At 41.6% G+C, this 140594-nt stretch overlaps 4 protein-coding genes across 9 annotated transcripts in view; 3 read left to right on the top strand and 1 right to left on the bottom strand.

The window, feature by feature from the left end:
• Positions 1 to 24770: 24770 nt before the first annotated feature.
• LOC110368180 (histone H3.3) lies at positions 24771 to 39953 on the bottom strand. Of its 2 annotated transcripts, none has more exons than XM_036133559.1 (6): positions 39824 to 39953; positions 39674 to 39733; positions 29799 to 29982; positions 26987 to 27099; positions 26359 to 26433; positions 24771 to 25842 (listed from the first exon to the last, which is right to left on the bottom strand). In XM_036133559.1, the coding sequence occupies exons 3-6, from the start codon at positions 29926 to 29928 to the stop codon at positions 25714 to 25716; spliced, it is 447 nt and encodes a 148-aa protein (XP_035989452.1). In that variant the 5' UTR covers positions 29929 to 29982; positions 39674 to 39733; positions 39824 to 39953; the 3' UTR covers positions 24771 to 25713. The 2 variants fall into 2 exon arrangements, with proteins under 2 accessions (XP_035989452.1, XP_035989451.1); XM_036133558.1 differs by having other exon boundaries at positions 24772 to 25842; positions 39616 to 39733.
• Positions 39954 to 40977: 1024 nt separating this feature from the next.
• On the top strand, positions 40978 to 107750 carry LOC105917110 (3'-5' RNA helicase YTHDC2). 2 transcript variants are annotated; one of them, XM_036133557.1, is made up of 31 exons: positions 40978 to 41085; positions 44004 to 44169; positions 46700 to 46790; positions 49368 to 49540; positions 49857 to 50059; positions 53536 to 53702; positions 53858 to 53960; positions 55062 to 55218; positions 62576 to 62683; positions 62771 to 62916; positions 63754 to 63886; positions 66624 to 66750; positions 66953 to 67018; positions 73344 to 73522; positions 78373 to 78469; positions 80938 to 81025; positions 84261 to 84341; positions 84468 to 84550; positions 87394 to 87499; positions 89870 to 89989; positions 90122 to 90394; positions 91839 to 91965; positions 92404 to 92609; positions 97290 to 97479; positions 98713 to 98804; positions 99145 to 99264; positions 99354 to 99505; positions 105743 to 105899; positions 106384 to 106581; positions 106862 to 107044; positions 107298 to 107750. In XM_036133557.1, exons 1-31 carry the CDS (start codon positions 40978 to 40980, stop codon positions 107367 to 107369), a joined length of 4272 nt encoding a protein of 1423 aa, XP_035989450.1. In that variant the 3' UTR covers positions 107370 to 107750. The 2 variants fall into 2 exon arrangements, with proteins under 2 accessions (XP_035989450.1, XP_012707270.2); XM_012851816.3 differs by having other exon boundaries at positions 49368 to 49564.
• Positions 107751 to 116566: 8816 nt separating this feature from the next.
• Positions 116567 to 127107, top strand: hmgcs1 (3-hydroxy-3-methylglutaryl-CoA synthase 1 (soluble)). 4 transcript variants are annotated; one of them, XM_012851818.3, is made up of 11 exons: positions 116567 to 116735; positions 117130 to 117151; positions 117723 to 118171; positions 118729 to 118854; positions 118951 to 119115; positions 119872 to 120040; positions 122076 to 122246; positions 122808 to 122914; positions 122985 to 123110; positions 124510 to 124667; positions 125266 to 127107. In XM_012851818.3, exons 1-11 carry the CDS (start codon positions 116582 to 116584, stop codon positions 125341 to 125343), a joined length of 1725 nt encoding a protein of 574 aa, XP_012707272.1. In that variant the 5' UTR covers positions 116567 to 116581; the 3' UTR covers positions 125344 to 127107. The 4 variants fall into 4 exon arrangements, with proteins under 4 accessions (XP_012707272.1, XP_021165869.1, XP_012707271.1 ...); XM_021310194.2 differs by lacking the exon at positions 117130 to 117151 and having other exon boundaries at positions 116592 to 116774; positions 119875 to 120040; XM_012851817.3 differs by lacking the exon at positions 117130 to 117151 and having other exon boundaries at positions 116593 to 116774.
• An 11438-nt stretch (positions 127108 to 138545) lies between these two features.
• tln1 (talin 1) overlaps positions 138546 to 140594 on the top strand; it is a 153233-nt gene continuing 151184 nt past the window's right edge. The window contains exon 1 of the mRNA XM_036133598.1: positions 138546 to 138731. The gene's annotated coding sequence lies outside the window, so the exon portion shown is untranslated. The remainder of the gene's footprint in view (positions 138732 to 140594) is intronic.

Genomic DNA, 140594 nt, shown 5'->3' with positions numbered 1-140594 from the left:
AGCAGTTGTGGTTTTATTTCATCTTCAGGCTCAGAAGAGGACATGAACACACAGTAGCGGAGCGCTCAGCACGTTTTTTCCCTCTTCTTCTTCTTCTTCTTCTTCTTCTTCTTCTTCGTCTTCTTCGTCTTCTTCTTCTCTTCTATCATGGCGGATCGCAAGCAACTTTAAGGTGCATACCGCCACCTACTGTTAATGAGTGTGTAGCAACACTGTTTTACATCTATTAAATTCTATTTGTTAATTTTGTATTCTGAAGATAATAAATAATAAATAAATAATGCTTTCCTCAATCTATAAATATCCTTTATATTTCCTTTATTTCCCAATTATCCTTTAAGACACCATTCTTGGCATGTCCTTTTATTCCCAACTAGTTTCTAAAATTGTTGAAGTTACATTTTCATCCATACTACTTTTAATTTTCATCCAATATACTAAACCTAATTTCATTCTTCTGAATTCCAGTGGAGTTTCTCCAGTGTCTACTAAAAGAGCGTTGATAGGTGTTGTTTTCACTGCTCCTGTGCATATACGTAAAGCCCTACTTTGTAATCTATCTATTCTTTGTAATGTTGTTTTAGCTGCTGCTCCTTAAATAAAACTGCCATAATGTATTATTGATCTCATGAGAGCCTTATATATGTTTAATAATGATTGTCTATCTGCACCCCAATTATTTCCAGCCATAGCCTTCAGTAAATTTATAACTTCTAACTAAATAACACATTTTACGAAGTGATCAGTCCACAAGTGAAAAACCAGGAGACTTGTTGATGAAACTTCTGGCCATGATGCTTTTGTAATGGCAATCAACCTTCAAGATTTCTGACAATGCCATCACATCACTTCTTCTGTGCATCAAGTCTGTGAAATGTGGCTCTGTCTTGCTAAAGGCGAAACCTCCCCCTGCAACACTGATTTGCGTTTGTATAGCTCACAGCATTTTCATTTACATGTTAAAGCCTCCCCTAGAATTAGGAGGAGGGGGGTCATGGGGGGACAACTGCCACGTCAATTTCTGACAATTCATGGCAGTTTTCGGTGTTGACTGCAAATTACCGTTAACAGCCGTTAACCTGAACTTCCACGACAATCTACAGTGCCGCATAGTGACGAAAATCACACTTTTCATGCAGTGAAGGGTTTGTCTTCTTCCAATAAACGGACCTGGTGAAACATACCCTTCACATCACTACTGATGGTGACTGAGTGTTCCCTGAACCTCAGGAGGACGCCTAACAGGCTGGCTCCCAGATTAGGTCCTGGGAAGAGATGGTCATTAAGGCTCTGACCTTCAAAGCTGAAGGAGCAATTGAAAACTATCCTGTCCTTTCCATTGTGATGCACCATGTGATGTGGGATGAACCATGAATTGTTGGGTTTTGAAGACTCTGCGGATGACACGGGTTTGACGTAGCCAGCATCGATGAGTTTATGGATCTCCTTGGAGTAAGTCGCCGCTCTTTCTGGGTCTCTGGTTAGCCGTTTCTCTGTCCTACGTAGCTGACCCAATACGGCTTCCTGTGTAGCGCAGAGTGGAGGAAGATTCTCCTTCCACATTAACGGGGTGGCGTAGCACCTCACTCCTTCCACTGTGACCCTGATTGTCTTCTCCTCCAGCCTCCGGATAGCTTGAGCATCCTGTCTGGACCTGGTAATGAGTCGTTCACTCCGATATGGTAAGGTATCCATTTGCCACAGTTTCTCAACATGATGAAAGAGCTTGGCATCTGGTGAGGCACAGGAAGTGAACAGACACTGCTTTGGCGTTAACTGGTGACGAAGGAACTTCGAAGGACCTTGTAGAGTCCAGCCGAGCCTAGTGTGTACAGCAGCAGATCCACCAGGGGGACCCAGTCCTACTGGTTCCACTGGAGTGATGAGGTGTGGATTATCCGAACCGATGAGCAGCAGTGGCTGCACATCCCCTGTGTCCAGCAGTGGCAGGTTCTTGAGATGATGGTACCTCTCCTGCAGTGCCTTTACCGGATAATTATGCCGGGCAAGGCCGAGTTCCTGGGCTGTGAAGGCTCTGTGTATCTGGAAGGTCTTACTAGGCTGTAATGCAGGAGCTACAGAGAATGACACCGTGGCACCACAAATGGTGCAGACTTCTTGTCGGACAGTGTGGAGTGCGAGGTCCTCAGGTTCTCCTTGGAGCCCTAAGCATTTGGCTGCCTCTCTTAGAAGTATGGTACGCTCCGAACCATCATCCAGTATGGCGTAGGTTTCGATCGCCTTTGTGCCACTCTTAAGGATGACGCGACTTAACTTGAGAAGAATTTGGCTGCTGCTGGTTGGTCGGTCCATGTAAAGCATTTCAGAGATGGAGCTCACCAAGCAGGTGCTTTCTTGAGTCGTGCTGGACTTACCAGATACTGATGTACTTTGATTGGTATTAACTTCATGCAGAACCTCAAGGTGTCGTCGTACACACTGTTTGCACTTAGCCTTGAGATTACACTTAGCTGCCTGATGCTCACGTCCACACCTCCAACACCTTTTGTTTACTTTGATCCACTCTGTCATCTGTTCCCTTGACAAGAGCTTGAAGTTGCTGCACTGATTCAGATAGTGGTGCACTGTATCACAAAATGGGCAATATTTCTTTGGTTTCTCCTGTGTGGCAGTTGTGTCCTTCTCCGACTGTCCCTTCTGCTCACTTCCGTAAAGGATGGTCGTGGTCTTGTAAGACTTGAGCTCAGGGCGCCTCTCTCTCCGAGGAGATGGTTTCTCTCTGTCTAAATAGTCACTGCACTCGTCTCCAATCACCTGGACACGCACCTCATACTCAAGCCACTCAGCTAGGTCCAGCAGGGTTGGTACAGGAGTGTAGATGGGGTTCACAAATCTCTGGAAGTTGGCTCTTAGGTCGTATGGCAACTTAGCTAAGAGGCGAGATACATGTGAGCCGCACCTTAATTCCGTTCGACCCTGTTCTCCCAATTGGGGTAACATGCCGACTAGTGCACGGACTTGGAGGGCGAACGACTTGAAGGATCTGATGTCTCCACTTCTGATGGTAGGTCCATCCATTAGTTTGGTGATCCGCTTCAAGGCCAGATGTTAAGGTTGACCGTACATTTCAGTGAGTGCTCTCATGGTGTCGCTAAATGGGAATGGACTGTTGCTATACGAATCTGCAATAAGCAGTGCTTCTTCACACTTCAGATCATCCATCAAGATCTGGAACTTAAAGTGTTCTGGAGCATCATATGGAAGTATGTTGTCCAAAGCTAACTTCAATCTCGCAAACTCACGTAGGTATTCGCACACAAAATTAGGGATGGTTGATTGAGGTTCATACCAAACTGTGAAAGATTGTGGTTCTCTATTTCAAAAAGCACTTTGGAGTTTAAAATAGAAAAACATTCTACTTTTTATGTTTAAAAAGTTAATGTATAAGGTGGATGCATAAACATTTTATTTCAGTGTGTTGTATAAATCTTTGCCTACAGTCAAAGTGACCTGTTGCCTCTCGGACGCAGAGCCAGGAGACAAGATGTCTGTGTATGTAATCCACTGTTACTGAGTGCAAGGCCGAATGCTGCAGCATAACACTGTATGGCTGACGACTGTCTAGGATGGGCTGTCTTTGTTTTGTCTCCTGCCAAGGCCACGGTGCAGTATTAGGGAGAGCCGAAAGCGAGGTCGGGCAGAAACAGGGGCAGACGCTAGGCTGCAGCCGCGCGGTGCGAATACTTTGTCCATGTGTTGCTCTGCTCTGTTTCTCAATAAAGTGCTGGAACTGTATCACTCCAACGTCTCCTTCTTCAGTAACTCAGGGAAGTCAGTTATCTCTTCAGAACTCCCATAACAATTTGGCGTCAATGAACAAGATCTCCGACCGGCGGGCCAGGGGGTCCGGGGACAGGAGCAGCTTTGGCCGGCCCGGAGAAGGTTATCTGGCCTCTGTTACCCCGAACGGATTTTCATGGGACGAGGAGGGGCTCCTGATCTCGGGGCGGCTCTGGAGCGTCAGCGCGGGATCAGATTCGAACCTTTCTTTCATAAGACGGTAAGAGAGTTACTTTCCAGCATTTTCTTTAAATGCAATTGCTTAAGGGAAAAATGCTTGGTAGTTTAAACATTTTTTAAAACCCATTGTTGTTAGAGAAAAATACTGAATTTTTTTTTTAGATAACAGTGCCAATACTGCAAAACTTTAACCCACAAAATAGAAATTAAGAAAACCTATAGAAATAATGAATAATGTTTAATCTTTAGGGCAAATAAAGTAGGACTCAAAATACAGACCAGTTTTAAAGCTTTAACATTAAACTAAAATTCAAAATTAAATTAAAATACGTTTTCTGCTGAAATACGGACTCTCCCGCTGGGGGGAGGAGGGGCAGTACGATTTTCACCTGGAGAACGGGTGACCGGGCTGAGCAGTTTGCAGCTGGTCAATTAAAGTCCTCTTGTCTAGGTTTTGTGCAAGAGGCTGTCCACTTCTGTTGTGGATGAAAGCGGCAGGGATGCTTGAGTCCTTGACTGTTGCGAAGACGTTCGCAGCTTTGATAAGTGGGGACCCCGACCATTATACCAAAAAGGCGACCATCGGATGTGAGGCCTTTTATTTAGTTGGTCGATCGTGCTAAGGACAAGTAGAAAATAATAATAAAAACAAAAAAAAGGATAAAATAAATAAAAAAAATAATTAAAAAAAGTCTGGAAGCAGAAGAGTCCGTGTAATGGGTCAAAGGCAGAGTTCTCGGGGTCCAGCCTTGCCCCAGGGTGAGACGTTCGATTTCATGCTGAAAAAGTATGGGCCCGAAAGCATGTGTTGAGAATTAAAAATATATCTTAGTTGGGGTTACTGAGGAAAGCAGAGTTGGGTCTGTCTTTTCCTGCTCCAGCGTAAGATAAACATGGAGTTTTATTGTCCTGAGGGGGTGGTCAGAAGGAGAGGGGGTCAGTCATCCTCCCACTGAGCCATGCAGGAGGAGTTTAAAGTTGATAAAAGTAATGTCTTGGTAAAACTTACTTCAGACAGACAGACTTATCCACCGGTGAGAACAACATCTTGTAATGGTATGTACTCTGTCTCCATATTTAATTTCTATGAATTAAATATGTATTTAAACCGTTCTACCTCTGATCAATGATTCCTTATTTTATTGTCAAATCTTAAACCGGGGTAAAAATGGGCCTTTAGTAGCGAAGCAGGATTAGGCCAATAATACATAAATCACAATTTGGTCAGCCGTGACCCGGATTTGAAATTAAAGTGGAGGAATCTTTTGAATTTGGGCACGAAGAAGTAATCACTTACAGCAAAACAGGGTCGACCCGAAAAAAAGTAAGGAGATTTTGATTCTCCTATTGGCTAAAGATTAGATGTAGGCTAAATCAAGTGTTGCTGTAAGTGAGACGCTTTCTTCTCAAAATATCAGAGGCTGAACAGTACAACTAGGTTTGAATGGAATTTATGTTGAAACCGAGAAATGATTGAATGGGATTTATTTGTATGTCTACGTCAAAAAAAAAACGTAAAATAAGGTAGAAACGATAAAAGAGATAAAAGCCAAGAAGCCAGGTGGTGAGGCTGTCGAAAAATAAAATAAAAAGACAATAAAAAGGTTAAAAATCTAAAGAATAAAAAATAGTCTCCGGAAGTTGGTCGCTCCCCCCCCCATGACTGACGAGTCTGGTGAATTTTAAGACTGGGGTGGAACGTTACCTCGGAGAAAGGGGACTCTCCACAGAAACGTAGCGATAGGAACGGCCATGAATACGTAATATCTTTAAGTTGAGGCTAAGAGCAGCGAGACCTTAAAAGTGAGCTGTTATAGAAGATAAGAGATTAAAAAAAGGGGCCCCAAGGGAACATTTACATTGTTCTCTAGCATCAGAACGGGGATTCTGATTGCACGACGATTAGACCGAGGTGGTATTAAAATGAATAGTTGGTTTCGTCGAGTGGAAGGGTATTAAAAGGAGACCCTCTGCACGCGCAAGGCTGTCTGTCTTAAATGTTATATTTGTTATGTCTTGTCTGATGTTTTGAATGTCTCGGTAATATGGGATCCATGGTTTTGAGAGAAGGAGAGATTGGTTGGACCCTGCAACTCAGCGGAGAGTGGGGGTGTGTATGTGTGTGTGTGTGTCTTCATGAGGGTGTGAATTTCTCCGCGTGCATGGGCCTCAAGATTAGAGCAATGACTGGGGAGCAGTTTAATTTTGTTAAGTAAAAGTGATAAGTAAAAGTATGGGTGAAAAACTAAGGGGAATTTGGGCATCATTAGAAAAAAGGTCGGTGCATTAATAATGTTTGTTGAAGTACAGGAGAATTTCAATGCAGTAACGCGATTTGAGGCATTGGCTGCAAGCTGTATGTGTGAGTTGCATTGGAGAGCAGGAACAGCTGCATCTTGGTGAGTTTTGGAGAAAATTTTTATTTTGAACTGTAGCCTAAAAGTTAGAAAGTGGTTAGAAGTTTGGAAAAGTTGTTGAAAATTTGGCTGAACATTGAACATCTGTTTGCGGCATTATAAATTGGGAAAACACAAAAAAGGGAAAATGCCTTCTGTGTCAAGAACTGGAGTGGAGATGAACCCGGTATTCAATCAGACACTTAAAGTAATGCTTGACATGATTTATTTAAGAGACGATGAGGATGGATCAGGCAGGTGTACAGAAAAATAGTCCAGAGCAGAGTTCAAAGCGGTAATCCAAGCAAAAAACCAAAAATGTAAACAGGGTGCAGGCAGACTCAAAAAACAGAATAGGGTCAGGCAAAACACAGAATGCTGGATTGATCTTACCGCAGGGAAACAGGAGGCATGAGCAATGATACATGTGTGAAGTTCCGGCAACAAACAGAAAACTGAGGAGGGTTTAAATAGGCAGCAGGACAGGTGAAACCAAGTGGCTCTAATTAACTAGGACAGGTGACAGTGATTAAAGAAGGGGAAGGGACTGAGAGAAACACAAGCTTTAATAAAAACTAATAGAGAAGACCAGATAACTACAACAGTAAACAAGCTAAACATGATTCCAACACAATAAAAACTAGAAACAGAACTAACCCTTAAAGCAGGAAAGCTAACTTAACCAAAATATCAGCAAGAACCAGAACAGAACATTACATTCTGTTAGAGTGTAATTTTAACTAGCATTATCTATTGCAAAATAGCGTTTTAAAATGCCTAATGAATATATATACTTTCAGACATGAAATATAATTTGCGATTAAATAGTGATTAAATGGTTTTCATTGTTTGATTGCCCTAGTTATAATACATAAATAAATAAATATAATTCATCAGACTTAAATCTGGCTGATTAATAGGGAGCAGAAAATAGCCACCCTATAAACTTTTGCTCGCTTGCAGGCCTGGGAAAAAACACAAGTAAGCAGAACTACACAGAGTTAGAAGTTAAGGTTAAACTGTACCTTAATAGTGTGTGCAAACGGATATTGCGGGTAATTTGACAGATTTTGTTAACACTGCATTTAGTCATGAGTCAGTTTTGAAGTTATCCTCAAATGAAGCAGCTAAAATTGAGGAATCTGTGACAAATGTTAATGGCGTGTATCATTTTATTATAGATACTGATATTGCAGAGCGCCAAAACCTAGTAGAAATAGACAATATTACGGGATCATCACAGGACGGTCCCCAAATTATTCATTATATGTAATCACATTTTCATGGTCCCACAAAATGCAGATGCCCTTGTTACACAGTAATTTAAAGCCCGAGGAATCTTTTTTCTTTGTTCATTTGGTAATGTGCAAATTCTGGTGAATAAACTTTTCAACATCAGTTGCTGGTGATTGTTCGTGGCCGGCAGAATTTGACTTCAAAATTTACTAAACACAGGCGCATAACTGATTTTAGAGCTGTTTTAAAATGTACCTTTGGTGTTTTTTATATTTTTTCCTTGATAGATGGAGTTACACAGCATTTTCTTTATACACTTTAGCAGAAGGTTCCTGAGTTTGACTGGGACTCTCGATATCTTCTGAAAAAATCAGTAGGATGGATCAAACACACAGGTGTGGATCCTAAATAAATCAGTCCAATTTAGGGGAATTATTTAGAGTAATAGTGTTTAAAAAAAAACAAAAAAAACGTGCCCTCTTCAATATCTCAGCTGATGAATTTCAATCTTGATACGCTCGCTCAGACAATATTTGATACACCATTTGCCTGTGACTCAAAGGAAGGGTGATACACAATGCTTGAGTTTGTTAATTACTAAAAGTTGGTAAAATTACAGTTATTGGAAAACAATATAGGAAGGAGTGAGAGTAAGCAGCTGATTCCATCGAGAACTGTCTCTATTTTAATTTAAGGTGGGGGAGCTTCCTCCCCCCTGTTTTTCCTTTTTCTATCTTAATTTTGTTATAGGTCTGTTCGTTCTGGAGTATGGACACGTCTGACATGAGACGCAGATCGGTGCCGATTTGGGGTTGGAAGAATGAAACTGAGCATTTACAGCCGATATGTGTGTCGTGGGGCACCCATCACATCTGGGACAGTTGCTTACGCTGGACACTGGGCCAAGGACTGTTTCACATCACTAAATCCTGGCAAGAAGTCCCAATACCACCTCACCTTCAAGAAGGTCAGTGCCCCATCTAGGGGATAACGCTCCCATGAACAATGTTTCCTCACCCTGGAACAATGGCCAACGCCTATGAACAGCACAGATCCTAAGCTGTCAAGGGAAAATGACTGTCTGCATACACTGGAGTTGAATGTCTCATCCAGTTTCTGAGTCGTGGACCAGAACTTTGTCACTGAGGTGCATCGACAGCGAATCACTGCAACACGTGGGGGACGAAATGTGGAGTTCCATACATGGAAGCTGTGAGTGCGACGTCTAAACTCCAATCTCTTTTCTGCCTGATCTGCTGTACATGTCAGTCCAGTCCATCTCAAGGACCACAGACTGATAACAGGCTTTTTGTTAAGGTAATTCAGACTTCTATTTCTACCAATATACTTTTGACCAAATTTTATGGAATGTGATTTCTAATATTTTTTCTGTGTCTCCAACTCTTGAGCTTCTAGGCAAATGGATTGGTGTAGGTAATAACTTCTTAAGGCAGCCGATTGAGCAGATACCAGCAGTACAGGTTTGCGGTTTTGAAAAATATACTACTATCTCTTAAAATTTTTAACTATATAACTGATATGTTCCTTTTTAAACATGAGTTTTAATTCTATTTAATTCTATTATGTCCAGGACCGTATTGCTCATAATTAACAGCAGCTGGTGTATGTTTACATATCTTCTATGGGCAGACAATCCACAGGGGTGGGAATACTTTTACGTGCTCCACTTATACTTAGGTCTCTGTGAGTTCTGGTTGACAACTGCATGTCATAAATTTTCACAAGGGGGGTTGCAACGTCCTGAGGGGACAGGTTTATTACATGGGCCTCTCGGTAAGCATAGATGTGTCCTGCTTGGGACATTCTGTTTTTAAACAACATAGGTTAAACAGATCTGTTGGGTTATTTCTTAAATAGCTCTCAAGTATTGAGATTTTTCTATTGTACAATATAACTGTTGCATGCTAAAACTTATCAGATTTTCACCAGACTTTGCCGTTACCAGGTGTTTTATTCAGGTAAAACCCAATATTTTATCAGTATGTAAGTACCTTGGAACGTTCAGCATTTTCATACCATCAACTTGCTGTGAGCACATTAGAATAATCATTATTTCAATGGGTACACTGATCTTACACAACTTTTGGAGGACTTCTTGTAGATCTGTGGGTTTATGAAATTGCATTATGTTTTGATCTGAATCCAGGATATAGGGCAGTGTTTTTCATACTTCAATTCAGATAATTATTTGCAGTTAATTGATTCCTTGTGATGACTAATACTATTCTTTGTTAATGTTTTGTAACAAAATTAATTTTGTTCCAAGCAGAGGGATATGACATAAACATTTATATGATAACACTATATTGTAAAGCTATACAGATCTTAAACTTTATATCAACCCTTGGCACAAGTAATTCGGAGGAAGGATTCTTGTGCAGGACACCACAGAGGTATGTAACTGCATTGTAAATCAGATAACGGTTGTTTAAACAAAAAGAAACCCCCACAAAAGACCTTACCCATGGCTCTCTGGAATGTTTGTTCAGTTGACTCCCAAAACAGACCGGAACCATACATTAGATTTAATGGGCGGAGTGTCAGACACCACGTATCTGCTACAGATAGATTATATGAGGGGGTTCTTGGATAAAGGCTTAAACAGTTTAAGCAGGCCAAAAAAGTGAATGTTAAATTAAACAGAAAAACTACATAAACTACAAAAAACTGGATAAAACAGAGATAAACAGAGGGTAACTTATTGCATATTTAGTTTACTTTAAAATCATTGGTGTGTCAGGTAGGTTTGTTAAGGATTCAAAGCCACGTATATCTGTTGCAGTAAACTGGATCAGGATTTGTAACAACTGGTTACTTTGCTTTTCCTCTCAGATTAAAAATAGGAACTTTTTTACAGCATAGACATCTGAGTAAAGGGTACAGAAGCAAAGTGTGGTGACGTGCTGAAAGGTTTTATGTGAAGTGGTGTGATGGATGGTAATCTTTAATCTTTATTTCAGAGAACATTCTGACATTCTTACAGGATAACAGTGTTATGGAAATATAATCACTTACATATAATAATGTAGTTTAAAGTAATATAGATGTTAACCTTAACCCAGTGACCTGAACAGATGAGGATGTATGTAGAACAAAGGGTGGATTCACACTTCAGTGGGCATGTGTACATCCCAGGATGCACCGAGGCCATATGACAGTCTTGTGAGCAGATAACGCTGTTAAAAATGCTTACATGAGGCTTTTCATTGTTTTAGTTAACTTCCAGGAAACAAGCCAGGTACCAAGCTAGATTAAATTTAACGGTCAAAGGTTAGGCAGCAGACTCACTGTCTCAAGGAAACTTAGACAAAAGGTTGGTCCAGCACAAACGGGCCCCAAATGCGTCTCGTTACTATACTTTGATTTCACAACTGCATTAACTAATTTTTTATTTTACAGACAGGGGAATCTTCACCAGAGATTAACGTATTTGTGTGGCCGTTGCATTTTCTTACAGGACAGCGTAAGGACGAGGAAAGAGGAATTGCAATAAAATGTCTCATTAACTGTTACATTTCTAAAATAGGATGGAGATGAAACAATGGAAGATGTGAAGTGTGTTTCTTGTGGGAGTGTTCAGTTAATTTCATTACAGGATATGATTCCATATGACTGAAAGGAGCTTTTCGAGACCGAAGTCAACCTCCGGAATTACAGAGGTCAGGGGCCAATCTGATTCCAGAGCCATGTGTACCAGCCACCAGAGGGTTCCAGGGAGACATCACCGGAACAACTTATCTCGCAGAGCCACCCACGGAGGGGCAGCTGGAATTTTATTTTGTTTTCGTTTTTTATTTTTAATAAAGATTAACATACAGTTCTGTGGAGACCGCGGTTGGAACACTGGCTCTTTAAACCATCTTCTTTAAAGGCGAGAAGAAGACATCTTCGAGACGCAAGACATCATGACAACAATTGAATGCATTGTGTAAAAAAGAAAAAAGAAAATGAGAGTTTTGTAACCACTGCATATGTCTTATAAGTTCCATATTCATAAGGTGTTCAATATTAGTATCGTTAGAATCTTGGTTTTGCATTGCATGATAATCTTTTTATTCTGTGGTTTGATCTGAGTGTAGTGCTTTCATGGGTTATCTTTATTTCTAAGAAGCAATTTGTTAATCTAGGTTAGGACTCTTAAAGTCATATTTAGATCATATAATAGTTTTTGGTAGTTGCACATTTACCTTAGCCTTGCACCTCTCGGATAAAGGTGCTTACTTTTCTTAATTCTAGTAGGTTAGAGATTCAGATAGGTTTAGTAGCTTTTTAGCTTATACTTGGGTTATTTTACATTTAAGGGGAACATTTGAACTTCATTTGATTTCATAAGTCGCCAACAGAGGGGACAGTGGGTTACAATATTACATCTTACTATTTACATTTTGTTTAAGGGTTTCAAGACATATACTTAGTTTAGCCTAGTTATTGGTTTGATCTTTGAGGGATCAAAACAGAGGGGTTGTTGAGAATTAAAAATATATCTTAGTTGGGGTTACTGAGGAAAGCAGAGTTGGGTCTGTCTTTTCCTGCTCCAGCGTAAGATAAACATGGAGTTTTATTGTCCTGAGGGGGTGGTCAGAAGGAGAGGGGGTCAGTCATCCTCCCACTGAGCCATGCAGGAGGAGTTTAAAGTTGATAAAAGGAATGTCTTGGTAAAACTTACTTCAGACAGACAGACTTATCCACGGGTGAGAACAACATCTTGTAATGGTATGTACTCTGTCTCCATATTTAATTTCTATGAATTAAATATGTATTTAACCCGTTCTACCTCTGATCAATGATTCCTTATTTTATTGTCAAATCTTAAACCGGGGTAAAAATGGGCCTTTAGTAGCGAAGCAGGATTAGGCCAATAATACATAAATCACACATGACATGCATAAATGATTGGATTAAACATGCAGATTTCCCACAAGGGGGGTCGTTTAATATGGCAGTACTAAAAAAGATTGAAGACAAAATAAAAGAACATGAAAATAAATTAGAAACAAAAAAGACAGTCAAACAAAAAGAACTATTGAGAATATGGAGACAACGGGTGTGCCTTAAATGTTGGAAAGATGAAGCTGAGAGACAGCAAAGAAAACAAAATAGTAAACGGTTGGCTGGGAGACTGGATGTGACAGGAAGCGTGTGTGGTCGTGAAGACAATTGCTCTGTCCCCTCCGCTTCTGTCCCTAATGTCCAGACTGACTCTGGCGTTTCTGCAACACACACACGCACACACACTAGAGAGAAAACACCTCCTCCATACAAAGCTTCTGAAAAACAGGATTTGTCTAATAACCCTCCTTTCTCTTCTACTTCCATGTATCCTGATCTGAGCCTCACAAGCGTGATGGACCACGACCTCGACTTGTACGCCTTTGGCCCGGGGCAACCACAAGCCAAACCACAACCCCAGCATGTGAGCAGCGGCAGCCACCCAGACGACACATCTTCTGAGGCGGGGGGATCTGCATCAGCCCCCACGCAGCGGGCAGCCTTGAAGACTGAGGCCGATACACCAAGAGGGACTGCTGGGATGGGTCGTTCCTATGAACTGAGACAAGACATCAAACCTCCTGACCGCTACAACTGAACAGTGCCCCGATGGTTGAAGTTATGGGCCCGAATGGACGAGACCTGGTTTTCAGGGCCTGGACACCACAGGACATTGAAGAGAACGCTAAGTCTCTCCCTGATCCCACCCTGTGTGGTGAGAAGTTTGCCACTGCTTTCATTGACTTCTGCAAGGAACTGCGTCCAACGGGCGCTGAGATTCACAGGGTTCTCGCACGCAAACTAAGAGCAACTGAACTGGCAAAGATTCATAACAAACTGCCTGAAATGGGACTGCGAGTTCTTAACCCAGATTGGGATCATGCGGACAATCAAAGGTTCGTGAATGCAGTCAACGGCCTGGCCAAAGAAATTAAGAAGACTTTCCCCACAAAAATCAACATGACAAGCATCTACACCTGCAAGCAGAAGGCTGACGAGTCCACAGACGACTTCATCGAAAGGGTGATAGAGTGTGTCACACGTCACAGTGGACAGGCAAAACCTTCCACACGGGGTGGACAGTAACATCACAGTTTGGGAAACCCTGGTTTGTGATTCGGTCATTAAAGGACTTCTCCCACAAGTTGCCGAGGCATTCAAAGCAGCCTACGTGGGGTGGGCTGAGGAACCAAAACTGTCTGAAGTCCGGAAACACGCCAGACATGCAGCCAGTCTGGTGGATGAGCAAAAAAGAACAAAGAAGGACAAGACTGAGAAAGTACTGCATCTGGCTGCCATCTCCACGTATCAATACATCGGCAAAGGAGAAAAGAAGCAGATTGACGCTGTAAGCCGGAGGGGGGCGAGCTGTCACGCTTGTGGGGTCAACAGATTGGTAAAGTACCCCATAGGGGATCTGAAAATGATCTTTCTTTTCCCTCTCCTTCTTTTCCTCACACTGCTTCCACACAAAGCAACACTGAGAACACACACACACACACACACATGCAGATAACAAGCTGCAAGCTCTTGCAGACACAAACACAACTGGGAGTGTTGCCTCTCTGCCTGATACAGAGACACACTCGCCTGACAATGTCAACACGCACACACATTTGGAATCCTCTGCTTTTCGCAATGAAGTACCTGCTTTGAAATCTTTGGCGGCTGTGTGGAGTCTTGAAAGTGCAGAAAATGAGTGTGTGGACAGTAACATTTTGACTGAACCATTTTTGGAGAAAAGGGTTGAGGAGGTGGTTCCGACTCATGCTCACCTAAGATCTGAAGCATATAGGGCTTTTCCAACTCTGGAACTTGTGGTTGATGGACACAGAATATCCTTTATGGTTGATTCTGGAGCAACATCATCAGTGATCAGAGCAGAGGAGTTTGAGATCCCTACCACAATCTTGTCGCAGATTCCTTTGAATGCTGCATTTTTCTCTGTCGTTGACTTGTCCAACGCTTTCTTCAGTGTGCCAGTCCACAAGGACTCGCAGTACTGGTTTGGTTTCCAATTTGAAGGGAAGCTTTACACTTTCACGCGTTTTGTCCAAGGCTACACAGAGAGTCCGGCTATCTTTAATGCAGCTCTGAAAGCTAGTCTGGACTCTCTGCAGCTGCGTCCAGGTACAACGCTGGTCCAGTATGTTAACAACATTCTTCTCTGTAGTCCCACAAAACAGCAATGTGAGGAGGACACAGTTGCTCTTTTGAAACACCTCCATTCTGAGGGACACAAAGCCTCTCTATCTAAGCTGCAGTTTGTGCAGCCTCAAGTGACATTTTTGGGTCACCACATCTCTTCAGAGGGCAGGACCCTATCACCTAAACGTGTGGCTGCAGTTCAAAACCTCCCTAAGCCTGTCACGAAGAAGCAGCTTCTGTCTTTCTTGGGAATAACATCTTACTGCAGAAACTTTGTTCCAAACTACTCATTGCTGGAAGCTCCTCTGAGTGCCATCATGCATGGTAAAGGTCTTCAACCTGCTGACAAGCTTACCTGGACATCTGAAGCCGAGTCTGCTTTTTCTCAGCTTAAATTAGCTTTACAGCAGGCCCCTACCTTGGGTCTTCCGGACACAAGAAAACCTTTTGTTCAGGCTGTTGATGAGAAACATGGATGCATGACCTCTGTCCTCATGCAGGACCATGATGGGAAGTTGAGACCAGTAGCCTATTACGCTGGGAAACTGGATCCAGTTGCGGCAGGACTGCCTGGCTGTCTTAGGGCAGTGGCTGCAGCTGAGCGGGCTGTTTTAGCATCACGTGACATCGTGGGCTATTCTGAACTAACAGTGCTTGTGCCTCACAACTTTGCCATCATTCTTCTAGAACAAAAGACTTCACATCTTTCTGCAGCGCGCTGGCTGAAGTACACTTCCATCTTGCTGGACTTGCCAAACATCACTGTGAAGAGGTGCAATGTGTTAAATCCAGCTACACTTCTTCCCACTCCTGAGGATGGGGAACTGCATAACTGTGTGTCGGTGCTGGAGGAAGTTTGCACACCCCGACCTGATCTTTCTGATGTTCCAGTGGAGAACCCAGATTTGCAGTTGTTTGTTGATGGTTCGGCTTACAGGGATCCCACCACCGGTGTGAATCGTGTGGGATTCGCTGTTTGCTCATCACATGAGACCCTGTTTTCTGGTTTTCTTCCAAAACACTTTTCAGCGCAAGCGGCTGAACTGGCGGCTCTGACTGAGGCCTGCAAGTTGGCAAAGGGGAAGACGTTTATCAAGACGAACATCTTTACGGATTCCCGGTATGGATTTGGTGTGGTTCATGACTTTGGTGCCCTATGGAAATATAGGAAGTTCTTGAAATCAGATGGAAAGCCAATTCTGAACTCTAAGCAGGTTGCACACTTGTTAGAGGCCATCTTGTTGCCCAAGGTCATTTCAGTGTGCCGGTGCGCAACTCACTCCTCGTCTTGTGATGTTATCTCTCAGGGAGGGCCAATGCAGCTGTGAAACGTGCGGCTGGGAAAGCTCCTCTGTTCACTGCCTTCTCCTCTTCTGAGGGCAAGGAGGAGGGTACTCCCCCATGTTCTTCTTCACTCACAGACTTGAGTGCGATGCAGAGTTTTGCGTCTGCTGGTGAGAGGCGACTGTGGGCTTCTTCTGGAGCAAAGTGTAGAAATAACATTTGGTATGGACCAAATGAGTTACCATGCTTGCCAATACACTTCTTCCCACACTTTGCAAAGCTAACTCATGGCTTAGACCATTCCTCATACACCAGCATGACTGCTGCTTTAACATCTCAGTGGTTCACTAGAGGCTTCAGCTTTTATCCAAAAAGGTTTTGTCAATCATGCATGATCTGCTGCTCATTCAATGCAGGGCGTGCCCCTCAGAGGACTCTAGGTGCTCATCCTCCACCTGGTAAGCCATTTGACCACATCATGATGGACTTCATTGAACTGACTCCTTCTGAAGGAAAGAAGTTTGTCCTTGTCATCGTGGATATGTTCAGTATGGACTGAGGCTTTCGCTTCTAAAAAGGCTGACAGCCATGCTGTCACAAAAGCCCTTTTGACTGAGATTATTCCTCGTTAGGATTTCAAGTGACAATGGATCCCACTTTGTCAACGAGGCCGTGACTGAGGTGGGTAAGTTCTTGGGCTGTGACTTAAAGACACACTGCGCGTATCATTCCCAGAGCTCCGGTGCTGTAGAACGTGAGAATGGAACTCTGAAGTTGAAGCTGGCAAAATTCTGTGAAGAAACAGGTCTTTCTTGGCCCAAAGCTTTGCCTATTGTCCTTACTTATATGAGGATGAGGAAAAGGGCGAAAGTTAACCTCAGTCCATTTGAAATTCTGTTTGGAAGGCCGCCAAACTTGGGCTTTGGACCAACAAACCGTCACTTGCCCTCCACTTTTTGTTGGATGCTGACATGTTATCATATTGTGTTAGGCTCTCAAAGGTGCTTTCTGAAATCTCTCAGACAGTGAAGGAAGCATTGCCTGTGGCAGCCGACAGCCCTCCATTCATTCTGTCCAGGAGACTGGGTTCTGATTCGGGACTTCCGCAGGAAGCATTGGAGATCCAAACACTGGCTGGGTCCATTCCAGGTGCTCCTCATGACGCACACGGCAGTGAAGGTCGAACAGCGAGTTCCTTGGATCCATGTATATCACTGCAGGAAGGTGCCACCACCGCCGGGGACCAACCAATCACAGGACAAGAAGAATCACACGCTGGGATCGTCATCATCCACATGAGCCACCGAGCTGGCTGTGAGGACAGCGACCCACCACAAGTTTGGTTCCTAGCAAGAAGAGGTGGGTGAAGAACACTGCTCCAACGGAATCACAATAACATTCTGGGCAGTGATTTGCATTGCTTGTTTGTTTTGACACAGCTGATCTGTGGAACTCAGCGGTTCCAAGAAGTAGATTTGTTTGCTCATTGCTTATGCTCCCTAAATATCAGAGAACTGACTGTTAAAAAAAAGTGAAGAGGACAGGACGACGCGTTGCCATCGTTTTATTCATCATCATTCTACATCATCATTCTACACGGCGCATCGACATGACCTTCTTCAGGATGGCTGAGAAGCTGGCAATATGTTGCCTTATGGTTGCATCTTTACTTATATTAATTACATGGTTTTGTGATCAAAATGATTCTAATGTCCTTAAGCATGTTTCTACTGTTACTGTGTTAAATTCAGCTGATCCAACCATCACTCAGGCTTTTAAGACACCTCATTTGCAAAGAGGGGTAAAACGACATGTTATTGCTCATCATGGCATGACTGACAATCTCTGGTGCAATTAGCAGCTACTACTGCTCGAAAGGTTACAAATGGTAGTTGTTATGTTTGCCCCCGCTTGCCGCATGCAACTCAGGGGTCATCTTTACTCCAACCATGGCCAGTTAACATCACCACTGTGTTATCATTTTTTTCTGCCTGTACAACAGCGCCCCGTAACAGGTCCCATATCCTGGGGGCTTCTAAACCCCTGAAACATTTCCCCTGGGCAATTAATTTTTCTCATCATTCTGTGCGCTTCACTTATGGTTTCTCAAATGCTACAAATGTTAGTGTTGCGGGTTCTGTTATGACCCATTCAGTGCCATCATCACATATGCGGTCAGCACCCCTGTGTTTTGTTTTTCCCTGTGTCAGATCCAGTTTTAATTTGGGCAATGCAGTTAACTGTGACAATACTGTGCCAGCTTCTTGTGCGCTTACAGATAATAGACCTTTATGTGCAGACGACCCATTGAAACCATGGCTAAGACTTTTTAAGTTGACCAAATGGGGTTTAAGGGGTGGTGCCTTTTCTTCCCTCCAGGTGTATACTCCATCTCCTGATGGGTATCCGTGTCCTACTAATATGGTATGGGTTTGTGGTCATCGTTCCTCCCTGTATCTCCCAAGTAATTGGTGTGGTGCCTGTTATTTGGCTTATCTTATTCCCTCTGTTAGGATAGTTGCATCCGTACCATTGGGTGCCCAGAATTGCAGGAAGAGGGGAACCAGGATATCAATGGGACACGAGATAGCCTCAGCAATTCTTCCTGGGTATGGTGCTGTTAGTAATGCTGAAGCCATTAACAGACTGGCTGCAGATTTAGAGAACCTGACAGCTTTAGTGGATGAGGGATTTCAAAGCTACGCCCCAGAATTGAAGGCTCTAAGATTAACTTCCTTACAGAACCGCATGGCTTTGGACATGTTACTGGCAACACAAGGGGGCGTCTGTAAGGTCATTGACTCAGAGTGCTGTGCTTATATCCCAGACTCTTCAAACATAACCTCTATCCAGCAACACCTGCATGATTTATTTAACTCCATGGTTAAAGCTGATTCTCTCTCAGCTGAATATGACAGATGGGCGTGGCTTACAGGGAGTGGATGGCAGTCGATCTTGGTTCATATTTTTACCCCAGTCCTAGTGGTCATTGCCCTGCTGGTTGTTTTGTCGGGCTGCTTAATCCCTCTGGTTAAAGGAATGTTAACTTCTGCAGTATCAGTTAGCTTCTTTACAGGGGCCTTACCAGTTTTTTACTACTCCTGTGAGTAGTTCTTACTGGGGTTCCCCTGCCTGCACTGAACCTCTCCTGCCTTTGCTCCTGGTGTTGTAAGTTTGGAGTGGTGGATTATTGTCCATCAGAGGGGTAAGTGGAGAAAGGAGTAGGGGGGTATTCAGGGCGGGGTGAGAGTAGACGGATTTGACCTTAATTAGTATACATGTGGCAGTACCAGTGTTTTACAAATGGGCAACATGAATTAATGAAAACCAATTTAACAATTATACAGTTGTAATTAATTCTTCTCCAAGTCACCTTTAAGGCACACAGGCCCGCTACTGATGAGGCTTGAGACAATCTCACCCAATTCAATAATTTTATTTACTGCAGAATTGTTTTGGGTTGTGTCAGGAAAAAATGTGTCGGGACCTTAACTGGTTGTTGATTTTCTTTATTCGGACCCCGCTGATTTTTAATTAGTGACCCCTGGTGTAGGGCCTCCTTTTGCGGCCAATACAGCATCAATTTGTCTTGGGAATGACATAAACAAGTCCTGCACAGTGCTCAGAGGGATTTTAAGCCATTCTTCTAGCAGGATAGTGGCCAGGTCACGACGTGATGCTGGTGGAGGAAAATGTTTCCTGACTCGCTCCTCCAAAACACCCCAAAGTGTCTCAATAATATTTAGATCTGGTGACTGTGCAGGCCATGGGAGATGTTCAACTTCACTTTCATGTTCATCAAATTAATCTTTCACCATTCTTTCACCATTCTTGCTGTGTGTATTGTCATCGGCACCTCCTTCAGGATACAATGTTTGAACCATTGGATGCACATGGTCCTCCAGAATGGTTCGGTAGTCCTTGGCAGTGACGCGCCCATCTAGCACAAGTATGGGGCCAAGGGAATGCCATGATATGGCAGCCCAAACCATCACTGATCCACCCCCATGCTTCACTCTGGGCATGCAACAGTCTGGGTGGTACACTTCTTTGGGGCTTCTCCACACCGTAACTCTCTCGGATGTGGGAAAAACAGTAAAGGTGGACTCATCAGAGAACAATACATGTTTCAAATTGTCCACAGCCCAAGATTTGCGCTCCTTGCACCATTGAAACCGACGTTTGGCATTGGCACGAGTGACCAAAGGTTTGGCTATAGCAGCCTGGCCGTGTATATTGACACTGTAGAGCTCCAGACGGACAGTTTTAGTGGAAACAGGAGAGTTGAGGTGCACATTTAATTCTGCCGTTATTTGGGGAGCCGTGGTTTTATGTTTTTTGGATACAATCCAGGTTAGCACCCGAACATCCCTTTCAGACAGCTTCCTCTTGCGTCCACAGTTAATCTTGTTGGATGTGGTTCGTCCTTCTTGGTGGTATGCTGACATTACCCTGGATACCGTGGCTCTTGATACATCACAAAGACTTGCTGTCTTGGTCACAGATGCACCAGGGTGCACGTTCTTTTGAACTCTGGTATGTCACCCATAATGTTGTGTGCATTGCAATATTTTGAGCCAAACTGTGCTCTTACCCTGCTAATTGGACCTTCACACTTTGCTCTTATTGGTTCAATGTGCAATTAATGAAGATTGGCTGGTTCAATTTAGCCATGAAACCTCCCATACTAAAATGAGAGGTGTTTCAGTTTCATTGTCCAACCCCTGTATATCACCATGGGTGAATGTTTCTGTCTAGCCTTTACATGTTTTAGGTGGTAACTTTTACGGTATCAAAAACAGTTAAGAAGCTCATGACTGGTTTTATTATTTAATTTCCTTATTTTGCAAAAAGGAGAGGCCTGTGCTTAGAGACATCTTGGTGCCCCCAAGGTGGGTAAAGAACTCACATTACTTTGCTGGGAAAGTTACTCCACCACAAATGCTCAGCATAGATGAGGATGGAGCACTGATGGTCCTCACAATGCGAGACAGGTTTTCAAGCCCCCTGCTCCATACAGAGGACATGGAGGAAATCTTTGCTCCCAGCATCAGCCGGGGCCTTTCGCCGGAGATTATGGAATATCTGTGATAATACGTGGCAGAAATAAGAAAAACAAAAGGATAAACAGGAACAAATACTTAAAAATCATAAACTGTCAGATGCAACCTGTCACAGAGACATCATCAACCACTAAGTCATATAAACTGGGTTTATTAAATATTAGATCTCTGTCAGGAAAATCCCTTTTAATTAATGACTTCATTATTGACAATAATCTTGATGTAATGTTTTTAACAGAAACATGGCTGCATGAATTTAGTGAAGCAGCTATACTGATGGAGTCGACTCCTCCAAACTACAATTTCCTTTGTGAGAGCAGACAGCAAAGGAAAGGTGGAGGAGTAGCAACCTTGTTTAATGATTCACTAAAGTGTAAAAAGGTGTTTTTAGGAAAATTTGACTCTTTTGAACATTTGGCTCTCCAGGTAAAGGGCCCGGTACGAACTATGTTTCTGAATGTGTACAGGCCTCCTAAGTCCACATCAAACTTTTTTAATGATTTTAGTGACCTGCTGTCTGTGATATGTGTTGATTATGATTGTTTAATTATTGTTGGAGACTTCAACTTTCACGTTGACAACCCTGAAGACAGAAGTGCAAAAGAACTGTGTGACACACTTAGAAACTTTGGTTTAAGTCAACACGTTAAACAGCCAACACACAAACAGGGACATATTTTAGACTTGATCATCACTAAAGGTCTAAAGATTTCACAGGTCAATGTAACTGATGTTGCCTTATCTGATCACTTTTCTGTTACCTTTGAAAGCATCATTTCCAGTGACTCATTTAGCCAAAGGGACATCGTAAGAAAACGCACCTTTAAGGACAATGCCGCGGAAACTTTTATTCAAGCTTACTCTGATACTTCAACCTTGGGCTGCAACTCAGTAGATGAACTAGTAGATAACTTTCAGTCTAAAGTCTCAGACATCATTAACTGCATTGCTCCAGTTAAAGTGAAAGTTGTTTCCGGGAAGAAAAAATCTCCTTGGAGAAATGCTCCATCAGTTAGAAGTGAAAAAAGGGAATGTCGAAAAGCTGAACGCAGGTGGAGAAAGAATAGACTCCTGGTTCACTATGACATCTATAAAGAGAGACTTAACAGATATAACTTACAACTGAAAAATGCAAGAGAATCTTTCTTCTCTGAGATCATCAAGAAAAACATTAATAATGCTCGTGTCTTATTTTCCACAGTCGACAGATTAACAAATCCTCCTGTGTCCGTGACTTCCGAACTCCACTCCACCAGGGCCTGCAACGAATTTGCTAACTTCTTTACTGAAAAAATCCTAAAAATTAGAGGATCACTTTGTACTACCATATCAACACCAGAACCAATGCTTTATTCAGCTGGAACTATTTCTGACAAAATGTCCCATTTCAGCGAAATAAACCACAAAAGCTTAGAGCAGATCATTCAGCAGCTAAGTTCCTCCTCCAGCTGCCTTGATGTTCTACCCATAGCTTTCTTTAAAAAAGTTTTACCTGTCATAGCGTCTGATTTGACTCAGATAATAAACACGTCCCTTCTGTCAGGTGTTTTCCCCCAGTCCCTAAAAACAGCAATTATCAAACCACTGCTGAAAAAGAACGATTTAGACAAACTTCTACTCCAGAACTACAGGCCCATCTCAAACCTCCCCTTTATCAGTAAGATTATTGAAAAAGCTGTGTTTCAACAATTAAACACCTTCTTAACAACGACCAGCCGATTTGACGTTTTCCAGTCAGGCTTCCGTGCTCACCACAGTACAGAGACCGCCCTTATTAAGGTGTTTAATGACATCCATATAAATACAGATTGTGGAAGAACCACCGTGCTGGTACTATTGGACCTTAGTGCAGCATTTGATACTGTCAATCACTCCATTCTGTTAGAGTGCCTGGAGAACTGGGTCGGCCTCTCTGCTACAGCTCTCCACTGGTTTAAATCCTACTTAAAGGACAGGGACTTTTTTGTATCAGTAGGTAACTTTACATCGAAGATTACAAAAATCCCATTTGGGGTTCCCCAAGGGTCCATTCTGGGTCCCCTCCTCTTCAATATCTACATGCTCCCTCTAGCCCAGATAATAAAAAACAACAACATCAGCTACCATAACTATGCAGACGACACACAGCTGTACATCACCATGTCACCAGGTGACTATAAACCAGTTCAAGCACTGAGTAAATGCCTAGAAGAAATCAATGCATGGATGTGTCAAAATTTTCTTCAGTTGAACAAAAACAAAACAGAAGTAATAATATTTGGACCAATAGAGGAGAGATCAAAAGTTAGCACACAGCTTCAGCTGCTTCAGCTAAAAACCACCAATCAGGCCCGAAATCTGGGAGTAGTGATGGACTCAGACCTGAACCTCCAAAAGCACCTAAAGACAATTACAAGGTCAGCTTTCTACCACCTGAAGAACATTTCCAGGATTAAAGGACTAATGTCTCAGCAGGATCTGGAAAAACTAATCCATGCGTTTATTTTTAGTAGAATTGATTACTGCAACGGTGTTTTCACAGGTCTGCCTAAAAAGTGGATCAGACAGCTGCAGCTGATCCAGAACGCTGCTGCCCGCGTCCTCACTAAGACTAAGAAAGTAGAGCACATCACCCCAGTTCTAAAGTCCTTACACTGGCTCCCTGTATCTCAGAGAATAGACTTTAAAATACTTCTGTTAGTCTATAAATCTCTAAATGGCTTAGCACCTAAATACATCACAGACTTGTTATCAGCGTATAAACCCTCCAGACCACTCAGGTCTTCTGGCTCCAGCCTACTCTGCATACCTAGAACCAGAACTAAACAAGGAGAAGCAGCATTTAGTTCCTATGCTCCACTTATCTGGAACAAACTTCCAGAAAACTGTAAAAGTGCAGAAAGCCTGAGTTCCTTTAAATCGAGATTAAAAACACATTTGTTTAGAATTGCCTTTGAATGTTCAAGTTAAAATGTTTTACTGTTTTCAAATGTTCTTTTTTGTTTCTACACTATCCCTGCTTGCTTTTATTCTGTTTTATTTTCCTATATTTTAAATCATGTAAAGCACTTTGCATTGTCTCTGTACTGAATTGTGCTATATAAATAAATTTGCCTTGCCTTGCCTTGCCTTCCTTTTCACATTTGAAGACCATAGAGTGTTTCATGCAGGAAATAGTATAGCATGTGCATTGATCATGAATGATAAACAAAAATGGTAAACCCCTGTTGTACTTATTTTCATAGGTTAGACATTAACATAAATCATTTCAACATTCCAACAGATTGTGTATATAATTCCTTTTTCCAACTGGGATATCTCTTGATTGCATCGACAATATTAATCTTCTCTTATTCTGCAATTGTGTTAAAAAGATATTTTATCTTAAAATATACTTGTTTGGAATGTAAAAAAGGTTTTGTTTATATTTCACACATTAATGCATATGAATTTTATTAATCTGAATATATTGTGTAAAAAAATAACTGAAAAATATGATTCATGTAGTTGTACAAAAAAAAGCTATTGAGCCTCAAAAAAGTAGCATGAACGTTGGCGACAAAAAGGTAATTAGACATGACAACGGTATGTTGGCATAAAAAAAAGGTTTAATCTATTTACACAATGATACATATAAATTTTATTACTATGAATGCAAATTAACAATTAAAATATTAAATTTATGCAATTGTATAAATCAGTCAATCTTCAGAAAAATAGCATGAACTCAACAAAAAGTTATTAGACATGTGGCAATGGTCTTGAAAACTAGCGTGAATGTGCATTTTAGCCCAACCATGTTGCTGCAGCTGAGGTACGGTTAGGGTTGGTGAGCAGGGTTGAAGCTGCTTCAGCTCCGCCTATGGTTCTGCAGCCAGCACCACATGTGCTGGAGGGAAAATCAGTCAAAAGAAAAAACAAAAAAAGCAAAAAGAGAACGCCTTTACTTTGCTTTCTCATTTTGGCTGTGCTTCTGTGGTCATCTTTCCTTTTTTCCCACCAGTTGGTTGCTGCAGATGCCACTCACACTGAGCCAGTTAATGCGAGAGGTTTTCTCCTGTTAATCTGGGAGTTACTTTTTACCGTTTCCCGATGTTTGCTCAGGATGAAGGAATGAACTGCAGGGAACCTTCTATGAGCATTGCTCATTTACGTAGACAACTTTTTACAACTTGTGTGATCAAATGCGTATGATTGTTGTAGGCTATCTGAAACTGGTCTGACTGTATTGACCTGGATGGAACGAATTTTGGCTGAACTGGACTTTAAATGAATCCGTCTTGTAAAGTGACCTTTATTTGTGGGAATAAACTTGATACATCTTACCCTGCTATTTTCTTTAGCTTGTACCTAACATTTCTATATTTCAGAGTATTCAGGTATCCACATAAACAATGTAAACATCCCTGCACATCTCTGAAAGCCGTTTTTTTTAAAAGGGTATAGAGAAATGGAAGACTAAGAAAGGACAAAACAAAGCAACCATATTGCTGAAAAAATAAGTTTACTAATGAACAAAATGTACACATCAATATGAAATGAGTTAAATGTATTGAAAACAGGGAAAGAACAACATACACAGTATCTTAATGATGCTGGGATTCTCTCAGCTGGCTTTATATGGAATGAACCCCACGGATCCTCCTGGCCAGTTGAATGTCTCGTGGGAACACTGTGACTCTCTTGGCATGGATGGCACACAGGTTGGCATCTGAAAAAAGCATGACGAGAAATGCCTCTGCAGCCTGGGGGCACAGGCAGGGTTAGGTTTCAAATTATGTTATGTGCAGGTTAGAAATCTGTTTCATAACTAGGGTCAAATTGGGATGCATGTTGATGTCTGTTGTGAATTGGCACTAAAGAATTGAATTAAAAGTAGTGAAGATGCTGGGATGCTTCTACCAATGAAGAGTCAAAAAGGGCTTCAGAAGACAAACAGGCATATGCACTTTACAACCTGGTTATTGGACTTGTTGCCCATTGTAACAGATTTATTAGTTTTTAACTTGCATTGTAAAGGATAAACTATATGTATAGAAACCATGATAAAGTTTGGAAATGGTTTCATTTTTTTTTTTTTACATGCACAAAAACCAGGCAGTTTAGCAGAAATGTGGAAACTTCTGAGAAAGTCTGTATTATAAAGAATTTAAACCCTCAAGTTTGTTTAGTAAAACTCACTTTAAACTTAGAAAACAAACAAACAGCAACTACAACGTGTTGGGATAACAGATTATTCCCTGTGTAGAAGCGCCACTTACCTCTTGCAGGGCCATGAGAGCATAGACCTGCCACCGGTGACATTGTATGGTAAAACCTTGACACACCTCCCGAACCTGAGCCAGGGAGAAAGATCAGAACCAAATGTTACTTCAAACAGAAATGAATGAAAACACAGTGTCGGCTATGTTTCTCAGTGATCTTGAAAGACACTGAACTTCTGCAAAAAGACAGCACATAAACACTTTGAGGTCAACATTTATGGTTATATGCATATTGTGTGGATTCCTCTGTAACGCCTACTAAGGCTATACACTGCAAAAACAGACTAAACTATAACAAAGTTAAACTTTTCTTGAAATTAGTGTATTTGTACCTTATTTGGAGTAGGTAAATAAGATAATCTGCCAATGGAATAAGATTTTTGCACTTACAATAGAAAGAACTCATCTTCATTAACTTATTTCAAGTGCATTATATCCAATTATCTTATTTTAGGGATAAAATGACTCTTTCCATCGGCAGATAATCTTATTTGCCTGTTCAAATCAAGGACAAATACACTCATTTAAATAAAATTGTACATATTTTTAGTTCTGTTTTTGCAGTGTAACATGTTTAGTTTGATCCCCCACCCCAACTTAATGAATTTGTCATTGTCTTACTGACCAGTCGGGCGAATGGCGCCTTTCTGAGGAGAAGATCGGTGCTCTTCTGGTACTTCCGGATCTCCATTAGGGCCCTGGTTCCTGGTCGGAACTTCTTCTTTTTGGGAGAGGCTCCTTTAGTAGGAAGTTTAATTTTCATTACTACATCTTCATATTCACCACCTTACTTTCAGTTTTAAATAAGAAATATATAAATGTGGACAGGTGAGAGAAAAAAAAACAACAACAAAACAAACTAGAGAACAAAACAAATTTCCTATATAAAATAAATAGTCAAAGCTCTTTTTACGCTGGACTCTAAGCCAGGTTTGCTTCTTGCCTCAGACATATGTGCGATACCTAAATTAAAAGTGCCCGTTACAAAAAATATAGAAAAGAAATTACTTTTGGCAATTTTTTTGTACACTGCTCAAAACAAACACTAAAATAACTCAGAGCTGAATGAATGAAATATTCTTAATAAATACTTTGTTCTTTACATAGTTGAATGTGCTGACAACAAAAATTACCAATGGAAATTACAGGCTACAGGCGGATCCAACTTTGATGTAAAGTCAAAACAAGTCAAAATGAGGCTCAGTGGCGTGTGTGGCCTCCACGTGCCTGTATGACCTCCCTACAACGTCTGGGCATGCTCCTGATGAGGTGGAGGACGGTCTCCTGGGGGATCTCCTCTCGGACCTGGAATAACGGATCCGCCAACTACGGACAGTCTGTGGTACAACGTGCCATTGGTGGATGGAGAGAGACACGATGTCCCAGATATGCTCAGTTGGACTCAGGTCTGGGGAACAGGCAGCCACTCCAAAGCATCAATGCCTTCATTTTGCAGGAACTGCGGACACACTCCAGCCACATGAGGTCTAGGATTGTCTTGCATTAGGAAGAACCCAGGGCCATCTACACCAGCATATGGTCTCACAATAGTTCTGAGGTTCTCATCTCTGCACCTAATGGCAGTCAGACTACCTCTGGTGAGCTCATGGAGGGCTTCTGTTCCTCCTTGGTTGTCTGTTTCTGTGTTGCCCTGCGATAGACTGGTGACCTGTCCAGGTTGTACCCCGCCTCTCGCCCATTGACAGCTGGAGATAGACACCAGCACCCCTCATGACCCCGCAAAGGAAGAAAGTGGTAGAAAATGTATGGATGGAGATTAACTTGGAGTTAAATTGTGTGATTTAAGTGTTGTGTCTCTAATGTTTCTAGAAATATTGCAAGCACTTTTTGGTAGTAAATGTTTTGGTGTCTGGAAAACCAGCCCTTTTAAAAACCTCTTGACTATAATGTTACAATTAGAGGGCACTGCCCTCACCTAGCAACTATAGCCCAGTTCCAGCCCCTCACCTAGTGGCCCAAGCAAAGTCAAACTACATACAAAAATTTAACAACTTTAATATCTCATTCAATACTGAAGTTATGCTTATTATTGGAATGAATAACAAACATAGCTTAATATTGGCATTGATACATGCCAAAAATGTGTTAACTACAGCTGAACAGACACATCCGTTAGCATGATGGTAATTTACATTGGAGATCCCAGAGGGATGTTAATTGCTTCTCAGATTCTTCTCATCTACAATAAGCAAAATACCTCCTAGACGTATTGTACACAAACCAACACTTTATTAAAAACATAATATTCTCAGAGAGAGGTTTCTAGGCAGTTGAGAAGATATAACAGGACAATTTAACACTGCAGAAATGGCGCTCTGGAACTCTCTCTAGTAGCAGTGTAGCACCAGGCTACTTCGTCATCATTCAGAAAATGTTGCTGCATCTTTGCTGGTTGTGCAGGAGGTTCCACTTCTTCACCTTCTGGGTCTGACTCAGGGTCAAAGATGTACTGTTGTACCATTGTGCATCTGTTTGCAGACAGTTTCATGGCTCATACTAAAAGGAGCTCAAAGTAGGCAAAACTGGGAAGGTGACATCTAATTTTTTTTTCCCCGCAAGGTCATTCACATTACTTTTCAAATGCTGTGTTTGTGTAGCAAATGTGAAGCACCTAGATCAACTTGAACGCATGGCAAGCGTTGTGCACCAAGACAATGGGTTTCTGATGAGGTAAATTTTTTTAATTATAAAAATCAGCAAATAGACTACAGGCTGTAAACTGAATAGGTCGGCAGGGTTATGGCTAGGACTCTAGAAAAAAAGTCCCAGTACGCTGTGGGGTAAACTTTAGAAGTGCCAGTACCACTCTGTACCAGCCCACTTAAAGCACTGTAGTAAAAGAAAATTTCATACTCTTCCAGGCTGCATAGGGACCCTGATTGGAGATCTTTTTGTCATCATTTTACACCTCCCTGACCATCCTGTTCCCCATTCCCCCATCATAATCTGTTTTTAAAGCAAATTATGATGGATTACTAGAGTTACTAAGCACTCTGATCAACCAATGAAAGCATTTAAAGAAATAATTCAGCACCATTACTTTTAAGGAAATGTTACCCATAAATGTATCAGCCAATTTTTACTAAATTAATAAATGTATTTACATTTAAACTAATTTAACCGTCTGTAGACTCTTCTTCGGCAGTGAGGTGTGTGTTATGTTCCAAGTTTATTGGCCCTTTTTATCAAAAGTAGGCTGACAGGAAGGTGGTGAGAGTGGGGGAAGACATGTGGCAAAGGACCGCAGGCTGGACTCGAGCCTGGGTCAGCGGCGTTGAGGACTAAAGCCTCTGCACACGGGCAACATGCACTACTCCTGCGCCACCGGTGCACTCCCGTCTCAGAGTTTAAAGGGTGAAAGTAGACAAATATTCTTGCACCCGTCATCAGCTTTAACGTCTGCATCAGTGACTTACTTGAAGACCTCAGGGAGGCACCACTTCTTCTTGGGGATTCAGCTGGGGCATGTGTTCCAGGGACAGGCTTCGGGGGGCGACGGACAGGTGCTTTGGGCTTTCTACGGCTGCTTGATGAATCACGAGTCATGCTGTCCGATATACAGGGGACGGCCAGAAGAGAAGTACAGAGGCCACGGTCTCACTGGGAGAAACAGAGGAAGGCAACACACATTTTGTCATTCCTTTACAGGCTGTAAATACATTTCACCAACACTGAAGTGTTTAAACCCTGCAGGAACATCAGCACGTTGAACTTGACATATTGCTGCTCTTTTTAGTTCATGGTGAAAAGTCCATCTCCCCCTTCTCTAGGTGGGGCTTTCGGGGAGCGGGGGTGCCTATTGGAGTCAGTAGGGGAGCTGGCTCCCTGGGTTGGCTTCCCAGTCATTTGCTCCCCATCCCCGGACTCCTCCCTCTGCCTGCTCCATCACGCCGCCACACATGCAGGTCATGAGGGAGGGGGCGTTACTGGAGGTTGCCACTTTCTGGTGACGCCCCTCTCCCCAATTTTATTTTGCATCTTAGACACTTTCACTTCAAACATTTTTCACATCACACACTCATATAGGCCATGGTAGGGGTGGGGGTGGGGGGAAGACGTCTGGGAGGGGGCTTATGTTGTGTGGGCCTCACCTCGGACGGCTCCCTTCACCTCCTCTCCCACTTAGACATTGAGGGTTCTGGGCAGTCACACGGAAGGGGTGCGCTGGCAACAGCTACCTTCCGAAAGGGGGGTGGGCTGTGCCGTGCATCCCCTTCGGCGCTCCCAGTTTTTAAACGCACTTGAGAACAACATGCAACAACACAACATTTGAGCAGGCGTAGGGAGGGTCGGGGTCTTCTGCACACCCCCGTTCTCCGATGGAGGCAAGGAGTCTGGGGCCTGGAGGAGGTGCGGGCCACTGTGTCCGGGGTCTTGGCGGGGGGCTGCGGTGTGCAGTCAGCGGCCTGCCAGGTCTGGGGCTGATGCCTCCGCTCCCCCCAGGGGGCGGGGGGCAGGGATGGCAAGGGTAAGGTGGGGGGAGGGAGTGGGTTTATTAGGTATTTAGGGGGAGGGGGGGGCTCTGGCCGGGTGGCTCGTGCGGGTCGTGTTGGCCCGCCCTCTTGGGGGGGCCCGGTCCGGGGGGCGTCTGGTCGGGGGCCGGGGCCGGGGGTCGGGCACAAGCAGTCGTATAGTCGATTTGGGGTGACCCCCCCCCCTTTGGTCAGTGTTGGATGTGAGTGTTATGTGGGAATGTGTGTACAGCGTCTTTTTTTTTTTTTTTTTTTTTTTTCTGTGTGTGGCGAGTAGGGCACAAGGGAGGGATGGGGTGAATGAGTTTTTTTTTTTTTTTTTCTTTCAGGTATGGGTGTGGTCCGCTCCCTCTCCCAAGAACATCTCAAGTCTCCGATAGGTGCAGAGCCCATCCCCCCACGTCCTGCCCTCCTCCACTTCGTTGGCGGGCGCCTTGGCCCCCTGGCGCGTTAGTTGGCTTCGGGTTTGGGGCGGGTTCCCGGGCGTGCGCCGGCCCGCTCCTGGCGGCCTCTTCGCGGGGCCTGGCCCCCCGGGGGGCGGCCGGGGCCCTCGTCGCGGGGGCGGGGCGCCCCTGGGGCCTCTGGCCCTCAGGGCCCATGGCCGGGACCACTTCAGCGGGGCTGGCTGCCGGCGGAGCCCACGGGCTCGTCTCCGCGGCTCTTGAGGGCGTCGGCATTGCGGTGGCTGGGGGATTTCCTCGGGGTCGTCTCTGCTCCTTCCTTGGGGGGGGGGGGGGGGGTTGCAGATATCCTGTGTCGGCCCCTCCTGGGCGACCTGCTTTAGGGACCCCTTTGGGAGTCCGGGGCTACGGGTCCCCTGACGCCTGCCTCTGTGCTCGGGGAAGGTGGGTCTTTGGTTCTCCACAATCACTATCAAGCTATTTCTGGATAATCTTCACCTAAACTAGTGCACTTTCACATCTCCCACTGGTGCTGGGTCCCAGGTATTAAGTGTTCACTTATATACAGTAATCTTATAATTTATTTATTTATTTATTTATGTTGTGTCACTTTCTTTTTTCAAATATCACATTACACATGTCAGCTTACATAATAATATATATGATTTAGCAATGGCATCTAGGTGTTATTCGAGTGTATCTGTTGCTTTATGTCTGTTGGTTGTGCTGTTCTTTTTGTGTCTCTTTCCAGGTGATGGAGCAGACAGAGGACGTTTTATCATTCTCTTCCTTTTATCTCCTCTTTCTTTCACCTCTACTCTTTTTTTTTTCTTTTCTTTCACTTTTTGTTCTTCCTTTACTCTCCCATTGTCATGTCCATATAATTTGAAATTCTCCTTGCAGGAATCATAATAAAGCTATTTACAAGCATAAATCAAGTGGAGCACTATGGCGAAAGCTGTTTGCTCCACTTGTAAAAGCAAAATCTGTCGAGCTCCATCTGGCATTGAGATATCAATTCCTATTGCCATAGTGCTAGACAGGACACTGGGGAAAAAAAAAAGAAAAAAGAAAAGTCCATCAATGTACTTTCTTTGGGAAATATTATTTTGCTGTTCAATAAGGCTCCAGTGGACATGTTTGCTGTGTCCCCTAACATTTGGCATGTGGGAAATTTACAAAGAGAGTTTCTCATTGATTTCTTTTCACAGTAGTTTTCTTCTTGCCCATATTCCGTAAAAAGCCAGATTTGTGGAGTGTGTGACAAATAATTGTCCAGTCACCAGATTCCCCAGCAGAGCTGTGGATTGCAGCAGCTCCTACAAAGTTTCTATGACCCCTCTCTCTGGTTAAAGCCTGTCAGTAAAGAGTGGAGCTCTGCAACATGTGGCTTTTGTGGCTCTTACAACACCAAATAAGGGATGTTTTTTAATCAAAAGGCAATAAGAAAGGGTGGTGAGCATTTCTGTATGTCTTCAGGCAACATTTGCATCAGATATCTCCGAAAGAAGAGCCCTGATAGGGCAAGGATTTAATTTTTTTTTTTTACGTTTTTCAGTTGCTAACTCTGAGCTTGACATTTTAGGTGGACTACCTATCCCTCTTAATTTTCCATATTTATGGAAACGGCTCGCTTATGTTGGCTCATTTTACAAAATAAAGCTACTTAATTTTTTTGTTCCAAAATTTTAAAAATATATCAGTTTTATTTTTTTACTCTTTAAAATAAAAGCTTTTATTTAGTACACATTTCTAAAATATTTTTGTGGCTGTAGACATATTGTGGGGACGCAAAATGGTCCTTCCAACAGAAAAGGTTGCTGACGCCTGGTTTGTAGATGTCCACCAGGCAATAGCTTCTGACGGCCCAGGACAGTGATGGTGGGCCATTGATTTACACTTGACCTAGGAGGATGGGCCTCCATGTGCCTAAAAACAGCAACACACCAACTACTGGAGTTGAATAGGTCCATAATGTCACTCAGTTGTGCTCTAATGATTTTTCCGCATTCTTTAACAATGCACTGCAAGCAGTTAATTTTTTTTCAATTCAATTTTATTTATATAGCGCCAAATCATGAAACATGTCATCTCAAGGCACTTTACAAAATCAAGTTCAATCATATTATACAGATTGGGTCAGATTATACAGATTGGTTTCCTTATGTAGGACATTTTTGACCAGTTGATTGCATCAAAGTCCCGACAAGCAGCATTCACTCCTGGGGAACCGTAGAGCCACAGGGAGAGTCGTCTGCATTGTCCATGGCTTTGCTGCAATCCCTCATACTGAGCAAGCATGAAGCGACAGTGGAAAGAAAAACTCCCCATTAACGGGAAGGAAAACCTCCAGCAGAACCGGGCTCAGTATGAACGGTCGTCTGCCTCGACCGACTGGGGTTACAGAAGACAGAGCAGAGACACAACAAGAGAGACAAAAAAAGCACAGAAGCACACATTGATCCAGTAATCTGTTCTACATTAGATGGTAATAGCAGGTGATGTCTTCCTTGGATGATGTCACAGTTAACAGAACGCCAGACCAGGTGTACCTACTATGAAGAAAAAGAGAGAGAGCAAAAAGTTAAAAGCTGAAATGACGACAGTCATTTCAATGTAATACAATGCAAAACTGGAGAACAGTAGAAATCAATAGAGTGAGAAAAATAGACCCTGATGTCCTCCAGTAGCCTATGCCTATCACAGCACAACTATAGAGATAGCTCAGGGTAACATGAGCCACTCTAACTATAAGCTTTGTCAAAAAGGAAAGTTTTAAGATTAGTCTTAAAAGTAGACAGGGTGTCTGCCTCACGGACCAAAACTGGGAGTTGGTTCCACAGAAGAGGAGCCTGATAGCTAAAGGATCTGCCTCCCATTCTACTTTTAGAGACTCTAGGAACCATCAGCAGACCTGCAGTCTGAGAGCGAAGTGCTCTGTTAGGAACATACGGGGTAATCAGAGCTCTGATATATGATGGAGCTTGATTATTAAGGGCTTTATACGTTAGAAGATGAATTTTAAATTCTATTTTTGATTTAACAGGAAGCCAATGAAGGGAAGCTAAAATTGGAGAAATATGATCCCTCTGGTTGATTTTCATCAGAACTCTTGCCGCAGCATTTTGGATCAGCTGAAGACTTCAAACTGCATTTTGTGGACTTCCTGATAGTAAAGAATTACAATAGTCCAGCCTTGAAGTAACAAATGCATGGACTAGTTTTTCAGCATCACTCCTGGACAGAATGTTTCTAATTTTGGCGATATTCCTGAGGTGAAAAAAGGAAACTCTGGAAACCTGTTTAATATGGGATTTAAATGACATGTCTTGGACGAAAACAACACCAAGACTTTTTAACTTTATTACCAGAGGCCAAGTTAATGCCATCCAGATTAAGTGATTGATTAAGAACTTTATTTTTTGAAGACTCTGGCCCAAAGATTTCAGAGTCAGCAAACCCGTAAAGAAAGGAAAAGGTGAGAACAGATTAAATAAAAACAACTAAAACATTTTCAGAAAAACACAAACATTAAAACTCTTTAATTTTTGAAGAAAGTGCATCCTCTGTTGGGCTTTTCTGCACAGTGCAGCAGCCAGGGACTCAAATGTCAGTTTATTGGACATCACTGTGCCCAGGTAGGTGTACCCTGGCATAACCTTCACTGCCTGCCTGTTTACGGTGACAGGAGAGAGAGGGGGAGGAGCCTTTCTGAAGTCTGCACATTTCTTTTATTTTGGACACATTAATGTGCAAAAAGGAAGACTGGCACCACTCGAGAGAATCTTGCAGGACCAGACCGTGGCCAGTAGGGGTATCGCCATTAAACAAGGACACAATGAGTAACATGTAATTTAGATGCACATTTAAGGGACTTGTAACATCAGGGGCTTTAGCTCAGAGCTGTTGTTCCTTCTCTTCCCTCTAAATGAGCCGTTAACAGTCTTTTTTAATGCAGTTTTTCCACTATTTATTCCTCGTGCACAGCCAATCACCTCACTGCCTCACACCGGTATCATTAAGTATAAATTATGCTGGTACCAAACGTTACCAAAAGAAATTGTGTTTTTTTTCCCCTCTTTCTACAGTCAATTAGGAACCAGTGAGGTGCAGAGCCTGACAATCTGGGGTTCCAATGCATAAAAAGTGCTATATCTCCTGTAAGATTCCGCCTTTAAGACTACCGTATTTTCCGGACTATAAGTCGCAGTTTTTTTGATAGTTTGGCCGGGGGTGCGACTTATACTCTGGAGCGACTTATGTGTGAAATTATTACACATTTTTACCGGTATATCATTACACCTGTTATTTTCACACCAAACAGAAGACAAGCTTTTCACGGACGACCGGCGGAGCAGAGCACCTGTTATTTCACTATATGCACGCGCGAAAGCAACAACAAAAAAACGCCTGTTACCGTCAAATAAACATGCAAGCATATCGAGTTAGGGTTGTTTTTTTGTTTTTTTTTAATGTTGGCGAGGCGGCTGCCTTGCCAAGATAGCGCTGTGGGAAACACTGGTACAATTATTCAGCCTGTTGTTGCCTCCGTTCTATTTTTATTTAAAATTGCCTTTCAAGATTGCCTTTAAAGTAAAAAATCTTGGTGTTATTTTTGACCAAGACATGTCATTTAAATCCCATATTAAACAGGTTTCCAGAGTTTCCTTTTTTCACCTCCGGAATATCGCCAAAATTAGAAACATTCTGTCCAGGAGTGATGCTGAAAAACTGGTCCATGCATTTGTTACTTCAAGGCTGGACTATTGTAATTCTTTACTATCAGGAAGTCCACAAAATGCAGTTCAAAGTCTTCAGCTGATCCAAAATGCTGCGGCAAGAGTTCTGATGAAAATCAACCAGAGGGATCATATTTCTCCAATTTTAGCTTCCCTTCATTGGCTTCCTGTTAAATCAAGAATAGAATTTAAAATTCTTCTTCTAACGTATAAAGCCCTTAATAATCAAACTCCATCATATATCAGAGCTCTGATTACCCCGTATGTTCCTAACAGAGCACTTCGCTCTCAGACCGCAGGTCTGCTGGTGGTTCCTAGAGTCTCTAAAAGTAGAATGGGAGGCAGATCCTTTAGCTATCAGGCTCCTCTCCTGTGGAACCAACTCCCAGTTTTGGTCCGTGAGGCAGACACCCTGTCTACTCTTAAGACTAGGCTTAAAACTTTTCTTTTTGACAAAAATTATAACTAGTGACTCATGTTACTCTCAGCTACCTTTATAGTTTTACTGCTATAGGCTTAGGTTACTGGAGTATATCAGGATCTAATTTTCTCACTATATTGAGTTCTACTGTTCTTCAATTATGCATTATGTGTTGTCATTTCTGCTTTAACTTTCTGTTCTCTCTCTTTTCTCTTCATAGTAGGTACACCTGGTCTGGCGTTCTGTTAACTGTGACATCATCCAGAGAAGACGGCTCACCCGCTACTACCATCTAATGTAGAACAGATTACTAGATCAATGTGTGCTTCTGTGCTTTTTTGTCTCTCTTGTTGTGTCTCTGTTCTGTCTTCTGTAACCCCAGTCGGTCGAGGCAGATGACCGTTCATACTGAGCCCGGTTCTGCCGGAGGTTTTTCCTTCCCGTTAATGGGTGGTTTTTCTTCCCACTGTCGCTTCATGCTTGCTCAGTATGAGGGATTGCAGCAAAGCCATGTACAATGCAGATGACTCTTCCTGTGGCTCTACGGTTCCCCAGGAGTGAATGCTGCTTGTCGGGACTTTGATGCAATCAACTGGTTTCCTTATATAGGACATTTTTGACCAATCTGTATAATCTGACCCAATCTGTATAATATGATTGAACTTGACTTTGTAAAGTGCCTTGAGATGACATGTTTCATGATTTGGCGCTATATAAATAAAATTAGAAATTAGAATTAGAAGATGACATGTCTGTTCTTGATGTTGTATATTATCAAATAAATTTCCCCCAAAAATGTGACTTATATATGTTTTTTCCTTCTTTATTATGCACTTTATGGCTGGTGCGACTTGTACTCCGGAGCGACTTATAGTCCGGAAAATACGGTAATAGTGGGCTAAAAGCAAAGCAGAAAGGAATCATTCCATCCGCTTCAACCACAAGTAAAACGTGCTCAGAGAACAACTTCAAACTCAGCCTTTGGCTTGCGTAATTACGCACTACAGCACCCTGCGCCATAGAGGAGATAGGTCTGGTCAGGGCGGAAACTGAGATGAGAACCTGTCGCAGTGAAAGGTGATGATAATGGTTATAAACTGTCACAGGCTAGAAGTGCATGGAGCTGAAAAGAGTGAAAACATCAGCAGCTGGATCATGCATAAAGACACAGCGTGAACCCCTGTGTGCTTCAAGTGTTGCAGCTGAAGGGAAAATGTCGGACCATACAGGCTTGAGGAAATTAGGCCTCAACCACCAATGAGGATATAGACCTACATTGATAATCAAACCCATAGACTAATGATAATCTGTAGGGTTTTGATTGCCTGGATGCAAATCTGATAATTCATATTTCTTGTCAAAGTCAGGGGGAAAAAAAGATTGTGTTATGTTGTTGAGCTGTTTTTGGAGAACTTCTGCTTGCAAAACAACCACATCTCCCCCTTTTGAAAAACGAATAATATTCTCAACTTTATACAATCTAAAAACCAGTAATTCAAAATAGAATAAAAAGTTAAAGCTAGCAAAATGTACAATAAAATGCAGACCCACAAGCACATGTTAAAAACTTCAAAAGCTAACATCTCAAATTGGATTAAAGGCCAAAAAAAGTCTTTTAACATTATACCCAGAAAGTGAAATGGCCTGCCTCATATGTAAAGCTACTTGAATCCAGAGTTTTGTGCAATGACAGAGAAAGTGCGGTTACCTCTTTGAACTCTTTGTTTTTCGGATGACTAATAAAAACTGATCTGCCGAGCTAAGCAAACGAGAGGGAGCCTGCATATAAAAAGGTCTGACATATACTGGAAAGCAAGACCAGGAAGATATTCAAAAAGAAATAAAATTATTTTAAAATCAATCTGAATATGAACCAGTACCCAATTAATTGCTAATAAAACTGGAGAAATGTGCTCTCATTTTAAAGGGAGCAGTTAAAAGAAGAGTAGCAACATTTTGGACCAGCTGCAGTCAAGCCACTGGAGTTTCATTAAACCCAGAGAAAAGTGTAGTGCAGTAATCTAAGCAAGTTGTAATTAGAGCATATATAAAAATCTTTAGTCAGCTGTCTGAGTTTGAAAAAGCTGGACGGCACCACAGATTTTAACTGTGCATCAAAGTTATTATTCTCAATCTTACACTCAGGTCTGTAGCAGCATGTGTCGGATACTGACTTTAAGGTCCCAGGTCAACACTGATAATGTTAGAGACATCAATGCGCCCCAAACAACATAAACTTTGTTGACATCTATGCTGTCTGCAATGCCTTAGAGAAGTTCATTTTTAGAGCAACTATTTTCCTTTTAGTCTCATAAAAGTCTGAATGTCTTCTGCCTAAAAAAATAGAAGGCTAAAAACTGGTTTCTTCTAACTGACCCCAAAGGAACGGAGTAAAGAGAGAAGAGTAAAACGTCAAGAATGGAGCCTTGAGGCACTCTGCATGAGTGGTACTCTTTAATTAAATTAAATAAAAAAGCAGTTCCCAAAAAAAAAAAAAAAAAGGAGTGTAATAATACCGGCAAGAACTTAAAACTAATTTATTACTTTATTCAGTGATTATATACACATTTGGGGTCTGTTTCATTTGATCCATTAATGCAAGTCTATCTAGGAACAAAATGTTTTACAAGAATAAAGCAGACAGCTGGAATGGACTCAGGAATGTGGATATTTTGGTGGCAGCAGACAGAATTTCTGGAGATGAGTGACAATCAGCAAATTGTATTTTCGTCAGAAATCTGGAAACGACCACTGAGCCGTTTACTTGGGGAAATATTGAGCGTCAGTGCTGTGGATGGACTTTAAACAGACGTGATTCTCCTCATATTAGACAGTCTTGGTATGTTGAAATAATCATCACGGGAGAACCGTTTTGTTTTTTTGTTTAACCCACTAGCTGAACAATACACTGTCGACATTCCTCTTTCACTTTTTAACAAAGGTCAAACATCTCTACTTCCATGTCAAGTCGGTTAAAATGAGACGGAGTTTACTGAACCTGCTCTTCCAGCGTCCAGTTGCCGTGACACAGTGACACCGAGCTATTAGCATAATCACTATTGTTCCAGGTCTATTGCGGACCTCTTAACTTTTATGGGAAGTTAAGAGGTCCGCAATAGACCTCAAGTGTGACAGTGGCAAAAACACAGACAGGGGTACACACTAAATCCTAAATGAAAAAAACCAAGCAATCTATTTACCGTAATTCGGGTTCCAAGTGGAGGGAAGTTTGAGACAACGACCCACTTTCAAACTCACCGTTGGGGAAATGTGAGCTGCTGTTTTAAAAGGTTGGGTTCCACACTGGGATTCCAGTCCCTAAGAAAAAAACAGCATACAACTTCAGGTCCAAAATCCTATAAACCGTAAAACGTTGTTTTTTTTTTTTTTCTTTTTTTTTTCTTTTACCTTATTACGCAGGTTTTAGATTCGGTACCGGAGATGGACACAGCTCTTGTATTATCTGCTGTTGTGTTCCACAGGAAGCAGTACCAACAGCGCTGAATTCAAACGATGCCTCGGTTTCTGCTCGACCAATGACATTAGAATACAGAAACAAAAGGGGTGGGGACTGCGCATCTGGTCTTAGACATAATATAAGAGTAGACCCCGCATTGACTGTCGCGGCGCAGGAATTACGGCCGCCATCTTGGGGCGGTCGACCTGCTACCCTAACCTGCTTATTCAAGCTGAACACACTAACGATACCTCAACACTGTGCGGCTTATTTTTGTTTAAATCAACGGACTATTGACGCAAGGGGCTCGAGGGACAACTTTTTACAAGTAAGATTAAAATATATTGTTTATATTATAATGTGATTTTTCTAATATTAGGTAGAGAGATACAGGTCTACACATCCAAGTTTTTGTGACTTAGTCTCTCCAAAATTGCATCCACTCCGTGAAGGCTTTAGAGTTTTAGACATTGGTGAATAATTTATATATATATATATATATATATATATATATATATATATATATATATATATATATATATATATATATATATATTATTCGCTGATGTCAAAGTTCTGATGCCTTCACAGAGCAGCTACAATACACATATCTTTCTGTAGATAGATAGATAAATATTTATATTTTTTTGTTATGGCCTGGCTCTTGAACCATAACAAATCAAAGGGAAGCCCCGCATGGGATAACTTAAAATGGGATTTATTTAACAAAAATCATAACTGGTTGGAGAAGAGAGAGAGAGAGAGAGAGAGAGAGAGAGAGAGAGAGAATGAGCTGAGGTCCTCTGAGCTGGTCTGATCTGAGCTGCTCCCAGCTCAGATCATATATATATATATATATATATATATATATATATATATATATATATATATATATATATATATATAAATATATAAATATAAATATAAATAAGGCAGATACAAGTAGTGAAATCAGCCAGAATACAATACATTTCCATGCAGCACAGGAATGAAGCATCTTTTCTGATTCACGTTCACAATAACAGAACTCAACCTTTTTTCTGCCACATACAATATGGCGGTGACGTTGACGTGCGAACCTGCGCCCTATGACGCGTCTACGTATATGATGTCTATGGCTTCACCCGGGAAGCGGTCTGAGCTCCGACGACGACAGTCAGACCGACCCAAGCTAGGAGGAGCGGGGGTAGCTGCGCTGACGTTTAACTGCAAGGTACGTCCCCCTAACGCTGTAATGTGTTTTAGAGCAAACAAGAGCCTGGTCTCTAAATGAGGAAAGGTTTAAAACGGGTTTAAACGGCTCCTTGTCCCGGGTGGTCGTACTGTTAGCTAGTTTTTAAATCCCGTTCGTGTCTTACCTGACCTTAGCCTAGTTAGTTTTAGGTTTCGATATCGGTAAAACGAAACACCAGACATTCAAGACTGGGTTCTCTCTGTCGCTACGACTAACTAGCGACACGTTTGCTCCTAGAAACGCACGAAAAGCAGCGAGTAAAAGTTGGCGGTAAATTGAGGGGTGAAGCATCTGTCCTCTGGTAGACAGCCCCTAACTTGTTGCAGGACCGAAGCGCAGACAGGAGCTGGGAAGCCACATGTTGAAGGATTGATTACAATAAACGAAGAAGAACCAGGCGCAGGACAGGGCAGGATGATGGAGGACCTGACAGCAGGTGTGACAGAAGTGTGTGAGCTTGTAGGGGACAGCAGGTGGAGCAAATGAACACAGGTGAGCTGAGTAAAGGCAGTTACCGTCGCGGTGCTCCTTTACTTTCAGCTCACAGTTACCTGCGTTCTCAGACTCACAGCATATGTTTACCTGGATTGGTAAACATTTCTGCATTTTGTTTCAGAGGATGGCTGCACTAAAAGCTCCCACCCAGTCAGGAGCACTGAGCTGGCCGTGAAGCTGATGGGGGAGCATTAAAGAGAAACACTTAGAAATGACCAACAGTTATCCCTGACAGAATTAGTATCATTTGTGTCGGGAGCGTGGGATCCAACAGGATAAATGCGTCCTTTTCTGTTGTAACAACATTTATTTCACGTGGTGCCCTGATTACTTCAATAGACTGAGAACGTTTGCCTGATACAAACATGAGGATGATCACATCTGTTTAAACTAGATTTTTATAAGCATTAACGCTCAATGCAGCATGTTGTCAACAAGTAAACCACTCTATGGTCATTTTCAGATGTCCTACAAAAATATAATTTACTTTGATTGTCACAAATCACCAAAAGTCTGTTGGAAACAAAAACCCACTTTCCAGAGTCCATCCCTGGAAAAAGATGGCTGCTTTATACGGCGTCATGACGTAAGCACTTTGCGTGGCCGCCATGTTGATGGCCTCCTTTACCGCTACTCAGACTACTGCCTATGACTACCGCGTACTGTACTCCCTCTCTGCCGTGTTTTAATTTGATTAATTTCACCTTAACTTGATTTCAACCATGGTAAACCGTTGCTGTGTTGTGGGCTGTAACAGCGCAACACATGATCGCCGTGGGAAAAACATAGAAAATGGGTTAACTTTCCACCGCTTTCCTGCCTGGAGGCGCAACCACGGAGACCAAGTGTCAGAGATAACAAAGAGTCGTCGGCTCGCTTGGATCGCGGCTGTAAGTCGATCGATCATAACTTTCCACAGTATCCCGATGTCAATGAGAGTGTTTTTTCATTCTGGTAAGTTAAAGATGCACGATTTTATTTTATAGCCTACATTGTTTTTATCCTTCAACCGCGACACCACATACATGCATGAATGCGCGCCCAGAGACGGTTGATATAGCACTTCATCCTCTTCGGTAGAAGACGTGATTTTGCTTACAGATTGGCGTGAAATCATGCTCTCACAACAACCACGCTGTTATCTTAAAAAGGACATCACGCAAAGGTTGCCTTCAAGTAAGCTAAACGATGCTTTGAAAAGCGTCGTGTTTCTGGAAAGGCAAGGGGGTAGCAACAGTACAGAGACTGACGGGTCCGATGAAAGGGCTAACGTTAATGTTATGACAGTTAAAATAAGGGATCTTTAACGGGAAAATACATAATGAATATGTAGGGTAAGTGTGGGGACAGCCAGTGGAGGCTAGACCATCCCAATTTACAAGCCGATATCTTCCGGTCTTCTCTTCTTTGTGGTCCACGAAGGACCCGGCCCACGTAGACCGGGTCCTTCCAAGGCTGCAGCCCCTGAATTTGGACAGACTGATAAAATTTTTGCAACTCTCAGCCATGTTCAAAGTATAAGGTGAGAGCAGCGGCGCTACAATGAACAGCTAACACCATAGCTAACGCTAAGCTAACCAGATACATAAACACTAGAAGTGCGCAGCCATCCCTGCTCTTCGGTGTGAACGCAGGGATTAGTTCGTTTTTACAGGCCTGCGGCTAACACAGATATCAATTTTTTTTTTTAACCTTTTTCTGAATACATTATGTATTGACTACTTTCAGAACGTAAGGATGATTTTACCCAATATAACAAAGTGTTTCTGAACAGGATTACCAACTATAGCTTTAAATGGCACAAAAACCTTTTGAGGTTGCTTTCTCCTGAAAGTCTTACTCTTTCTGTGCTGTCATACTGGACACAGTTTCCCATTTGTAACGGTGTCTGTGAGGACCAAACCTATCACGAGGTTAAAAAAAAGATTTATAATTTGGCACATTTCAACTTCAGAAGGCAGTATGGTGGCACAGTTGTTAGCAGTATTACCCCCAGATTCCACATCCTCCGTTCACGTCCGACACACATTGTCATGTTAATTCATGAGAACCATTCCACATTCTCCATGACCACTCTGAACGTCGCCGTCCGTGGAGCCGCTCTCCGTCGTTCACCTCCGTTGGGCTCCAGCTGGTTTAAGCTTCACAATTACAATCCTAGCAAACAGGAAAAAGAAAGTCAACAACCTCCGGTTTGTCAAAGTTAAATGGTGTGAATGCAAATTAAAACAAATTTAATATTTTTTTTTAAATATTCACAATAAAATTAAGTGTTTCATTGAAATATTGGATAAACCACTCTTTTTGCAGCGAAGCAGATTTGTCATTTCAACATTAAATTTAGAACGTGGATGGGTGGATGAATTTACCACTCATCAAGATGATGTCTTTTTGTGTTGCAGTGCACCATGTTTAAACCTGTGGGGACCTCACAAAAACAATCCAGGCGTCGAAACATGTCACCCAATGGCTCCAGTCCTAGAGACTCAAAAGCAATTCACATCGGTGAAGAAGTCAAGATAGCAGTGAACCTCTCATTGGAGAGATTCCGTTACTCGGATGAAAAAGGTACGAGAAAATGCTTTTAATTCATGTCTTTACCTAAAGTCCAACAGACTCAATCTGGTGTGTGTGTGTGTGTGTGTGTGTGTGTGTGTGTGTGTGTGTGTGTAGTGTACATAAATTTATGTTTTTAATCTGAAATTATAAAGTGCAAGTTAAAGGCAGTTTAAAGTGTAACTCACCCCGATGTAAAGGCATAACCCCGCCCCCAAACACAAAGAGACCCGGATGATTGGAGGGATATGCTGGTGAAGATTCTCAGGTCATGGTCATTCCAAAAAAGTTAAAAACAAAACAACTGGACTTCTATTCTGAAGCTGAAGACGTTTGGCTTCCCATCCAGAAAGCTTAGCGTGGAGTTCCAAGCCTGGCTCCTCTAAGCCAGGCCAATCACGACCTTAAAGACTCCCCATTGCAGAGGCGTGGACCAGTTCCGGTTCAATTTGCATCTTATCTAAGCCATTACAAGGCCTTTGTTGGACAATTCTATAAAGATTGGAACTCCACACTATTTCAGACGTTTTGAATTGAGAAAGCTTCCTGGATGGGAAGCGAAACATCTTCAAACTTCGAAAAAAAAATCCAGTTGTTTTGTTTTTTAACTTTTTTGGAATGATTGGAGGGAGTTTTAAGCCGTGCTTGTTACTGCAGCGGTCAGGGCAAGGGAAAGTGACCTGTTGAAACATGGAGTGAGCAGGGCGACATCTAGTGGTTGGTTATGCCATGGAACTGTTTTTATTTTATTTTTTCGTTTTTTTTTTTTTTTGTTTTTTTTTAGGCGAAGGATTTTTCTCTCCCCAAACGCTGGGCTATGGTGACAAAAGTATGCACCATTTGAACCAGTAGGAAAATTCAACATGAGTAGTCGCTGTTCATACTACGAGGGTGGTTTTAAGACAAATATTGCAGAAGTTCACATATGAATGAACATTTACACAGTAACATTATGCTAAATGGTCTGTACCTGTATAGCACTTAATGGAATGGATCCATGCAAAGTTTTTTTTATACTCCAGTTTCCAACGTTTGCATCTGAATATCTTAGCTGAATATCTTAGCTGATATTTATCTATCGATCGATATATATATATATATATATATATATATATATATATATATATATATATATATATATATATATATATTAGGGCTGGGCAAGTTAACGCGTTAATTTCGCGTTAATTCATTAGACTATTAACGGCGATATTTATTTTATCGCGCATTAACGCATGTTGCTCACATGCTTTCAGTCAGTGTCAGTCAGCAGGCGCGCTGTCACGGCAGCACTCTCCCGCTCCCCCTCCTGTCTCGTACATGGCTCAGCGGCGCCAGCCAATCAGCACGCAGGCTCAGCCTGGCCCGCCCACTCAGCTCTCACACAAACTTGACAAACAAACAGCTGAGAGAGACCGCAGCAGCAAAAAAACATGAACAGGGGAAGTAGCACCGTTCGGCTTTATTTTAATACCGTAAATGAAATCAAGCTGTATGTTTTGTAATAAGCCGGTTCATTTCAGTGGAAACACAGCAAATTTATCTAAGCACGTGAAAAAACATGAAAACGTCGAGCCCCAGAAACGGAGAGAGGAGACGAAACTTCTGTCATTGCCCCGACAGACCCACAGACTGATGTCTCTGACTGAGGCGTTTCAGTCCTCCAGGGAACATCCAGGTAGATCAGTGGATGGATGGATGGATGGATGGATGGAAGGATGGATGGATGGATGGCTGGATGGATGGATGTTACTGGAGCCCACACATAACATGTAATTAAGACCTTGAAAGAACCCAGTACATATATTAAAAAGTGTTATTTAAGATAAGATAACATTAGCTAATCCTTTTTTTATCCCACGACGGGGAAATTTATAGGATTAAAGCAACAGGCAGGTGCACACAACACAGACAAAATTACATAAGGATTGAAATATATAAGAGATGGATTAGCGAAAAAACACTGAACATAACATTATTATTATTATTATTATTATTATTATTATTATTATTATTATTTAATTGTAATAATAAAATAAAAACCACAAAACCCAAAAGATCAACAGTTTCATGATACATCAAGCTTAGGGACTGGCTAATATACAGCAGGTCAAAAAAGCCATATTTTGGCTGCAGTGCTTGCTGTTCTCTTATGAAGAAAAGATCAACTAGTGCACTAAATTCAATAGATGGGTTGAAAATATCCAGTATAAAATAAGTGCTACAAATGTTACAACACTTTTGTTCATATGGCAGCAGAACATTAAAATAAAAGTGCTCTTTACACTACTTTTGAATTCATTCTTGGAGTTTGTAAATACAATGCGATTAATCAGGGCGATTAATCAGGGCGATTAATCGCGATTAAATATTTTAATCGTTGCCCAGCCCTAATATATATATATATATATATATATATATATATATATATATATATATATATATATATATATATATATATATATATATATATATATATCTCAGAAGTCACTTCTGGATTATAGCACAGTGTATTCACTCTTTACTGCCTTTAATTGAGCAGAGATGGAATTCCCGTCCTCGTTGTCCAGCAGTGAGAGGGCTTATATTCATCGACTGGCACAGTCCCTGGGTTACGTTTCCAAGAGCAAAGGGTGAGTTCAACCATCAGAATGTTTTAGCTCCACAGACTGCTGCTAAATTGACTTCACAGCAACTGATTCCTTGATACACCTACGGAGTTGTGCAAATGGACAATTGTGACTATGAAAACTAATGAACAGAAATAGGTCATCTGGCAAGAATTAACTCTATAATAGAATTGAGGGGAATGAAAAGGAGAGTTGACAAAGTATAAAATTGTGTCATTTTGTTCTCACAGCTGGGGGAGTAAGAACAAATTTCTTGCTTCTCATAAAATACGTGAGAGCCTTGAATTTGTACATTAGGGTTTATAGGAACTGCTGTATGGTTTTAAAAAAAGAATAAAAGTTCAGTGTGTTCTCTGCTCTGGCTGGCCATTGTCTGGAAGATAAATCCCTGTTTTTTGGAAATCAAAGATAATAGTTATAAATAAGAGTTGTCAATTGCATGTAAGTAATCCAAAAAAAGGTTAAAAAATAAAACTGGACTTCTGTTCTGAAGCTGAAGACGTTTAGCTTCCCACCCAGGAAGCTTTCTCAGTTCAAAAGCCCGTTTACACTTTTTTTAACCGAGCCGAGACCAGACGGAGCTTGGTAACCGAGATGACTGTCGTGTGTAAACGGTCAGCAGACATAACCGGATCGTGCTAACTGCAGACCAGTTCCTGAGTAGGTCTCGGCCTGTTTTTTTTTTATCCTGGTTATCTGATAACGAAGAGCTCATGAGCAGACCGCATCATCCCCTTACAGTCAGCTGACTGTCCGCGGTGTTTCCGTCGTGTCTGAATGGAGTGTGAATCGGGACGTGCAGCCAGACACATTTCAGACATTCATAATACTAGCTTCCTTACCGTGACACACGGTTTCCAGAGATGATTCTGCTTAGCAGTGTGATGAACCTCAGCGTCTGTTGTTGTTTCCTTATCCACGTCCCAAAAGCCGCTGTTTTGATTTGCTTTGTCCCGCCTTCAATCCCAGAGAGCAGCAGCACCAAGGAACCGGGATAGTGTGATTTACCATTTAACCAAGTCGTCTCGACTTGGTTAAATGGTACTTATATAGCGCTTTTCCAGTCATGCTGACCACCCAAAGCGCTGTACACTAACCAGTCGCTCTCACTAACGCGCATTTATACACCGAGACGCAGCTCGGTAGGCAACTTGGGGCTTGCCCAAGGGCAAGGGGAAGCTGGAATTGAACCCACAACCTTCTGGTTGCCAGACGACTACTCAACCCATCAAGACCACAGTCACTGACTGATCCAAGCTTGGACTGGTCTCGGCGCGGTTAAAAAAGTGTAGTGTAAACGGGGCTAAAATGTCTGGAGTAGAGTGGAGTTCCAAGCTTTATAGACCTGCTGGGAGGCCTTGTCAGAGCCTGGATTCACATGTAGATTGACCTGGAACTGATCGCCCCTCACAATGAAGAGTCGTTAGGCTCATCGTTTGCCTGCCTCACAGGAGAAATGTTATGCTCACATGGATGGAGGTGTGAACTGGGGTGAAACTTGGTAGGAATCAAACCTATTACTGTGTTGTAGGTTTTTGAGAGTTGAAACCTGAGCCCTCCTCCTCTGTTTAAAGTTGTTTTTTTCTCGCTTTACGTAAATGGCTTCCTTCACTCCTCTCAAATCATCTGTCTTCTCTGTCCTAAATGTCAACATGTTGGTCCTCACAGGGTGTCCTTTATCCTTGAGGTGCAGGTGGACAGCAGAGTCTTGTCCTGAGGAGGTAGCTCTCCTGTGTTGAGCCATGCGTCTGTGGAGAGCTTGTTTGGTTTCTCCAATATAAAGATCAGAACATTCCTCACTGACTGAACTGCAGACACCACTCTGCTCATTTTAGGCTTGGGGGTTTGTCCTTAGGATGGACCAGCCTCTGTCTGAGGGTCCTGTTGGGTTTGAAATGCACTGGGATCTTGTGTTTAGAAACTCCAGCAACATATGGTATGACAATGTTTCTGCACCTGTTCTTCTCCACGTTCTGTTCCACAGATGCTTGGCTCAACACAGGAGCATTACTTCCTCAGGAGAGGACTCAGCCAACAGGGAGTTAGTCTCACTATTCAATATGTTTTCAGTCCTTTAACATTTTTATATTTCCCAGCATTTATAGGTTGCTTCCTGATTTATTACATTAAATTACATAAAAACTGTTAGGGATGTTGTGTAATTATACACTGTTTACAGTTTTTTAATGTTTCATAAATAACTCTCTGTCTGTTAAGTATTGTCTGGTGATGATCAGCTCTTAAGCTGATATCAGGACAACGGTTGAAAGGGATGATTCGAGCACTAGCGATCTTTTAACAGCAAAACCTGCACACACGTAGAATAAAGGAGTGACAGCTTCTTTTCAAGTTCAAGAATTTAATAACAGAAATAAAATGAACATCCTGAGAACATCATTGTGTAATGCTGTTTATCTGAATTAAACATACATACTACTGTTCAGAATTCAATCAATTATTCATCATGGCGTTATTATAGCATAACATTGAATGCTTTTTAAGTTGTCTGATTTACTCATTTTCATGTATAATCTTAGGTGTATATGTAATAAATAGAATGTTTTTGTTTGACTTTTCCAGAAAAGGATCCAGTCGTTTTCTGACTGTCAGAAAAAGGGATGTTTCAGACAAACGTCAGCCCACTATATCCCTTGATCTGAGCTCCAGCTCCTTGTACTTCATCCGCAGCCTGCTTCAGAGATTCCCCACCAGCAGGAAGGAACACACAGACATGCATCCCAACACAAAAAGTGGCATGTCTTTGGCTACAGAAACCAGTGATTATCTGTGTGTCTGTCCGTGCGGCATGTACTAGTAATGGTTATGGTCAGGATTAGGTTACACAAAGGAATAGAAAATGAATGGAAATCAATGCAAAGTCCTTAATAGTAAGAATAACATGTATGTTTGCTAGTAAATGTGTGTTATAGAAGGTGTTGTCAGACAGCAGTGGAACAAAGTTTCTCCAAATTTCCATTGCATTCCTTTTCCAGTAGTAAAACTTGATTCAAAGTAGCACTGTGTGATGTATGGTCACATATGTTACGCTTCTTCTTTTGCTCCACTTAGACTGTGGCTTTGACCGGAACAGAGCAAGTGGGCGCCTGAACAATGGCATTCCTATGGTTCCCAAGAAGAGGGCCCCATCAGAACTGGACATTTTCCGTTGCTCCCTACCTGTGCATAAACACCAGGAGGAGATAGTCCAGCTGATCAGAGAAAACAAGGTGCTGCTTGTTTTAGGAGAGACTGGCTCTGGAAAAACTACACAGGTGAGTCAGATGGAGGCGGGTAAAGTCTGTAAAGTTTTTTTGTGTGTGCTGTTTTGGGTCATCTTCTACAAAAGCCTGATATCTTTGGTATTCTTTAGCTCGTTTTCATTGAAAACCTTTTAAGGTGGAGCAACAGTTTTTGGTTTAATGTTTTTATGACGGGTAGATTATCAGTTTTTTACTTTACTATAGAAAATTAGTCCTTGTAATGCATTCTTTTGTATTCTGTAATTTTTAATATCTATTTAGTAAAATATTTATAATTGATTTGTTATAATAGTGGATGTGTAGAAATGTTATAGTCCTTTAAGTGCCATAAAATGATAAAAGTTGGTGGACAGACTTAAAAACATGTTCACAACTGGAAGGAGACAGACTTTTAATTAAATAAACAAAAACTACACAAAACCTAAATCCAAAATTTACAAATTTCATGAAACGGGAAGGGAAGGGAAAATTGACACAACCTATAAAACCCTTTCAATATACAACATATTTCAAAGCTGTTCTGTAGGTTGTATGTGTAGTAATGCCTTTAGTCCCTTTTCCATTGAAAGCCCCAGGCTTTGTATTACCCAGGTAAATGAAAGCCTGCCACTTTTGCGTTTTCCTGTTTCCATTAACTTGGGGCTGTCATAATTTGTCTTAGATGAACCCAGAATGCACACCACACACACGGAGCTAGTTCTCAGAGTTTTATTGAAATAAGGATGAGTTGTGGAAGAAGGAAACCAGGGAGGCTGTACCGGACTAGAACTGGAGGTTGTAGATGGGAGCAGGAGCTGGAGGGCTGGAGGCTGCGGGTGCTGCACCAACAACCAGCTGCTCAGCTAAGAAGACACCTGAAGCTCGGGGGGGGGGGGGGCAGTAGTCCAGCAGCACAGCAGAGAAAGCTCTTTAGACACGGGCTGCATGTGATTCAGCAGCGCAGCAGAGAGAGTCCTTGGATGCGCTCTGAATCCAGACTTAATTAAGCAACGGCAGGGGGAACTAATGAGGAGCAGTGAGAGGTGGAGGTGCAGGAAAATAACAGGGGCAGACAGTCAGGCCAAAACTGAACCATGACAGGGCCCATATATGTAAAACGGCGGAGGTGGAGGGGAGACTACACTGATCTTTATGAGAATAATTTTCCTCTGTCACACGAAGAGTTCAACAGTTCAGTATCTCAGACTTTTGATCACAGCACAATTATTTTATGTAGGTTAAAGGCTATACATGTTAAGCAGGTCTCCTCTTTCTCTGCCACGGAAAGTAAGCCAGCTCTGTGCGTGCACACACACACACACACAGTTTGTTGGTGAAACAGTTTAGAATGAACTCAAAATGCCAAATAACATTCAGCCAAGCGCATAACACATTTGATATGTTATTTGCTGATATCCTCCACTAACTTAGTAAATGCTATATACTAGGGCTGGACAATAATTCAATAACTATATATATATATATATTAGGGCTGTGCATAAAAATCGATATAAAGATTAATATCGATATTTTTAAAAACGATTTAATATCGATATTCTGGCTTTCAATATCGATATACCTCCCAACCTCTAGGGGGCGTTATTTTTTTTTTTATTATTTATTTTTTTTTTTTTTTTTTTTTCCCAGTGTCCTGTCCAGCAATATGGCAATAGGAATTTATGTCTCAATGCCAGATAGAGCTCGACAGATTTTACTTTTACAAGTGGAGCAAACGACATGACAATGGGAGAGTAAAGGAAGAACAAAAAGTGAAAGAAAAGAAAAAAAAGAGTAGAGGTGAAAGAAAGAGGAGATAAAAGGAAGAGAATGATAAAACCTTCTCTGTCTGCTCCATCACCTGGAAAGAGACACAAAAAGAACAGCACAACCAACAGACATAAAGCAACAGATACACTCGAATAACACCTAGATGCCATTGCTAAATCATATATATTATTATGTAAGCTGACATGTGTAATGTGATATTTGAAAAAAGAAAGTGAAAGAACATAAATAAATAAATAAATAAATTACAAGATTACTGTATATAAGTGAACACTTAATACCTGGGACCCAGCACCTGTGGGAGATGTGAAAGTGCACTAGTTTAGGTGAACATTATCCAGAAATAGCTTGATAGTGATTGTGGAGAACCGAAGACCCTAGGGGGCGTTATTACAGCGCAACCATTACAGTTCACAGCGAAGGAGAGCGAGTGAGACGAATTTGTGGAACGGCCGACAGGATTTTAGAAGCTCCTTTGACCCTAAAATCAGATGTTTGGGCACATTTTTGGTTTCTGTGACACGTTAAATGCATTGAAGCAAATGCACTTTATTTTCCTGTTAATATGTCTGTGATCAATAAATAGAACATAAACATAATATTTGGCTGATTTTGGTGATTGAATCACTGAGCATTAATTCAAAGTAATAAATATCGATATTGGAATCAAATCAAGCTGAGCTATGTATCGAGAATCGTATCGTATCGTGAGCTGTGTATCGAGAATCGTATCGAATCGGCTCATCCTAGATGATACCCAGCCCTAATATATATATATATATATATATATATATATATATATATATATATATCTCATTCAATAGACATATGGTTCAATAGAAAAAAAGGGGGTCAATAAAAAGTTCAACAGAAGAACAGTATTCCTTCCTTTTCCATTCTAGCCTATCATGTTGGTTAATACTACAGTCATTACATCCTCCCAACCAATCACAAACGCAGAACCAGGAACGCTCCGTCAAGTTCCACCCCCTTCAAAGAGTTCAAAGATCACGTGTTTTTCTTTTTTTAAGACTGTTTTGGTAAAAAGTTGTTTGAATTCAGTGTTCTTTATTTAAAATAGGCAATTAAACAACAGCATAAATGGCCAAGGCTGCACTTAAAATATGTGAGTAGAACTTTTGATAATTATCAATATCGATTCAACATGATTTCTGTTTTATCGATATGCTTTTTTTTATTTTATATATATATCGTCCAGCCCTACTTTATATTTTCAGCCACGACAAACATCCAGTGTGGCCAACAACACGCAGCAGCAGTGGGCTGGTCTCCCTGGTGAGACTGCAGTGGGCGAACGCTTCTGCCGCTCCTGACAAGTCCGAGCAGAATTAAACTTGGCTCATAATCCTGATGACCTGACTGCACAGATGAAGTTTGGAGGTCTACTTTCTTTTTGTGTTGATAGATTTGTAAACTGCTCCTTACTCCACCCTTGTGGCAGAAAGTTTTTCTTACTGCACGCAACGTCGTCCCCTGAACAAGCCCTGAGAAAGAAAAGAAGTATTGGGTCGGCCGGGGGACCAAAGTCCTGGGAATGTAAAGCGCGGGCGAAGTGAAATTAGTTGGGTAAATGTGTATGGAAACGCTACCCATGATTTGAAAAGCCCCAGGCTTTTGAGTTGTAATGGAAATGGGGCTATTGTTACTACTGTCTCTACTTCAAAGAATAATCATTTTATTTGTGATATGTTTCTATTGTTTAGATCCCACAGTTTTTGTTAGATGATTGCAGCAGGAACGGAAAAGCCTGCAGGATCTTCTGTACTCAGCCTAGACGCCTGGCTGCCATCGCCGTGGCTGAGAGAGTTGCAGCTGAGAGAGGCGAGAGTGTGGGCCAGACGGTGGGTTACCACATCAGACTGGAAAGCAGGTACATTCCACCTCTTTAGTTTTAATTAGGAACAAATCTTGTTGCAGGTTTACCATATAAAAACAAGTTAGGAAAAGTAGATGATTTTACACTGCCCAGAAGACCTGCGTTCTTGAAATGTGTTTACCGCTACCATTTCATCTTGTAACTCTCAGGGTCTCTCCGAAGACACTTCTAACCTTTTGCACAAGCGGAGTCCTCCTCAGAACATTGATGGCAGGAGATGCTAGCCTTACAACTGTTACCCATGTCATTGTGGTGAGCGTATAAATCTAATACCTACTGGCTAAGATGCTTTTTTTTTTTTTTTTTTTTTATTTATATTTTATTGTTTTTCCAGGGAAAGGGGAAGTGGGGAGCAATACACATTTAGAACAGAACTATATACATACAGGGAGTTTGTCACATACATATTCATACAATAGGATACATTTACATTATAAAGTCATATTAATGAGGTCGGGCTGTTAGGCCACTTGGCTGGAGCAAAGAGATCCCATTTCAACCATCGCTCTAAAAAGAGTTCCATTTTTTGGTTAACATAGGCTGTCCTTTCTTCCATCTTGTATATTTCCACCACAATGTCTCTCCATGTTCCCGGTGTTGGGCTTTCTGGTTGTAGCCATTTTCTTGTGATAGCTTTTTTGCTGGCCACCAACAGAATATTCATTAAGTATTTGTCCACTTTCAACCAGTCTTGAGGAACACATCCCAGATATAAAGTCTTAAAGTCCAGTGGCAGATCCTTTCTGAAAATGTCCTTTATTGAATTATGTATTTCTGACCAAAAACCTTGAATTTTTGGGCAATCCCAAAAAACATGGTGGTGATTTGCACTTTGTTGACCACATTGTCTCCAACAGGTAGGGGTGGTGTCACTGAATTTAGATTTCTGGGATGGGGTAATAAAATATCTAATAAAGTTCTTCCAGTTAAATTCCCGCCAGGTCATTGAACTGGAGCATTTCCATTGATATTGCCATATTCTTTTCCACTCTTCATCTGATATTTCACTCCCTGTTTTTGGAATCCTATGTATAGTATGCTGTTTTGTCTTTTTTCCCTCCTCAAATTACTACAGCACAGATGGAGAACATTAGAGTAATTCATAGAGATGTACTGGAGGCAATGCTGCATCTTGAAATAAAAAAAATATGTTGATATTGTCTGCACTTTTGGAATATTTAGCATGTATTTAACCTTTGGTTATGCCACCAGTGCAGTTTATAGCATGGGAATTTGGGCTAAAAGGTCATTTCTTTTTTTATTTTAGGTTTAAGTTTTTCATTTTCTTTTTTTTTCTTTTAGCTTTCTTTGGTAAAATGATTGTTGTTATTGTTGCTTGCTCTTTTCAAACAGGATGAGGTTCACGAGCGTGATGGTCTGACTGACTTCCTTCTTACGAAGATGCGGGATGTTCTCCAGAGGATTCCAACATTGAAGCTGATTCTCTCCAGTGCAGCTTTGGATGTAGATCTGTTCCTCCAGTACTTTGGCTCCTGTCCTATAATACATCGTAAGTCCAGTGAATCCTTTTTAGAAAATCAATCCTAAACTCTGTTTATTCTCCATTTTCCACACTTTATTGCTTTTGCTGTGTCACATTTTTGGGACTATGTTAATATTTATTTGTGATGATAAAAGGTGAAAATTAGTGATCAATGATTAGTGAGCATTGTGCAAGTTTCAGGATCAGTGCCGTGCACTTGTAAGTGAGAAGAGAAAAAAAGCTAACTTCACCGAGTTTTATTTATTTACTTTTTTGAGGCGTAATGCCCTCTGAGGTAAGAAAGTTAAGAATATAATTTTATTTTGAATGGAAATGTTTCATATTGAGTCAATAGTCATTTCTTAAGGGGTAATGCATAGCTATCCTTTTAGTAAAGCTAGGGGCGGACTGGCCTTCGGGAGCCTGGCCCATTGGCCCGGTCCAATCCGCTCAGCGATCTCAAAGTTTCGGGTCCCTCCTGATAATAAACAATCCTTGCCTTCCCTTCATGCGCTGGCTCGCAGGCTCTCTGCCAGACAGATCGCAGTTGCAAGAGAGAAAAGACAGACACACCCCTCCTGTCATTCCCTGAGGAGGCTGATGTCACAGCAGCGTTGTTGCCAGTGACTTTTCAGACTTCTGCTCCACCGATTTATTCATTTTCCAAAAAGTCGCTTCTCCTCTATCTTCTGTTTTATTGGTGACTTCAGCGTGAAAGCACCATTTGTACGTGAGCGAGTCGTGATTGCCTTTCCATTTCTGCAGTCAGTGTCACAGACAGCGGCCTCGTCCTGCTGCAAACCCCGCTATGACTGCACCCAGGTCTAAGCATCAGAGCGGGGTTTGTAGCCAGAATGAGGCAGCAGCAGCTGTCTGTGTGACTGAAGTAAAAAGGGAATCACGGCTCCCTCAAGTGGCCAATAAGAAAAAAGACGAGCGATGAACGCCATGGATTAACGACAGTTAAATGAGGCGGAGTTGACTGGATACAGTCAGAAGTAAAAGATCTCTGTCACAGCATCTTACCTTTTTTTTGCGGAAAGAGGGACAGCTGCTGGTCCCTTTTCATTCACAGGGCAGAGAGGAGTTTCCTCCATTGATTGAAAACTTCCCACATATTTATTCTGGTTTTGTTCCTTTGCCGATCTGAGTCCCATTTTGCCCTTGTTGTGCAATTATACACTGTTTAAAGTTATTTAATGTTTCATAACAGTAAATAACGCTTCTTTGCGCTTCATTTTAAGATGAAGTTATCTTCTTCCACGCATTGTGCTTCATATGCACACCCAGCTTGTGGCCTCTACTTCATTCATTCTAGCAAATATGCTCAATTGGCTGAAACCAGCGAATCGGAGGCAACAGAGGAGAGAATTGCAACGGATCCGGGAGAAGACAAATGTCTCTCCATCTCTCTCCTCGCTTCACCTCGTGTACGTCAGTAGAGGGAAAAATTAATTCGGGCCGAAAGTTTTATTTACAAGATTAAATTGATGTTTCGATCGCGCAGCGCCTACAAACAGCGTTGCTCATTGTGCTGTGACTCTAAAGCTCTACCAGCACTGATGCGCATGACACACCCACTTACCGCTGCTGCTGTTGGGGGGTATTAGTGGTAGACACGATTTTTTTCACTATGCTCACTCACAGAGCTACAATACGTTTCATTGCGATTCAGGCAGGCATAGTTAATTTTTAAAGATGCGGTTTTAGCGCGAATTCCAGGGGTTCAAGTTCTCCGTCGCTGCGACAGATTTCCGTCATTTTGAAAATGAGCATTGTGTCTAGACTTTTTATTCAAGGTATTAAACAGAAGCTGCTTTCATCCAATGAAACCTGGCAGAGCCGGGACATTAGCCAATCACAAAGAGAGTAGGGCGGGTCTTTGTGAAGCGGACATCTGCCAATCTGAGTTTTATCCGTGTTTCATCGTTTTAACTTTTGGGAGAACATTTTAAAGTGCCCTCAGATGGCATGAATGAAAGTAGCGGTGGTCAAAGTTTTCTTTGGATTTATGCAAACCAGCGGGTCATAAAGTTCACTGGAATGAACAGCTCACAACAGCTTCATCGGTAAGCAGTCTGTCGCTGCTCCTGCAGTTAATTAATGAATTATTTCCACCTGTGGCCATGTCACCTGTCAGCGTTTATTCCCTCGCTGCCAGTAACTTGGCTTATAAACCAAACAGGGATATCCTCATGATTCACTGTTACGTTTTATTTAAAACTCAAAGAGTTCCACGCTAGCTCAGGTTAATTTAGCATGATGGGCTTTTTCTTTTCTTTTTTCTTTTTTAAGAACGGTCGGAAAGTGAAACAGTGTCCCGCATTTCCATGGGTCTGATTCAAAAAAAGTAAAAAATAATAATAATTTCACCTGCGCTTTTCTGTAACAAAGAAGGCAGAGCTGCATCGGCTGTCAGTCAATAAGCAGCAGCTCCACCTCAGGAGCAGCTGCTCACCAGGACGCTTGTTAAATAAAATCACAAGGATTTTGATGCATGCAGATTATTGAGGAAACTACGTCAATAAATAAAAAAATAAACTGCAGCTACAATATGGACTGGAGAATGGGTTCTAACTGTGTGAGGCCAAAGAATGGCGATTCTCAGAAAGCTTTTATGAAGTTATTTTTTATTTTTAAACAGAGTGGAGGGCAATGTGAAGCGACACTGTAGAACCAAGTCGCACTAGAACCAGCTGAGAAAGCCTCCTGTGGTTCTATGGACTAATTTTATTCAACCCAAAATCACCTGCCAGAGAGACGAGCTACAGCAGCCAAGATTACCTACAGCAATATTTAACTTTATGCAAAGTTTAGTATGTTTTTTTCTGATAAACTTTGAGCAATTTTATTCAACTTTTCAAAAATGTAACATCCCATCCATCAATGGATTTTCTATACCCGCATGACCGTACAGGTGTGACGTCAAGCCCTATCTGATGGAGAAACAGGTAATGGGGGGGCAGGTGGCTCTTCCTAGCAGCTGCTACTGTTCACCCCAGCTGTACAGTACCATTTTTAGTGCTTTGACTACCCTTTTGAAGATGGGCTATCATCTTATCTAAAATGAAGATAACACTGTATATATTGCTTTTTCCTACCTTTACACTTTGTATAAACAACTAAAGTGTGTTGCTTTAGTTGCTTTAGTGCTACAGAGAAAATAAAATTTTATCTAATCAACACATTTTGAACATTTTGAATTCTTGAAAAAATATTACAATGTCTGAATGTCTCTTTCAAATAAATTAAAAAGCTGAACTTAGATTATCCATGTAGCAAACAAAAGCAAAAAAAATCACCATCCTTATATCGCCTGTGGGCTTTCAGAGCATGTTGCGGAGCCGTGACCTGAATTTAAAAAATAAATTGGGGGAAAAAAGCACTGTGTCACTAAACAATGAAAAATAAATATTTGCAAAATATCTGCATAAATATTTATTTAACCTGGTTAATGGGACTTCTGCTCCTGAACCTCTGGGACAGGAGCTGTACGAAGTCCCTCTCATCTTTACGCAGAACTGTAAATTGTCATCTGTGAGGCGTGAGCGGTGTTTGTTTTTAATGTAGTTCATGGTGGAGAATAGCTGCTCGCATACATACGTGGATCCGAAGATCGACAGGACTCCAAAAGCATACCTTCATGTTCTTGTAGGTGTCGGGATGGCATTCCATGTTTCAAACACGAGTTTGTCCGGTCTTGGAAGTTTCTCAATATCACTCCATTTGTGATTCTGAGCAAGAGTGGCCTTCTGACGGGCAACATCTTCAAGGTCCTCTGTCAAGTATTTGAATTTGGATACCCACATGTCTTTGTCAGTCAGCTCCAGCTCCAGATCAGGTTGACCTACACCTGCAAATGCAGTCACATTTAGCAGGGATGGATCGATGTTCAGGGGAGTGACGAGGAAGGACAATGTGGTTTTTTCCTCTCTGAACTCACAGAATCGTTTGCCAAACGATGCTTGCATTGTGGTGATTGCAGACTGCAAATACTCTGAATTGATCACCTCGTGAGCTTGTTTGACAGTTTTAGCCAAAGATTTACAGAGAGGCACACTGTCTCAATTCCCCTCTTTAAGGGAGTTCAGTTTGCGCACAAACGCTAACACCTCCTCCAGCATGTGTAGTGCTGTGCCTCCTCTCCCCTGAAGAGTTGTGTTCAGCGTGTTCAGGTTCGCTCTCATGTCCAGCATGAAGTGCAGCTTTTCCAGCCACTCTGGCTGTTCCAGCTCAGGAAAGGTGAGCCCTTTGCTGCTCATGAAAGTTTTCACCTCTCCCAGACATGCAGCAAAACGTTTCAGCACCTCCCCTCTGGACAGCCACCGGACTCTATAGGGTAGTTCATTGTTATTGTTTTGATGCGGGTTTTTCACGCATGCGCGCCGGACTGGTAGGCAAAAGGCGAACACAATGGCGGACGCAAACAGAGAAACTCATGAGTTCTCCGCGTATTTTTCTTCTTTAGATAACGTATCACAAGATCGTTTTAAGAGTAAGTTGATGGTTGATGGTGTCAGATTGCCAGATCCACACAGCAAAGCCTGAAGGGACGGAGCGAGTCTGTGAAATGCTGGCCAAGTGTTCCGTACCATGACATATACAGCTGCCTTATAACCACGGCAGGCCAGTACACACGAGAGAGCACGAAAGCCATGAAACCACTGGACGGCTACAATTATTTTATATCAGGAAAAAGGCTCCAGCAACGCCCGCGACGCCATGAGGGATTAAAAGGGTCAGAAAATGGATGAATGTTCAGACATGTTTGTGTAACAGCAGAAAGCGGTGTGGGACACTGACCACGCCTCAGCAGAGAAGAAAACCCGCCCGGTAGGATAAAAAAAACATTGTTTACTACGGATTATTTAGGTGTTTTTGTCTTGTTAAAATGGGTGGAGGTGTCGGCGACATTACAACGTAAACACAGACGTACTAGCGCCTGTGAACGGGCGGAGGGGAGGTGGCGATCGCTACACGGGCCGGAGAAGCGGCCCGTGTAGTGTTTACGCAGCAGCCACTGTCTGAAGCAGCAGCGGCTTTCTTCGTCCTTCCTCCTTCGGTAAACGACAGAAACGTACATCCAACGATTTGGAATGCCTCTGTGTGCAACCGGGAGCACAACAAGTCGTAGGCATTGTTTAGATTCCAAAAATAAACTAAAAGTACGCTCTAATATTCACCCGTTTTGTCATGTAGTAGACGAGAGCAGCTCTGTTTTCTGCCTACCAGCGGGAACCGGATGTAGCGCTGACGTCACGCGTGAACTACCCTATAGTGCAGCAGGAGATCAGAGTATGTGTTGTCCACCTCATCCAGTAACAAACGCAACTGGCGGTGATTTAAACCTTTTGCCATTATTTTATTGACAATCTGAATGACAACATTCATGACCTCTGTGCATTCTGAAGGAAAAGTTTGCGCACACAATGCCTCTTGGTGCAGGATGCAGTGAAAAGTGAGCAGCTCTCTATCCAGTGACTTCTGCAGCAAGGCCACAAAACCCCTGTGCGTTCCAGTCATACTCGGTGCCCCATCGGTAGCCACTGACACTAGGTGGGTTGTTTTTATTTCCTTGGCTCGTAAACAATCAAGCACAGCCTCACAGATGTCCTCCCCCCGTGTCTGGCCTTTTAGTGGTATCAGCCCAACCATTTCTTCCTGTGGTCCAGCAGAGTTCACATATCAGCAGAACAGCGCTATTTGTTCAATGTCACTTTTGTCTTTGGACTCATCACGGATGATTGAGTACGCTGCAGCTGAATTGATGTCTTTAATTTGCTGTTTTGTGATATTTTCTGCCATTTTTATGGTTCTGTCGTGGACAGTCTTCGCAGAGAGAGGCATCTCTCTGATTTTCTGCACAATTTCATGCTTGTTTTTAAAGTCCGCAAACGGGTGTTCTGAAATCTTAAGGAATCATTGTTGGTTGAATTGAATACATAAAACTAAATCCTATCTTAATTTGTCAGAGCACACGAGGCAGATATTAATTTTCTATTATCAGTTTTATTTAACTACTTACCTTTCCACATATAGTTCACCGATGATGATGACGACGAAGACGTTTTTTTTCCCCCCACGCGTCTCCTCGGATGATCAAAGAAAATTACTCCTCTGCCATGGCGTACTAATAGAACCAACCAGAGGGTGTCACAATTCAGTGTTATCAGCATAGAGTTATCAATGCTGTTTTAATGTCTGGGCCTGGCAATGAATTAAAACTTTGTTTTTTTTTTTGTTTGTTTGTTTTTTTTTCGGAACCTTGGCGAGGCGGTAGCATGAGTTTGGCGAGACGGCCGCCTCGCCAAGATAGTGCTGCGGGAAACACTTGACTTAAATTAAACATTTAGTTTTTTTTTTTTGTTTTTTTGTTTTTTTTTTAGTAATTTATTTTCCCAAGCCACTCAGAGCCGCAGTATAAGGATGAAAGAGCCGCGGGTTGCTGACCCCTGGTTTATACTGAATGTGACATGGAGCCAGTGGGGTTAATGTACAGGAGTGAAGTAGATGATGTAATGATGAAAGCTGCTGTCTTTTTTACCAGTTGCAGTTTATGGAGGGTTTTCTGGGGGACAGGGAGGGAAGGGAGATAAAATTGCGAAGTTGAGAAGTGAGTGGACTGTGAACCAGTTTGGCAAAAGTGTGAAGGAAAAACTTGATGCTGCAGAGATGAAAGTTAACCTGGTGATGTTATGGATGTGGAAAGTGAAGGAGAGGATGGGAGGCTGTTCAGGATGACACCAAGGCTCTGAAGCTGAAAGGTGGGAGAGATACAGGAATTGTCAATGGGGATATATTAAAACTACCAGATTTGGTTAAAGTTGACTTTGCACAATAAGCAAGTGTGGTACGTAATGTGGCATCATGTACACGGCCCTGGGAATATAAGGGCTGACTGGAAAGTTTTCAGTCAAACTGATTATTTTGGCTTTAACCCCTGGCCTATTCAGACAGGGACAAACTGGTGGTGGGGCTGGGGGGAGCTGAGGTGAGTTGCCATGGGCGTGTTTACCTGCTGAATGTAACCACGGTGAAAGCTTTTATTTCTATGATCAATAACATCTTTATGGAGCGCTCTGTTATTATTACTCTGTGCTGCTCTACCAAAGTGTGTGTGTGTGTCTCTCTCTCTATCTCTCTCTCACTCACTCAAAGTAAATGTAATTCTTTGTTCCAAATTCTTTGGTGTTTCCCTTGTATTCTAAAGAAAATCCTTAAACACATTCAGAAAGAAAGAAAAGTTACTGTTCCCAGATGGTAAAAATTGGACAGGCTTGTTTGAAATGGTAAACAATGAATTTATCAAATTTGGACTATACAATAAGGTGTTGTGGTGGCATGCAATTAAGCCCTGAGGATTGTACCTGTTGTGTTTTTGTAGTGAAAGGGAAACAGTTTGAAGTGAAAGAGCTCTTTCTGGAGGACATTCTGAGACAGACGGGCTTTAACAGAAAAGACGTGTGGAAATACCAGGAAGAGACACAGAGAAGTATGCAGCTTTTCTCCATGAACCGGCAGTCTTATGACTGGCTTCATTTTAACTCCTGCTGTCTGTGTGACATATCGCTGTTTGCAGAAGAGATGAAACAGAAACGATTGACAGAGTGGTGTGAGACAGTACGGAGCGGTTCTGCTTGTGAGAAGCGGACCCACATGTTGACTCCAAGCTTCCTTTATGCCAGCAGCTGTTGGGACAGAGAAGACGAGGGCCCCATCCAGCTGGCAAGCCAAACACACAACATTATGCACTATGAAGCATCCCTAACACACTTTGTTTCCAGGGTTTTACTGGATCTGATCAGAGTTAAATTTTTCTATTTAAAAATCCTTTTGATGCCTTGGTTATTTTCATTTTTCATATTTTTTCTGCATACTAACAGTAAAATAGGGTTTAAAAGAGGAAACGTCTAGACTTCGTTTCTATGTAAATTACCTGTGTGTGTGTGTGTGTGTGTATATATATATATATATATATATATATATATATATATATATATATATATATATATATATATATATATATATATATATATATATATATATATATATATATATATATATATATATATATATAATATTTTCATAGAACACAACAATTTGACAGTACTTTGCAAAGGTCCTCTGTCATTCATCATTTATTGATGTTTTATTTTCCCAAAGCCAACGTCTTTTCACTGTTTAAAGGGATTTTGATCATTTGGAGACCTGAGCCTCATCAGCTCTCCTGTCATTTTTAGTCCTGTCTTTGTACCTGGTTGTTTTCAGGGGAACAATTTTTTTTTTAATACTGCAACCCATTAATTGAGCGGGATTTGGCTTGGATGCTGTTTAAACCCACAACTTTATTTATATATTTCTGTTGGCTTGAAAAATCTGGTCCTCAGCTTGTCCTTACCTCACTTATATGCAGTCACGGACTGAAAATTTGTGTTTCGGGGGACGATCTCCAGGAAACCTGAGGAAAATGCTTCCAAAGTCCTTTTTTCTTTTTCACCATAAGCTTTAATTCACTGCTTTCAGCAGAAATAATTGTCACCGTTTTGTTATCATGTGTTGCAGAATGAGAATGAAGAGCGGCTTGAACCATGGCTGCTGAGGGAGATGGACTCCTGCATTTCCAACATTTTCTTGCATGAAGATCAGGAGATTTTCAGTCAGCTCTTCAACCTCATTCTAAATGAAAGAGTTCCTGGTGAGATTCTTCACATCTAATTTGCCTACATTTGAATGTTTAAGTTTGGTATTAAAGCAACATAAGAATATTTTTTTTATTTGGAGAATGACCCTGTTATGATGGATATTATGTGTATTACCATATCAGAAAATGTCTCTCTTAAGAATATCCACTAAAACTATGTACTCGTGCTGGTTTCTGTCTGAGCTGATTTTGTCTCAAATGAACGACCATAAAGTTGAACCAGGGTGGAACGCAGAAATTGTCGTGCTGCATTTACATATTCAATTCAATTAAATTTTATTTATATAGCGCCAATTCATGAAACATGTCATCTCCAGGCACTTTACAAAGTCAAAATCAGTCAGATTATACAGATTGTCCTATATAAGGGAACCAGTTGATTGCTTCAAAGTCCCGACAAGCAGCATTCACTCCTGGAGAACCGTAGAGCTACAGGGAGAGTCGTCTCCATTGTCCATGGCTTTGCTGCAATCCCTCATACTGAGCAAGCATGAAGCGACAGTGGGAAGAAAAACTCCCCATTAACGGGAAGGAAAACCTCCAGCAGAACCGGGCTCAGTATGAACGGTCATCTGCCTCGACCGACTGGGGTTACAGGAGACAGAGCAGAGACACAGAAAGAGAGACAAACAAGCACAGAAGCACACATTGATCCAGAAATCTGTTCTACATTAGATGGTAGTAGCGGGTGAGCCGTCTTCTCTGGATGATGTCACAGTTAACAGAACGCCAGACCAGATATACCTACTATGATGGAAAAAAAAAAGAGAGAGAGCAAAAAGTTAAAAGCTGAAATGACGACAGTCATTTCAATGTAATACAATGCAAAACTGAAGAACAGTAGAAATCAGTAGAGTGAGAAAATTAGACCCTGATGTCCTCCAGTAGCCTAGGCCTATCACAGCACAACTATAGAGATAGCTCAGGGTATGAGCCACTCTAACTATAAGCTTTGTCAAAAAGGAAAGTTTTAAGATTAGTCTTAAAAGTAGACAGGGTGTCTGCCTCACGGACCAAAACTGGGAGTTGGTTCCACAGGAGAGGAGCCTGATAGCTAAAGGATCTGCCTCCCATTCTACTTTTAGAGACTCTAGGAACCACCAGCAGACCTGCAGTCTGAGAGCGAAGTGCTCTGTTAGGAACATACGGGGTAATCAGAGCTCTGATATATGATGGAGCATGATTATTAAGGGCTTTATACGTTAGAGGAAGAATTTTAAATTCTATTCTTGATTTAACAGGAAGCCAATGAAGGGAAGCTAAAAAAGGAAAAATATGATCCCTCTTGTTGATTTTCATCAGAACTCTTGCTGCAGCATTTTGGATCAGCTGAAGACTTTGAACTGCATTTTGTGGACTTCCTGATAGTAAAGAATTACAATATATGATGTGATATCACACTGCTTCTATAATCTTTACACTTACTGTCCCTTGCTTTATATTCATACCCCTTACCTAAGCCTGGGTGGTATGACCCAAAATTCATATCACAATCAAATCCCTTCTCGGTAACAGTATATATCGCGGTATAAATTTAAGGTTGAAAATGTTAATAAAAGCCAAGATAATGTCATTTTTTTGCTGAAAACAGTTGTCATAATGAAGCCCAGAACTTTATGCTGCATATTATTGTTAGTCTTTAAATATCATTAAAAGCAGGTACAAAAAGATAGTCCTGTAAGAGTGTGTGTGTCTGTGCGTGCACATCAGTCTGAATAAACGTTGCTCACTCTGAAACACAGTAGTGGCAGCATCATGCTGTAGCAAGGCTTTTCTTCAGTAGGAATGTCCAAACCGGTCAATGGGAAAATGGATGCAGCTAAATACAAGGAAAACCTGCTTGATATTTAAGACTGCCCAACTATAGAAGGACCCTAAACATTCAGCTGGTGCCACTATGAAATGGTTTGTATCAAAGCATACTCATGTTACAATGGCCCAGTCAACGACCACACGTAAATCCAATCGAAAATGTATGCAAAGTCTTGAAAATGGATGTTCATGGATATTTTTAATGATATTCCCTGTATGCTTTGTTCTATTTTTAGCTCCTTTCTTATTTTATGGACCTACTACTATTATTTTGTGTATTCTATCTGCATTTTCACATCCCGGCTTTTATTTTATTTGTTGTAGCACTTTGAGAATTATTGTATGTAAAGTGTTATGAAAAAATATATTATTATGGTTATATATCCAATCTGAATGAGCTTCAGCTGTTTAGCAAAATATAGTTGGGGAAAATAATTCCAACTGTAAATTAAGTGGAAGGTGGTTCTGCAATACAAGTGCACGCTGCAAATTTTCATTTGTAAGACATTTTAAAAACCATGTAATATTTTTGACCAAATCATTATCACATAAAATCACAACAAATAAAATTGAACTTGGTGGAATCTAAAGAGAATCAAATCTTATTTGATGGTTTTACAGGAATGATCAAAGTAGTAGCATAGGGCTATGTAATGTGTTGGTGCAACTATAAATGTACTATTCTCTGATATGCAGCATAATCTAATTTTCAGATTTTGTGGAACAATGTCATTGGTCTAGGTATGTGTGTAAAAATACCCATTTTATTACCAGTAAGGAAACGTAATATAAAATTAACATTAAGCTGGGAAGTCATTATGGAACCATAGGGGCAGATATAAATGCCCTAAATGATGCAGAAATTGAAGTGGATTTGGTTGAAGGATTTCTCTTTTCTCTCCTGAATTGTGTTGCTCAGTCGACTACATGCACAGCGAAACTGGGTCTACGGCTCTGATGGTGTCAGCAGCACGAGGATTTCTTCCACAAATGCAGCAGCTGCTATGTATGGGTGCTGACATCAACATAAAGGCATCTAACGGATGGTATAGTGGCACTATATCTTTTCCATAATTCAGAGCCTTCGTTATTAGGTTAAAGTTGTCCTTAGCAAACTAATGATACCAGGTTAAAAGAAGAAAACTTGAATAATTTAAAAGCTATTGTCACAGTATGGCCTACTGGTTTTACTTTCATGGAAACATTTTCAAACTGTTTTACACATGAAACTTTTTTTTTTCTTTTCAGGACTGCCTTAGATTTTGCCAAACATTTCCAGCAGACAGACGCTATGGATATGCTCAAGTCTTCCATGTGAGTCTGTTCAACACTGGATCCTTATCTGCATCAATTTTTGAAGTTATTCAAAAAACGTTATCCAACTTAGGTTTCTAATCAGTCTCAAAAGTCTGTCAGAGTTCTGAAGGATATATATTTTTTTACTTTTAGTGAACCGTAATTGTATAATTTCTCAAACGTTATGGGTGGAGTATACTTTATTTTAACAATATATTTATTCTCAGTATTACAATATTGAAACTTCAGTTGAAAGTGTAATGATTGTATTGAATCTAGTGAATTATAAAATCAGTAATTAACTTATTAGGATAATATTGTTATTAAATTATTTATTGAGGAAAGAAACCTAAATATAACATCAACAAACATAAAATCTAATTTGTAGAAGAAAAAAACTTGACGGAAACTCAGAATGACCGTTCTCAGTATCATTCACTTAAAGGTATACTATGCAACCGGCGTTGATTTTCCAGCGAGGCTCCCCCCAGAGGGCAAAAGTAAAAGTGCACTGTCATAAAGATGCTCAGCTGTCCTGGTTTCTCCGTCAAGCCAGGCGCGGTGGTTTGAGCTTAGCAGACGGCGAACGCAACGAAAAGTCGAATAAACAGCAGTACAAACAATGACTAACACAGTGAAAGTATGAACATCAGGGTTTCCCGCAGCGCTATCTTGGCGAGGCGGCCGCCGCCGCCGCCGCCTCGCCAGTTTTATTATTATTATTATTTTTATGTTGGCGAGACGCTACCGCTCTCGCCAACATAATAATAATAATAATAATAATAATAATAATAATAAAAAAACTCAATATGCTTGCATGTTTATTTGACGTTAACACGCGGTTCTTTGTTGTTGCTTTCGCGCGTGCATATAGTGAATGGCAGGGCAAAAACACATGGAGTTCTCTCCGTAAAGCAAGACCAACTCTCGCGGTCTTGCACCAGACTTCTGAGCCTGTGTGTGCGGGCCGAGGGCTCTTGTGATGGCGTACCGCGCACGTGACTTCACCGTCTCAAGAGCAACGCCCCTTTTGCCGCTTAGGTAGGACATACAGGTAGAGAACGCCCGTAGCAACCAGCTATTACACGCACAACAGAACCAGCGATATGACGACTTTGCAGCCGTTAAACTTTCCCAAGACGATGTCCCAGGCGCACGGTTTACTGGTCTCACTGTCGAAGAACACACCAACCTTCAGCTCAAACGATGGCTTGAGTGTCGAGGGCTTAAAAAGACCGGAAAACGGGCCGAGTTCATCGAACGGTAAGCTTTGTTTTTTTTCCTGCGCTGCGATCATTGTGGCCGTTTTTTTTTTTGTTTGTAATCACTGTCCAGGGATCGGTATATGTTTAATGTTTGTCTTATTTGAAATGTTTTTGAGTAAGCTATCCTGGTAGCAGGGTATCATGTTAGCGCCTGCTACCATGACAGCCTATATGCTATCATGGTAGCAGGCGCTTCATTATTAACATGTCGGCCACCAAAATACTCTTACCTGTTCACTACTTGATGTCGCTGGAATTGGGTCAGGATGTTCTTCGGTTGGGCCCTTTCCTCCAACAAAATGGTTGCTACATATGTACGTGAATTTGGTAACTTTTTCCGGGTTGAACTGTTGTGTAGGCCAACCGCACCGGTGGACCCAGCGCACACATTTCTCCTTGGCAGTCTTGAAGAAAACATCCTTCATATGCGGCCGATCAGCGTACCTCGAGTCGCTGTTGCACGTTCCATATCAACAATGTTTAAAAACCATGGTCTTAGATTTGGAAAAAGCAGTCGTTTACCGAGTAAAACCAAGGGTAACGCACGTCTCTTTTACAGCGAAACAGCGGCGGACTATGCAAGCTTGCCCTACTGCGTACCACGTGATGTGACGATACGTTTCTAAAAATAGCTCGCTCGCGGTACGCTATTGCAAGTGCGGTATTTCCCCCACAGACCACCAGGGCGGCCGAGAAAACCTTTGTTCGACCTGAAATGACTCATTTAATCATCCAAAACGGTATGGAACACATTAATTAACTGAAAAATGTTGCATAGTATGCCTTTAATAAAGATTGAACTTGTGTCTCTGCTTCTCTGAAATGTAAACTTTAAGTTTTTATACATACTTTGTACATATTTTGAATATCTAAATACCTGACTTGGTTCTAAGGAAGGTTTGGAAAGGAAAGAGAGGGAATGAACTCTCAAGCTCATTCCCCCTCAAGTGAGTCTCCTTAGGTATATTAGCTCTGACCAAACTGAACTGCCACAACACTGAAGAAATATTTATTTTTTGGTTTTGGTGTATCCTCTCTCTTAGAACTCAGTTTGGACCATAGTAGGTGTAACTCCCAAAGGTCCTGTCTCTTATGCTGCTGATGGGGAACATCTCAACATAGATCATTTTCAGCCAGAAACCTCACCCACAGATTGGCTAGCAGTCTTTCCTGAAACTGGCCCCATATTGTTTCAGTGATTTCTTTACTTTGACTTTGAACCAAATTATAAAACATTCTCAATTAAATTCAAGAAGTCTTTATTAATCCCAACTTGTATTATGTCGGTTTCTTTGGAGTTGTTGTGGATACTGATGCTGTGGCCAAGGAGGATCTTTTCTAGTGGTCTGTCCTACAGCGGGTCTAACGAAGCCTCAAACTGAACACACTGAAAAAGATGCTTAGGGTTGTCTTTAATCTTCCTTTTGTTCATTGTGCAAAAAAATCCTTCTTTGCACAATCATCTTCAGAAGTTCCAAGAGTCCCCAGAACAGACCCAGCTTTCTTTTTCGGCTTGTTGAGCTTTTTAAATCACTGGCTCTGATCACTGGCTTCCCCAACAGATGATGGCAGAAGAGAACACACTCACCACAACAGACTTGTAGAAGATGTGTAGCAATGCTGTCGTATCCAGGTGAACACCGAAGTATTTATACTCCTCTACCAGCTCCACTTCTTCTCCCTTGATGGTAATAGTTTTGGACCTAATCCTGCCACTTTCTGAAATCTACAATAATCTCTCTTGTTTTATACCCAACGACTGCAGAGTTATGAGTATTTCGATAGGTGACAGTAGGGCTGGACGATATAGAAAAAAAAGCATATAGATAAAATAGAAATCATATTGATCGATATCGATAATTATCAACAAATTAAAAAACATTTTTAGTGCAGCCCTGGCCATTTATGCTGTTGCTTAGCAACTTATTTTTAGATAGAGAACACACAAACACTGAATTCAAACTCAAACCTTTATTGAACCAACTTTTTACCAAAACTGCAAGTATTTGAAACATGAAAAGGAACGCGTGCTCTCTGAACTCTTTGAAGGGGGTGGAGCTTGGTTCTTGGGTCTGCGTTTGTGATTGGTTGGGAGGATGTAATGATGTAATATAACCTATGTGATAGGCTAGAATGCAAAAGGAAGGAAAACAGTTCTATTGAACTTTTTATTTACTCTTTTTTTTTTTTTTCTTATCGATATGTCTATCGATCGATATATATTATTATTGAATTATCGTCCAGCCCTAGGTGACAGCACTCTGTCTTGTACTGTAAGTCTGAGGTGTATAGAGTGAAAAGGAATGGTGTGTGTACATTACCCTCTGGTGCTCCTATGCTGCTGACTACTTGGTTCAGTCGCACAGACTGTGGTCTGTTTGTCAGGTAGTCTTTGATCTTGGTAACTGTTGAGGACTCCACCTGAGTCTTTTGGAGATTCTGGCAAACCAAATCAGGCTAAACTGTGTTAAATGCACTGGAGAAATCGAAGAACATGAACTTTACAGTACTTTCTGCCTTGTCTAAATGACAGTGTGGGTTTGTTGTAGCAGGTGTATGATGACATCCTAAACGCCATCTCCACAGCAACAAGCAAACTGCAGGGGGTCCTGATAGCTGCTTGTTTGGTCATGTGGACCAATATGAGTCTCTAGGACCTTCATGATGGGATGTCAGGACAGCAGGTCTATAGTTATAGAGGGCTAGTGGGTGAGTTTTTTTTTTTTTTTTTTTTTTTTTTTTTTTAGCACTGGAACAAGTCAGGAGGTCTTCTACAACACTGAAACCTTCACCTGTCAGGCTAAAGTTCAACAAATGCTGAAGAATCCCACAGAGCTGTTCTTTAAAGGCCTCAGTAATTTGGGGCTGACACCATCTGGAGCGACTGAACCGCCTTATTCCGGTTCAGTCTCTCCAGCCACCTCTTCACCTGACTTCTAGAGCCATACAGGTGGTGAAGGAGGCAAAGGAAGCATCAGGAGCTTCGGATTTGGTTGAAGACAAACATGTAAAAGCAGATGTGTCCATAGCCGAGTTGGAAGATAAAATATTTAAGGTATGAAAAGAAAGCTTTGGGTCAAAGAAGGAGGGGATGTCTGTTTAGCTGAGGGCAGTAGATGGCAATGCTGAACTTGTTCCTCAAATGAACCTAACGAAGAACCCAATGAAGAACCCACTTCTAACTTTTCAATATCTTTGCTGCAGACACAACACTTCATAGTAACATGTCCTGGAAGACACCAGCTGTTCTTCATAAGCACGGCCAATCCACCTCCTTTGCTCTTGCCACTCTCTTTTAAATCTGTCTGCTTATATGGTCAGTAAGCCTGGCAGAGAGACACTGGAGTCAGGGATGTTATACTGCACCCATGACTCGATAATACTACTGCATTTTCAATACTCTGGTTGAGTCCAAGTTGCTTCATCCAACTCTTTTACCAAAGATCTCATATTGCTCATCATAAGCGACGGAAGAATCATGTTGAACTTTCTCCTTTTCTCTTCTCTTTGCTCCTGCTCTACATTCACAACTTCTCTTTTTCAACTCATCTGGGATTCGGGGATATGATTGAAGGGTTATTTGAGCTTTGAGTTGTTAATCAGCTGCTCCCAGTTGCAAAAACTCAACTTGTTCCCGTGGTTATGCATCATAACAACGTCCAAAAGTAAAAATGTACCAGCAAAAATCCTTCCAGCTGCACAGCATCCAATCATCTGCAAGATACAATGTTATTCCAGCTCCATCCAATGTCAAAATTAAGGTCTTTCCAGCACTCTTAATCAGAAGAGTGATATTTGTATGCATGTGTGATAGTGTGTATGTAAAATATCAGTTTTTTTGGGTGTCTATAACACTATAATGCTACTTTGAAAAAAAAAACTGTTCAAATACAGACTTGTTTTTTAACAAAATTGATACTACTTTTACATTAGCCCCATTTACACTACCCTTGTTAAGCCGAGTCGAGACCAGTCTGAGCTTGGATCACTTAACCAAGCCGAGACGACCGTTTACACACCACACTATGCCGGTTCCTTGGTTGCTCCTCGCCTCCTAGTGGCGATCTGCGGTACTGCTGCTCTCTGGGATTGAAGGCGGGACAAAGCAAATCAAAACAGCAGCAACTGTAACATTCAGGATGTTATGGTTAGACAGAGTCGGCTTTTGGGAAGTGGATAAGACAAACGAACGTCTAACAAGGATTTACAGATGCAGGAAACAACAGACACTGAGGTTTATCACACTGCTAAGCAGAATCATCTCTGGAAACCGTGTGTCACGGTAAGAAAGCTAGTATTATGAATGTCTGAAATTTGTCTGAATGGAGTGTGAATCGGGACGTGCAGCCAGACACGCCGGAAACACCGCGGACAGTCAGCTGACTGTAAGGGGATGATGCGGTCTGCCCATGAGCTCTTCGTTATCAGATAACCGGGATAAAAAAAAAACAGGCCAAGACCTACTCAGGAACTGGTCTGCATTTAGCACGGTCCGGTTATGTCTAGTGCGGTTCAGTTCAGTCTGCTGACCATTTACACACGAGCTTTGGTTACCAAGCTCGGACTGGTCTCGGCTCGGTTAAAAAAGTGTAGTGTAAACGGGCCTATAGTGTCATCATCCTTTCAGAGACGCCTGTCTAATTCCTTTCAGAAACCAGCTTGTTGGTTGAATGGAAATTGTTTTATGAATAACTGGAGTTTAAATGTATTGGGACTCTCAATTAAAATGTCTCAATCCAGTTTGAAATCATACAGCCTTTCCCAGTCCAAACAGGATAATTATTTGAGTTGATCTGAGCCTATGAGCCAACTGTAGATTATTCACTTTTTAACCTACAAATGTCTGAAATGATATAGGCTAAAAGTGATCCACATGTTTGGTGACCTTACCTAAAAAAAAAAAGGCCCACAGCTTTATTTGACAGTGACTCAAAACATAGTGTAGCAACCATATATTTGCCTTTTTTTTTAAATAACTGAAGATTGTTTTCCCTGTTTACCTATTTTATTCTTGCGGAATCATTATGCATACTATAAAGAGTGCAGAAAGTGGAAAACGTGTTTTTGTTATTGTGCAGTCCTATGGGAGAAGTGAGCAACCTGGAGGAATCAGCTTTAATTCAGTGCAGCCCCACAGAACTGAGCAGTGAAGAACAAGAGCTCCTCAACCAGTACCACCACAGCTTTGATGACCAGCAGGTGGACCTTGATCTCATTATGATGTTGCTCCACAACATCTGCACCACCACTAATGAGGGTGAGGTTTGACATCGGAAAAACAAACATATCCATCAAGTTTGAACTGTTTTCCTTCCAACCAGGTTCCTTTTCCAGACTGACAAAACTCTGACCTCAAGGTACATTCACACAGAACGCGAACGAGACAAGCTGAGCGAGCTATTCATGTTATCCCTATGTAAAGGCATGTTCAGGAGCAAATTAATGATTTACTATGCGAACAGTCAAACATGGCTGAAATAAAACTGAGAACAGTGCGGTAGATGTGAAAATAGAGCAAAGCAAAATTTCGCTCAAGTTCAAAATTCTGAACTTTTCTGTCATTTCATGTTGTGTTGAGGGTCCTCCTTGTCCATTTAGTTAAGCACAATTTTTTTTTTATGTCTTACATAATAGATTTAAACAGTACAATTGACCATATTTCTATTGAGTAGTGATGGATTGATTGACCAAAGATTCCTGTAGTTCGTGTCCCGGAGGGAGATCAGTACCCCAGCCCCGATGCAGGGTAGCAGCGGAATGAAAGGATTTCTGGTGACAGACAATCTCTGCCGGTCATCCTGGATTCATAGAACCATAGTTACATGCGTAACTTCCATTCTGTTTCATCCCTCCTGAACACCAGGGGGCAGTGCTTGAAAGCACTGAATGACTAATACCAACTATGTCACGTGGAATCCTGAGCACATACCTCACTGAGAAGACCCAAAGGATCCTTAAAGAAGAACCTAGCTCAGAGGATGAGGGGTGACCGTGCTGACGTAAAATCTGACAAACGTGCTTGGGGAAGCCCATGACAAAGCAGCACATAGGGTTTCTAGTGGAACCCGCCTAATAATTGCCCAGGAAGCAGAGACACTCCTGGCGGAGTCGGCCTGCACACCGGCACTGGAAGTGTCCTGCACTGTCAGCGTGGCAGATGACATCCACAATCGAGAGAGACACTGTTTGAAAAGAGGAAAATCCAACTCGGACCCATCACCGGTCACATCAGACAGAGGCTGAAACCAAGCCAACCTCAATGGCTGGTTACAGTGGAACCAGGGCAACACTTTAGGTACAAATGCTGTGTTTGGCCACTAGGTAACCCCAGAGCTGTCGGACACCATCTGAGACACGAAGGACTGGCAGTTTGTACCTTACCGACCCTCTTAGCTTAGACAATAGCCAATAAAAAAGTTCTTACATGACAGCCACACGAGGTCTGCCTGCACTAAAGGCTTAAATGGAGAATAGCAGTACAACCATCAATAGCAGGATGATTACACAATACTGCTGCAACGTATATAGGGCTGTCACGATGTATTAAATAATTTGAGGACCTTGACTCATAACATTAATCAAGGCAAATTATCTGCCTAGATGTTTGGTTAAATTCTGTTCTGGCAGATAACTAATGATAGCCTAACCTGCTGATGCATGGAGGGAGACATTGACGGGCAAAAAGCAGTGCAGAGAAAGAGACCAAATGTTTTAAAAGTTGAATTTAACAAAAAAATAAAACCCCAGCTTTTACCTGCTGAAGCATAGCTGAGAGCAACTTCAACATTTCCTAGTTATCTAAATATGCCTAATCTACTAATAGTTGCACAGTACCACCCCCACCCCTTCTGATAAGCTGGACAGCAGAAGAGAGAGATAACTTTAAATTTAGCTATTTTTCATATTGGTTCATTTTGTGTGCAAGTCTGGTGTCTTCTACTTGTTTATGCCGCGGTCACACCCAAATTTCCCCAATGTGGGACACTAAAGGCATTTACATTCTATTCTATTAAACATAAGTAAGAGTTTTTAAAAAGGCTGTATTTGTCATGCCTAAATTTAAATTAGCTGTTTACCTTTTTGATGAATGTGAAATTATTTTATTTCTAGTCTAATTTTGTACTAAAACAAAGTCACAGACACCATATCACCGTAGAGGAGGTGCAAACACCGTCTTTGCCAACAAACCTACCTGCAAGTAGTCCTCGAACAAAGATCAGCCCGTTGCAACCCTGAAGGCCAATAGATGATGGGGCGTCTGACAAGGGAAGAAGCAGTTCAAGGTTTTTAAGCCAAAGCTGGGCAAAACAATCTGCACACAAGAAGAAAAAAAAAGAACAGAGCCTTGGGTGATGTCCGACTCTATAGTGGATCTTTTCCATGGACTCCACTAGGCCATACTCTACTCCACATACATGGACCTTTTCCCCCTGCCCGGACAGATTTTTTTGCCCCCTCTCAGGGGGTTTATCTAGTCGATGGGGGGACAACCGTGATTTGAGGACAGCAGACCTGCCTCCTTGTTCTCTGTAGCCTTCTGCAGGAGGAAAGAAGCAGAAGAAGCCGACACACACACAGACCACGCCCGCATATGTGCTAAGTGCCCACAGCCGGGGACGGCTTGTCTGCCGCTACATGAAGCAAAGCGGATTCATCAGCACTTTGAATCATCTTGTTACTAAAAAGTGCTATATAAATGCACTTACCTTACCCATACCATTGTGGATCAGGCATGCAGAGTCTGAGCTGCGTTTTTATTCTACCATTTCTCACCATTTCTTCAGTCAGTGCCATGCTGCTTAATAGCAGCAGGGCGAAAAATGGAGGGGGCGCTTAAAGCTACTGCCTTACCGGGTCTGTGGAAAACAAAAAGAGGTACATTTGTCTATGCTCTCTGAAGACGCATTATCCTCCTGAGACCCAGCAATTCCTTTTTAGTACACTTTAGTTTTTTCTTAATTCCTCATAAGCTTTACATGTGACTCTGTTTAGTCCTGGAATTTTTTAGAGGACAACCATAGTTTTCCAATGATATATGGGTGTGGCCATGGCAAGTAGCCTTTTGCTGTCTTTTGTAAATGGCTGCCATCTCAATTACCATATTTTTTCAGACTATAAGGCACACCTTAAAACTCTTAAATTTTCTCAAAAATTGATGGTGCGCCTTATAATGCGGTGCGCTTTATATATGATTCCCGTTATGCTTACTGACCCATTTTATGTGGTACAATGTGGTAAGTACGACTTTGGTAAGGAATGAAGCTGTTCCGCTCAGTGGATATTCCGAGCATTAAATGACGTGTTAAATGTTCGCGACTGCGTGGTGTCACACTATAAACTTGTCGGTGGCAAGTCCACTAAGCTAACAGTATGCACACAGTACAGCCGAGTATGTGGGAGCCTTTAGGCAGCCCATGCCCGGAGTACATGCTAGCAACAATACACCTAGTAACTTAATTCAATGTAAAAGTTGCATTTATTTTGGCCTAATGTTAGAAACAGGGCAGTGTAGTCCATCTACTCTGTCCTCCTGACAGAGACGGATAGAGAGCTGTGGACGTGAAGGGGCGGAGTGATATTACACACTTGGGAAGAATATTTAGTGCTCCTTATAATCCGGTGTGGCTTATGGCACATTTTATGGAACAAGGAAAGGCAAGCATGATTTTTCATGTTTGTTTCATATTAATTTAGTAGACAGCTCTATGACATAGTGTGAGAGCATTCTTAATAGAATAATTGAGGGAGACTCAGATATAGACCTTTTAGGAAGAAGAGGGAGTAGCTCAAACAGGAGAGGATAATGCACATGAGGAGCAAGATAAATTTGACCAAGGCGCAGAGTCAGAGGAAGCTGAGGAAGACACAGGCTCCATCTGAATACCCTTAACAATAGCATCTAGTGGGGCGTGCTGGTGGTGCAGCGTGTAGCGCGACCCATGTACGGAGGCTTTAGTCCTTGACACGGTTGACCCAGGTTTGACTCCGACCCACGGTCCTTTGCTGCTCCTTGACCTTTCATGGGGTCAACAGTCAGAACTCAGTCATGGGGAGGAAAGGAGCATCAGACTGCTGTGCTGAATTTGGACAGCCTTTGACTCCGATGTCATGACGTCACTTGGATAATGCGAGTCATATCCGGGCTTACAGCCGTCTGAAAATTAACTACAAAGTGTGCGATCTCTTATCTCCAGGCATTTTCATTGATTTCCACGAGGAGGGCTGTGGTTATGTCATATAATGCAAAGGGTTCTGGGATACCCCATAGCTCCTTAGCACTGGTAAGGGACTTTGCGAGTGTCCTAGAGTGTCCAAAACTAGCCGCGGGAGGAAGCATACAGGCTCCTTTTCCTCCCTTCTTACTTACTGAATGCAGTATTCAGACAGCATTTATCACGGGAACTGCTGACACACTGTTGCTTTGGCTAAAAAGTCCTCGCTCAATAAGGGTGTTTGGATGGACCCACAGAGCCTGCTGAAGTGTGACATTGTCCATTAGGGGCCAAAACCAACACACAGGCTTTTCAATCACAGCTATTGTTGAAATGAATAAACACATGTTCATAACTTGAATCAATAATTTGAGTGTGTTTTGATGCCCCTCAATGCCATGTAAGGCATCAACCACTCATGGGATTGAGCCATAAGATACCTGTTCCACTGTTCCTGTTCCAAAAAAACAAAAGCCGCAAGTCCAAGTCACAAGGGCTGCATTTTTTTTCATCGCCTGATTTTGACTTTTCCAGAGAGCCCTACTAATATGAAACGCTACAAGACTGCAAGATTAGACAATGGTTAACTGCAATCAAGTTAACTGTAAATATGAACATTTTACTTATCTCCAGATACTTGTGAGTAGTAAGAAGACTTTGGGGATTCACTATTTCTAGCAATTTAAGTTCATGTTGTTGCATGTTTTCTTTGTCACTGTCTACTAATCATGGTTGCCAATAATTAGAGTGGTTGGTTTGTGAGTTATCATGAATTCTCAGCATTTTTTTAAATTTTAATAAGCATTATGACACAAAGAGCTCAGGTCAGCATATGTACGTAGTCACCATTGCATAAACTGTGCCACAATGTGATCTTTTATCTTGTGATCTGCAGGTGCTGTCCTCATATTTCTTCCTGGTTATGATGAAATTGTGTCATTGAGGGATCGTATCCTCTTTGATGATAAGAGGTTCTCCACACACTCTGAGAGGTAGTACCATCTAAGGAAAAAGGAAGTCATTGCACAGTTCTAATAATAGTTTAGAGCAGGGTTTCCCAAAGTGTGGTGCGCGCACCCCTGGGGGTGCGCGAGCTGCCACTAGGGGGTGCACGAGGCGAAAACTGTAATGGCGTCTGACCGTGTTTTTTTCCCCCCACTCAATAAAGATGTGTAAATAAGCATTTCTTTTGTAAAGCTAAAAAAACTTAATTTAATCAATAAATAAAAATGTATTGTAATGTTCCTTATTAGACTTTATGGCTAAATGCTGTTGCACACTTACTGTTCCTTTAAATCAGATTACTTTGGGGTCATACCGGAAGAAATGTGTGGCTTCCGGGGAGAGGAGTCGTGATTCGGGGGACCAGCGGAGTGAAAGCTGTTCTGCTGTTTTGTTTGTCCTAAAATAAAGTGTTAGCAGCAAAACCTCGGTCTGGTGCTTGGGTGTCATAACGGAACGATACATTATTAACACGAAAATGTTAATAAACTGTATTTATTTAGAAGAAATCTTCTTCTACTCTTCATTTTAAGATGGAAAAATCAGCATTGTGCTGTATATGCGCATATGGCTTGTGGTCTCTGCTTCAATAATTCTCGCAAATATGCTCAATAGGCTGAAATCAGGGGAACAGGTGAGACATCCAAGGTGAAAGTTAGTCATTAAAGAGGAGAGGAAGAGAGTGAGGGAGAAATTGGAGGCAACAGAGGAGGGAATCGCAACGGATCCGGGAGACGAAAACAAGCTCCTGACTTTACGTTGTTTATGTCAGCAGAGGAAACATTTAATTTGGGCCGAAAGTTTTATTTCCGAGATTAAATTGAGTGACTCGGTCTCCATGGATCGCGCAGCGCTGCTGCTCATGGTGCCGCGACTTTAAACCGGTGACAATCACTGACGCGCATGACACGCACACCACTGTCGTTACCGCTGCTCCTGGGGGGATTTCTTGACTATGCTCACGCACAGATCTGTAATACTTCTCATTGCGATTGGGACAGGTGCAGACTGCACCGTGCAGTTAATTTTAAAGAGGCACTTTTAGCGCATATTCAGGCAGAAACGGGCTGGGGGAGCCGAGGTGTTGCCGTGGGCGTGATTACCCGCTGAAGGTAACCGCTTTGAAACAATCAGAAAGATTTCTCTGATTAATAACATCTTTATGGAGCACTCTGTTATTGTTACTCTGTGCTGCTTCACCAGTTCTCTCTCTCGCTCGCTCGCTCGCTCGTCATCGGACACAAATCAAACTACTGCGTGTTTGTACTTTGCAGCGTAAATTGTGCGTCAGACTCAGATTTAGAAGCTTTGTTATTTATATATATAGATATATAGATATATATAAATAAATAAATCAATCAATCAATCAATCAATCAATCAATCTTGGGGGTGCGTCAACCCGGCTGGGACATGGAAGGGGGTGTGCCGCCAAAAAAGTTTGGGAAGCCCTGGTTTAGAGCAATGAAAACTTGTGGAGAAAAAAACAGCTGTTTTTTCATTGGCTGAGTCATAACATTCTTAAAACAATGTTTATTATATCACCATGTCATTAGAATAAAAATAGCTTTAGATATAACCTACCTAAACCTTATCTTAAACATTTTAATAAGGCTGAGATAAGTACTATATAAATGTCTTGAAAATTGCATGAACATAATTAATCCAGAAACTCCTCTCTGAAGACTATCTGGACACATATAAGCTGGAGTACTTGCAGCACTCTCCAAATCCAGTCTAAAGCTTTGATTGGGATATCGGCAAAGTTAAAGGTAGAGTGGACGATTCTTCCTGAAATGTAGCCAAGAAATACTCAAGTCACTTTTTGAATAGTGCATACGCAAGACCATCCTACCTGCTCTTCTGCTTCTCAGAGGGACCGTGTGAAATAATCTTTATCCACTCTGGTCTTATTTCTTCCTCTTCTTCTCATAAACTTGTAAGAGAGTTTGCTTCTTGCAGCTCTCAGCCATTTTCAAAGTATACGGTGAGAGCAGCGGCGCTACAATGAATGGCTAACACTAAAGCTAACCCGATACATAAACGCTAGAAGTGCGCAGCAAGAGGAAACTAGCAGGGAACGAGCTTGCACATTGGTGTTAGGCGAGGACTTCACACTGATTGGCATTCTGACATGCCCGAACTTGAAGCCAAAAAAACATTGTCCACTATACCTTTGATGTTGCATGCATATTGCAACTTATTGTTGCAGATTTGGGAATATTTTGGCCCATAAATCAGTTCTTTGCCTGTTGTGGTATGCACATTTTACCGCCTTGTTGCAATCTGACCAAAGCTTGACTTAGACGCATTTAGTGGCACAAGGCAAAATTTTCTGAATTGAAATAATACTGTTTATTTGGAAATATTTCTATATAAAGCTTGCTTTAATTGTTTGTTCAGTGTGTTGATCTACACCAGTGGTTGTAGTTTGTTTGGCTGATGTGTCCCTTCTTTCAGTTATCAGGTATTCACACTGCATTCAGATATGCAGACTCTGGATCAGAAAAGAGCCATGAAGCCTACTCCGTTTGGTGTCAGGAAGATAGTGAGTCACCATTTTCACTTCTCAAGTGTGTGCAGGAAAATGTAAATGTTGGTCTGTATATTACAGTTGTTCTTAACTTTCATTTTTACATTCATTATTACTTTCAAAAATGTAGGCTGATGTTTTTATTAATGCAAAAAGCCTTTCAAAATTGTAGACAAATTATACTTTCCTTAAAGGTCGGGACACATTATGCAGCTTTCACGATCAAGACAGATTTTGATTGGTTTCTGTTGAATTCATGTGAAATTAAGCTAAACTTCTAGGGTCTTCTAGGGTGAAACTAAGGACATCAAATCATGATTGGAGAAAACTGCATTTTACTCACATTTTTATGTGATTTTTAAATGGAGGTCGTCTGATATTTTCGGTCGATATTTGAGTTTTTTTGCTGCATCGGTATTGGCCGATACATCTACGTGTTGGCCGATCCATTAGCGTATTCAGCCGCCATGATGTGAAGTCACGTAAATGGCATAGATTGCTGCTGCCTCCCTGGCAGAGAGCGGCTGGTAATGTAAGACTAGTTGTAAGCCAGTAAGTTTTGAACTTTTTTTGTATTTTTAACTGTCTAATTTAGATGTATTTGCGCTTTGAATGTCTGCCTCTATGTATGTGAGCTGGCTGAAACATCTTCTGTTTCACTCGAACGGGCAGGTCATCTGAGCAGTGCATTTTTTTTATTTTTTTATTTCTCTTTCACTCTGCCACTTAAACTCGCGTATCAACGTTGTTCTTTTTAAATGGTGGTCGAAGCCACTTAAAGTCAGTATAAACCTCCTTTTCCACTGTCTAAAAAAACGTCTGATCTCCAGCTGGCCACCTGCCACCTCTGCTTTACATAAAATAATGTCCATATGAAGCGTTTTTGTTCTCCTCCTTCTCAGTGTCTCGCAGGGACAAGTTGTTACGTTTAAGAGTTGCAACGCAGGTGTTTTTTGGGGCCACTTTTCTAATTGAAGCTCATTGTTAACGTCAGCTGGTCTGTGTCCTGGTCATTAGCTGCACTTGTGCTAAGCGAAAATTTAGTAAAAGTCCGGTTGCCTCCGATTTAAGCCTCTTTGCTGTTGAGACAGAGTGGTGTACCTACAGCAGGTGTGTGTGTGTGTGTGTGTGTGTGTGTGTGTGTGTGTGTGCGCGTCTTCTTCTCTCTGTTCGTCTTTGACAGTTTCCTTCAGACCAGCTAGAGCATCATAGAGGGCATAGTCAAACATCCTTTTACAACAACTTTTTTAAGTAGAAACAAATTAATTAAATATATAAATCAAACAGGATATGTTCTCAGGAAGTTAATTTGAATTTATTACTGGCTGAAAAAAACACCAAGATTCAGATTAACATTTTAAATTATTTTGGTTAAGTTGCTGTTTAATAAATGTTCTCAGAATGTAAATTTGCACAAAAGGGTTCCTGCTGCTACATGAAGTGCACAAACATTTAAGTATTTGTTTATTTTTTTATTGTTGTATATTTATTTTTAAAGGAGCATTGTGCAAGTTTGAAGTTTTTTCCCCTTTCTCATACATGTTTGACATGTAAAATGAGTTTTTCTCTATTTAATGCAATTGCCTCAATAGTGAGTTCATGAGAGTGATCAGCGTTGTGTTTTCTGGGCATGGGTGTGACATGGTGCGCTCTCGCTCATCTGGCTACTTTGTTGAGTCTCCGTCATTATTGATGCATTAGCGAGTGAACTTGGGCTAGCTTCAATATTTAAAGCTTTCTTACCTCAGAAGTCATGACACCTCTAAACAAAAGAGCTGTGCAGTCTTAGTGGCAGATTCTTTTCCTCTCCTCCTATACACAACAATGGTGTTGTTGTCGGCTTCAAGAATTACCCACGTATCGGGTATCTGTTTGCCTGATGTCAAAATAATCTGGAATCGCTATCGGCCTTAAAAAACCTGTATCGGCCCATCTCTAATTTTAAAGCTTGGGACACTGCGCTACTTTCACAGTCATGACAGATTGTAAGAAATGGGTTTTTGCACCAACAGACCAGTTTTGTGTCCTGACTGAAAGACTGGGGATTATTACACACACACAACACATTCACCTTCAGATGATTAAACAGGATCAAAAATATCACTTCGTGGCGCTAATATGAAAATGATCTGGAGTGTCATTTATAAAAGTTTTGTATGCATAAAATAAAACTTGCATATGTTCTTTTCCATGCAAAGGTTGTGATCTTTTTCAAGGAAAAGCTGACAGGAAATTGTCCGTCACACAAACTTGGAAGCTGGTGCGGTGATCAGTTCAGTTTGTTTGACTGCGACTGAGGTGGGGATGGGTTGGTTCGCTTCCCCTCTCACACCTGCAGACTGACCACAAATACCTCAGACTAACAAAGACAAATCAGGGGGAAAGTTGGGGAATGGAAAACATTTGAACCTGTCTGTATGATTTAAAAGAATTGACTTTGTAAAGTGTTTTCAGATGAAGTGTCTTGTGAATTGCTGCTATATAAATAAAGTGTAAAATCTTAGATGCAATGCAAAAGTTATTTTTTTTTTAATCATTGATGTGTTTTGCTTTTCAGTGACTTATTTGTAAGCAGGCTTCACTGCACTCATTTATTAATTTTGTATAACTACAGTTAGCATTTTCACAGAGAGTGACAGACATGCATTTTTGCTGGTGAGAAGCAAGTAAAGCATTTTTCTAGATCAAGAAAATAAAAAAAATGTTGGACATTCTGTGTTTTTAATGGGGCAAACCTGCTAAACTCTCTTTCAGATGTGAAGTAATTTATTGATCTCGTTTATACAAAAATACATTTATATGGATGCCTTTGTTTATTAAAATATTCTGCATTTACTTACTTTCAAATTAACAAACAAAGAGAACTTGTGTTTTTCATTTTAAAAATTAAATTACCGGTATTGTGTCCCTCGAGTACTTTACACTTGACTATCTTTGCTCGTATGACAAGAAGAAGGTCCTGAGTAAAAAAGGGATTTTTTACCCAGGACCTTCTTGCTATAAAACAGCACAGACTGATGTGTGGCCAAATGCCTCCAATAACACATTTGTCATATTTTCATCAACTAACAGTCACTTTACCAGATATTGACCTTTTTTGTCCATGAATGATCACTTCATATTCAGTCAACTGAGGGCAAAACCATACAACACTGGAATGCTGTTGAATGAACAAATGGGGACTGTATTCTGATAATTGTTTGATAACTGTTGCTAACCTGGTTTCTTCCTGCCCATTTTATCCTTACAGATTCTCTCTACTAACATCGCTGAAACAAGCATCACCATCGATGATGTGGTCTTTGTTATTGACTCAGGAAAGGTCAAAGAGGTGCTGATCCTAGAAGAATAGTTGTTTTGTAACCTTAACATGAATGATATAAGAATCCAATTTCAGCCAGGTTGTTTTTAGTTCATTTTAAAGCTTTTTGTTTGTGTGGGTTTTTTTCTTTTGCAGAAGTCCTTTGATACGCTCACTCGTGTTTCTATGTTAAAGACTGTTTGGATCTCAAAAGCCAGTGTTCTGCAGAGAAAAGGAAGGTAAGATTGGAATATTACTTTGTCTTGGGCTGAATCCTATTTTACCCATAGGCCTTTGATCGCACCTTCTGTGCAATCAGACCAAGAGCTAGGGCATCTTGGTTGTTTCTGTATTGCAGTAGAAGGCAAAGCAGCACTGCTTTCTACTCCTTCAAAATGGACTTTTTTGAGACACACTTAGAAACACAAAGGCTTACATATATAATGGTAAGTGAACTGAAAATGTAATTTCTAGCTATACTGGCAATCATATGATTTTAATGCCAAAAGCACATTCACTGTTACACTCTCAGATGTCCACATATTTATAAACTGGTACTCAGAATAGTAGGCTACTTGGGGTTAAGCGTCTTGTCATCATTTGGGTCAACAAGTACTAGAATGTCATGATCGAAAGTTTGTCATGTGTTAAAAGCATTGCACAAGTATAAAGGTAATTTTTTTTCCTTTCCCATACACACCTTTACAATTGCCCGACTTGTAAAATTAGTTATCTTCTATTTACAGCAGTTGCCTGGATTAGTCAATTCATGATAGTGATTCAGGTTGTATTATCTGGGCGTGGTTATGGTCTTGTTCAGTGGCCGTTTGGTTCCCTTCCATACCTCAGTCATGTCTGATCAATACACACCATGTCCCTCTGGAGTCTCGAGGCAGGACTATAACATCACTGGAGGACAGTCCATTCCTGGTTCTTGAAACTTTGGAAGTTGAATTTTCTTGACATGTTCCTTGCTACCCTTGACTTATAGCATTTACAAAATATGCAAGAAAAATGCACACAGTGTGCATTAAGTTTGAGTGTAGCTCCAAATCCAGACCTTCTTGGGTTAATAAATTGATAGTTTTTGTGTGATTTTGTTGTCAGCACATGGAACTATGTAAAGAACAAAGTATTTAATAAGAATATTTCATTCATTCAGATCTAGGATGTGTTATTTTATGTGTTTTATGTTTTTGAGCAGTGTAGTTTGGATTCAGGTAAAATACTATTTAACACTTGAAATTATTTTATATTCTGTAGTTCTTTTTTTGTTTTGAGCATTTGGAGTGTTTTAATCATTTTCTGTCTTGTCAGTGTTGATATTCCTCCTACAACATACTTTTTATTGAAGATGTAGTGTTTCATCCTTTTATTTATAGTTTCTATAATGTCCTTCTATTTCAATGAAAAATATTAAATTTGTACATTTATTTTGTTTGTTTTTGTTCCAAATATTTAAAAAAAATAAACCGTCAGTGATCATTATTTGTTTTAGTTTTTTTACCCTTTTGTTTGAGTTAAAAAAAAAAAAAAAAAAGTATTGATAATGGTATCGTAAAATACCGGATTGATGAGGAGTATCGTTAAGAGTAGCGTGGCCAGCCTGGCTTTGTAAACAAGAGACTGGAGAACAACATGAAGAGAGGCAGTGATGTCATACCATGGTCCCATCTCAAATATTACCTTTAGTTCTTCACATCACTATTTTTTAGTTCTATCCAAAATAATGAAACGCCTATTGCTTCTTTAAACTATCACTTGAGTCAGGTGTTCTGGCCGACTAATAAATCACTACTAAATAATGCCGGACCGAGCCTGACCCCTCTGCAATGCCTCACGGTAAAACGGCAGCTCGGCGTGATCGAAGACCGTTATTAATTTTCAATGTCAATTCAATTTTATTTATTTAGCGCCAATTCATGAAACATGTCATCTCAAGGCACTTTACAAAGTCAAATTCAATCATATTATACAGATTGGTCAAAAATGTCCTATATAAGGGAACCAGTTGATTGCATCAAAGTCCCGACAAGCAGCATTCACTCCTGGAGAACCGTAGAGCTACAGGGAGAGTCGTCTGCATTGTCCATGGCTTTGCAGCAATCCCTCATACTGAGCAAGCATGAAGCGACAGTGGGAAGAAAAACTCCCCTTTAACGGGAAGGAAAACCTCCGGCAGAACCGGGCTCAGTATGAACGGTCATCTGCCCCGACCGACTGGGGTTACAGATTGACTCTTAAGAGCCTCATATCAGAACATCAAGTAGAAAGAAAATTCCCGTTCCTTAACGGAAACAGGGACACAGCATTAAGGTAAGAACCAATCAAATCAATCCATTTATGTTGTTTTTACTTCAGACTGTGGCTAAGCAGAGGATTGCTGTTTCTGTTGTCACAACATAAATCAGAACGTTTACTCACGTCGATCAACTCTGCAGTCACATCTGAGTGATTGGCAGCTTTAGCCTCAGCTTCAGTGAACACCAACATTCATACTGTATTCCCAGCTCTATTCCAGTCTTTAACCTCTTGAAAGCATATATTTTTTGTGCTTTTTTAACACTGGATCTTGGACCATTCTTCATTGTTTCCACATTTTGCCAGGAGATGCTAATAGCCGTTAGCTGATTCCTTGTTTATCCCCTGCTGCACATGCGCAGTGTCGTACATCCGTTGTTATAAATATACTGTGTTCTCAGGTTTCAAGCTTCTGACATTTTCCTCCTAAACTAATAATAATCATCATGGCCAAACTCTTAAATATTAATTTCCTTAAGGTCTCCAGAACTTAAGTTTTTTGTCCCTGACTGCATTTGCAAACCTGGCTTTTGTGATTAGTGGGGGAAGGCTATTTCTTTTCCAAATAGATTTTTAGCCAATATCTGTACAGGATTTGTTTCACTATGGATAAAAAAAACTCTTATCAGCTTCACCTTGCATCTTCAAAAGGTCTTTTGCTTCTGTTTAGGGGATGATTTGCATATTTGGCACCAAAACATATTCATCACTATGACACAGATGTGAATTCAGAAGGAGACGAGTACTATATGAGCTGTATGTTTTTATAATGTCTCTCCAGAGCTGGCCGCTGTAGACCTGGGATTTGCTTCCATCTATTCAGTCGTCTCAGATTCAACAACATGCAAGAGTTCCAGGTTCCACAGCTGCTGCGGATGCCACTGCAGGTAGACACAACCATTGTTTCAGCTTTTCCTAGCATAGTAACAACAGTTCTGACTATTTGTAACTAAGTGGATAGACGTATAAAAACTTGTGACATTTTTTGGTGACATCTACCTAGGTTACTTAGCATTGGGATAAAAGTTTATGATAGGAGCTTCTTTCAAACAAATGCTAGGACAGTATTAGCATATGTAGGGGTGAAACATGTCTGCTTATTGCCAGGCTTTTACAAGGACAGGCAAATCTAGAGATTATATTACTAGGATGTAAAAGGTGCTGTAAAAGCCGAGCTGACCCTAGCCATTTTGGCACCCTAGGCGTAATTATGATGCAACCCTCCCCCACAACACACACACACCAACCCCCTCACCCCCAACTAAGTATCAAAAACCTCAATATATAATAAATCATGTAGCATTGTTCTACAGTACACATGGGTAAATACAGCTTCATGTTAGATGCAACAAAATAAAAATAGAAACAGTATTAATAAACAAGTGGCACAATTCAATTTCAGTCCAACTCCACTTTATTTCACACTGAAATATCATCAATAAGTACTACAAAATACAACACAATTAAAACTTTACACAAAATGACAGAATAAAACCTAACAGAAACCAGTGTAGACATAACGCAAGATAAAATAAGAGAATTCCTCAAAAACACTATGTACAAAAATATGCTTAATTTACCAATGTTTTATATTAAATATTGGGCCCTATTAATTGTAGAAATTGTTTTGGATTTGATCTGAACAAACTGTTCTTTATGTGTTAAAACAGACGGCCAGTCAGCAGCTCTAATGGTGCAGATTTTACCTCACTGTGCCATGTTCAGGTGGAGGGGACAATTCCAATTATTATAGCATTACCAGAGGCAGCTGATGTAGAGGGGACAGGACCGGTTGTTGCTGGAGTCTGAAGTAGAGTGTTTGCAAATAACCCATGTTTTGAAGATGCAGGTCTCATATCTTTTCAATCCATTTCAGATTTGCTTCTGAAATATCTAAATATTACTGATGATAAGCCACATAAAACTTTCCCTGTATCACTCTAAACACAAAGAGCAAGAGTAGAATTGATCTACATTGTAACTACTCAATTTGCATAAAAATTTTAAAATGTATGCATTTTCATTGGCTGGGCAATATTGTATCGATATTGTGATGACCAGATGTAGTCTTGGATGTTGATTCTGATAATGTTGTGATACAGCGTAGGCCTAAGTGTTGTCTCTTTTTGGTTAAAGGCTTCATTAGACTACAGTGAAATGGTGTCATTTTGTGAACTTAAGACTGTTCTAGCAGTTTTATTATTATTTACCTTATCCATTATTACACCTTCATAACTGATACATATTAATCAAGAATCTCATCATTTAAATATGTTGCAAGATCAGCATTAGGCTGGAAATGAAAACCTGACTTTATTATTGTTTATTATTTTGATCGCGGTCTTGTTTCAATAAAGGTGCTTGTGAGATGATGATGATGATGATGATGATGATGATGATGAGCTACTTCAGTGAAAGCTCCATTCACCCTCAGATGAGATGATTTTGGATCTTATCACTCAGTTCTGGTCTAATGATGGATGTGAACTTGTCAATAAAAGCGTAACATAATGTAAATGGCGCGGTCAGGAGAGGTGAAGAGGGCCACGGTCAGACCGGTGTGGTCGACACGGTTCGCACGGCCTACACTGAATGAGCAAAGCAGTGACTTTTGCTCGAGTTCAAAAATCTGAACTTATGTGTCAATTTGCATTGCAGCAACCAAGACGGGTTGTTGTTGTGACACGGAGAAGGAGCAAAGCTTTTTTCAATCAAAATAAGACATAGAAAAATGATCAAGTAAGGAATGCTCTTTAGAGGTTTGTTAGTTGCTTTGAAATAAAGCGTTTTAATTTAGACCTTAGCAGGACTGTTAAATCGTTCATCTTCTGCAGCCGAGTTGGGTGCTCTGTCTCTTGGCCTGTTGCTCTGCTCTGTCCCGCTGCTCTCTTGGTGCTTCTATCTGAGCTCTATAACAGGGACACCAGCGCCGTTGTTCGGTTTTCCCCATTAAATGCAGAACCGTGAATCCACAGCGCCCCTAGCATTTGCCTATACTGCCTGTGGTTAGGACCAGCTCTGTTTAAAAGGATTTGGAATCTGCAAAGTTAAATTATGGAAAACTTGAACAAACCTTGTTATTTAGTTGGAATAATTTACAAAGCTGCCAGGTGTTTTCTCTTTTTTTAGCAATTGTTGGCAGGTCAGTGAAACTCACGGGCAGTGGAACGGATAAGGCATAAAGTAATGTGAAGCTAAAAGTTGACCAGTGTCTTCACAGTGCTGGATATTATGCATTGTCACATTGTGTTTGTCAGGAACTGTGTCTGCAGACCAAGCTGCTGGCTCCTTCATCCTGTCCAGTTGCTCAGTTTTTGTCTAAAGCGCCACAGCCACCTCCCACACATGCAATCCAGAGTGCTGTGCAGATGCTAAAGGTAACCGTTTTTCCCAAGATCGATCATTCTGTTGATGCTAAAGTGGCTGTTAATTCATGCTAATGTTCCTGCACACCCACTAATGTATTCCAGCAAGTATATTTGTATTCTTGATGTCAACCTTTCCCTCAGACAATAGATGCTCTGGACCATAATGAAGACTTGACTGACATGGGGTTCCACCTGGCTGATCTACCTGTGGAGCCCCACCTGGGCAAAATGGTGCTCTGCGCCGTCGTGCTCAAGTGCCTTGACCCTATTCTCACCATTGCATGTACCCTGGCCTATCGTGACCCTTTCACCCTTCCCTCTGAAAGTTCTCAGAAAAGAGTTGCTCTGCAAAACCGCAAACGTTTCACTTCCAACACCTTCAGTGACCACATGGCCCTGCTCAGAGCTTTCCAGGTACAGATATTAGTCTTTTTCAGTACTGATGCTAAATCTTCTTCTCATCCATCACTGTAAACAAAGCGACTAGGGATACCAATTTCACCACTGCAATGAAAATAACGTAGAATTTTCAGTTTATGAGTAATGAAACATACAATCGCTAAATTGGTCATGCACATTTTAAAGTTTATTTAGCTAAACAGTTGGGACAAATAAAATGGTTCAAAGACAAAAAATTAAATGCTGCTCTCAGCAGGAATTGATTGAATATTCTGAAAACTGTATTCAGAAGAAAATTGATGTATATTATAAATATAGTATAAGATATTCAGAAGAATCAGCAAAGCAGTGAATTAAGCTTTCAGCAGTAAATATTGTTTCTTTGAGGAAGAACATTGAATTTTGACTCCTAGAATGTGAATTAATTCTTAGCCCATGATTCCTAGCTTTGCTCATGAAATTAAGATCTTATGTCCGGTGTGATATCTCAGGGAGCTGCATAGTTAAATCTCACACAAATTGGATTAAATGACAATGCAGCAGGCATATTACTGAGCCAAACAGATTATTAATATGGCAGGTAAAAAAAAAAAAAACTTACCCAACTTGCTCAGGACAGTAAATCTTTTCCAGACTGAGAGAACACATGATTCCCAAAAGTTTTTGATTATGGTTGGGTAGGCAGTAGATTTCTAAACTAATATATTTATCCTCCTCATCTACTGTACCAGTAGACAGTAGATGAGGAGGAGTAAAGGCTATAAAAAGTAAAGGCCCAGTTTCTGATCTGTTAGCTTATTTACAGCGCAGTAAAACCTTCCAGCACAAACGGTTGTTTGTGCTAAACAGCAGAGGTGTGGACTCACTTCATGTGTTTTAGAGTCCGACTCAAGTCACAAATTTAATGACCTTTTGGACTTCACTTGGACTTTCACATCAGTAACTTCACTTTGACCTGACCTCTTTTGACTTGAAAAGACAATATCAAGTTCATAGATATGAACCTGATTACGAAATATATTTACATACTGTTGCATAAATAATTAGAGTTGTTCTTTGATAATAAAACACCTTTGAAAATAATTTTTAAATCTAAAAAATATTGCTGTGATTAATGATGTGTGAGACATTGGAGATTAAAAGTTTAGGACTTGACTCGAGACATACATGCCTTGACTTTGGACTCAAGGGAATTCACAAGTGTTGGATGAAAAGACTTGACTTGCAAAACAATGACTTGGTCCCACCTCTGCTAAACAGGCAAAGGAAAATGAAATGTGCAACCCCATAGAGGTTTTTGCTACGTTGATAGGATAAGTTCTTTGAAGGAGTAATAAGAAAGAAATCAAATCAAAGTCACCACACCAACTATTGGTAGCCTTTCCAATGTCTGCTGTAATTTAATTTGAAGCTCAGCTGAACATTACAATGGGAGGTGTTTAATAATTTCTTGTGCTAGGCATGGCAGAAGGCTCGCAGTGAAGGCTGGGAGAGATCCTTCTGTGAAAGGAACTTCCTGTCCCAATCTACTATGGACATGATTCTTGGCATGAGGACACAGCTGTTGGGACAACTCCGCGCTATTGGTCAGTTTGACATTTTTGTTTTCTTCTCACTTCTCATTCATGCTCTGGAAAGCGTTAGAATCTGATGAAAACCATTAAAATACTTGAATTGTAGCTTGAGGTTTTTTGCAGTTCTTTGAGAATACCTCAACACCCACTGGGCAAACCTAGGGTGAGTTTAATGTGGATATTCATGTTGAACTGTCTGATCTGCGCCTTGATTGTGTAGTGTTATAGTGAGGAAGTATCTTGCACAGTAAATAATTACAAATGGTTTTAAAGTTTTTACTGAAGGGTCAAAATTATGAATTGGGAACAGTTTACCCCAGAAGTGTTCCTCCTGTTCATTTCCTTGTGTTTAGCCCCTTACAAGTTAACATATGCAGTTATTTAAATGTTTTATGGACATTTTCAATTGGGGTTATTTTTGCTAATGGGACCAGTCTGTTTGTCCGCCAGGTTTTGTGCGTGCACGTGGGGGCAGCGACATCCGTGATGTAAATCTGAATTCTGAAAACTGGGCTATTGTGAAAGCAGCCTTAGTCGCTGGCATGTATCCAAACTTGGTTCATGTCAACAAGAAGACTTCGCTGCTGTCCAGTAACAGAGAAAGGAAAGTTAATTTCCATCCAACATCAGTCCTGAGCCAGCTTCAGTTAAAGGAGGTAGGAAATTCATTTTGCTCTGTTTGCTGCATGGGAAACTGCTCCTACTCGTATGTATATATATATATATATATATATATATATATATATATATATATATATATATATATATATATATATATATATATATATATAGCCTGTTTTAATATGCAATTTTGCAAAAAATGACACATGCTTATACAAAAAATATTTTTATTTTGTTATTTTTTAAGCACTTTTCAGAATTGGAATGAAAACATCCTGGTGCCAAATGTTAAACTCTGGACTAAAATGGCTATATGACTAATCATGACGCCCTGATGTTTACACAGTGTGTAAACAAATGTGTAAAATACCTGTTTTCATGCCGATTATATTTTTTTTGCCTCTTAAACAAAGATAGACATGGTATTATGCATAAACATATACATTGATAAAAATTGTACATTTCAATAATGTCATAAGTTTTGTTAATTTCTTCACTCTCTCTCTTTCTCTCTCTCTCTCTCTCACTCTCTCTCTCACACACATCTAATTCTGAGCTTTCACACCAACAACAATAATTTCTTTGAATATTTTTGCTTGCTGTTTATATCCATATTCATACAGTTTAAGCCTGGAAGAAGGTTTTAAATTTCCAGGTCATTCCAGTCTTACACTTTGCTTGTAACTGGGCAGGAGCTTAGTACCCTGAGAGAGACTGTTTAGCAACTGTTTAGTAACTCCAGGTCCTTCGTTTGGCAACGTAATTCAGCCTTAGTTTGTCAAATACAGAGAAGACAGATTCCGTCTTCTCTGGATGATGTCACAGCTAACAGAACACCAGACCAGATGTACCTACTATGAAGATAAAAGAGAGAGAACAAAAGTTAAAAGCTGAAATGACAACAAGCAATGCAAAACTAGAGAACAGTTGCAATCGGTAGAGTGAGAAAAATAGGCCCTGATGTCCTCCAGCAGCCTAAGCCTATAGCAGCATAACTATAGAGGTAGCTCAGGGTAACATGAGCCACTCTGACTATAAGCTTTGTCAAAAAGGAAAGTTTTAAGATTAGTCTTAAAGGTAGACAGGGTGTCTGCCTCACGGACCAAAACTGGGAGTTGCTTCCACAGGAGAGGAGCCTGATAGCTAAAGGATCTGCCTCCCATTCTACTTTTAGAGACTCTAGGAACCACCAGCAGACCTGCAGTCTGAGAGCAAAGTGCTCTGTTAGGAATATACGGGGTAATCAGAGCTCTGATATATGATGGAGCTTGATTATTAAGGGCTTTATACGTTAGAAGGAGAATTTTAAATTCTATTCTTGATTTAACAGGAAGCCAATGAAGGGAAGCTAAAATTGGAGAAATTTGATCCCTTTAGTTGATTTTCATCAGAACTCTTGCTGCAGCATTTTGGATCAGCTGAAGGCTTTGAACTGCATTTTGTGGACTTCCTGAATGTAAAGAATTACAATAGTCCAGCCTTGAAGTGACAAATGCATGGCCTAGTTTTTCAGCATCACTCCTGGACAGAATGTTTCTAATTTTGGCAATATTCCGGAGGTGAAAAAAGGAAACTCTGGAAACCTGTTTAATATGGGATTTAAATGACATGTCTTGGTCAAAAATAACACCAAGATTTTTTACTTTATTACCAGAGGCCAAGTTAATGCCATCCAGATTAAGTGATTAGTTAAGAAGTTTATTTTTTGAGGACTCTGGTCCAAAGATTACAACTTCAGTCTTGTCAGAATTTAAGTGCAGGAAATTTAAAGTCATCCAGCTTTTGATATCATCAAGACATGACTGCAGTCGAAGTAATTGATTGGATTCATCAGGATTTATGGATAAATATAGCTGAGTGTCATCAGCATAACCGTGGAAATTAATCCCATGCTGTCTGATAATTTTGCCAATCGGAAGCATATATATATAGTAAAGAGAATTAGTCCAAGGACTGAACCCTGTGGTACTCCACAGGTGACCCTAGAGTTTGAGGAAGATTTATTATTAACATGAACAAACTGGAATCTGTCCGACAGATAAGATTTAAACCAGCCTAATGCTTTCCCCTTAATCCCTACAGTATGTTCAAGTCTTTGTAGGAGAATATTGTGATCAACTGTGTCAAATGCAGCACTGAGATCCAACAGGACAAGTATAGACACAAGTCCATTATCTGAGGCCATTAGAATATCATTTGTGACCTTCACCAGAGCTGTTTCAGTGCTATGATGAGCTCTGAAGCCTGACTGAAACTCCTCAAGTAGGTCATTACTTTGCAGATGTTCACATAGTTGATTAGCAACTACTTTCTCAAGAATTTTAGATAAGAAAAGAAGATTAGATATAGGTCTGTAATTTACTAACTCATCTTGATCAAGAGATGGTTTCTTAAGTAAAGGTTTAATAACAGCTACTTTAAAAGCCTGTGGTACATATCCATTTACCAAGGATAGATTAATCATGTCTAAAATAGGACCACTGATCAGAGGGAATACCTCCTTAAACAACTTGGTTGGGATCGGGTCTAACATACAGGTAGAAGGTTTAGATGAAGCTAAAATTTTAGATAGCTCAGAAAGCTCTACTGCTTCTAAACAGTTCAGACACTGCGCAGGTTCTAAAGATTCCTCCAATGCTGCCTCACTTACTGAGGATGAGGTAATCATGTTTGGGAGGATGCCAATTATTTTATTTTTAATAGAATCAATTTTATTTATGAAGAATTCCATAAAATCATTACTGCTAAGAGCTAAGGGAATGGATGGATCAACGGAGCTATTACTCTGTGTAAGTTTGGCAACTGTACTGAAGAGAAATCTAGGATTATTTTTGTTCTACTCAGTTAATGATGAAAAATATGCTGCTCTAACTCTGCGAAGGGTCTTGTGATACAACAATAGACTGTCCCTCCAGATTAAGTAGGATTCCTGTTGGTGTGTAGAGCGCCATTTTGTCTCCAATTTCCTTACGTTGTGCTTTGTACTAAGATTCTTAAAATACAATTAAAAGTATTCCAGTAATTTGTCAGCCTAGGACACGTCCAGATCATATGGATTAATGATGCCTCAGCCCACAGCGGTCACATAAAGTATCTAGTAATGAATATATCTTACTCTTGCAGTAATTTTTCAAAATTCTCGTTACAAAGGTGTGTAAATACTTCTGCAACCTTGATACCTAAAATGAGTTACTTTTTTAAAAGATAATTGTTTGCGTATTTGCTGGTCAGCTGTAATGTTAATTGGAAAGAAAGAATATGTAGCTTTGGTTTCCGCCGGGAGGGGAGAGAAGCAAGGCGAAGATTATACGGCACAGTTCCCTGGAAGAGGGAAACACCTCCTGGGCATTGCTTTAGCCCCTGCCACCCCCCGGTCCCCTACGCCCCGTTTGCAACATTGACACTTTGAAGAAATCTTCAAGAAATGAGCTATTTAAAAAAAATCAAAATACATCATTATAAATATCCACTGGGATAAATATCTGGATTGTACATCTAATGGTAAAATAAGACTGCTGATCTATGTTAAAGAACCAAAGTTCATCTTAAAGAATGGGGAATGAGGTTAAATTTGCTTAATTAATTTGGAACACCATTAAATCGACATTAATGTTCCATATTGCGGTAATAATGCGCATTGCACTATTAAACGACGGTGGAGCGAAATGAAACAAACCTTGTTTAAAAGTCTTCATTTAAGCATTTTACCCTCTGTTTATCCAGCAGCTGGATCTGCGTAACGACGCAGTGTGAACCCCTGCGTGTTTTAAGTGTTGCAGCTGAGGGAAAAATGTTGGACCGTATAGGCTGATGAAACTGCCTCATTCACTAATGAGACCAACATGGATAGAATAATGATAATCTGTAGTGTTTTTATATTGCCTGGATGTGAATCTGATAATTCATATTGCGCCTTTTATAATAAACTTAATATTTTCCTATCAAAGGTAGGAAACAAAGATTTCTCTTCCAGGGTCTAGTCAGCCACGTCCCCCCCGTCCCCCCCACCAAATTAACATAATATCACTCTTAATCTTTGGTAAAAATTGAGAGGTCTGGTGAGGATTAATATTTTGTTAAAAAATATGCCTGGCCGGTTGATTTTTACATCTACTGGCCAACTTGGCGGGTGAATCAGGAAGTTAATTTCGGACACTGATTGTGTCCCCCTGAACACCCCCGGCAGTCATCCTCACAAAGCTGGTTCCGGCCGACCACTCACCACCTCGCCTAAGCAAATTCCTGCGGCAAACACTGATTACATATATATCGTCCTGGCAATATCAGTGCGTGCAATATTCATATAACAAATGTCTCTGGGGTGCAGTAATTGTTGGCCAATATGTGTTATGAATTTGTATTTTTCATGCTAATGTAATATTTAGCTAGTTGGACAGAGTTTCACGGCAGCGAATGCTCACACAAATGACAGCTTCAAAATGCTCATAGAGTGATGGAAGTGCAGATAAGACGGAGAAGAAAGAAGAAATTAGGCATAAATCACACCTGATATCGCCATTGCAATGTTTATCACTATCTCCATCGTAAGATTTCCTTATGTCATGCAGCTGTAGTTTTAACCAGACTGCGATTTTTATAGCGTTAGGATGTGCTTGTCTGCATCAGAGCAACCATTCTTTTTATGATTCCAAGATATAAACTGTGTTGAAGAAAGGATTCTTACATGGATGATTCTTTTTATTCTTTGTGTTTAGAACATCAGCTCAAAACCAGCTCAGACCCTTCCCACAGACTGGTTAATCTATGACGAGATGAGCAGAGGTCACCGGATGGCCAGTGTGCGCTGTTGCTCTGTGGTGACTTCCATCACAGTGGCATTGTTTGCAGGTGGTGCCAAACATCTTGTCTCCGCCCTCCATGAACCTGCTTTACAAAAGAGGAATGGTAAGCAAACTCCTTAGTGAAAACGTTTTTTTTTTATGTTTTAATTTATTTTTGTTAAATAAGGTTTTAAAGGACACAAACTTAGCCTCTCTAAAACATTCTGAGAGAAATAACATGCACATTTTAAAAGAAAGGGTACCTATGTTAATGTTGCTATTTAAAATAAAGCGGGCTTCATTTGATGTAAAGAATTGGATCCTGTGTCTAGTCTGCTTTGCTTTTGTATATGAATGTAATTATTATTTAATATTAGACTGTCATGGTAGACCTATTTATTGTAGCATAGATGAGTGGGGCGACTTCGACGAAGCAGACAATTTGAGGAACACAGAGCGTGTTCAAATCTTTATGAAATCATGCTTACAGCTACAACTAACGATTATTTTAATAATCGATTATTTTGACGATTAATTGATGAATTGGACAAAAAAAAGTTTTTTTCCAAATAAAACATTTGGACTGAGAGCAAAAAAGCGCACAAAAAACAAGTTGCTACGTAGGTGTTCTGTTACAATATTAGGTAATAAATATTGTTGCTTCAAAGAAAGTTTATGCAGACCAGATTGTAAGTCCGTCATTTAATAGTCAATGTTGTCTATGCTGGTGAAGATTCTCAGTCATCCAGGTCATGGTCATTCCAAAAAAATAAAGCAACTGGACTTGTTTTCCATAGTTGAAGGTATTTCGCCTCCTCTCCAGGAAGCTTTCTCAATTCAAAAAGTCTGGAGTAATGTGGAGTATCAAGCTTTATACTACTGCCAACAAAGGCCTTGTAATAATGTTGTCTATATGAACAGTGATTTAACACAGAAAAAGTGAAGCTGTAAAACTGGGGTATTGAATTTGGTTTGGTTGAACCTCATCCTGGTGCTAGCGCACCTAGGGGAAAAATAACGATGCAATCAGTGCAAAAACACTACAGTCAAATCAACTCCCAGCCCATTTCCGTCTGTTTCAGCACAAGCTGCATTTTATATAAATACTACATGCTACATTTGTCATTGTATATTTTACTTCCAAGGATTTTTTCACATTTTTCTTTGAAGAGTAATGTAACCCTTTTCTGTGTCAAACTGCTGAGTGGTGGGTTTGGTATTTCTTTGATACCAAACCCACCACTCAAAGATAAGCTCTTTTTACATTTCTTTCTAAGCCTAAAAAGGTTTTAATGTGATGATGTTTTAGAAAGTTTTCCTCTGCACATTAAGCAGGTTCCTTTGTTCCATTCTGTAGAAAATCCATGGGATGACATGAGTGACAGTGACACAGAGGACCTAACGGAGATAAAGATCGATGACTGGCTTGCTTTCCAGCTGGAAAGAGAGGTGAAGACATGGGACTGTTACACCAGCTTTTAAACCTTTAACTCTTTCATGTGCTTTGAATTTTGCTCTGAATGCTGTTCCGTCGGTACCCTGACATTTATGATGTGAAATGAATCGAAATGAAACTAACAGGATTATGCAGTATAATAGTCAACACTCAGGTTTGTCTTTAAAAACGTGAAAACCACCCCCAGTATGGCAAACCTCATCTATGCTATCAAAACAATTTTCGTTACTGACTCAGTGAGATATTCATGGTTACTCTGACGTTTGTTTAAATATGTCTGTCATAGAAGTCCCTTTACGCTTGATTATTTAATGTTGGCTCTCCTTTTGTCAGACTGCAGGACTGGTTTGTGAACTCAGACAGAAGTGGCAAGATTTGTTCTTAAAGAGGATGCGCTGCCCTTCCAAACCCTGGTCTCAACAGGACGAAGCTGTCATCCAGACCTTAGTGTCTGTATGTGATATCCTTCATCTTTCCTTCATAGCTTGCTCTTGGCTGAGAATATTCCTTTTAACTACTGGGTTTATTACGGTTTCTTACAGGTATTAGGAGCTGAGGATCAAGAAGCTGGCTTGCAGCAGCCTACAGGAATTGGTCAGCGGCCCAGGCCTATGGCATCAGAGGACGGGCCCAGGTCATCAGTAAGGATCTCAAAGACCAGCCCCCAGCTACCCACTCACTCCACAAATGACAAGTAAGCCAGTAGCTTTCACTTATATTGTTTGACTTTTCTTACAACCAATTTCTGTCCATGATAACAAAGTAGGCTAACTAATACGCTAGGAGTTTAGATTGTAGATTGGGCTGAATTCTGCTGGGCTCTCATTTCTAAAACACTGGTTTCAGGATTCATACCTACAGTATACATTTGCATTAAAGGCTTAAAACCAGAATTGCATATCATTGTTAGTGCAGGATAAAAGCCCATGAGATTAAAGTCATGGAATTTCTCAGCATGCTCCAAAAATGGAGCAGTCTGACTTAATCCATCAAGTGTATTTCCACAAAGGTATTTTGTCCTTTAGGCTGTATGTCCACATTGGTCTGGTGTTTTGGGAGACTCTAAACGATCATTTTAAAAACATTTATCACAGAGTGGATAAATTACAAAATGTGTCTGTGTTCTTGTGTGTACATGCAAGCTTATCTTTTCAGAAACGATGATGTCATAGTTTCGCCTCTCCATAAATCGCACACGCCTCACTCTCACAAATAACAAAGATGGCGCCGTCCAGTGCTGCGTTTATACTGACGCAAGTATTGGCTTTATGGCTGTTAGTAGTGTCCTCAGACTCTTCCTTTCTGATGAGCCCTCTCTACACGGGATGTCCCCTCCCAACCCACATAAAGATCATGCTGAACACGTGTACATGTCTGTGTCTGATCCACCGCCACGTGAGGTCTCTGTGCGTGCTACACTGTGGGACCGGCATACCTATTACAGTGTTTTCAGTGGTGCCGCATCTTCTTGTGTGAATGCACATTTTTTTTATTTATCGTTAATGAAAATTTACTGTTTTCATCTTGGTGTGGCCAGAGCCTTAGCTAGAGATCATTTTAGGTATCCTATAGTAGCAGATGTACTAAATGGTGATATTTTCTGAAATACGGGGGATCTTTATACACCAGCTGTATTTAAGACAGATAAACTAATGTGACTGAGTTATAAGTATTTTGGATTAGTTTGAGGCCCAGATTAACAACGACCACCACTGGTGCTGGTGCCCAACAGGTACTGGTGTAAATTGGGTTGCTGTTGGTCAGCAAAGAAGAAGAGGAGGAAGACGTGTCTGTAGGGAGAGAGCTGAGAGGAAAGGCAAGAGTCTGGGTAACTTTGCCTGCTAGATGAATTCTCGCGCTATTTGTGCATTCACAAACATACAAGAGTCCATCTTGTAGTGCCCCGGCTTCAACCATTTGTGTCTGAACCAAAAATGACTTGGGCAAATCACATTGCAGTAATCACTTTCTCACAACCCACCGTTTCATCTTTGAAAGAAAAACAGGAAGAAGTGACTTGACTAGCTCACCTTCTTGTGGTTTCTCATGAAGCATGCGCCTAACGTTTTAATTTGAGACGGTGATAGACTGAAACCAACCTTTGGTCGGCTAGTATTGGGTGTCGCTTCGTCCAATCAGCTTGGAGAATTCTGCTGAAGGTCCCTCCTTTCCCTGAATGGATTCGATTGGAGCAGTCCCAGATTGATAATGTGCAGAACGGAGAGTGCTACACATTATTAATCTGGCTGCCCAGGCTGGAGTCTGGGAGTGAGAGTAGGGACTTTTAATGTTGGAATTATTACAGGAAAAGCTGAAGAGTTGGCTGACATGATGCAGAGGAGGAAGGTGGACACACTGTGTGCTCAGGAGGCCCAAGTGGAAATCCTACACCTTTGTAACTTTGTCTCTTTCTGAGCACTTGTTTTTGCCCATCACTGTCTTGCTCTATAGCTGATAAGCTCACTTGGCATCCATGTATCAGCAGGTAGTGGTAGCCAGAACACAGTGTGCTGAATATTTAAACATAGTTTAATTATCTACCTCAATGAATTTCAGTGGTTGAAGCCCTCAAATCATTCAATGAATCGTGACAACCCAAGGGTTCTGGTACCAATTTCCAAACACAGTGGAGATGTGTAGAGTTGTGGCAACTACAATAGTAGTGGAGGCTAGACTGATGTCAGCAGTGAGCATCTGGGGGCAGCAGTATAGTTTCATGCCAAGATAAAGTACTATAAATGTAGTATTTGCTCTGGGGATGTTGATAGAGAAAGTCAGAGGTCAAGACTTAGCTCCATTGTGGGGTTTTTAGATCTAGAGAAAGCAGTTGACAGAGTGCCAGGCGAGGAGCTGGGGTATCATGTGACGAGGTGTGGAGTAGAAGAGAGGTATGTTAGAGTAATGCAGGACATGAGAGCAGTAAGACAGTGGTGAGTTGTGCTCTAGGTGACAGAGGAGGTAGAAGTGGGCCGCCTCCAGGATCGGCCCTGAGTCCTTTCTTGTTTGCTGTGGTGATGACAGGTTAGCAGATGAGGTTAGACAGGAATCTCCATGGACTATGATGTTTGCAGATGATGCTGTCGCTTCATGCTTGCTCAGTATGAGGGATTGCTGCAAAGCCATGGACAATGCAGATGACTCTCCCTGTGGCTCTACGCTTCTCCAGGAGTGAATGCTGCTTGGAGAGACTTTGATGCAATCAACTGGTTTCCTTATATAAGACATTTTTGTAATCTGCATAATATGATTGAATTTGACTTTGTAAAGAGTCTTGAAATGACATGTTTCAGGATTTGGCATGAAACAATATAAATAAAATTGAATTTTGATCTGTGCTGAGAGCAGGGAACAGGTGGAGGAAGATCTAGAGCAGTTATTCCCAAACTATTGTTCGCGTCATGACAGGGGGTACGGGAAAAGATTTTGGAAAAAAAATAAAAATGCAGGAAAAAACAAAAATCAAATGACGTACAATAGTGGCATCGTACGCGAAGCAGCAACCTTAAATTCAATGAATAGCACGAGCTCGAGTAGGGCTCGGGCTTGACACTGATAAAGTTGGTTAGAGGCGAGCTGTGACGTCCCCGGAGAAGGACAGGAGGAGCCGCAGGGTTTCTGCTGGCGCAGAGGGAGAGGAGTGCCGTCATCAGCGGGCGGTGGAGGGGGTGTGGTTCCTCCGCTGATCGCAGCCGGCGGGGTCCAGCCGCTGTGGAGAGGCTCCGTCATCGTAGCCGCGGAGGTCATTATGCGGCCGGGAGGTGAAGGGGAGCCGAGCGCCTCAGCTCACGGAGGAGCTGCGCACAGCGGAGTGTGCGGCTGGCGTGGGCCAGAATCTGTAGGACGCTTCCTTAAGAAGTTCGTATGAACTGTCAGACGGCAACTTTCTTCCACCGGGAAAAGTTGCTACACATAGCAGTGATCTCAAAACACCAATGTTCCCACGTTTTCACTTGCACATTAATAAGTTATAGCCGATAAAAAATCTAAACTGTGGCGCTCCGGTCCAAGAGGTCGCGTGATTCGATTTTTGCTGCTCAGCCAATCAGATCGCTGTATTGTCAGCTGAGCGAGTTTACCACGTCATCATGGCTGCGCCCGTAAGATGTTTGTATGCATCTGTTTCCAGACGAAGAAAGTCCAATAATAGCATTTTCTGGCGCCAGCTGGCAGAGATCTTGATGGCAAGAAAAAAGAAAAAGCCCAGACCATCCATCCATCCATCCATCCATTTTCTAACACGCTTATCCCCGCTGGGTTTGCGAGGTGCTGGTGCCGATCTCCAGCTGTCAATGGGCGAGACGCGTTGTATAAACTCGTTGTGCCAAACGAGTTATCCCCTTCGGAATTTGTAGAATTTTGTATTGTATTTTTGAAATCAATAAAAGTTTTAACCTTCAGCTTTGTGAAGTCTAAATATTTTAAATATCACATTCTAATAAAATGAAATAGATTTTTTAAACTCCTAATACATTGTTCTATTTTTAAAAGAGACATATCTCGTTTTCTTAATATGGTTAATATCTCTATATGGTTCTTGGTTGAATTAAAATATTATTAAATCTGATAATCTGATAATTTTGGCTGTACCTTTTATTCAGTGTTCATTTGATCACACGTGAAATCCGCTCTATATGATCCATTCATGCGGGTCAAAAAGAAAAGAAAAAGAAAAAAGACAAACCAGTAGACAGCTGTGATGGACTCAGGAAGGTGGATTTATGGTTTCAGCAGACAGACAATGCGACAATCTAATAACATAAAGCTAATATTTTCGTGACACATCTGGAAATGACCACAGAGCCGTTTTCTTTCCCAGAACGTGTTATATTGAGTTATCAATCGAGTTTTAACCCTTACGATAGCACTAACAAGTGTTACATTTTCAGTTTTTTCACACTAACTGAACGATAATCTAACGACACCATTGCTATATTTCATAAAGAAAAGTAAAAGATCTTCATTTCCACGCCTAATAGGTTGGAAATAAGGCGGAGTTGACTGGATTCATTCTTCCTGCTGAATGCATTCCCAACGCAGGGGATACAAATTCTGCCGGGGATAAGTCTTTTGGCACATCGACACCTGTTGCCTGTGCTATTCTAGCGCAGCAGTCTGGACTATTTCTGCCCTGCGATGGACTGGCGACCTGTCCAGTTTATACAACGCCTCTCGCCCATTGACAGCTGGAGATAGAGACCGGCACCTTGCGAACGCAGGGATAAGCGTGTTAGAAAATGGATGGATGGATGGATGGATGGATGGACGGATGGTCTGGGCTATTTCTTTTTTCTTGCCATCAAGATCTCTGCCAGCTGGCGCCAGAAAATGCTATTATTGGACTTTCTTCGTCTGGAAACAGATGCATACAAACATCTTACGGGCGCAGCCATGATGACGTGGTAAACTCGCTCAGCTGACAATACAGCGATCTGATTGGCTGAGCAGCAAAAATCGAATCACGCGACCTCTTGGACCGGAGCGCCACAGTTTAGATATTTTATCGGCTATAACTTATTAATGTGCAAGTGAAAACGTGGGAACATTGGTGTTTTGAGATCACTGCTATGTGTAGCAACTTTTCCCGGTGGAAGAAAGTTGCCGTCTGACAGTTCATACAAAAGTCACCGTACAGATTCTGGCCCACGGCCTACAGGTCCTCCTCGGTCTTCACAGCCTGGTCCCGTCGCTGCGTCCGGTGTGTCGCTGATGAGGCGGCTGCTCACCGAGTACCCTGAACTGGCAACACGCGCAGTCAAGAAATTAATGGCATTCGCCACTACATATTTATGTGAGAGAGGATTTTCATGTCTGACCAGCCTGAAAACTAAATACCGACAGACTATGTGTGAAAGACGATTTAAGACTGAAACTGTCGCCGATTCGGCCAGACATACAGGGGTTATGCGCGTCCTCTCAAGCACACCCCTCACATTAGAGTCACAAGGACTCCGTCACGCTCCGCAGTTTTGGCTGTATTCTGAACAGGCTCGTTATAGTCTTTGTTCTTGTTTGTTACATGTTATTATGTTATGCCCTTTTATAATGCAGATGTATTTATCTGCAGTCAAGTTAATAAAACTCTGATCCCTATGTTGAATGTTTCTTTTTCTTCTTTTTTTAGGGGGGGGGGGGTACGCGGATGGAGATGAAATGCTCCAAGGGGTTCACGATGCAAAAAGTTTGGGAAGCACTGATCTAGAGGAATGAAGGTTAGCTGTAGGGAGACAGAATACGTGTGTGTGAATGAGAGGAACCCAAGTGGAGCCGTGAGGTTACATGGAGCTGAGATGAAGAAGGTGGAGCAGTTTAAGTACTTGGGGTCAACAGTCCAGAGCAACTGTGAGTGTGAAAAAGAAGTAAAGAAATGTGTCAAGCAGGTTGGAATGGGTGGGGGGAAAGCGTCAGGTGTGTTGTGTGATAAGAGCTTCAGCCAGAATGAAAGGAAAGATGGTGGTGAAACCAGCGATGTTTGGTTTTGAGACGGCACTGAGCAAGAGACAGCAGGCAGAACTGGGGGTAGCAGAGATGAGGAGGTTGTGGTTGACTTTGGGAGTGATGAGGATGGAGAGGATCGGGAATGAGTCCATCAGAGGGACAGCTCATGTTGGCTGTTTTGGAGATAAAGCCAAAGACGCCAGACTGTTTGACGGTTTGGACATGTAGAGAGGAGGGATGCGAGGACATCAGTAGACTGATGCTGAGGCTGGAACAGCCAGGCAGGAAGCCTGGAGGAAGACCAAAGAGGAGATTTATGGATGAAGTAAAAGAGGATATGAAGTTGTTTTGAGAAAAGATCCAGAAGATGGGGTTAGATGGAGACAGATGGAAAAAGCTGAAAGACAAAGTTTGTCTATAAGACAAAGAAGAAGTTGTGCTTACAACTGCCTACAATTTGGTTAGCACTCTCTAACACTTAACCACTTCCCCACAGGCCACGCCGAATGCTGAACTCTGACCTGCTGAAGCCTACCTCTCACAGCAGAGATGGGGTCTCTCTAGCCACAAAGAAGCTCTGGGATTGTCCCACTTCTTCTGCTAGTTCCTCCTGTTCTGTGATTGTGGATGGGCCCCCTGAATCCTCAGGAAAGGTATCTGTTATACGTCAAGCAGTGGCTTTTACACAGTCCCACAGCCAGGCAAATTTACACTACTTTGGACGTTCAACTGCCCACGGGTCACAGCTGCCCCTTTGGTGCCCTGCATAAAAATTAGAAACCAAATCATTCCATTTTAATTCTGTGTAACCTTATGACATTTTTAGAACAAGTGGTGGGTTAGACCCTGGCCAGGTCTAGTGGTGCCACATGAATATACAATGTATATTGCCAGTTAATTGTTAAATAAATGCAATGTGTTTGTCCAATAACAGCCAGGGTTGTGTGTGTGGTACTTGGAAAAGAATAATTGCCAACCCTCATTTAGACTGAGTCCCTTATTCACATCCCCAGTCCAACAGATTGACTTCATTCATCTGAAGCTCTTTCACAATGTGAACTGGATAGTAAATGAAATGAGAATTCTGTGTTTAAAGCAGCATTTTTTTACCTTTGTTCTTCCCATCTGGTCTTAAAGCCTGTGTCCCAGAAGCCTGCTCTTTCATCAGTCCGATACTTCATAATGAAGAGCAACAGCATCAGAAACATCGAAATTTCTCAACAGAAAGGCATCTGGTCTACTACACCAAGCAACGAGACCAAACTCACCCAAGCCTTTCTGGCAAATAGCTTCATCATCCTCGTCTTCTCTGTCCAGGGCTCTGGACACTTTCAGGTACCTAAACCACAGAAGACCATGTTAGTCCCCGTTACGTCTGTGCATCTTTTCCCATATGACCAACTGCCAAAACATTCACATCCACTTACTTTTCAGTCTTTGAAAAACAGAAAATGTATGTACAAATGTCCAGTGTCTCAACGTAACATAGAATACTAAGGGTGTTATTGTTACATGTAAAGTATAAGGATTAAGATTGCCCCAGGAATTTGACACCAACTGTCAAAAAGTTTGTGTTGAATAAAAAAACATCCCTCTGGACACAATTTGTTTCCAGGGCTATGCTCGCATGACATCCATGGTCCGCCAGGATAGCTGTCAGGACTGGGGCTTCACGGGGCTCGGAGGAGTCTTCAGTGTGGAGTGGATTCATAAAGAAAGTCTTCCCTTCCCCTTCACCCAACACATCCTCAACCCATGGAATGACAACAAGAGAGTTCAGGTCAGCAGGGACGGACAGGTGAGACTGTCTAATATTCCACTTTTCCTGCCTCACAAACAGGCTTTCAGTTCTTATACTAGCTGCTAGCTTCAGATACAGTAGCCCCAGACTGACACAACTACAAGACATTATGTGGAGTGCTGGGATTTACAGGATGAGGTGGTTAACACAACCCATTTACAAGTCTTTGGTTGTGTTGGAGTAAGCAAACATAAATAAAGCATAAAATTGGAAGCTGATGTAACCGTCTGGATGTTTTTGTGTTGTGTAGGAGCTGGAGCCACAGGCTGGCAGCCAGCTGCTGTCACTGTGGGACAGGAACTTTGGGAATCAGCTTCATTAAGGTTGGACTCCTCATAGACTAAAGGTCATCCTAACTATGCAACTGGCTGGCAACTGCCAGATGTGCTGTCCATGGAAGCGCTCAGGGCATTAATGTTGCACTTCTGCCTTGTTTTATTGCTGTCTCAGCTGACGTGCCCTGCACCACCAGTTCAGACCTAATGCTCTCAGTTCAAACTATAGGTTTCACCTCTTCAGTGGCTTCCCATTCTGTTAGAGAAAAAGCATGTTGCTCTGTAGATTTAACATTGTTCTTGCTGTTGTCTTTGAATGCAATCGTTTGTTTCTAATCGTTGTAATGACCCTGTTTTTATTTGACTGACTTCTCTGTTTTATTTGTTCATTAAAGATCTTTCCTTCATTAAAGATGTGTTTAAATGTTGCTGAAATGATCACTTATTGGCTGTAAGGTGTAATCCTGCTGTTGTGGACATCCAGTACTTTCTTTCATTCAACATTACCAGGATGTGTATGAGGTACCATTTCTCTAATGTTCACGCTTTTCATCAGGTGTACATGTGTGAAGAAAGTAGGACGTCTCAGACTTTGACATAAAATCCACTTTAGAAATGAGTCCTTTTAATATAAATATTCTTACAGTATGGAGTTTGGTGAGCCATCCAAGCTGTACCCTGCCTCCTGCCCAGTGACCTTGGAGATGGGTACCAATCTACCCCCCTATATATCTGTCTATTTTAATGTGCATGAAATTCTATCTTCATAAGCCACATTGAACTATAGCACCAATATAAAAGCTGGATGCAAGCAAAGGATTTAATTATAGCAACGGACAAGAGAACAACTGAGAAAATGGGCACGAATATCCGTGTTTTTCTATTTTAAGATCTAAGTAATCCCAGAACTCTCATTTTATTCTTTTCTCTTGAGTTCACACTTCTTTTGTTTGTAACCAGAGGAATCTTCATTGGCTCATCAAGTGGCCCGGTAAGATCACAGCTGAACAGCATAAAATGTTGGCGTCTGTGGAGTTATTCCTGCCTAAATGTCAAGGGAATGATCATGTCTGTTGCAAACGATCCGATCCGGAGGAGACGTAGGCTTTGTTTATCTGAATCCACCCAGCTGGGTCATCTAGAGTCAAGGCAGAAAACAGATTTTGAACATTGAGTTTGTGTTTCAGGGGAGATTACTTTGTTGCCTTTTCCAGGAGAAAAGCTGTAACAAATATTTCTGTTACTGTGTTTTCCTTCCTGATACCAATGGCTCCACTTCCACTGAGACAGGCAAGGGGATCGTCTGCTTCAGGGTGTGGTTTACTGCTTATAGGAGCCCTGTTCTTTCCACATGATCAGACTCAATAACTGGAAGAAGCAAAGACATCCTTCTGTCATTGCTTTCAAAGACTTGTCTGTTTGTAAAGCAAAGGTCCCCGGGTCGAACCTTGGACAGCCACATTTAGGACTAAGGCCTATGTACATGGGTTGCACGCAGCACCGCTGCATCATCACAGTGCCCCTATTGCTGACTTTTAAAGTTTGAATTGATCCAGCCCCACCATACCTTCTTGAACTCCTCAAAGTCCACAAACATTTAAGAGGAGTTTAATCAACTAGCCACTTTCTTCTCTGTGTTCTGTGATCAGAGTTAAAGCATACGCTGTGGCCACCCCACGACTGAGGAATACTTTACCTCACCATGTTCGCACTGCTCAGAGCATAAAATCATTTAAATGTCTGTTACAAACTTCTCTTTTCCCTGGCTGCTGACTGGAGTTTTCAGTCCTGAACTTAAGGAGCCAACTATTTCAGCACATCTCAGGGCTTTCAGCTGATGAGCACAGAAACAAAAAGTTGCCTGACCGTTTTTAGTCCTGTTCCTGGCACCACTGAGGGAGCAGTCTAGATTAAATTTAGAACCTGACTTTATATGCTAGTTGAACCAACACCTAGCTACTGTATCTTAACATGTGTTGGTGTGTAGCCTCATACTTGAGCACAGATATCCTTGCATTTTTGGGACCAAAAACAATTTGCTTTTGGCAGGAGGAAATTCTGACTTGACTACCTATTGATGTTATAGACAAACTGACATTGTCATTGTAAAGTGTTTGCTCATGTGGTAACAGAAGTATAAAATGATGTGTCATCAGCATACATCTGCTTAGAGATGTTGTCGTACTCCATAATCTGAACTATTAGTACAAATAACGAAAGAATTGAACCTTGACTAACCCAAACGTCATCTTTGGTCACTTAGATTTATAATTGCCACCGGCATGACTGGGAAATGCATATCTATGTAATAATTCATAAACAATACAACAGCTGGAGCTTTAAATTTATACAGCTGAGTTGCATGTAGAGATGCTTTCATCGAAGCCGACCCGTTTTCAGGTCCAAGGTCTTATGGCATGCAACTGTCTGCTTGCTTTGCTGAGTCAATAGAGCCTGAGTGTGACCCTATCACTTCACATAAAGAAAAAACTGTTCTTGTTATTTATTCTGCATCATAAGGACCTCTTCTGACCATTCTAGGCCAGGGGTGTCCAAACTTTTCATCACATGAGCCAAATTACCCAGTCAAAAGTACTCAAGGGCCAAACATTATAATAAAAACTAAAATTACCAAATAAATATGTTGGAAAAAGATTTTTCCATTGCTCCAAAAAATATGTGCTTGCAAAATTTTGGAATGGGATGTTAAATCATTGCAGAGGCGAAACCTAAGGTAAATCTGCATAACCCTGGTCATTCAGTTTGCACATTCGTTTGGGCTCACTTTTGGTGCACCAGTGTCTGTATTTGACATTTGAAGTCATTGGATAGATGTGATTTTATTCACTATGAAGTTAAAGGAAATGGAAAAAAGTATGATTATTCCTCATTAAAGATCCAATATGTAAAAGTCTGATCATCTCAATAAACATTTATGTATCACCAGTAGGTGAAAAAAAAATGATTTGATAAAATAGGGAATTCTGATCTGAGAAGGGGATTGGGAATGGATACAACAAGCTACAAAATCAAAACACTTTAATACTTGAATTAAAAAGACTGGAACTTTTGATGTCTGGAGAGATGTACACAGATCAAAGAAGGACAACGCACACTACTCCACCATACACCAAGGTCAGTCTAGAACACTTCCAAATGAACAAAACGGATGGAGGAGTACTATGTAGGAACAGCAAATCGGTCAGATAACAATATTATCTATTTGACAATTACCTACAGGACAAACCAAAGAGAATACTGTGAAGACTAAACAGGTTTTTTAAATAATCTAGACCAATTATACTGTTGGACACTATTATAGCAATAATGACAAGGAAATTAACTTAAACTGCATACTGGATTAAGGGAATGACTGCTGAACTTGACATGTTAGTTGTAACTTAGAGGAAACTTATAAAACAACCAAATAAAATAAAAAAAAGTTGAATGCAAAAAGAAAAAGATCAATAAAAATAATTTTATGAATCTGGCCCAAAGGCAACAAAACTGTTGGTAAAACACGCCAGAGATCTCTACAAAATAAACAATCTATACATGCTAGACCCAACAAAGGATAAGATGACGACCCAGAAGAAATTCATATCTTCAAAAAATATTATGAATCCCTGTACACATATCCACACACAAATGAAGAAGTAAATGTAGAGTGATATTTACAATTGCTTGACCTTCCATCTGAGGGAAAAGTACAAAACAGAGCTAACTGCCCCTGTAACAATATAAAGACCTAGATATAGCAGTAAGTAGGATGAATTCCAGTGCCCAGAGGTGAATGGCCTTCCCACCGAGTTGTGTAGGAGTTCTAAAGAGGACCTCACACCAGTAAGGCTAGATTCATTTAATTGGACACAATCACATTATACTCTCGTCTTGGAAAGAAACAGATAAACATAGAATCCCTAGGACAAACCATAGGCCAGAACAGGAGCTAAAGGGAGTGAAGGTTGCAGGAGAAGACCATATAATTGGGCTTTTTGCAGATAACATAATTACATACCTACAGAATCCCAATGTAACGCTTCCAATGCTGTTTTCAGTCTTGGAAAGATTTGGAGAAAATGTAAGGGGAGAAAGTACATTTCTCCAAAACATAATTACTCCCTCTTAACTATAAACCATGTAAGGAAATTAGGCAAGGACACAAATTTAAATGGGAAAAGCAATCCATTAAATACTTGGCAGTTATACTTGCACAAGAGTTGGGCAAAATTCAGGAAACAACTTATACCATGATTTCCAACAACCTACAAAAAGGTCTCTCAAGATGGTCAAAATGACTGTTGGATTGTGGCTCAAGAACTGAGAAGGTAAAGCTGAATACACTGCTAGGCTGCAAAATCTTTTCCTATCACTACCATTTAAGATTCCAGAATCTCAATTTACAACATGGAATAAACAGTTATCCAGATATGTCTGGGCAGACCAAGAGTAAGATTCAAGACCCTTCAAGTAGTTAAAGGAAATGGTGACTTAACCCTTCCAAATCTTAGACTGTTACTATGCTGCACAATTAGGATACATATTCTGTTAGTGCTGCCCCAAAGATGAAACCAAACGGAAACAGAGTTAAAGGTGATGGTGCAAGTTTTGAAGTTAAAATTTATAATTTTCTTTCTCCTACATCCCTTACAATTGTTCAATGTGTAAAATGAGCTTTCCTCTATTTATCGCATTTCCCTCTATAGCCTGAATTAGTCAGTCCATGAGAGAATGATTCGGGCCGAATCCTTTGGGTATGACGTGCTGCGTGTTGTCCTTCACCTGGCTAGTTTGTTGAGTGTGCGTAATCGATGCATTAGTGAGAGAACTCGGGCTAGCTAGCTTCAATATTATAGCTTACTTACCTCAGAAGACATTATGCCTGTAAACAAAAAGACCTGTACAGTCGCAGCAGCAGATGCTTTTCCTCTTCTCCCATGCACGTGCACAACACTGTCATTTCAACTTGTCACCAGAGGGAGCAGACATCTGCAAAAGTCCTGGAATTTATTTATATGCTCCTTTAAAGATATCAACAAAGAAATATCAATTATTTGGGTGAATACAAGAAACTGAAACTGTACAATAGTCCAAAAAAAACTAAATGGAAATAATTTATTATATGTAAAGTTAACATGAGAATAAGAATTAAATCTAAAACTGTCAAAGACTGACTGGCTTTCAATGTTCAAGACTCAACAGTCCTCCACAAGCTCCAGAGACTGGAGGGAATTCGGTTGGAAAAGTTCATGCACCATTTTATAATACGTCCATTGCAAAATAACTTATTCCACACCCAGTAACAATGCTGGGGGCTGTGCAGACTGGTGAACACTCACTCTCATATTATTTTGTCAATGTACAGAAATACAAATCTACTGCGATCAAGTTAGTCTGGTTCTGGGAGATACAGTTGGCTAAAAGAATCCTTAAGGACCCGCACGTTGTATACTTGGGTTGGCTATGGAGTGAAGAGATACAAAGTGAGGGAATATATCTCCTCAAAATCCTGATATTAGTTGCTGAAAAGACATTACTAGGAAATGGTTGAATAGGGACTCTCCAGGTCTGACAAAGTGGATGTCAATAGTAGAGGGATGGAGAAACTGACCTACTGTCTCAAGACCGGGCATTTGGAGCAACACTGGAGAAAATAGCTTGATTACTGCAAAGTTACCTCTGTTCCTTGTAACTGTGTTAGTTCTGGTGCTAGAAGATTGTGAACAGTAAATTCAGCATGTTTGAGTATTGACATAGTCCAACTACAGTTAGAACATTTATTAGGCTTAGGTTTGTTAGGTTTAGGTGTTTTTTTTTCCTTAAATATGTTGAAGAAATTGTATTTCATAAGTTCAAAAGAAAATAATTTGGTGGTAGTGTAAATTTACCTCTGTTTCTTGTAACTGTGGTTGAGGTTACATGCTTTTATTTTGGTAACTTCCTTGAGAGCAAAAGTATGGTACTCCCTTAGACATGCAACGGAAGAAAGTAAAACATAGCGCAAAGGGTAAACAGCAACACGGAGAAAGGATCTCGGAAAAGTTAAAAGCAACCCAAATTTAGTTTCAGTCGATAGGGGAACATGGTTTGTAACTGTGATTAATGTATGTTTGAGTAAATTGAAATATATAAGGGAATAGATACAACTGGTTGTGTTAATGGAAAGAAATGTGTCAACGTTGGATCGTAAAACGTTTGTAATTGTTATTTGCTCCTGTTTAGCTCTTATGTTGCTTGATGGAATGGATGGCTTTAATAAATCATCATTTAACAATCAGTTCTGGCCTTCTCGATTTTGACTGGATGCCACAATTACTGATGAAGGGAAGAAGCTGACTTGAGCTAGACTGAAACACTAGTCAAGGAGATATAAATAAGTGGGGGAGTCCCCTCGCCAACAGCATTGAATTAAAATGTTTGTTCTTTCTTTATTCTGTTGTTTGCCCTAATTAAAAATATAAAGTCTCCATCTGCATCAACACCCTGCACCGGTGAGCCAAATCTGCCTTGAGCTGCAGTCGGGGCCGCAACCAAATCATGCAAATCCTGTTTTTGCCATGGACTCCTGCTTCCATGGTTGCCCTGTTCTCCCTATTCAGACTTCCTTCATGACAACACCTCTCCTGGTGTGCCTGTCAGGTGAGCATCATGTCTGACCCAGTAGTCTGTCAGACTTTTAACGGCCAATTGTTGTCTTGTTTAGTTACAAGTCCATCAGCTTGTAATAATTAGTTGAACTCAGCTCTTAAGTAAATCTAGAGTTTAAACAAATAAAATGATAATGTCAGATTGAGTGAAAAGTAGAATGGGAGGCAGATCCTTTAGCTATCAGGCTCCTCTCCTGTGGAACCAACTCCCAGTTTTGGGAGTTGGTTCTTAAAACTTTCCTTTTTGACAAAGCTTATAACTAGAGTGGCTCATGTTACTCTGAGCTATCTCTATAGTTATGCTGCTATAGGCTTAGGCTGCTGGAGGACATCAGGATCTAACTTTCTCACTCTATAGAGTTCTACTGTTCTCCAATTATGCATTACGTGTTGTCATTTCTGCTTTAACTTTCTGTTCTCTCTCTTTTCTCTTCATAGTAGGTATATCTGGTCTGGCGTTCTGTTAACTGTGACATCATCCAGAGAAAACAGATAACCTGCTATTACCATCTAATGTAGAACAGATTTCTGGATCAATGTGTGCTTCTGTGCTTTTTTGTCTCTCTTGTTGTGTCTCTGCTCTGTCTTCTGTAACTCCAGTCGGTCGAGGCAGATGACCGTTCATACTGAGCCCGGTTCTGCTGGAGGTTTTTCCTTCCCGTTAATGGGGAGTTTTTCTTTCCACTGTCGCTTCATGCTTGCTCAGTATGAGGGATTGCAGCAAAGCCATGGACAATGCAGTTGACTCTCCCTGTAGCTCTACGGTTCTCCAGGAGTAAATGCTGCTTGTCGGGACTTTGATGCAATCAACTGGTTCCCTTATATAGGACATTTTTGACCAATCTGTATAATATGATTGAACTTGATTTTGTAAAGTGCCTCGAGATGACATGTTTCATGAATTGGCACTATATAAATAAAATTTAATTGAATTGAGTATAATGTTAGTGAAGGTTTTAGAGAAAGGATGGGGACATTAAGAAGTTTCATAGTGTCTGATCATGTAATGCTACTCTTTTCCTTTGAATCTGTTGTTCTAAAATGTCTTCCACATAATTCATTGTGCCTTGTTAGCCAAGACGTGTTTAACGTTTGTGTTTTTTTTTTCCTTTATGACACGTAAATAATTTTTTCTCACTGATACTGACACTGAAAGCACAGACTGCACACTTCCTGGAACTCTGGAAAACAATGTGGCATGAGTCTGTGCCTGCAGAGCTGCTGCTTGGCTTGGAATACATTGTTTCATATTTGAGTGAAAACAGTGTTTGTGATAAACCTGTAAGCTCTTCCTGCCTCTTGATGTTTCATTATAAAGAGGCCAATGTTTCTGAACAAACTGTCCAGATTTCTTTCTGCTATAGGAACAATTTGTCTACTTGGAGGGAGTCAATAATTTTTGTTCATACAGTAATCAGTACTGGCCATGGTAGAGCTCATCTTTGTCTTACAAGAGATGTCTCCAGTATCAACAGCTGAAAATGGACACTAAATGAGAGCAGAGATAATACTGACACTAAGCTGCTGGAGCTCCCAGTTAGAGCCCAGGGATGCTTTAAGCGGACATTTTCTCTGGATTTAAAAGGCAACTTAAAGCCAGTCTCTTATCATTCTTTGCAGTGTGTTCCCTTCAACAGATATAAAAGTATACAAAACAGGCCATATCAGCACTTTTCTTACATCTTGTCAGTGCAATGTGGTTTTATTACAACTGTGAAATGGCCACAGCCTGTGGAGTGTTGAACATTTTTGGAATCCTGAGGGTGGGTCATTTTGAAAAAATAAAATAAAAATTAAATTATAAAATGTTTCCTGCACTTTCATGCAGTCATAAAAAACATTTGAAGGCAGATGTTCTGTGTTGGGTTCTTGGGTGTTTAGACACATTTGTAAAAAAAAAAAAACAAAAAAACAAAAAAACAAATTCACTTTGAAGCTGAAATAAAAAAAAAATGGCTCACTGGCTGCTGCTGGGTTTTGGAAAAATATTCTGTTGCATGGTTCTGTTTAGACCAAGGGTCAACTCTCGGTCAGACCCTTCAAACTCTGACTTTGGGTTAAATATGGGTTTTGGTGACTGTTGAATTCCATCCCTTAGAATAATAAATCTTCCTAGATGCAAATGTCCTTTACATTCTTCTCATACACGTGGGCTGGGGTTATTGTGTTGACACATAACTATATGCCAGCAAACTTTTAAGTTCACACTGTGGAGGATCACTTACTAAAGTGCACTAGAGCAGCATCTTCCTTTTAAGGCCAGAAAACATGAAAGGTGCACTTAGTTCTACATGAATGACTTTTCTCAGACAGACAGGTAGACAGTGACAGTACTCGCTGAGATTGTTATCGATGCAGCATGAAGCTGTCATCATCAGCGAAGACACATTTCATAGGACGAAGCGCTCTGACTGAAACGTGTAAGCCCATTCAATTCATCAAGCGCTGCCCACTAACACGTATACAGCGCCACGAACCTGTCCTGCAATGTGATTGGTTCCTTTTCTCTCACCAGACATCGTACAAGTGCCGCCATTGGATGGCCCTTACGGCTACGGTGCGTGCGTGGTTGAGGTTGCTGCGGTGTGATTGGCCAGCTGCCTGTGGAGTCCATGGTGTGTGAGCCGTGGTTGGACAGGAAGCCAGGTGTAGCGCGGTGCAGACGCTCCGCTGCCCTGTCGTCTCTAAATATAAAGGCAGCTGTGGGCGGCCAGCTGAAGGCTGAGCAGCGAGGCAACAGCGCAGACGCTAAAACGTCCCCCACGAGCCCCCACGAGCCGCCACAAGAATTGACTTGACACGCAGGTGAGGAACTTTTCTCTGGGCGTTACAGTAAGCTGCTCACAACTTTCTGTGGTCGCGTATTCTTCTCTCCAATGAGACAGTATTACTAGTGAACAGCACGTTTATGAAGGTGGGTTCTAAAATGGGCATCCCACGACTTAGTGCGAGTGCTTTAAGTTGGAGAGTTTAGGCATGGAGCCGGTCCGTCAGTTATTGGCTTCCGACCAGCAACAATCTAAAATAATCTCCTATGGAGTCTCTGATGTGACTAGCAGGCTCAGTTTCAATGATCCCAGTAGGCACTTCGTAGCGTTATATGTCTGCTACATTTGTGCTGACATGCGGGTTTTCGTAGATTTTATTTGTTATTGATCAGACAGTGTGACCTTTAGTAACCGGCTTAGGTTCCAGGAAATCCTGCTGGCCTTTCACCCACTTTATTCCGGGGTCCTGAGCTGGGCCGGATGTCCCAGAAAAAAGCGGCCTGATCTGAGTGAGTGGATGCCTGTAGTGCCGAGTGTGTCAGTGAGTGGATGGAACCCACGGCACGCAGCATGAAGCTAGCTGAGCTGCTGAGCTAATGGCTGTGTGAGCAGCAGTGGACGGAGCGCAGAGGCAGGCTGGCTGTTGATGTGAAGCCACCAGTAAAGCTGAGCTAACACAGCTACTCCAGCAGCTAGCTTGTTCTGTGGCATCACAAGCCGGCCGGCCTTTATGCTAACAGCAGTAAATGCAGCAGCTCTCCTCTCATTCTCTTGTTTCCCTGAAAGCCACTCAGAACACAAGCCCAGTGGGCAGAACTCTAGGAGCGTATGCGAGCCTGTCAGTTTTACTTCTGTGTGTTCATCCTCGTTTACTCATTAGGAGTCAGTGGATAAATCCCAATTAGGTGCTTGCTGATATTTTCATATTGGTCTCACGTAAAGCCGGAATAATCCTCATCATGAAATCCTTCCTCCACATGTTTAGGATGCCGGGATCAGCCTCCAGTAGCTGCTTTGGACCGTGGCCCAAAGATGTGGGGGTGATTGCCATGGAGCTGTACTTCCCATCCCAGTACGTAGATCAGGCTGAGCTGGAGCAGTTTGATGGCGTGGCAGCCGGCAAGTACACGGTGGGCCTGGGACAAGCTCGCATGGGTTTCTGCTCAGACCGCGAGGACATAAACTCTCTGTGCCTGACCGTGGTCCAGAGGCTGATGGAGAGGAACGCCCTGTCCTACGACTCCATTGGCCGGCTTGAGGTTGGCACGGAGACCATCATCGACAAGTCAAAATCCGTCAAGACGGTCCTCATGCAGCTCTTTGAGGACTCTGGCAATACAGATGTAGAAGGGATTGACACCACAAACGCTTGTTATGGGGGTACTGCTGCACTCTTCAATGCTGTTAACTGGGTGGAGTCCAGCTCATGGGATGGTATGGAAAAATCTTTCATCAAAATAGTTTGATTACTTTCAGTGTCCTAGTTTGTTCTTAATTAATATCAGAAGTACACACGATGCCATGCTATGTCAGGAAATGAATTCTCCATCCCAAACTATAATATCGCAGTAATATTTAATCAGTTACCAGACAAATCACAATATTTCAGATCATGGCACCAATGAATCGTTTCTTGGCTTAATTATAAGTAAGCTGTTCTTAATTCGGTGAATTTAGTTAATTAGCCAAGTTTTGGTATTCTTACTGACTTTATGAATGACTCTGTTTCCAAATAAAGTATTCTAGTGTCTTGTATCCAGAGTAAAAATTCAGAGAGCAAATAGTTAAAAATATATACCTGCTGTATATGTTTTACATATACATTTTAGATGATGTTTTACATAAAACAAATGCATCTTAGGGTAGTATAATGAATTCTTTAATTAGGTGCATATTTAGCTGTTTTGTACCAATCTCACAGGGAGTGAAAACTATCAGCGTGGTTCAAACTTGTTAAAGTTGCACTCATCCATTATGTTTGCCCTGTGCAGGACGCTACGCCCTGGTTGTTGCAGGGGACATCGCTGTCTACGCCACAGGAAGTGCTCGGCCTACGGGGGGGGCCGGTGCTGTGGCCATGCTCATTGGGCCTAATGCTCCTTTGGCCTTTGAAAGAGGTCGGTTCACTTACCTTTCACTCACTATGAAGGATGCTGGCATGGCAACAGGTCTGTCAGAAAATGTGTTCATGCAAACTCGTTTAAATCCTGCAGGGCTGCGGGGAACACACATGCAGCATGCGTATGACTTTTACAAGCCAGACATGGTGTCAGAGTACCCTGTGGTGGACGGCAAGCTGTCCATTGAATGCTACCTGAGTGCCTTGGACCGCTGCTACTCTGTGTATCGCAACAAAATCCATGCCCAGTGGCAAAGAGGTGGGTTCAAGCTGAGTCGGGCTGTTTAGCGTATTCAGATTCCAAAGAGGCTCATTTAGACTCAGCTTAATGTTAAATAAGGATCAAGGTACAATCAGGAAAGTACAATGTCACAACAGATTTGATGAAAAGCTCAACAACTGAACATCCCTAATAATAAAAAAATAAAAAAAAACACTTCTGAAGAATCTCAATAATATTTTGGGAACCTTCTTCCATCTAGAGCTCTGGCTACTGCTTTTGTAAGTGTTTTTATATTTATTTGACTTCAAAACGTCCGGAGGTGACGGTGATGCAGGAGTTAGGGATTTCGTCCGTCCTGCTCCAGGGCAGCTGTGGCTACTAGCATAGCTCACCACCATCAGGTGTGAATGTGTGTGTGACTGATTGTGGTGTAAAGCGTTTTGGGGTCGTCTGACTTGTTAAAGCGCTATATAAGTACAAGTCATTTACCATTTTACCTTTTTGGTAGAAACAAGACTCTTCTTTCTAAGAGATTTCTTTTGCTTGAGATTCACTTCTGAGGCCCATTGGATGTTGCAGCTTGTTTAAAGTCTGAAGCTGAAGGCAAACCGCAGCTCAGCCGGAGAGAAGCCTTCATGACGCCACACATTATCTGCTGTGATAGTTGTTATCTGCAGGAAGAATTGGGCAAATCACAGTTTGGCATGCTACTGGAGCGCTCCCTCTTGTGGCCACACAAAGAAAGTTCAAGTTTTTAATCCAATAAAACTATTCCTTGTGTTTTTCTGACAGAAGGTTCAGACAAGCACTTCAGCCTGGACGACTTTGGGTTTTTAGTCTTCCACTCTCCGTACTGCAAGCTGGTCCAGAAGTCTTTGGCTCGACTGATGCTGAATGACTTTCTGAACCACCCCAGCCCCAACACAGAGACAGGACACTTCGCAGGACTGGACCCCTTCAGGTACTAGCAGAGTACAGCCGTTGCACTGTAGACAGGGTTCTGCTTCTTTCTAAAACTGCAGGGTAGCTTTAACAGGCTACAATATAGACACAATGTGGCTCAGTGTGGTTGTGGATTTGGAAAGTAGCTTGTAAGAAAGTTGCACTGGGAGTGCGCCTCAACCCATATACAGAGGCCGTGGTCCTCGACATGGCTGTCCTTGGTTCCACTTCGGCTCGTAGACTTTTGCCACATAAGGCAAGACAAATTTATTTGTATATAGCACATTTCAGTACAAAGACAATGCAAAGTGCTTTATATGATTAAAATATAGGAATATAAAAACAGAATAAAAGCAAGTTGGACTAAAATGTAGAAATGCCTTCCCCTTCCTGCCAGCCTACTTTCATTAAAGACCACTAGTGCCGCAAAAAAGGAAAAAAAAAACCAAATCAAGTTGTTGTGGACATCAGCCCCTAATGACATGAGAATATCTGCTTTTAAATATCTAAATGCACCTGAAAGTCAAACGTTAGACATCAAAGAGGGATGATTTGGTATGTTACAACTGGACTTGTTAGAAATGGATGCAATCACAACTTATTACTAAAAATCACAAGGTTACCGTATTCTTAAGACTATAAGGCGCACTTAAAATCCTTAAATTTTCTCAAAAATGTATAGTGTGTCTTATAATCCGGTGCACCTTACTTATGATTACCAATGAAAAACTGACCGATTTTACGTGGTAGAATATACTCAATCAGTTAAAATGTGTAAGTCCATCTCTGGTTGACAACAAAGCCGCTCTGCTCAATGGATATCCGGAGCATTATGGTGCTCTGTGTCACTACCTGATTGGACCCCTGAGCTGTCTACAAGACTGCCTGACTGTAATGTCTAAACTAGAGGTGCATTCATGTAAAGGCCCCCACATACTCTGGTGTACTTCATTCTGCAGAGGCGTACTTGAAGCGTACTCAAGGCAGACTCTGCACAGACGGGTACGAGCAGAACTCAATTTTTATGACCGTGTACGCGGTGTAACACTATAAACTTGTCGGCAGCAAGAAGTCTTTTTAAATCAAACTGTTTTATATGTGACACCGAGCTTGATACACTGAGCTGCTGTAAGCAGACGGTCACAAGGACGCGCAGCATCACAGTCTCTCTCTGCTCTCACTGACAGGTGGGAGCCTGCTGGAAAAGAAATGGCTCTAGGTGCTCAGCTAGCTAATCACACATTTTACCATCTGTTCTTCTGATACGTCCCACTGGCAGAAAGTGAGGCAATTGTAGGAATTTGCCACAAGAAATGTAGTCAATAGTACGCTCAACTATGAAGGATAAAACGTCCACAGAGAGTCAGCGTGGAGTCCACTAAGCTAACAGTATGCACAGAGTACAGCCGAGTATGTGGGAGCCTTTAGGCAGCCCATGCCCGGAGTACATGCTAGCAACAATACACCTAGTAACTTAATTCAATGTAAAAGTTGCATTTATTTTGGCCTAATGTTAGAAACAGGGCAGTGTAGTCCATCTACTCTGTCCTCCTGACAGAGACGGATAGAGAGCTGTGGACGTGAAGGGGCGGAGTGATATTACACACTTGGGAAGAATATTTAGTGCTCCTTATAATCCGGTGTGGCTTATGGCCTGAAAAATACGGTTTGTTGTGTTCCAGACTTTAGTCCAGCTAATGGCGGTACGTCAATGTTAATCCTTTAAAGACAAGTATGGAGTATATTTAAGATTTCCACGCTTGATTGCCTGCGTACTGTCAGCATCCCTCCAGAGTGGTGATGTTAAAGTCCTGTGGTGGTGGGAGGATGGCTTTTTGGACATTCCACACTCTCTGTGGCTAACGCAGAGTGAACCTTTGGTTTCATAGTTTAAACACAGGCTAAAAATGGATTGAGAACTTTCATCAGGAAAAGTATAAGAATTTGTAAACTGCTAGAAACATAAATTATGTTTAGCAGATTAGAGTGGACATGGAAGGCGGTGTTAGAACGCTGCGTGAAACTTTTTTTGCGTTTGTGTGTTTGCTCGGCAGAGACGTGAAGCCAGAGGAAACGTACTTCGACAGGGATGTGGAGAAGGCCTTCATGAAGGCCAGTGCAGAGCTGTTTGAGAGGAAGACCAAGCCGTCGTTGCTGATCTCCAATCAGAACGGAAACATGTACACGCCCTCTGTGTATGGCTGCCTGGCATCGCTTATAGCAGAGTAAGTCCCACTGGCTGCTGGCTGCCCAACTGCAGTCACACCTCCAGTCCATCCGCCAATGCTCCGAAAAACACAATCTTTTAGATCAAATGTTTTACAACCAAGTCTTTAACATGAGCTCAGCTTTTAAATTAGTATGTGAATGAATGCAGTGCATTGCACATGTTGTACATATTCTTTGCTGTACCTTTATTCTCTTCTCAGTCACCAGCTATTTCCTCTAAATGTAGCGGTTCTGTTAGGGGGCATTTATTTTGACAGTTATGTACAGGATCTAAGGAATATTGCTGAGTTGTTTATGTATCGTCTCACTAACCATACCTGAGCTCAGAAGCCTCATAGAAGCCCATGGCTCTGATGGTACCAGCACACGGTCCAGATCCATTCTGACGTCACTTAAAACAGCAGAGATGCCTTGATGTCATCGTTTGGATTGGTAGAGGAAACCCTTTGTACATGGGTTAAAACATGTGAATGAGATGAGTGGCTGGATCTGGTGAGCTGGGCCATAAACCTCCAGTGATGGTTGTCATGAGAACCTTTCTTGTCTCTGTGTTGTAGACACACAGCGTCACAGCTAGCAGGACAGAGGATTGGAGTGTTCTCCTACGGTTCAGGGTTTGCTGCAACTTTGTATTCTCTGAGAGTCACCCAGGACCACACCCCTGGTGAGTCAGTCTGGACTTTGCGTTACAGTGTCGTCAACCAGCAGAAACTGATGATTGTGTGTTTTGTCAGGATCTGGACTGGACAAACTTGTCTCCAGCCTGAGCGACCTGAGGGTCAGACTGGACTCCAGACAAAAAGTCCCGCCTCCAGTTTTTTCTGAAAGTATGAAGCTGAGAGAGGAGACCCACCACTTAGGTTTGTTGCTGCTTTACCTGCTGCTAATGTCCTTCAAATCAGAGTTTAATAAGAATATTCCACATTTGGACATCTTTACAGGTTACAGCCTCAAAGTCTGATGTATTTCACTGGGATCGTATGGAATATGCTAGCACGCAACTGTGGAGGGGACTGCAAAAGATATCTATTACACTCTACAAAGGAAAGGGTGAAAGCTGTTTTGCTGTGTAGAAGCGTTGTTAGCTGCAGGGCATGCTGGGTATGCCTCTACCAGCTCTTCAAACAACACTTTGGTTTTTCTCACTCTTCTTTGCAAGATAGCTCAGGTTGTGTAATATTGGATGGAGAGTGTCTTGCCAATGACGCCCATTTGGGATTTAGCCTGGACTTTGACTGGGCCATTGTAGCATGGAAGCTGCTTTGTCCTAAACTGTCTGACTCTAGCTCTGGTTGTCCTGCAGGAAGGTGGAGCTCCACCCCAGTCTCAGGTCTGCTGCAGCTTCTAACAGGACTCTACCTACCTCAGGCTGTTCCTGTCAACTCTGACCGCTTTCCCTGTCCTTCCCCACCACACCATGTTCTACCTTTGTAATGGCGTGTGCTCAGGGTGGTCTTCAGTGTTACCTTTTTTTTTCATACGGAGTTTGGCCTCCGTATGACCAGAGCACGTTCCACGTTAGTCCTACATGGCTGGTGGGAACATGTGAAAAAGGCTTCTCTTGACATTTTATAAGCACCGTTTTTGTTTTTTTTGTTTTTTCTGCTCAGATTTGTGGAGTAATATGTAGCTGAAGGGGTGTGAAGAAACTGAAACACACCTATCTTTGCTTCTGCTTTAGACTGAGCTTAGTGACTGAAAGAAAGAAAGTTCTCGTGTCCAGAAAGTCCGCTTACCTCTGATTTTAGCCTGTTTGCTGTTGCCGGATAACTGAGAATTTGCACAGGCGTCTTTTTTAGGTGCATTTGTTATATAAAGTATTGAATTTATTATATAAGACACGTTGAAGGCCTCTGAACATCGTCTGTGTCTGCAACCTTAGTGGGAGCTCTCCATTGTGCGTGTCACAGGTGTGGGCGTTATGGCCTTTAAAATAAAACATGGTATATTGTGATAATGATAAAAGTGATAATAAAGGCTCCTTACAGCTTCTTGCAGTCTTTTTTTTAGGTCACAGTATGGCTGTGACTGCAGGTCACATTATTTATAGCCCTATAAACACAAATGCTCTGCTTAAAATATATATTTAATAATGTAACACATTAAAGCTTCCGCGGCCACAAGAAGAATTGGGTTTAGTTTCAGCCACTTGGCTTGCTGTTTGATGAGAAGAAATCAACATTGGATTGATGTAGCTTTGCAAAATCTAACACAAAGCATAAGTGGATTAATTTGTTCTGTTGTCATTCATATCCACAGCCAGCTATGTCCCTCGAAGCTCAGTGGAGGATCTGTTCCCAGGGACGTGGTATCTGACACGAGTGGATGACAAACACCGCAGAGAATACAAGCGCAGACCAGTGGATGATGAGCTGCCGGCAGAGCCAGAGCTGGCTCGCTCCAGCACCGCCTCTGAGGTACAGGACCAATCAACTCTCTGATTAACCTCCATGGCCTGTGATTGGCTGACGTTTAGGGTGTGTTTCCACCACATCAGCCACCACCACATCTGAATAAGGCGGGTAGAAGTCTACGGTAAGAGGGGGGGGGGGCTTTCTGGATTGACTCTGAGCTGGACGTTCAGCGGCAGAAAACCAGACAATTCTCATTGGCTGAGTGTTTGTTTCAGTCCTCTATTTCTCTGTGGCTCATATTTTCTTTTAACTTTATGTTTCTGACTGGACTTCAGTAGTTTTGTTTGCCAACACAATGTTTAGATCCAACCACCCACGCTGAAATTCACTGTTTCACAGACACAACCTTTTGGATGTTTAGCATCTCCATGGATATCCAGAGATGCCATTTTTCAGAGAGTTTGGTCTTTAAAGTTACGTTATGTTTTCCAGCTGTTCTGTTCAGAGATAAGTGACACCTGCTTCATTTGATCAGATCTTTGATGTGGGAATTATTCATTAATCAGCGGGGATAGGACAGCCAGTTCGTTAATCAGAGAGCGGAGTTTTCCAAAGAAACAAGTGGTGCTGATGTTGTTGGTGGTCTGGTTTGTTTTCACAGCACATCCCCAGTCCAGTCAAGAAAATGCCTCGCATCCCTGGAGCCGTGGCTGGCCCTGAGGCCACCAGCAGCAAATGAGAGCATCAGTCTCCCGTCAGTGGCCGGACCCAACAGCGGGAAGAAGTGGACAACCAGACAGTAGTAGAGCTCAACTGAACAGCAAGACCAGCCAGAGTCATCCTGAGTCTGTTGCAGTTGTTCTGCTGGAGACAATCCAGAGTAATGCCATCCACATCCATCAATCCCTGCTTCTCAACGTTACACGTTCAACTTTTTAACAGACTTCTTTCAGTGTTTTAGTTTCTTTAAACCTTTTTTTTTTTTAAAGTCCACTTTTGAATGTATCTCAGCTCTGCATCAGTGCAGATGTGATGGTTATGTTTGGGAGGAGAGCAGAAAACAGCCTGCATATCATGCTGCCATCGCTCAGCCAATTTGAATAAATATAATTTATTTTACCGCTGATTTGGAAAAACAAAGGGAGTCAAGTGAAAGATATTGCCTTGGTAACGCAGCTGGTGATGCTTTTCACTGTGAATTCATTACCTTTGTTTAAAGTTTTTATTTTTTTTATTTCTGGCTTCCATCTTGTGACTTAGAGCAACAGACCAGGAACCGTTCTGTCTGTAAGAGGCAGAAATCCTGCTTCAGCTGGTGGCTTTATTCAAACTCACATTGACTGATGTAGCCATGAAACCTTAAGAGCCAATGTGTGATGCTGCATTGTGTAGGTGGCCATGTTAACTTGATCTAACATGGTCTCCAGCTGTGAATTATTCCAGAAACAGCAAGAGCAGCACCAAACAGATCAGTCAAAGACCTTCCATGCTTTCAGCTTGCTGTTGGATTCTTAACATTTTAGAGACTTCTTAAAACCTGATCACCTTTTAGTTCAAGCCAATATCTTTCCACAAAATCTTAGCATCGTGTTTCAAAGTGTCAGTGCATTGACTACGAGGCATGTTCTACAGTACAACACTGCTGTTAACCAGGCAATAACAGCGTCAGCCCCCCCCCCCCGATGGTCTTTGAGTTAGGTTTGAGTTTAGTGGACGGAAGCTGGGTTTTTATTTTCTGCTTCTGTTCAGTTAAGCTGCTGATTCTACTGAGGTGGAACAGCTACAACAGGACACAGGTGCATTACCATGTTAAATGTTTAGTCGTCCTATTTGATTTATATATAACCGACTTGATTCCAATCAAATACTTTCAGCTTATTCAAGTTTTCAAGGTACATGCAGCCAAAATTGTGCCCTCTTCTGGGCCAGAAACAAATCATATCACAGCACCACTTTAAATTTCAGTTTAGCCCCAGTAATTGACCAAATGCTAAATAAAAGGCCTAAATAAAAGGTGTGTGATGCACAGGGCCAGGGAAGGACTGAGCAGTTGGTGCTTTGTTAAAATGTCTGTCAGTTGCTGCAGGACAGGCGACAGCCTTGAAACGGTGCTGCAGTAGATGGTTGCTCCAGCTCAGGACAGCTGGGAGGCTTGATGTTAAGGTGACTTCCACTTAGAGAAGCCTTACAATAAGCACATGTGAAGTGCAAACTGTACATATTATAAAGATTTTCATTCAATAATGTACAGATCTATTCTTTTAAACTATAAACTCAAATCGGTTTCAGAGCTGTACCAGCTTTAGTGTCATTTTGAGTCCTCTATTATGTACATGGCGTGCTTGTGCTGCCTGGCTCAGAGGTCACATGATCCTTTCCAGCGTTAATGGTTGCACTCTACACGTCACGATTATTTATGTCATGTAGATATGAATGTATCAGGTTAATTACATCAGCTATTTGTGTAAACATGGAGAGTAAGAATAAAGGAGAATGGAACGTGTATCTGTTTAATTCCTTTTTTTGAAGAGAACGTTCAAACCATATTTTCACCGCATACCTCGGGGTGTTCTGGAGGATGTTCATCTCCTTCAACGAGTCCATACATGCAGAATTTCTTAGACTTTTGACTTCCATCCAGGAAATTTCAACAACGGCCTTTGTGTTAAGATAAGCTTTGATAATAAGTAATAAGACAAATAGCAAGGTTCTATCTTCAAACTGAAAGCAAGACAAGTCAACACTTGTTGAAATGATGTGACATAAGAAATGAACTGATGTTTTTTTATATGTCATGTTTTCTTTCCTGGAATACAATACAAAGGAACTGCCCTACTTATGTTAACTTTAGTAAATGAGAAAGACTAACAGGCTTCAAAGTAAACAGGCATGGATATGTTAACTATGTATTGTTGTGGGTTGTTGGGTGGAGAATAAAGGAACAGTAAAAACACAGTGTCATTGGGTTGTAATGCATCAGCCCAAGCGCTAATCCTACATCTGGGAGATTTAGGCCTCTCCATCCCATGAGACCTCCGTCAGTAGCCCAGAACCCATGGAACCCCCAGGCCAAGCTGGAGCTTTCCATTTATGGGGCATGCTCACTATCCCTGTGCCATTGGAGTATGGCCTTTTACAGAGGATCTGAAGAAGCTTGTGACTGGAGATGCTGTGGTGTTGATTTACAGTCTTGTAAAGAGGATGCTACACTACTGTATTCATCAATAACGAATCCAGAGGACTCCAGAGATCAGAGCCAGCATTCTTGTTAAGCTTTTCTAAGTCACTGATTCTGATGCTGCTATCCCATTGGATGATGGCAAAATTAATCATACTCTCCACAAGAAACTTATGGAAGCAGCTGCAGCATCTTGTTGCAAACAATGAAAAACCTACAGTTCTTCAAGAAGCACAGTCTGCCTAGTTCCCTCTTGTATATATGACTTAACTGTTGTGTCTCCAGACCAATCTGGTGTCTAGGTGGACACCAAGCTTTTTGGTCCTCCACCTCCACATCTTTTGTTATGAACATAGTGTTTGGCATACTTCTGTTTCCCCTGATATCTACAATCATCTCCTTTGCTTTGTTTCCATTTACAGTGAGGTAGCTGTTTCCAAACCATGCCATAAAGAGATCCTAACCCTATCCCTACAGGCAACCTGGTTGACAGACTTAACAAACTGATTTGATGAACCAGTATACACAATAATACAGTTTAAGTCATTGTATGTTGCATTGTATTATTTTATATTTTCATTTGAATTTGAAATATCTTTGATTTTTTTTTTTAGATACAGCCAATAAATAATGTGAACCTGTATCATAACGTAATAACCTCTAAGTAAACCTGTTGTGAATTAGGATGATTGTGGACTGGCATATTTTATTTTATTTTTTACAAATTTTTATTCAAAAAAAGAAGCTGTTTCAATGTTACACTTTTTTGAAATCACTTTTTCAGCTGTAGAAAACAGCCGCTCACACGGCTCAGATGATGCTGGAGTGCAGAGAAATTGTAATGAAAGATGGAAGAGGTTTGGACAGCCTGTCTTTTGTTTTTTTCAGTATATCACAGGATCCTGGGACCCTCTGCCAAGTAGCTGTGCACCTCCTGGGTGGCATCAGCTGTGGCACAACGAGGGAACGCTCTCAGTTCTGAACTATTTCTTTGTGCTGCTCTTCATTTTTATGCCAACGGATGCTTTTTAATAACGTAGCAGACGCAGAAAATCTTTCAGAGGCAGCTGTATGTTGTGCTGTCAGAAATGTTACTCAGTTATAGTTTAGAGGTGTTCCAGAATGAAAGCAATAATTTATTCTGTATCAAATGTTGGCACTTCCAGCTCAAATTTTCCATTCCATATAGCCTATATGGTTAATATAAGGTGAGGTTGGCACAAATCAAACACCTACAAGACAATCAGTGTCAATTCACTTTTAGAAGGATTGGTGAGCAATGGCAAAAAGATGAACAAATCAGTTATTTCAACAACCCACACCATCCCGTCATTAAATGCATGTGTTGAATATAGCCAATCAATGCTTTAGTTGACTGCACTTCATCATGTCTTTTCAATGCTTTTAGTAAACCAGAAACGCTGAGCATGACAGAATGATGTAGAACTACTCAGAGTAGCAGCTTTCTACTAAGGGTAGATCAGCCGTTTTTTCTGAAACGACGCTCAGAACAAAGACGCACAGCGCAACCCGCCCAACCATAAAGGCGTCTGTCCAACCTATCCATCAGTGGTGCGCTCCGATCAGCACCTGACGTTCACTGAGCGGGGCCGTGGTACAGCATCACACTAGAGTTGCAAAATGGTAAAAAAATAAAAAATAAAATAATAACTTGGTTTATTATTTTGTTTACAGTTCAGCTTGGATTTTATTTACTGCGCAGCATAGCTTTGCTGTGCGCGCTGAACCCAGATGCTGTGCGCGAATGCACATGCGCACAGCTTAGAGGGAACAGAAACAGTTTGGCGCGTCAGTCAGTTCGAATCAGTTCCTGTACCGGTCACGTGACTTGCCATTGCGATACGCGCTTCGACCTCAGTGGCTTGGACACGCATCGACACATGCGCCGACGCATCGGTGTTGCCGGACCCATCACTAGCAGAAAGGCAGAGGAAGGAGCTCAGGCAGGTTTGATGTGAGGCAAGGCAAAGAAAACATCCATCAGCAGTGTGAACAGACGGAGGAAGGACGTTGACGAACCAGCGGCCACAGCAGAACTGAGAAGCGCTTATAGGAGGTTGGACAGGTGGAATGAGTCCAGACTTGATTGTTGCAGCAGGCGAAACGGATCCAGCATGGAGTGAAGCAGCAGAGTGGATGGTGGAAGGATCTGGAACTGTCCATGGTGCAGCAGGGAGACCTGCATCCTGATAACCCCAGTTCTAAAGTCCTTCCTCTGGCTCCCTGGATCTCAGAGAATAGACTTTAAAATCCTTCTGTTAGTCTATAAATCCCTGAATTAGCACCTAAATACATCACAGACTTGTTATCAGTGTATCAACCCTCCAGACCACTCAGGTCTTCTGGCTCCAGCCTGCTCTGCAGGACCAGAACCAGAACCAGAACCAGAACTAAACAAGGAGAAGCAGCATTTAGTTCCTATGCGCCACTGATCTGGAACAAACTTCCAGAAAACTGTAAAAGTGCTGAAAGCCTGAGTTCCTTTAAAACGAGATTAAAACACATTTGTTTAGGATTGCCTTTGTAATATTCTGAGTTCTGTTCTGGTTTATGTTAGTTTTGGTTTTCCTTCTCTCTCCTGTTTTTTATTATCTGGCTGTTTTTGAGTTCTGTCTTGTCTGGATTCTTGTTTAGATTCTTGTTTACTGTTTTTAGTTATGTCTTCAGAAGCTTTTTAGTTTAAGTTTGAATTTTTGATCTGTTCTTGTTTTGAGCCTCAGCACTGATGTCTGGTCTAATTACTTACTCTGCACACCTGCCTAACTCCACCCATGCTGCAATCACCTTTCACCAGTTTCACCTGATTCCACCTCCATATAAACTGCTGAGACCAGACATCAGTGCCAGGTTGTCTTGTTGAATGTCGGTGAGTCTCCTCCTGCAAATTTCTGTTTGTTGGTTTGCTTTTGGATCTTTGACCCCTTTTCCTCCAGAAACCTGAGCCATTCAGTCCTGCCTGTTCCTGCCTTGTCTGCCCTGCTTGTTTGTTTATTTTTTGTGTCATCTTTTTGTTCTACAGTCTGTTTGGATTTTTCCCCTGTTTTTTGAGTTGGTAATTAAAGAGCTTTTTTTAAGAAACCTCTGCTGGTCTGGCTGAATTCTGGGTCCTTTTCCTCTAATCATTACAGCCTTCAACTGTTCTAGTTAAACTGTTTTAAATATAATTAGTTCAACTTTGTAGTCCAACTGTTTTTAATGTTTGCTTTTAGTTTCTATTCTCCCATATTTTATTTTGTTTCTACATTTTATTCCAACTTGCTTTTATTCTGATTTATTTTCCCATATATTAATCATGTAAAGCACTTTGCATTGTCTTTGTACTGAAATGTGCTATATAAATAAATTAGCCTTGCCTTGCCTAACAATACTCTAGATAAATGATTTATATTTGTTGATGTTGAAATCATTTTTATAGTTTTTTTTTTTATTAACAAAGGTATAAGAAGATTACTGGGCAGAACAAACAAGACTAATGGGCGAGGTCAACTTATCTAATTTCAATCAATTCATTTCAAGGCCATCTAAAAGGAAATCATGCAAACATTGTGGACCAGTGGCCTTTATTAAAGGAGGAACAACCATTTTATATAAGTTAAATGCTAGGCATGTCAATGTGAAGGGTCACATAACTATTCAGGGATTTGTTTTTGCTGAAACACTGAACAGCAAACAGAGAGCAGAGCATCATCTCTGCTGTAAGTGCTTCTTTTAGTCCAGCAGGTGTCACTGTGGGAATTGTTTAGAGAGCAGCTTTGATGATTGACCCTCCAGGCTGAGAAGAGCTCTAGCCCTTACCTTACCTCTGGCCCCAACTCTTTGGTGACTGTCAAAATAAGCATTTCTTCATTCAGTTATCTTTAAATTGATCACTGGCCAGCACCAAACTAAAGCCTCAGCACCATCTAGTGTAGATTAGGGCATACAGGGGTATATTTTACCTTCAGTTAAAATTGTCCAGGATGGCCCTCCTTTTCCTACTGGAAGCTTGTATTCATTCCTTTCATGTTTTAGTTTATTCTTTCATTCACAAAAAAGCCTCTTCAATTTGTCCATTTTAATTTAATTTCCAGAAAGTTGGTTTTAACAGCAGCTCCTCCATCAGGCTATGTCCAGAAAAGAGACACTTTTAAACAGAAAGCCGGAGCCAGCTGTATCACATGGAAATGGTAGACTGACAGCAATAGCCCAGCTGATGGTCGCAGTTAGGCACAGAAACACTGGACCAGATGGCAGAAGCTTTGACGTAGAGAGAAAATGTTAAATTAGAAGCAATAGTAGTAAATAATGCATAATACAGGACTAGTTGGAGAAACTAATGGCATGATGAAAAGGGATCAGCATGTTCTCCAGCTGCTTGACTCTACTGCAGCATTACTATACATAGCTCAGCAGTTTCTGCCACCCATTAAAAAAGTTCTTTGTTGAGACCATACATAACAATCACATTGCTTCTAAAAGTTGGGGCTTGAATATCAAGGACTTTATGGGCTGGTTTTACAGACAATGGTTAGAGTAAGCCAGGACTAGACCTAACCTGGATTTGTTAACGTTGGGCACTTAAGCATCTTGCATAAACAAAGCTACAGTTGTTTTAGTCTGAATGGCCCTGGAGAACACCTAATGACAACACCTGTGTCAAGCCTTATTAACCTGAGTGAGAGCACCGCCCGTTGGTCTAATTTTGCTCATAAAAACTCAGGTTATTTCATCAAAGTGCTCTTCTGACTGGCCTCCATAGTGCGCTGGTTTTCAGCTCAGGGCTCCGTTCTTCATACGTCGCTAACTCACTTAGCTGGATTTGATTGTTGACGATTAGGCATGATCTTGGATCGTTTGGTTCTTCGAAACTCATCCTGGACTTGTTGTCATAGCAACATGTGCGCCAGCTTAAGCCTGCTCGCTAACAGGCTTATTTCATGTAAACAAGATTAGATCACAGCTTTATAAGCGGAGGAGATAGGGAAGTCTGCCGTAGCCATGTCCATTTTTACGACAGCAACCTGTTGCGGAAGGTGCAAGAATAATTTCAGAGTTTTTCGAATTAATCGCGTATTGCGCAATAGACAGGATACTTTAGCGCAGCGCGACAGTGTAATTGTAGAGAGATTTTTCTTGGTGGCTGTTATAAACAGACACACACATCATTTAACAGTGGCTTTTAAAGAGGAAAAAGTGGTTTTAGAGCCATAAATAGAAAATATTTAAGTTATTTGTATGATAGTTTGCTTTTTATTTTTATCCTATTCAGTAAGAAGATTTGTTCGGGCCATTTTATTGTGAAGTTTAGTTTTACTTTGAAAGGCTTGCTTCCTGTCGAGCCGTATATTGTATTAGAAAAAACTATGGATGGATTATCTAGCCACGGAGCAATACAGTTTTTGACCATGTAAACTGTGGATGACTTGGAAAAGGAAAATTTAAATTTTTTATGGATAAAGATTTTTTTTGTTAAAATTCCCAGTTTGCACGTGTCCTTTACTTCCCGTGTCTAAGGAATGACACTGAAATATGGATCTCTTGACATAACAAGTGCCTTTTTAAAATACAGTATAATAATTAAAGGCTACCATTTTGTAGAATATTCTTGTATTTCACTTTTACTTGTCCCCATGTTCTAGTGGGTCCCGTGGAGGCTCTGATATAAAAGAACAAAGTAAATATGAAATTATTAAAATGCAAAAATACATACTGTAGAAAGTGATAGAAACATCTACCATGGACAGTATTTACGCATTAATTTGTCTCCTGGCTTTAGCAGACTTTGAGGTGTTCCCTGTCGTTTTAATTAATGACTCAAATTAATCATAACCTTCCATTAAAGCTCGTGTTCTGCTTGGGAGAAAAACTGTGGGCGCTCTTTGGCCATGCTGAACAGCCAATAGCAGCGTTGCTGATCAATGTTTCTACTATCGATAAATTTCCCCTTTTAAACAAACGCATGAACGCGCAGTTATCTCAGATAACTCAATCCAGCCATACTAATCATAAACAACAGGTGTGTTGGAAGAACCCAATTAGCCGGATCATGATTAGCCGGATGAAATCATCTTGGATGTTTTGAGCAACGGGCCCCTGGTCATCAGGACCCTCTGTTCTGCATGTTCTGGCTCCGTTACATGACTTGAATAAATTAGTGATGAAGATGCTTCTTCAGCTCTTGATGACTGAGGAGGAGGTCATGCAGTCATTTGATTCAGGTGTGCTGGAGCAGAGGCACATCTAAAACATGCAGGAGAGTGGGTCCTGAGGAAGAGGAATGAAAACACACCTGAATCAAATGACTGCGTGGCCTCCTCATTATGCAGTCAACTTCTCCTGAGTCCTGCTTATGACCTGATTATTTGACTTAGGTGTGTTGAAGAAGAGACACATGTAAGAGTTACAGGACATCGGACATTGAAAGGAAGATCCCTGCCATAGTGCATGTGGGACTTCATTTAGTCATTGGTCTTGTAACTCAAATCCTCTACGCTGCCAAACCGTCTGTGCTCCCTTTAGTAATACTAAGCACAGGTTCCCTCTCCAGGTGGGTTTTCGGAGAATAGGGGTGCCCACAGACATATATACGTAGACGCGTCATCGGGCGCAGGTTCGCACGTCAACGTCACCGCCATATTGTATGTGGCAGAAAAAAGGTTGAGTTCTGTTATTGTGAACGTGGATCAGAGAAGATGCTTCATTCCTGTGCTGCATGGAAATGTATTCTGGCTGATTTCACTACTTGTATCTGCCTTATTTATATTTATATATATATATATATATATATATATATATATATATATATATATATATATATAGTGTGTGTGTGTGTGTTATGAATATAAGGATCAATTTCTTAAATCTGAACTTTGTGGTCTTCATTATTTTATAAAACCGTGTCACATGTGAACCTTTAGGAACAGACTTTTTGGGGGAGTATTAAAGAGGTAAAATTAATAATATGAGAAAAAAAGACCCAGGACAATAAAGTAAAAAACAAAACAAACAAAAAAAAAAAACAGAAATGTGGCAATGTTATGACGTCATATAAACATTATAAACGTCATATTATGAGAATTAAGAGGGAACATTTCCAGAATAGTCACAGTTTGCAGAATTATTTCACTCCTGGAGTAATAGGGCCAGGTTAGATTATTTTAAATATTTTTATTCTTTACGAGAATAAATTCAGGAGAAGGAAGCTAAAGGGATACGGAAATAAACTTAAAGTATATTCAGAGATTAAAGTCCCTCTGATACTGTTTAAGTGACTGAGTAACTGCAGATTTGCCACATTTAAGATGGCGGACGCTCTGACGCATCGCAGCATAGACAGAACCCGCCCAATGACGCGTCTACATATATAATGTCTATGGGAGTCAGCAGGGGAGCTGGCTTCCTGGGAGAGCATGATGCTCCCCAGTCCTTTCTTCCCCATCCCTGGACACCTCCCTCTGCCTGCTGCATCACGCTGGCACACATGTAGGACCTTGGGGGATGGGGGTGTCACTGGGGAGAGAGGAGGATTTCCCAGTCCCGCTATCTGATGAGGTCCCTGACCCCAATTTTATTATACATCTTAGACACTGTAATTTATAATGTTCTCACAACACACATATATGTAGGGCTTTAACTGGGGGGTAAGACATCTGGAGGGTGTGGGGGGGGGGGGGGGGGGGGTATTGTGTAGGCCTTACCCCTGGTGGCTTCCTCTGCCCACACTTGCATTTAGGACATTGAGGCTTCTGGGTGGGGTGCATGGGGTGCGCTGGCACCAGCAACCTTCCAGAGGGGGGTGGACTGTGCTGGGCACCCCCGTTTTGGGCCATTCCAGTTTTCAATTCAATTTCATTTTTAAACACACTTGAGAACAACACACAATTACATGACATTACAGATTCACTTCTATACAGAAAACCCCTTTTATTATCTTCAGCTGTCACTTTACACATTTCGTATTAAATAATACTGTATAATATTTAGTAATGGTATCAAGGCTGCCCTACCCACTGCACAGTGGCGCAGTGGGTAGGGCTGTTGCCTTGCAGCAAGAAGGTCCTGGGTTCAAGTACACCCCTGGGTCTTTCTGCATGGAGTCTGCATGTTCTCCCTGTGCATGCGTGGGTTCTCTCCGGGTACTCCGGCTTCCTCCCACAGACCAAAAACATGACTGTTAGGTTAATTGGCTTCTCCAAATTGTCCTTAAGCCGGGCGTACACTGTACGAGTTTTTCCCCTTTTCGGGCCGATTCTTCAGTCGTGCGAGCATTTTTTGAATCGTGCCGAATTTCAGCTTGATCGTAGAGGGGGGGAGGAGGGGGGACTGGCTTCTCACGACTACCTCCAGATCAGGAATCGGACGATCGGTGAAAATCAAACATGTTTGAAATTCAGTCGGCTGTCGTGAGGTTTTTGTGAGCGCATCCTGCTGTTCAAGCAGAGCTACGAGGGGGCGCCCTCCCCTTCTCTCCGTCCCCGCCAGCGGAGGGAGGGAAGCGGGCGTCCCTGAAGCGACCTCCGGCCGGTGTTGGGGAGGGCGAGCCGTCCGGTCCGCGCAACGCGCTGGCCGCCTGTTTCGGCACTCCTCCGCTCGCGGGGGGGTGCGGTCCGGGCGACCTGCCGTGCCGCGCGGCCGCCGGTGCGTCTCGTCCCTCCTCTCTCCCTCCGTTCCCCCGACGCCCGGTGCCTCCTGCGGGCCTCGCCAGAGCTGGGCTCGAAGCCCTGCTCTGGGTCCCTGTCACCTACCGTCGCTCGCCTGCCTCTGCCACCACAGCGAGCGGTCCCAGAGGGGACACGACGTACAGTGTGAGCAGTCCGGTCTCGTCCGAGTGTCGCGCCGCACAGATCGTGAGCGGTGAACTTTTTAAACCCCGCGGTTCCGTCGCACAGTTTGAGATGTATATAAGTACCACGACTGAAAAACTCGTACAGTGTACGCCCGGCTTTAGGTGTGAGTGTGTGTGAGAGTGGTTGTTTGTCCTGTTTGTCTCTCTGTGTTGCCCTGCGACAGACTGGCGACCTGTCCAGGATGAACCCCACCTCTCGCCCATTGAACGCTGGAGATAGGCACTAGCAACCCCCGCGACCCCATGAGGGATTAAGCGGTTTGGAAAATGGATGGATGGGTATCAAGGTGTTGGTTGTTTGTACCTGTAATAATTTATCGGCTTGGTCTTCTGTTCTTTTCATATTTCTCTTTGCAGGTGAAGAAGCTACGGAATGGTATCAGCAGACTCAGAGGATGTTGTATTGTTGTTTCCCTTTTCTCTCTTTCTCTTTCACCTTTTCTCCATTTTAAGCGTTTTGTCTCATCTGTTTCTCTCCTTTTTTTCCTCTTCTACCTCCCTGTTTCAGTGTCCATTTAATGTGAAATATTCCCTGCATAAATTGTTAAAAAGCTTGTTGCATATACAAATCAAGTGGAGCAATATGGTGAAAGCAGTTAGGCTCCTCTTCCATCCATCCATCCATTTTCTGACCCGCTTAATCCCTCATGGGCTCGTGGGGGGTGCTGGTCTCCAGCGTTCACTGGGTGAGAGTCGGGGTTCACCTGGACAGGTAACCAGTCTGTCGCAGGACAACACAGAGAGACAGACAACCATTCACGCACACACTCACACCTAAGGACAATTTAAAGAGAACAATTAACCTAACAGTCATGTTTTTGGACTGTGGGAGAAAGCCGGAGTACCCAGAGAGAACCCACCTGTGAAAGTAAAATCTGTTGGGCTCTTTTTGGCATTAAGACAACAGTTCTTATTGCCAGACAGGACACACACAAAAGAAATACCAAGCAGAGGTTCAACCTCTTTCCAGGATGAAATTAAGCTTCAAATTAGTCACAAAGTAGCTCTGAATTGATCCACCTTTTGGGATTGAGTTTGTATAATACAGAAGAGACTAAAAATGCAACTATTGAGCAACGGATTGAGTTAAACCAGCTCATAGTCTGGGACTGGCCTTACATCTTGTGTGTGAAACTGGCCGTAGATGTAAAAGAGGAAACTTAAATTCTATTCTGAATTAGGGAACCAAATGAAGTGCAGCTAAATTTGGAGAAATATAATCTTTTAATTGTCATCAGAACTCTTGCACCAGCATTTAGGATATGCCCTGGTCACATATAACACCAAGGTTAAGACTGGAGGCCAAGTTTCTGCCATCCAGAGGAAGTGACAGCCAGCAGTTTGCTTAGTAGCTCTATGTCCAAAGACGACGACTTCTGAGTTTAAAAGCTGAAAGCGAAAAGTTGTCAGGACCTTTAACGCCTTCAATGCACGTTACAGAGACAAAAACTGAATTGCAGATTGGAGAAGCGGTGAGCATGTTTCTGTCAGTAGACGGGCTGTCACCCACTTCCCGTTCTGCACAGCAAACGGAACAGGAAGCGAGTAACGGGCAACAGGCTGCCTGCGTGTACACACTACACACTGATGAGAGGAACTCCAGCCAGCCAGCCAGGCAGGCAGGGCAGGGCATTCATGTGTAACTCTGTTGGTGCTCGTGCTGCTGCTCATCTGTCCACGCGCTAACTGTTCTCGCGCCACACCGTTATCACTTCTAATTAGTAAAAAACGAGTGGCGGGCGTAGGTCCGCAGTCATGAAGCGGGTCTGAGCGGAGCTCTCCGCCCTGCAGTCAGTTGGTGGAGCTTTGCTATCAGGCCAGCAGCTGCTCATTAGTGGTTTACTAATAAGCTAACATGAGCAGAAGTAACGGGCCGCCCGGCCGGCCGGGGCCGGAAAAACACCGCCCGCCCGCCCTCTGTGCGTAGACAAGCAGGGTGGAGTCTCAGTCAACAGCAGCCCAGTTCGGAGCGGATAAGGAGGGGAGAGAAAACGTCGCTTTGGGCCTTTCCCCTGGTTTAAAACTTTATTCTGTCGAAACAAACTCAGCGTTCGTGACTTCTTCGCTCGAAGAGCCGTCGACGGGACTGGACCGAGGCGCTCAGGTCAGAGGGAATGTTTCTAACTTTCTAAAGTTTCCAGGCAAGACGTTCCTGACGTCACCAGAAAGCCGCAGCTGCAAAACTTTAGCAAACAAAAGCTGACACACCTGCGGCATCCAGGGACGGTACGAAATGTCGCGTTTAATAGCGCCAGGTTAGCTTAAAAACACGGAGAGGAAACGGCTCTGAAGTCCCACCCGCCACATAGACGGAGCCCTCCGCTCCACCATCACACACACACACACACACACACACACACACACACACACACACACACACACACACACACACACACCGGGAGATATGGGCTTTTCAGGCCGTTGCTGCGGCAGCTTGCTCGGCTGTCTGGTTGTACTTTTATTTTTGGGCAGTTGTGGGAAGGTTCCGTGTTTGAAAGCAGCTCTGGCCTTTGAGCCCGCCCATCTCTCTGTCTCTCTCTGCTCTCTCTGCTCTCACGGTGCCTTTTATGAGCTGCAGCGCAAGTTCAGCTCCTGCCTCATTGTGCTGCTCGGCTCTGATTGTTGGGCGTGTTGAAGCAGGCGCGGCAGAAACGTAGCCCCAGGCTGCAAAAAAGGAACTTCATCCACAGGTTTATCCTCCAGTACTTAGAGGTTTATAATGGGTTAGAAGGCTAGTTTGAATCCAAAGGTTAATCTGGTGTGGAGGTTTTATGGAGCGCTGTAGTGATTTCCGTTCAGTGCATCATAGATCAGATTGGAGACTACAGAGCATGCTCCATTCAGACTTGGAGCTTTGCTTTACGTTCTCTCTTCAATAAGTCACATCACAATCAACTTTATTTCCCCAAGTCTGAGGGCACACACAAGGAATTTGACTTCGGATCCCAGCACCTGCTCACTTTTACTTAAAATTTAAAAACCAGAAACGTTTCCAAACTGGTTCTAGTTGCATCTGTGGGACACTGACCATCTGCCAGGGCCTGTTGTTGGAATTGGATTTTCTTTATTTCTTAAAACTTTTTTTGCCCCAAAATATCTAATGGTTATCTCAAGATCCCATGTTGTCCCAGTTCAGCCACAGAACCACCACCCGCCATGACATGTGGAAAACGAGTAACAACTACACAGTGTGAATAATATTCTTTATTTTTTTCCTTCCTATTATTATTATTATTATTATTATTGTTATTATTATTATTATTATTATTTATAGTTCAGCTGTTTTGTTGTCTATGGCCACAGATGATGTGATTTGCATATTTTCTGAAAGGTTACCATTGAGCCCAGCCTGTTTTGTTTTATTGCCCCTTTGTGCGGAATTATTACAATTCGTTTTCCATATTTTATTTTTAATTTTTTCAGTTTTTGCAAAGAACGGATTCAATGTTTGGCTGCAAAGCACCATATATAGCTCCACGCCAAATTCCAAAACAGTGGACATGCCAAATGTGTTTTGCAAATGATCTGGTTACAAAGTCACCACTTAGAAGTGGCTTGATAACTGCGCTTTGACTGAATAAGAGTTGCAGGCGTCTTTTGTGGACTGGTGACAAGCGTTCGCTCACTTGGGTTTATTATGCAAAGCTAAGAGCACTAAGAAGAAGCCCTACAGCACTGTTATCAGAGAGCCAGCTAAAAAGTCCTGTCACACTGCACTTCATTTCCAGACCATTCCCACAGCTTAGCTTTTTCTCCTTCTGTTTTTGACCCAATATCAACCTAAAAACTTGCCATCAGAATTTCTCGTTTTTGAACAAAACTTTATTGAACCCTTCTAGTAACAATTCCATCCGGCATTACTTGTGCAAACAGTGCGCTGCTGTGTGACGTCTCCTTCTGCTTTGTGTGCATTAAACCGTTCAGACAGGAGTATGATGGCCGTCACATTTCATAGAAGTATGAACGG

Source organism: Fundulus heteroclitus, unplaced genomic scaffold (assembly GCF_011125445.2).
Source record: "Fundulus heteroclitus isolate FHET01 unplaced genomic scaffold, MU-UCD_Fhet_4.1 scaffold_64, whole genome shotgun sequence".
Classification (NCBI taxonomy): domain Eukaryota; kingdom Metazoa; phylum Chordata; class Actinopteri; order Cyprinodontiformes; family Fundulidae; genus Fundulus; species Fundulus heteroclitus.
The sequence above is the reverse complement of the archived record's forward strand: the minus strand, read 5'-3'. Positions and strand labels throughout refer to the sequence as shown.

Coding starts and splice junctions, on each gene's coding strand:
- LOC105917110 (XM_012851816.3), top strand. CDS start 40,978: ATGATGTCTATGGCTTCACCCGGGAAGCGGTCTGAGCTCCGACGACGA. Junction 50,060..53,535: donor GCTCTGGAAAAACTACACAG/GTGAGTCAGATG, acceptor TCTATTGTTTAG/ATCCCACAGTTTTTGTTAGA. Junction 89,990..90,121: donor GTGCTGTGCAGATGCTAAAG/GTAACCGTTTTT, acceptor CCTTTCCCTCAG/ACAATAGATGCTCTGGACCA.
- hmgcs1 (XM_012851818.3), top strand. CDS start 116,582: ATGGTGTGTGAGCCGTGGTTGGACAGGAAGCCAGGTGTAGCGCGGTGC. Junction 118,855..118,950: donor TCCTTTGGCCTTTGAAAGAG/GTCGGTTCACTT, acceptor TAAATCCTGCAG/GGCTGCGGGGAACACACATG. Junction 124,668..125,265: donor GCTCCAGCACCGCCTCTGAG/GTACAGGACCAA, acceptor TTGTTTTCACAG/CACATCCCCAGTCCAGTCAA.
- LOC110368180 (XM_036133559.1), bottom strand. CDS start 29,928: ATGACTCGTGATTCATCAAGCAGCCGTAGAAAGCCCAAAGCACCTGTC. Junction 26,434..26,986: donor AGGCGCCATTCGCCCGACTG/GTCAGTAAGACA, acceptor TCCCTGGCTCAG/GTTCGGGAGGTGTGTCAAGG. Junction 25,843..26,358: donor CTCTCATGGCCCTGCAAGAG/GTAAGTGGCGCT, acceptor CTGTGCCCCCAG/GCTGCAGAGGCATTTCTCGT.